The sequence below is a fragment of the Taurulus bubalis genome (assembly GCF_910589615.1).
Source record: "Taurulus bubalis genome assembly, chromosome: 19".
NCBI lineage: Eukaryota > Metazoa > Chordata > Actinopteri > Perciformes > Cottidae > Taurulus > Taurulus bubalis.
Window position 1 is genome coordinate 12451909 of NC_136607.1, and position 110137 is coordinate 12562045.

Sequence of the window (110137 nt, forward strand, 5' to 3'; positions counted from 1 at the left end):
CATGGGGCAGTTTTGTCTGTTCTGTTAGAAATTCATATGGTAGCCACCCACTGACAACCACTTATATATTTTAGCCACAGAAAAAGAACCCCCTAAAGAAGCATCTGTGCTGCTACTTGTGTATATAGAAATGAGATTGAGAAGACCAGCTGTACAAAACCACTTCCTCAATGCTAGCTTTTCTATGCACTCTGTGCATAACGCTTGCCTTTCATCATTGTAGATGCTCTGTCGTGTGGTTTACATGGCCAGCTGTAATTTTGCAAACAATTTACTGGACATGTTCCCCTGTTTTTTCTTTTTTTTTTTGCAGTTTCTGTCTTAACGAAATCTCTTAAATTCACAAAGGACCAAAAACAAACCAACAAGAGGAAAGCAGAGAGGGAGCCACTTGGGCCACCCGAGAGCTGTCTCCTGTCCCGCAGTGCCATGTCGCAGAGCAGAAAGAATGTCAGGGATTTAATGTACCTCGGCTTTATCATAGTGCCTTATCCTTAAATGCAGCTGTCCTTGTAGTCCTGACTGTGCGCTGTAGAGAGCCCACAGCCCCTCTGCATTGTCCCAGCCACACATTTTGGCTTTCTGGTGACTGGTGGCTGGATTTGGGCTGGCTCATCAGTGTTGAGACCAGGGAATACAGGCACAGACACACCTGTTGTTTTCTCTGGATCAGCTCTACTAAGCTTATTACTTATCTGAATCATGGTCTTTAGCCTTGCTCCTGCCCTCACTCTGCCCTCTTGAGGCGTACTCTTGCATTAGCCTTTGTTATCGGGTGAAGTGTGTATGTGTGTGTGTGTGTGTGTGAGTGTGTGAGTGTGAGCATGAATGCATAGGTCTGCACTGTGTTTTTATGTGCATGTGTACACGTGTGTATATACGCCTGTGTGTCTGCGTGCTTGTGTGTATGTGTTGAAACACATCCATCAGTCACCCTACCTCAAACCAGTGGTGCCAGCCCTTTGACGCGTGCAGCACAGTCACCAAACCTTATTGCACACACACCACTGTACTGCACAAATCTCAACGCGATAGAGAAAAACTACATTGCTTTTCTCTCACCTCTGATACATTTCCATTTCAGTTTTTAGCCCATAAATGCTTTCATCCTTTGTTCCCTGTTTAAAGATCATCTTTGTACAGTGGACCAAAAGTAGATATTTTGTGATATTCAAAGAGATATATATATATATAAATATATATATATATGTATAGTATATATAATGATGATACACTACATATATTTGTTGCTTTATGTGTGATTGTTTCTTTTCGTAGCTCTTCTGTAATTAGTTCATAGACTGTGAAATGGGAAAGACATGGGGACTAACTTCTGATTCATTCAACTACATCTATACTTGAACTGTTCTAACATTCTATGTTGTGGAGATTATTGAGATTAATCCTCTAAATAGGAACAATTTGTTACTAAAATGATTTTTCTTGTTTTGTTTTTTCATGCTTGTTGAAATGGTCTGCACGATTTCTCTGCAGAAGTGTTTATTTATTGATATTTATTGTGTTTTGGTTTAGATGCTCACTCATTACACCATATTCTAATGGGTACTGATAATGAATCATGAAATATACCACTGCAAATGGCAGACCTACTGTAAAAGAGGACCATGAGTTGCTGTTTTTTTTTTGCTTCATGTATGTAGGTTTATTAAGGTGGAGAAAGGAAAAAAAAAAAAAAGGGATGGCACTGTATTTTCTGTAATCACTTGTTGTAGGCTCCATCACTAGTCAATGATTCCTTCGGATACGAGAGGTCCACAGGATCTGGCAGTGCAGAAAACCTACGTAGCAGTAAAGGAGGGTGGAAGAGAAACTACTGCATGTCATTTAGGTTTCTGGGTCAGTGGAATCTCACAGATTTTTTGTTAAATCATTTCCATGACACTTAAGGGAAATCGGAAAAGTAAACGCCGGCAACCCCCGAACCTACGGTATGCGTCATAGTGTTAAACCACAAGTCCGCTGGCTTGAAACATCTAGCTTTCCAGATCTTGGAATTGAGTGCACACAAATCTGGCTTTTCTATTATATTGCTTAATAACAGTTTAAAAAGTCTGCAAGAAAAAGTCAATGAACTTTAAGTAGCTCTCCCAACTTGTATTCAACAGCTAAATTGTTGAATACAAGTTGGGAGAACACAGAAAAGTTATAAAAATGTCCAATACAAAAATGAATGCAGACAAAAACTTGAGCCCAAGTTCAGCTCTTATATGTGTTCTCATAACTGACAACTTTTTAAGTCTATTCCCAAAAGCTCAATTGGCTGACTCCAACATGCACATGGATTTTTGTGAATGAAGTCATAAAAAGAGAAGGTGTTCTGCCTGTGTCAATTTTCAGATGTTCTAAATCTGGATATTGTGTAACAATTAGGAATGAAAGTTGTGTAAGAAAACTTTGTGTCATTTTTACCTTTCTCTCACTGAATGATTTTTATTTAATTTTCTCCAAACATGAATCTCAGCTCCCTTGTCATATAAATCAAGTACAACATTGTAGATGTAAACTTGTATTATTTTGTGCCTGAAGTGAAAACGGCGTATACAATGTTTTTCTTTCAATCTTAACTGTGTGCTTTAGGATCATCAAGTGCTTTCTGGTCTTGCACGCCTACCATGTGCTGCTAGAGATAGTTTGTTTCGTTCCTTTTGGTTGTTCCATTTTATTATACATAGACTTATGTGCCAGACAGTGATTTAGCTTTCCGCATCTCAAAATCGGCCCGGTTAACACTGGACTGATGCTAATGCTGCCAACACAATTGTACTTTATTTCTCAGTGACTTTGGAATTGAGAAGTAAGATTGTTTCTGTAACGGCTGTTTTTGAAAGGAGCGCATTTCCAACCAGAAAAGAAAAAAGACATAAGCTATTCCTTAACTTGTCATAGGAGCGAATGCTAAGAGTTTACTCTTCACCTGGACGACACGGCAGCTTCACTGACCCAGAGCAGACTCCAGTGCCTTTCATTTCGCCCCGGCCAAAGCAGATGGCCTGGGTGACTATTGGGTCTCTGGTGGGCTACAGATCGAGGCTGAGCAGACATTTCATTGCACAGGTGCTGCCACTGAAAAGACACCAGGGAAGCATAAAGGCCTGTCTTCAGACTGGACTATTTATTTGCTGGATGTGACTCCATAGATAGACACACACACACACACACACACACACACACACACACACACACACACACACACACACACACACACACACACACTTTTAGTAGTTTACACATGGTAGATTACCTGCAGACGGCTTTTTATTGTACAGAACTGGTTAACGAACAAGGTGAGTTACTGTAAGTAAAATGCTCTTATGAATTGTTTTCTCATGATCGTGATTTCTTTTGTCAAATGATACTTTCTGAATGCTGTGACCCGTTTGAGATTTGTATTTGGATGTTTTCAAGTGCCATTTGACAGTCTAGTGAGTCGTGGCCATCTGTAGCACGCTCTAATGCAAGCACAAGCATTTGGCAGTGGCATTTGGGGAAGGTTTTTATTTTCGTTCACCCTTGACAAATATGTATATATCAAAATCTGAAAAAGGTATATTTATTTGTGTCTTAATTATTTGATTTATTCTTTTGGTGAACATCTTATCAGATATGTTGGCTGAAGTGCTTTCTCTCTTTTTTTTTGGATAATGTATAATATCTGATATAATATATACACACAAATTTCATGTGACTTTCTTTTTGTGTGCAATTAAGTTACTTCTCAAATTGACAAACGAACCAATGTAGGGTGATTTGTATTGTGTATTTTACATACAAAAAAACAAGGACAATTGGGGGACTTTTATATTTATAAAGACATTATCATTTAGTGTGTCGTATTGATGAATATAGAAACTATTAAAGACACATGTAGTTTTGTTTTCTGAATATTTCAGATCTCAGCTCAGGCTAGCTTTAGTGTTGTTTTCTTAAAATTTGTGACTCGTCTTTGCAGTAATAAACGTTTTCTTGTTCAAGTCAAGTGTCCTCATAATTTTGACTCTACACATTAGTTAAATTCCAAATAAGGAAATTTCACAAATCCAGAACAATAGTGTTAGACCATTGAACTTTATTCAACCATTTTCATACATATAAATGCCAATATCATTCAAACTCCATACATATTTAAAATGTAAGACACAATTGTAAAGATTAAGATGAGCATGAACTTGCATTTCCTGAAAATTGTACAGCATTCTTTTGTGGTTCATCACTGTAAAGGTAGCAAAAGAGATATAGATACAAAATACTGCAACAGCTTTCAGTAAACAGAGCTCCAAATACCAAAATATAGAAATCATTCAGTTGATAATTAAAACCAGGCTTGAATAAGCAACATTACAATGAACCCACTGTCTGATAACTTTCCACTTTTCTTACAGTATATTTGGCGGCAATATGGCTTACACTTCCTCTCACAGTTGATTCCTTTACTCCTTTACCTTCACTCAGCTGTGGTCTAGAAAACGTTACGGTAAGTGTCGTCAGAATAATACTCAAGTTAAAATGGGTGGAAGTGAGCAATCTTAAGAGAGACGTTACCCAATAAATGCTTCTTTTGATTATCAAATACTACCGGTAATTGCCGGTCAGGTTTGAAAGGCGGTTGTTTCAACATTTACAATTCCAGAAACCATTCTTGTTCAAAATTGTCATTAGTTTGCCAGAATTGAGCTAAATGCATCTTGTACCCTGCATTGGGTGAGTGTTTGATACTGAAAAAATTGTATTTTAAGCAAACAATTTGAAGTACATTTTTCATGGATCTCACTTCTGTCATTAGTAAGAAAACATTTTCAATAGAATATGGGTACAACAAGTAACCATGCATGAGACTATAAAACAAGACAATATTTTGTTTTACAAATTAATAAAGTGCTTGATGGACACTATGTGGGCATCTAATATAAAAAAGTATAATTATAAATAATATTACAATATGTTAATGATAACCTTTTCATTTGAAATTATTTTATAATTTTTATATGAGTTAGGCATTTGAAAAACGTACATTTTCTCAATCACACAACAGCCTCATGTGGCGGTAGAATAATGGAGGTTTTACGGTGTTGAAAGAGAAGCTGAGGTCAGCTAAAAGGGTCTCTTTACATCAGTAATGCAACTATTCAACAGGGGAATATTAAAGAAAAACAAATCAAAGAAAGACTATCGGCATTGAACGATATTTAAGATTGAATCTTAAAACACAAGTAATAATTAACATAAATGTCCTGATTTGTGAGGTGAAACCTCCACTTACATGAAGCCACACAGGCAGCACAGAGCCAGTGAGGCAGGACTGGATCCGCAGTGTGCTCCAACTGAAATTACATTGAGCATGTTCAGATTGGATTTTTCTCTCCAATACAAGGCATCACATTGTGCTCATCTTTTTTCTTATTTTGTCAGTTAGTTAACGGGGGCTCTATGGGTCTTAAATTCTTGAATGTTGAATTGTTCATATGAAAAAAAGACAGCAGCTGCGTATGAATCATTTCATGATTGACACTACACTCTCTTGTAGTTATGCATTTCTTTTGTATTGCACCAAGGCTAATTTAATAATTGAGAGGCTTTTGCATCTTTTAATTTTGCTGTGGAGACCTTTTTTTCCATTCTCTTGGCAACATGAGTACTCCCACTCCTCCCAGTGTACTTCACACGTTCCTCCAGCTGTTGTTTGGAAGTCACTGTCACTTACAGACCTGGAGTCTCATTCCGTATACGAGCAACTGCTTGTAGCGCTGGATTTAAAAGCAGTGCGTTTGAAGTATAATGCCATCCTTTAAGTCCTTGTTCATACTTCTACAAGCTACTCACCGTCCCTGTCGTCCTCCTTCGGCCCCCCAGGCCTACAGGTGGAGTGGTTTGTTAGAAAGTACAGTCTGATTGTTTTTGTACAGTTCATGTCTCTTTGCTCAGTCAAGGGGATGAGGGTCAGCTATGGGCATGGTGTGCAGAACTTCATCCAGTAGCTGTAGAGCTCGGTGTAAATGGATCTCAATCCAGCAGGGTGTCTCTTTAATGCTTTGCCGTGGGTAGTCGGGCCCCCAGCCTTTCACAAAGCTCATCCGTAGGATACACAGCCTGCGCAGGTCATCGACCCCGATGCCTGCAGCAACAGACAGACCTGCAGAAGAATTACAGTCAGCAACTTGTAGATCGATGTGGTACAATAGGCCAGAGCTTGCAGAGATGTTAGCTAAGTTACTCTTGCAGTTAAAGTTTGAAAAACAAGACTGTAAAATGCATATCTCCCACTCTGATCAGACCATCCATGTTGCATTGCATTCGAGCTAAAGCCCACATAACATATTCATTATGTAAATGTTAGCTATGTGGAACTTTATTTAGTCTAGTTTCAGAACAGTGAAACGCATCTTGCAACACCAACATACATCGATTCCCTTACATCAAAGAGGAAAAACTGTGTTCGGGCCAATTTATAATTTAACAACCAGCTCTGCTTCCATTTTGGACGGTATCCGTCCCTTTAAATGTATCTTCAGCACATGCTTCATCCCGACCCAGTATACACATTTTCCTACAAAATAAAGTTGCACAGGCCACACTAATGCATGGCTAAACATAGTTCAATTCAAATTATTAAAGTCAGTCCAAAATAGTTCAGCTATGCTGAATAAATAATTATCAAGAAAGAAATACAGCCAGTGTACCAGTATTTCTTTTCTATATCATTAACAGACACTGCTGGTTGCTTTTCTTCTGTTCGTGCTGCTTTGAAATTCACTTGTTCACAACGCTGTGCAATCATAATAATACACTTGATGAAGAGTAAGAGCAGCAGTATAAACACTCACTGATGGCCGGGGCGATGCCTCCCACAGAGCCAGGCCCGGAAATGTTACCGGCCACTGCTGCCGCCTGGGCTGCAGATGCTGCCTGAGCCGTCGCTGCCTGCTGCTGCATCTGCCTGTGGCACTGACGCAGGTCAAACACCTGGCAGGGAACAAAGACAAATGACAAAATGACAAAAAAAAACAATTAATGGACACTGATGCAGTTAGACAGTGAAACTATTTCAGAGTTGGATGTATGAATGGTATAAATTACCTTGAATAATACAACTAAAAGGGAATACTAAACATATTGTACTGTGATTATGGCTACTCCAACTCTGAGCGTAAATTAATTAACATAAGAGCATGCCTCTTTTTTTTTTTACCATGGCCCAATCTTATTCGCATTAAAGCCTCAATTACATTATGACTGGATTATTGGTGTACATGTACTGTCAATTTAGCCAGTTCCAAGAGCAATTAGGCATTTGCAAATTGGAATAACACCTACTTGGATTGTCTTTCTTTTCATTGAGTGGCCAATGCACTGCAATCTCACCTTGATGTAAGCGCTGGGGTAGATCTTGTGAACTGCATCTCCAGGGGCACGTCCAGCCTCTCGATCCAGGTAATAGCTCTGCACAAACACTGCGTGGTCACTCAAACAGCGCACCCAGACATCGCCTTCACCTTTGCACTCCAGCTGCATGCCTTTGCCAATGTGGAGCCTGAGGACAGGAAGGACCATTAATGAATGGTAAGCACAGTCAGAAAAGTGAGCTCTACCAAAACTTTGCATTACTGTCAATCACGTATCATACCTACAACTTGCAGTAAATATGAATTGCTTGAAGGTTCAATATGATGATATATCTGCCATTTGTGGGGGTAATACCTGGCTCTCTCTATGTTCTCTGTCCTGTGGACATTGCTCAGCTGGCCCAAGCAAAAGCGATCCCCTCCTGATGGATCAACGTAACCATCCACGGTCACTATCGGACATGTGGACTGCACCTTAAAGGTCTCCCCAACTTGGACATCCATCTCGAAGTACGCAATGGAGCACCAGTATTCTGGAGCTGGAACAAACCAACAAACAACCCAAGTCAAATGGGTTACACGCATGTTAAATATGTGGATTTCATCTGCAGCTCAATGCTCACCAGGGTGATTGGATATGGGGGGCTGGAACGCAATCTCGTTGGTCACAGGCCCTGCAACATGTACATCAGTAGGTGATATGTTATCATGCAGCAAAACGTCATACAGTAACAATGCAAAAAATTAGCAGATTTCCTAAACTGGCTAATCTTTAACACCCATGGCTAGTCTTCAATCACAGTAACACATCTAGCTTGAGCGTGTCATGCATGCATTTATTTATTAATATATATATATATATATATATATATATATATATATATATATATATAATAATATATATATTTATTAATATATATATTTATTAATATATATATTTATATATATACACACACACACACACACACACACACACACAGGGGAAAACAGTTTTGATCTACAACACATGTCAGTTACACATTTATCAAATCAACTTAAACATATAGTACATTCCATTCCAGTGTAAATTATTTTACTATAGAAATCATGTTAGAAGGGTCTGTCGGATAAAAGAAACGATAAGGACAATTGTTTATGCTTGATGTGAGCAGAATTTCCTTCCACTCACAATAATGCCCTGTGTGAGGCATGGGGGGATGATGCTGTAGATGCCCATTTTGATGGTGTGGTACTGCAGGGGCGAAGCTGCTGTTTCTGCTCCAACTGGGGTTAGGATCTGTAAATATAAATAATTAAATAGTTGTTTTGCCCAATTTGTGCCAACTTTGAAGTCTGCAAATAGTTGTTTATTGCATTAAAAGTAGCTTTGCTCTATCAAAACATTAAACTTAACAGGCAATACCTTCAAAAAAGGGTGCATTTAAAATTACCTATATCTATTTTTGCAATAACATAAAATGTATACTTTTACAGCTTTTTAACTTGATGGCATTACTTTAAGAGAGTGCCTCTTGCATTATGTTTTGCATAGAAATGTAGTCCTTGTGTAGTGTCTCACTTAAGGGTCCAGCACCGATGGCAGAGAAAGCAGATGTTGAGGCTGAACCACCGCCCTCCGTTGGGGGCAGCAGGGCGGGGTTCATGAAGCTCTCCTGTTGACTAGGCCTTGATGGGGGGTGCTGGATGGTCTGCAGGTGGCTTTCAGCGCTTGAGTGAGATTGGTGGATGTCATAGTCATACTCATCCTTTACCAGGAGGGGAACTACATGATGATAGCAGACAAAGGTCAAACTAAAGGACATCCAATAAAATCTTCAACGAGCAAACAGGAAAACGTTGGCACCTGCTTACCTGAACCTGAAAGGGTCAGTCCTGATAAGTCTGCAAAACATGAAAAAAAAAAAAATATATATATATATATATATATATATATATATATATATATATATATATATATATATGTCACTCGATCAGTCACTGTAGGTCAATAGAACATGGGTTGTAATTTCTCAACCAGATAACTGTATCACAATATCCTAAGAATGTGCAATATCAGGAGGGAATCTGTTGTTCTAAATTATTTTAAAAAAAAGGTGCTGTGGAATAAAGAGTGTTAAAATGACAAACAAAACTATATACAGTGGAAATAAATTAAAAAAAGATAAATCATGTACAAACTTTTTCCACCTTTAATGTGACCTATAACGTGAACAATTAAATTGAAAAAATAAAACTGATACTTTGTTGAAGCACCTTTTGATTTGATTACCCCAGTCTTTTGGGGTTAGCATGGCACATCCTGACATGGCAATATTTGCCCACTCTTTGCAAAAGCACTCAAAATCTGGCGGATTGCGAGGGCATCTCCTGTACAAAGCCCTCTTCAGATCACCCCACATATGTTCAGTTGGATTCAGGTCTGGGCGATTCCAAAACTTTAATTTTCTTCTGGTGAAGGCATGCTTTTGTTGATTTGAATGAATGCTTTGGGTTGTTTTATGGAAAAAATAGACTGGAATTTGGAACTGTTCATAATTCCCTCCACCTTGACTAAGGCCCTGGTTCCAGCTGAAGAAAAATACCCCCAAAGCATGATGCTGCACCACCATGCATCACTGTGGGTATGGTGTTCTTTGGGTAATGACGAGCAGTGTTTTGTTTTTGCACCAAACATTCCTTTTGGAATTGTGGCCCAAGAAGTTCAACCTTCGTTTCATCCGACCATAACACATGTTCCCACATGCTTTTGGGAGACTTCATGCATGTTTTTGCTAAATGTAGCCGTGTTTTTCTTGTCACCCTACCCCATAGCCCAAACATATGAAGAATACGGGAGATTGTTGTCTCCCGTATTCCGGTGCCTGGCTAGTACAGCCAGTACTAGCCAGGCACTCCTGCAGCTCCTTTAATGTTGCTGTATGCCTCTTGGAAGCCTCCCTGACCAATGTTCTTCTCGTCTATTCATCAATTTTGGAGGGACGTCCAGTTCTTGGTAATGTCACTGTTGTGCCATATTTTCTGTATTTGATGATGATGACTGTGTCCCATGGTATATTTAATCCCTTGGAAATTATTTTGTACCCTTCTCCTGGCTGATACTCTTCAACAATGAGATCCCTCTGATACTTTGGAAGCTCTCCATGGCTTTTGCTGTAGGATGCAACTAGGAAAATGTCAGGAAAATCCAACTGGAAGAGCTGAACTCTATTTGGGTCCCTTTAAATGATGTCAGGTCTGTACTGAATACTATTTAACATGAGTTTGAATGTGATTGGTTGATTCTGAACACAGCCGCATGCCCAGTTATATAAGAGGGTGTGCACACTTATGCAACCAGGTTATTGTACTTTTTTTTTTTTTCCCCTAAAATATTTCAGTTTGTTTTTCAATTATTCAAGAAAAAGTTTAGACATGATTCATCTTGGTCTCATTTTTTTACATCACAAAAACCTGGCATTTGAACAGGGGTGTGTATAATCTTTATATCGACCATGTATTAAAAATTCATCATCACAAGTCCAGGTAATAATTTCAACCGTTTAATTATTATGAAGGGGCGGAATCATAATCGTGTGAAAAAAACACCAACTATTATCAACCTTCACAATCCCTAAATCTGTCTCTAGCGTCAGTCTATTTTTCTCAATAACCTAAAACAATGATATGTAGTCAAGAATAACAAACCTATGATGCTTACTTACCAATGCCTGGAGAGACGACCCTCTCGTAATGGTAGGGGTTGACACAAACATTGTCACATTTCAAGTCAAAGGCATACTGGCAATATTTCACATGTTTTAACTCATTCTTATGTAGATCAGGCCATCGCCACAGTCGGGCATAGACAACATGAGGAAAACCTTTGCGCCCTGCAACCTAAAGCACAGATAGGAATATATAATGTAATAGTTAGTGTTTTTTCTTTTCAAAAAGCATGCTATTAAACCAACTTGGTAATATATATATCAGCTACTATACCTGTAGTCGTCCATCCAAAGTCCTCTGTATGGTTACACACTTGCTAGGATGAGCTCCATTTGTAGTGATGGCTGTGATAAGGGAATCCAGCTCATCTTTCTTCTCCTTCAGCTTCTTGACAAGACTCTCAATAGCTCGTTTAGCAAAGCTTTCACTCTCCCCTCCCTGTCGATGGCACATCAGGCTATGCACAATGCTCAAACAGGCATCATTACTTGTGGGAGTGTTTGTGATTGACATCTTGCTCGTGGGCTTCAACCTTGGGGAGACGAGGCGTTCAAGTTGTGTCCTCTATGCCCTTACCAGTTTATGTGTGAAAGTGCTATTGCAGGAAGTACTGCACTGTGGCATCCTAAAACAGAAAATGCAGTGTCTTATTACTGAGAGTTGATATGCCAATCAAAATGTACATTTCATTAGAGCTACATAAAGTGGCACTCAATGTAAAAACGGTGTATCACCATGACTAGAGTGTAGGAAGAGAAGATCACATTATTCAGGCCTCTTCAAAGCCCATCTAACGTACCTTTAAAATAACAGATGACAGTAAAATTACATTTCGCCACTAGTCACAGTTGACAGGAGAACATAGTTTTTGGGCAACTTCCAAAACCTCGTCAAATATACATATGTTGGGCATCTATCATTTAATACCAGTTTACTGTGAAATGCGATGACAACTACGGAAACCTATTCTTTCAGCAATATTTTAAATTGACAGCTGACGTTCACTCATGCAGACACTCGCAATAAATAAAGGCTGAAATGGAAAACAAAACATAACATTAGCATGCCACCAATTACTGTGCTGTCCTCAATGTAACTATTTAGTGGGGTTATCACAAGAAGATTAAGATAAGTGAACATTACCGGTGTCTCAGTAAATTAGTGTGCAGCCCAACCTGGCATGAATTATAATGCTGAGTTATTACATGCGACTATATAAATACCTATGTTTACTATGTCTTGATGAGTATTAAGCTCGCCAACGTTTCTCAGCTAATGTTGGCGTTAGCCTCGCCAGGCTTGACGTAGATAAATGACTGTTAGCGACAGTGAGCTCACGCAATATAGAAAGAGCACAAACTTACCGTGGACTTGGTGGATAATCTGCGCCGTAGCGTTAGTCCCACTGGTCCAAGGTGATAAATGAAGGTTGATGTGCTTTCTAGCGTTTGCTTGCATGCGTTGATGATATTGAAGCTAGCTTGCTAGCACATTTGCTCACAGCTAACTAGCTACAAAACCTCAACTCCTCGCTAGCTCGCTGGCTAACCTCCGATGAAGTGCGTTACCTCGTAAATTGTATACACAGCATACACATTAATTGCGTGCAAGTGTATATGTAGCCCGTATCACACTAAAACTGTATAAAAAAAATACATCATAATAATAATTCCCCAACACATGTATGGTTAACTGGCCACGAAAATAAACAAAAAAATATCTCCACCCACCACGCTACAACTGCGCATGCGCGCGTAAAATATGACAGGCGTGGTGCCGCTAGTCGTTATCGTACGTGTTAGAAAATCCAAACCCCTTACTAATTGCAAGCCACATGCATACATATCATACATAGCATAGCAAAGTGCCTTGCAAAAGTATTCACGCACCTTGAATAAAATAGATTTTTATTTGGATGTTATGTACTGGACCTACACAAAAACGTTTTGTATTCACCACCTTTGCTGTCAAGCCCCTAAACGGAGCACTGTTTGATCAGTTATTTCAGAATGGCCCCACAACAAACTTGCCAAGAGAGGACTTTAGTGGTGTGATGTATTTTATTGGAATATGAAGTCTCCCCCTTGTGGTTATAACATAGTGTGACATAACATAAATAAAAACAGTCCAAATATCTCTCATGCTCTCTTCTCCATATATCCATGTGAGAGTTAGGGAAAGCGATTGATACCTTAAGAAAATGCAGATTTTGTGTAATTTAATGTATCTTTGTATTAACAATTAAACTATTTCGCATTACTTTCATCAAACAAGTGTATATTTTAATGTATTTACTTTTTGGAGGAGTATTTTTTTTAGGAGGCTTATTGATGCTTTGTTAATGTTCAAACAAAGCAGTGCTATGCTTCTGTCTTCCATAAAATAAAACCAGTATAACAGAAGAGTAAATACAGTATGGAGTGTTCAAGCTGGCAAAACAAACATCATTTTTTTTTACCATTTTGTTAATAAAAAATACCATAAATATATTGAGCTATTAAGACAAGACTATTGCAATTGTTTCCAAGTCAAAAGGAGAGTCAGAAGAAAATACTAATCATGTGGTGGAGGGTCTCTACTTTTAATAAAAAAATTAAATTTAAGATACATCCTCTTCCCCTCGCCCCAATTTGTTTGTCCAGTCCCCAAAATACAGCAAGCCATGATGAACAAAGCATTAAATAAATCATTAACTTCACTGCCACTCAATATCTCTGCCCTGCACACTTGGCCTGTGTAAATATGTGTGCTGACTGAGGATCCCATTAAGTTTGAAAGTTCAACAGTGTTATTCCATCATTGTTATCTGCTTCCAACTGTTAACAGCAGAAGCTAGGTGGTGATGTGACATGTAATTTTTCCATTTGTATGGTTGCTGTGGTCGTGATAAGGGCCTCAGCATGCCCGTGTCAGAAAAAGGAAGTGGGAGGGTTCAGAGGGCAACAAGCAACCTGATGGCAGGGATGTCAATAGAGCGTGTTGGCGTTGGAGACCAGGAATCTGACACCACCTCACCTCACAAATGCTGCCACTTGGAGTGGCGTCTCATCCTGAGTGATGGTCTACAAGACTCCAGGCTCTGACACCTCGTTATCACTGTGGCATGTAAGCAGGCAGAGAGAGGCCCGCCAGGCATGTGACACGAGAGGAATGGGGATTAAGGTTGTTAGGTAGGGAATGCTGCGATTACCTGACAATGACACAGGGTGTACAAGAGATCAAAACCTTTTCAATGTCTATTTTTGATGTTGGGTAATTTATTTTTACAACCATAATAACATCAATATTGGTGCGAGAACCAAAAGCAGGATATGAATGGCTGGGGTGGGAGGAAGGATTTCACAGCAGTTGACAGAGATGTTTGGGAAGAGACATTTTTCAGACAGGAAAGCCTCAAAGAGCTCCAAGACATCGTGCAAATCTTGGTCAAAAGCCAGAGAAATATATTTTTTTTGCAAGTTTGGCAAGCAAATACGAGGAAAGGTGTCACATTCTATAAATCATTTCAACAGCTCGAATTCCAGGGCTCAGAAACAAGTAATACCATTTACAAATATGCAGCATGTATATTCACCGATAAATCATTTTGACAAGATTATGATTCAATTACAATTACATTTAAGAGACATTTCATATTTAAAAAAAAAACATACAGCATCCTATAAGTAGTGCAAATCATTGTAATCTGGTGGCTATCCTAAAATATAGATTTCCCAAAAAAAGAACATTTTCAGAAAGGTCTGTATTTAGATGTTGGTATGATGTGAGTATACTCTGTCAGCACACGCACTGAAATAACTCAAAGCACAAACTTCACTTTTGTCAGATTGAAACTTTGCACTCAGGGAACATCTTTTGTGTTCAGATCTCCCACACATATTTCCAAATGATGTAATTATTGTAACTGATATCAGTGCTGCAGTATTGAACCTTTTGATTCACCCCAAATAATATGAAATGTTCAGACGTCTGTTATCAGAACTTTCTTTTCTCATCTTCTTTTTTTTGTCACTGCGTCGGATGGAACTGATGCCATATTTGCAGAATATGAATATGAATATAAATATGGCCTGTGATTGACAATGAATTGTGGAACTTATCCAAAAGCATTTAAAATAATTATAGTTAATCATGACGGGCAGCTTTATAATCTACACTAATATAACATAAACCAATTTAGCTTTATACAAATAAAAATGTACATCTTGTAGCACAGATTTGTGTCCATCACTAATTTACAACTAGTCTAGACTCGTGTTTTTTACACAACACTGTACTGTGGAAACAAGCACATGATAGATAGATAGATAGATAGATAGATAGATAGATAGATAGATAGATAGATAGATAGATAGATAGATAGATAGATAGATAGATAGATAGATAGATAGATATGTTTCTGAGATGATGATTGAAACATCAGGGCACAGTCTCCATCTCTGTGTAATAGTTCTCAGGGCTATCTACAGCCACACTCTGCCACCACCATTCCCTCATATTTGTGGTTGAAAGTGACCACCTCCTTGTCAAGATAAAGGAGTGAGATAGGCTCCAACTTAGTGGGTACACAGCAGGCACGCGATGCTCTCTCTGGACTCTTAGCACTCAGCAGTGTCTGCACTATGGCATGTTTGGTAGGCGAGACCTCGGAGGTCAACGGCGGTTCGCACACACCGTTGCACTCATACGCCTCATAGCCCAAAGGTTGGATGACCCACGTATCCCAGCCGATGTCTCGAAAATCCACAAAGAGTGGGGTCCTCTTGCATGGCTCGCTCTTAACATTGCGACGGATTCGGGGAGGTGTGTCATAGATAAGGTTGGACTGAAGTTGCATGAGAGACTGTTTGTCCCGCTTGTCCTGGTTGCCGTAGCCAGCGTTGTGATTAACGTGCCCCCGGAAAGCTTGTTGGCTCCGGCCCAAGTTTTCAGGAAGGCTGTTCTCGTGGTCAATCATCTGGTTGAGCTCTTTATCCTGTTTGTGGTCTCTACTCTGATCTTCTGAGAATACAATAATCACTGCATTGTGTTTCCCCTCCGAGCTCCTGTTGATACCAACCTCAACCAACCTCTCACCCTGCTCTGTGACCTCTTGTTTGGCCCCTTCCTCTTCTGACCCCAGACCTGCAATATGAACCTCCAGTCTGTGAGTTGCACACCCTGACTTCCGCCAGAGTGCGACCACGTGAGTCAGATCAAACGACACCCAGCTGTTATCGTTGGCATGGATATGCTTTGTCACCAGTTTCTCCAAATCCTTCATCTCCACCACCTCCTCTTTATCCCTCCTTCTCCCTTGTTTCCCCACCTCTTTAGTCCAAACAACGCCCTCGTGTATTTTGTAGATGGTCACCTTGCAATCAATGCCATCATATGGTCTTTGGGTCTTCTGGAACAGGGTGAAAAGACGAAGCTCAGCCATTGCTATGTGCTCATTGTGGCTCATTGAGATGTTGAATAGCAGGGGGTATATCCTTACACCCCTGGCCGTTATGCGGTCGGTGGAAAAATCTGAAATAAAAAATTAAACGTGAATGCATTTTGTATGTTTCCGTGGTCTAAACAGAAGTTAAACTATTTTAATTATTAAAATGTACACATACGCATGCTATCAAAGACACACAATATATGTTTTTAGTCATAATATTCATAAATTGTCAAAGCTTAGTTCAAAATTACTAGATTTACATTTCTTTAACTTCTATAAATCAAAGTAATCTAAATATTTCAATCATTAAATTATTGCAATGTCAAACATGATGCCAATAATCTTTCGAGGGAGTTCACAGCTTAATTAATAAAGAAAACAACAACACAAAGTAAAAAAAAAGTATTGCAATATATATAATCCCACAATACTCTTTTTAGTGTCAAATAAAAACAAGTGTGTACCTTCGTTCCTGAAACTGCGCACAACGTTGGCTGAGGGCACAGCGGTGGGATCAGGGGCAAATCGGTTGTAGAGCTCCAGCATGAACTCTGGTGGCTCCTCGCGGGCAACGAGAGGCCTGGTCTGGGGCCTCAGCTCTGTCAGGTTCATTGTGGACAGAAACTGGCTCAGAAAGTCCTGTGCATCAAGTAGCGGATTATCACCCACATCCCGACCGACTGATACCCTGTGATGGTTCTCGGGAGACCTGATGGGACTGCTCAAGCTCAAACCAGTCCACATCAGAAGCAGGACGTTGAGAGAGCGGATAACCCCAAGGTTGGAGAAGACCATGGTCATGGTTGAGTGGAGGAAAAGTCAAAATCCAAAGATTGAGTATCAGATGAGAAGACGTGAGGGATCCTTTGGAGAGGATACCTACAAACGGCTCAACCTGCCGAGGACGCTTTGTTAAGGGACAACAGGTTGCTGTTGTGGGCAAAGAGAAAACAGCTTTGCCCTTGTTGATCTTGAGGTTTGGCTCTGAGGGCAGGGCTGTGCTGACATGTTTGGAGATGTCACTAAGGCCCTGCTCGGCCCTCCTCTCTCTCTCCCCGCCAGCAACTTATGACTATCCATAATCATTTCCACTGATGTTCTGTCTCATTGTGATGTACGCTTTCCTTTTACTTAACCACACCATTTGCCTTACAGTGACTCTAGATTTATATGACAGTGGATTTGTGAACTTCTTTATGTGGCACAATGCTGGAATCAAAAGAACATGATACTTTCATTTGAAATGCATTCAGAGATAAGGAAGTTTTTGCAACTACTTCACCAAAAAGCGTGACAAGTTAAACATTGGGAATTATGTTGTACTATTTTTACATCTAATGCAGAAAATCAATTACCAATTACCAATTTTGTTAATGTATGCTTTTTAATCTCCACAAGAGGCCAGTGTAGACTCAATATCTGTCCTCCTGCCTCCTCATCAAAAATGTATTTAAACGTTTTCATTACGTATGCATATGCTTTTAGCTAATTACTGGTTTAATAGTGATCGTCAGACAAATACGCAATCAGTACAATCATTTCAGTGTACACCCACTTCAACAAATAAATGACTGACTTCAAACAAACTGCAACATAACACATTTTGGCCATAGTGCTGCATCAATGTAGATGACACATACATGCAAATCATGACGATGTAGATATGTGAACGCACGGTACACGTGTGTATCTAAAACATGACTAATGCCAACACATTCAAGCCCTCTCAGTGGCAGCGTGCAACACACAAGTTCAGAAGTTCATAATCACCCCTCGTGGCTCCTGCGGATATGAGGTCCTTGACAGCTTGTCTGGGTGTACATAGAAAATGCACCAAAGAAGTTTTCAAAATGTTCTGTCACAGGTCCTGCAAACTGTTTCAGGGGAAAGCAGTGAATAGAAGTGATTCGGGGGGGGGGGTCAAAACACTAGTAATTCAAATAAGATCACATAGAATATTAGTATGTGTGATTTGGTTAAAGAGATACAGTAGTTTGGGGGAGTATTTCCCAGTATTTCCACGTCAGAAATAGAAGAATAAGTACGTTGTGTTTGTAATTGTGCTTTAAAGTTCAAGTCCTTGTTCTCATGATGTATCCTGTGAAGTGTGACTAAACATTTGACCTGACTGTGAAACATGTGTACATAAGACAACACACATTTTTAGCATTTCACTTTGACCATTTATCTATTCATTTCAGAACACGTATAGGTGGGTTTGTTAAACTGGCCAGTGGGTGCTGTTTAATCTAACAGGCACCCACTGATCAAACAGAATCCAGTTTGTAATACAAAAAGAGAATACAAATAAAAATGAGAAATTATGCACATCATTTATTTTAATTTTTCATTCAACATCGCAATGCAAAAAGAACCACTGCAAAGCAGAGTTGTATAGAATGTAGCATCACTTACCTGTATTAGCTAATGCACATCAATAACCTTAATTAATAACATGGGTATTACAATAAATATTACAATATAAATACCTTCATTTAGAATATTAACAGTCCTTTGTTACACATTTACAATCCCATTTTGCCTATCATGAAACAAATGGAAGATTTTCTTCTGACTGCCACGTCTAGTCTAAAGGCAGGTTTGTCAAGAATAAACTGAATACCAAATAAATTGGATGTTTTTGATGACACGGTCGATAGTAGTCCTAATCCTAATTATCTCAAACAACTGACCAAAAATATTATTACAATTATTTTATATATCCGAATCTTCTTTAGCCCAGAACCCATGGGGATGGACAACAACAGATCCAAATGTCACTTTAGGCCCTAACTTGACAAACTAAAAGTAGTATGAATTGTAACAGTTTAACAGTAAAATTCTAATTGTACATGTCATATATTCTTTGGAGTCATGATTCACCACAGTTTGCATAATTAGGCTATTTCAGATGTCATACATAATCCATCATGAGACTCAGGCATACAGTATAGCATCCTAAATGACAAAATCTATTACATATTTTTGCCAAATAACCTCCATAATAAATACATGTAAATGTTTGGCACATTATTCCCTGTAAACAAAGGAAATTCTTTTTAATTGAGCATGTTTGTCTGTCTGTACAAGAATGAGCAAATTGCACAAATCCGTATTTCACAAAGGAAAGTCTCTACTGGATTTAACCGGCTTCCCTGGCTGTGTTGTTGTGTTTACACCCAGGAGTCCAGTGGTGGAGGTTTGTTATCCATGAGGCCCACTGCAGGCCTGCCAGCTCTGATGAAGTGTTTTCTCTCACTTATCGCCTTGGTAAGGAAATATGCAAACAGATTGTGTTAGTTAATTTGCATGAAAGAAAATTGACAGTTCAAATTTAAATCACAGATAAGTAATACTTTTAAACAAAATCCTCTAACACAATGACTACAATTTCATCTCATGCTCCATACGCGTAAAATGTAAACTAATTCAGTACAGTCAAATGGTAGATTACCTGCAGAGTGTCTTTTTCCACAACAGGTACTTTTCCATCTCCAACTCTATCGTTTGGCTCTAAACTGGAGTATACATCTGCAAGGAAGAATCATAATAATATTAGCAGTAGGTAATATGGCAAAAGTGTTGCTAGTCTTTCAATACAATGAGAGAACAATAACAGATGTGAATGTGTTTGTACTTTTAGGGAAACCTTTGGAAATAAGAAGCCTGCTTTTGGATTTTCCAATAATTGTCTATTTCTTTCATTATGGTTTAATGAGAAACCCCAGGGTTGTATCCCCCAAATAAAAAATTATAACTTTTGCCACAAAAAAAGTTAATTATAAGTCAGTTCGCTAGATGTCAGTAGTTAAGAAAATAATTTGTAACTTGCTAACATTAACTATTTTTTGTTATGAAAAGGTTCCTTTAATAATGTATAATTTAAATACACTTTGTGGGTTAGCAAACAGCATATGGCTGTGAAGATATCTTCTTTCAAGAGAGTGGCTATATTAATTCTAGCTAACATTAATAATACCAGTAAGCCAGTGAAGCTGGATGCAATGTGGCGTATCCCTCAGTCTACTCATGTTACGTGCATGGGCAACTTTACAGCTAATGCTACTTGAAACACATTTTATTTAGCCATGTATAGCTTATAAATGTGAAGAACAACCTGGCTACATAGCTTTTAGTCAAAGACTAACTTTTCAGTCAATAAATGTGGCTCACTTTAAGCCTGTGAATGTTAAATGAGGTCTATTTGAGCATTTCACTCAAAGCCCCAATTTCCAAAACACTTCACTGTAAACAATAAAATAAAAAGCATGTAATTTCTTCACCAACATTTTTCATTAGAGGCCAGTTATCGAAAAGTACTCATTGAAAAATGTATTTCGACTGAAACACCAGTAAGATGAACAGGCAAATGCAATGAAATCGCTTATATACCTATTCCCCCAAATAAATATTTCAAAGAGTGTTTAAGTTATGATCATAATTCATAAAGAAGCTTCAAGAGAGAATCACTGTATTGGTAGGAAGCTAGAGGTCGCTCTTGACGTGGGAAAGCCGTTGCCCTTTTGGAACAACATTCAAATGAAATGTGACTGGTGATGCGTGAGCCTGCCCTGCCTCTGGGAGAGTCTGTTCAGGCTAATAATCCAAGTCTCTGAACTGATAACCTTGACAGCACATCATTGGTTTAAGGCTATGTTTCAGAAGAATATGGTCTGGGACTGAAAATGCCCCTTTCTTTGTCCCTGACCTGACAAGAACTACAGTATGTTGAAAAGCAGTTTTGTTGCCTGAGCTAGAGGACACTTTGCTCATTTAAATGATGGTTTAATAACATTTTGCTGAGGGAATGCATGCAATGATTTGCTGACCTTGGTTTTTGTCCATGAGAGGCAGGGTGATGTCATCGCTGCCTTGCTTTCCACTCTTGGATTTTTTAGTCACTCCGGTAGTTGTTGGCTTTGAAACACAAACAATGTATGATAACAGAATGTCACGCTTTCCTTTTGTTTGTATAGGCATGCACCATCCAAGAAATAGCAATAAAATACCTTAAAGTGGCTCTTGTTCCAACCAGCCTTGGTCAGAGCGGTCCTCAGGTCCTTGTAGGTCCATATTGTCTGGAGCACATGGGAAGCTGCCTTGGTCTCTCGAGCTGCTTGGCTGCCGACAAATCATTAGACATTGTGGTCGACAACAGAGGACAGCTCCAAGACAATACTGTCCCATAGAGTCAAATCCATTCCTGATTGCCCTGGGATGTGATGCTTATAATATCATGAGCTATTGCATCGAGGCTGTGTCTGAAGTACAACCCGATATCAAGCAGTGGCCTGCAAACAAATACTAAAATACCAATGCTGTTTCTTCTCTTTTTTTAGTCAGATTTAGAAAAAAGGACGATATCTGAAGCTTTAGCTTTGGATTTCTGTTTAACAGGCTATGCCATTATTATTTGATCTTATTTTTCATTGTTTAGTTTGAAATACAGTTCATGTTCATAAATTTGTATACAAGAACAAGTAGTTGAAAGACATTGATTCAAGTACCTTGACTTGTTGATGGCCACCAGTTTCTGCACTGCATGCCCCTGTATGAGCGCTCGGGCGTTCTCTGGGCTCTCTGTGATGATCTCATGGATGGTGTTCAGAATAGACACCACTGTATCTCCCTCAAGATTCTTCGCTGGGTGCTGCTGCCCACATGGCAGATTACCGACAAGGTCTCTCAAAGCATAGTTCCCTGTGTGACAGAGAGACCACACAGCAAAGTTAGTATGCAGATGCAGAGCCTGTATGCAGATGAGTTAGAAGACAGTACCTATCAGGTCTTTATTCCTCCTGTCCATCGCCAGGTTGCGAAGAGCAATAGCCACAGCTCGCACCACTTTGTCCACATCGGAGCGCAGCAGCTCCACCAGAATAGGCAGCCCTTTCTCTTTTCTCACTGTGGCTCGGATGTAGCTGGACCACTAGAAGAGCAAACACAAAATGCAGCTGAGATTTTGAGTTTGGGGCCTTCACATCCCACTCATCAATCATTGTTTACGGATCTCAGAGCTGTGGGGATGGTGGCAAAAAAAAATGGACCAGCTGCTAAAATCAAATAATAAATAATCGATAATTAGTATCAGAGGCACAAAAAAAAACATGGTCAGGGATCTCTAAAACGTTTTTTTGTTGTGCTGATCCAATCTGTGATCCAATCCGTGACTCTAACCTGTGATTCGATCCAAATCGTGAGTTTTATGATCCATTGCAGCACTAGTGTAGACTAACTGTTAGTAAAGGGTTAAAAAGACCCTAAAACTGATTTATTTACGGTACAGCTCACTTCAAGTCTTTTCTTGCTATGAGCGGAGAGAGCCATAGTGATAATGTCAGAGACAAATCCTGGACCAGCTCCATAGACAATGTACAAGGACACAAGGACACTACGATAGCAGCCATGGTGATCTTACTTGGATATAAACTAGGCCAACAATGTGCCACTTGATAACTACATCAATTTAAAGTTTAATGCTCCCATTTCCAGCTATATAGAGACCATTGTGTGGGATGCTCGCCACAATCACAGCCCCTTTTGCAAAGAGCGTAAAAACTAGAACCGTTCCAACTACTCACAGCCCAGTGTCCTGCAGCGAGGTTCTGCACGGCCCCTGCGGCTGCCTCCAGGGTGTTGTGGTTGTGACTGCAGGTGAGAAGAGAGAGGTAGAGCCTCAGCACCTCTGGCTGGTACAGCAGTTCCAAGCCTTTGAACAGAAAGGCAGAGAAAGACATGGATGACATTCAAGCAGTGCAAGTCCTGAATAGATTATGTTAACACTGTTCCAGAATTTCTTTTATCTAGTTTACTTTAGGTCAATTAGGTCAATAAGTAAGCAGGCCAGGAGAAAAATATGTTGATGAATTTAATGAAACCCTACGCAACAAAATTACAACTCTGTCAGGCCCCTGCAGAGTTGTTTTTTGTACTGAGCCAGTTAAGATTGCCAGACATCTGACAAGTAGTATAAAGCATCAGGGATTACATGCTGGCCTTACTGGCCATACTGATTTGCATTCACTGGTTGGAGTGTGGGAGCCACGAGCATAGCTTTGATCTCAGTTCAAACGGCAGCCGGATCCACATATACTGTATTCAGCACAGTATATTACCGTGAAAATTCAAATATATATGCATGCATGGCTTAAAACAGCAGCTTTCCGGTTAAGACACAAAAGAGTAAAGATAGTTTTAGGTGTAGCAAATAAAGATATATCAGTGACAGGCAGTATCTTGAGTGAATTCCAGTTCCTGCCAGAGAAAATGTGCCACCTCTAGATGTTGCCAGATTTCAGTTGGAGGGTCATTTTGTTTTAGTAATGAAACTCTCCTCAAGTAGTGCAGGTGCTGGAGTGTGGCTTTGCATTTAAATGAATTGTCTTTCAGGCCATGCCAACATCATGCATACAAAGCAGATCACATAACGCAGAAAGCAGGTACTGATGCTTGATTATCGTGCTGCATGATGATGATATATGATGGACGCTCTTCATAATGAATCGACCTTTAATTGATCAGAAATAAGCCTTATGTATAGCCTACTTATTTCATAATGAGATGCATCACAGTCACTATTTGTGTTAAATTTAAAATGTTTTATGTGAAGTTGATATTACATTTCTTCAGTATATACCTTTCATTTGTTCTGTACGTTTTGGTAAATCCAATGTACCGTATTTTCTGTCCATTAATCCATTTTTCCAACCTGTACATCACAGACACATACATGCACACAGATACAACACTGGTTTTCATTATGTCAGTAAATGTGATGTTGTATTGAATCACAGTATCACCACCATGAAAATAGTCAGCAGTAGCGAGCAGACTGACCTTGATTGAACCACTCCTCTGGTGAATACGGTTCGAAGGGAAAAAAAGATCAATGTCAAAGACTACGATTATGCAGCAGCAGAAGACACAGAGCATGTGGTGAGTCACTGGGGGGTACCGACAGTATCCGGTTGGCTCAGAGAGGCATTTGTCAATTTTGTGCAATTTGCTGAAAGGTTAGTAGTGGGGAAAAGCCATAAAACTTTAAATCCCAATTAACTCTAACCCTATTGTTTCTCCATTAAGCTGTGTCCTGCAGCACAAGCTGCTGCAACCTATTAATTACTGTATATCAGCTGTAATTCAAATTATGACTTCTATTGGATTATGCAAAAAACCTTCAGTTGCATGGTGCAAAACAGAATATAAACAAGCTTTTAAATCTTGGAACCTGTCACTCCTTCTGCAGAGCAAAATATACCATCAGCTGCTGCACATGCAGGGTAATAAAATATAATATTCTCATTGGCATGAAAAAGGGCAAGCAATGTGATACTTCAGCTCAAGGTCGAAACAATAGATTCTATGAAAACTAAAACATGCATGGGCAGTGTATGTGCGGAGAGGAAGTATAACAAAGAATAAAACAATAAAATAAGATGTAAAATATTCTGAAAATGACTCAGGGGCTTAAAATAGCAGTTTTTGAAGCACAGGCTACTAAAACAGATGCACTAAAGTCTCTTGATTGTACAAGCACTATCAGACTCAAATCTCAAACACTTCATGTTGATGCCATCAAGTATCATGGGCGACCAACCTTTGGGTCTTTTTCCCCCAAAGCAGTCTGTCTCGTTCTTCTTCTTCTGGTGTCCCACTGTTCTCATCAGATGATTGGCATGGGGTTCCTGAAATCGCTCCGCTCCTGGTATCTCTTTGTGAACATGATAGGACAGGTTTCGCAGGATGCACACGCAATTCTCCACGGACTGAATTGAGGACGACAGAAGATTTCAATCAAAGACGCTCTGCAGAAAGGTGCACAGCATTCGGCAGGCATACAGGTGTTTACGCTGACAAATTCTAGGTCCCTTTTCAGAATTAAATGTATTGGTGAGTTTTCCTATCAAAATGTAAATTTGGAGGAAATGTCACTTTGGAGAACTTTATCCATTATTTGAATGCTTTGGTGACTTGCATTACATGTCTGGATCAAATGCAGTTGTGAACAGGCTATTAACTTAAATGTTATGCTAAATTAGAGAAGTGTGAGAAACAAGTCTCAGTGGATTCATAAGAAGACGACGATACATAATGGAGAGTAACTGACCATTTCACAAAAATAACTCTCTTGGCCGTGCCTTTTAAAAAAGACAAATTATTACAGCATTTTATGTAATTACCAAAATGACTAAAAGCCATTGATATGAATTTGTGTATGTATGTGCCTTAATGTACCAGGGTGCAAATGGTACCATATCAATTTGTAATATTTTGATTAAAAAAACAAAGGCTCAAATTTCAATGACCTTATTATCAGTGTCCTTGTTGACAAGAGCTGACTGAAGGGCATGAAGGAGCGCGTCCACCAGCCCCTCACACTCCCTCAACCTCTGCCGAGCCTCCGCCCCATCTGAGCTGACGTTCCTGCAGAAACAACTTTGTTAGCAAAGCTGCGAGAACTCAATCCACAAGTAGTACACTTTTAGTGTCTGTTGTCCTATGTTCCACGACTGAAGCAAAGGTACCTCAGACATCCAGAGGTGTTCTTGAAGACTGTAGTCCACTCAGCACTCAGCAGTTTGGAGGGGTTGGCGGAGTCTCTCCTCCATCCTGAGTGTGGGATGATGATCTCATCAGTCAGTGTTTGCAGCCCATTGTTGATCACCATCATCTTCAGCGGCTCATGGGAGGAGAGGTTCCACAGGGTTCCTGCAAAGGAAATAATACAAATGCTGTTGAGAATAAAGGAAGGATTGCAATCTATGGATCCAGGAAGAGTGAAGAATTGAGCGGTACCTGTGACTAACTCTTTGACCTCAATGCTGCTAGACTTCCTCATTAGTCTGACTAAAGCTTGGATGCCATCACAGTTCTTGATGGCCACTTTGTTATTGTGGTCTTTTCCGTAGGATATGTTGCGCAAAGCCCCACAGGCCTTGCGGTGGACCTCAGGCTTGGGGTGGTCCAATAATTCCACCAAGATCGGCACCCCATTCAGCTGGCGCACCTCCTGCTTGATGCGGTCACTCTCATAACACAGGTGCTGCAAATAGGCGGCAGCATTGGACTTGACTGGGTCCATCGGGTGGCTGAGCATCGAGATCACCTCATGCAGGTTGGGGTCTCTCCAGCGCGGGTCTCTGCGGAGGCTGTCCAGGCTGACCATGCTGCTGCGTTTGTGGGGGAACTGCAGGGTCTGTGCTCGGCACATGGCCTGGAAGAAAGGATTCAGATTCCCCTCCAGCTGGGCCATAAAGGCGTCATCATATCCACCTCTGAGGACACAGAAAATGGAATGCATGCGTGTTGCGGTCAGGACAAAAAAGAATACACAAACATGAATCTTTCATTTGTTAGCCTCTGAACAGGTATATTCAGTTATTCTGGCCGATCAGACCTCTGCTCAGGTTGAAGGCGGGCCAGTGATTCGATCAGAATTAATGGGGTGACAAATCACCAGTTTACCAATGAGAATGATAAAGGTGCAATTTGTCCCACCTTAACAGGGGCAGCAAAGCTAACAGGACACTCAGGAAGATGTCAATCAAGACCGGAGAGGTCGAAGAAACCAGATTGTGGGAGCATTTGATATTTTAGTGTTAATCAACATTTTGAAAATTACACTACACTTTTGCTGAGAATTGGAAAAGAAGATTGATGCTACAATGTGTACACTACAGCCAGCACTACATTACAATACATACTGGTTAGCTTAGCTTAACCTAAAGACTGGAAACAGAGGGAACAGCTAGCCAGCTCTATCCAAACACCTACCATTGTTTGTTTGTTCCTCAAAAAATTGAGTGTGAAAGGAACAAGTTATATTGTTATGGGGGGTTATGTGCTGCTCTTTTTCTTGGCAGGACAGATACATCCTGGAGTCTCCAGGCGGAGTTTGGTACAATTGGACAGAGTCTGTTGTTTCCCTCAAGTCAAGCTAACCATCTCCTAATTAAACACTTGTATTTATCAGACAAATATGAGAGTGGTATTGATCTTCTCATCTAATTATCAGCAAGAAACAAGCATATTTCAGCAAATGTCAAACTATTCTTTTTACTGTATATTTAACAGTTTGAGGGAAGCAGGTTTAATAGTGTCTCTTAGTCTCACAGATTTAACAGCATAAATGAGTTGCGTGTATCTTTTGTTAACAGTTTTGTCATTTTATATGGGATAAGGAAAAGCTTCTGGCAGGCAATACCCGGTGAAACCTCTTTATTTATTGACTTTGCAGCAGGCTGCCATTCCTGATTGATACCAGCTGCTACTTAACTGCTGTCCATATGTCTTTCTATTGTCCAGGCGGATTCACAGGACCAAGATAGAGGCCACTGCCGGGTGTCTCTGCAGCGACAAAGTTTGATATACAATTTTCACAGAAGGTCCTCTGATCAAATGGCGGAGTGTTGATTTGGGCATTGTTACTACTGATGCTGTACGGTGTCAGTATACAGCATTATACACATACACTCTCTCTCACTTTACTTATCATTTGGTGTTGTTTCATTCATGCAAAACCTCTGAATCTGTCCACTTCTTTGATGAGATTATTAGGCAAACACATGCATTTTAGTTTTTCAAATATTATACATATTTGTATTCACAACTGTATATCATTATTATTATTATTATTATTATTATTATTATTATTGATATTAATAGGTTATTTTGTATAAAATATAATAATGTATTGAATACAAACTGTGTAGATGAGGTAAACTACAGAGGCAAATTGGTTTGGTATCAAGGCATTTGGTCACATTTACTTTACTCATGGTATTGGTTGTCACAATGGGTTCCTGTTATACAAACTGTTGTACATTGTTGATGCAATGAATGTCAAAAGTGAATTAGCTTGTGTTTAGAAGTGTCTGTTTCGTATCCTTTGTTAAAGGGGATGTCATTATCAGTATCCTTTGCCTGCTTTCTGACCAAAACATGTTTAATGGGTTTGTTTAAAGATTTTGACTGACCTTAAATAAACAAACAGAGGTTTTCAGTGTACATTAGTGACAAAGAATATTCTCACATGGCCTTTTCAACGTGGCTAAATACATGAAGGGTCTGTTGTTTGGGCCGACATCTAGGTTCCATGGAAACCACAAACACACTTGAAACCCGTTTCCACAGTCTCCCCTGAGGGATCAATACAGTTGGATCCAATGTACCATCCTCTCACCTGGTTCTTGAGGGCTCCCTGAGGAGCTCCATGGTGGTGATCGGCCTGAACTGGTGGATTCCCCCCAGTGTTGGGTAAACGGCAGATGGGTGGTCAGCCTTCATGTCCAGGGGGTTTTCTCCCCGTTCGCTTTGGCCCTCCTCCTCTGTCTTGGGGCTGCCATGTCCTGCCGGAGCGTAGCTGTCCCTGAGGAAGGGTAAGGTGTAGTGAGCCCCAGGCTGGAAGCTCTTGGCGGGCCAGTAGCCATGCATGGTGGCGCGGGACAGGCTTCCATACGCTGGACATCCGTCATTCCCGATGCCTCTGTAGCTGTCAGGTAGGGTGTACACTCTGCTCTGCCTGTCTGGGTTCACTGGCTGAGACTCCTCGGACTGCTGCACCACCGCAGGTTGAGAGGGTGCCGTGATGGTGCTGCTGGTCGGTGTGGTCGGTGTAACAGACTCAATGGGTTCAATGCTTGCTTCAGGAATCGGTTGCTCAATAGGAGCGTGATCTTGAGCCTCTGGAGTCGTTGTGAGATCAGGTGTGTCTGATGTCTGGAAGTCCTCCTGCTGCGTCTCTGAGGATTCTCGGGTCTCACAGGGGGCTTGTTCACCCTCTTGTTCCAGGGCCTTGGACTCCTACAAGGATTGATGCACCACAACTATTATCAAAAGAACTTCTGTCAGTCTTTAAAATCCCATTTCCCAACCAATTTGTTGTGTTTACAGTCAGAGCAGGAACTAGTTGGTGTTAATTTACTTGGAATAGACCAAACATGTTTCTGTTACCTACAGGTTTAATTATTTGTACTGTACAGCTCCCTCCCCTCCTCCAGCTCATTTCTCATAGCGATGATCAATCATCATCATTTCAGCGCTTTGCTGGCTTTTTGAGGCACCGAATGATGAATTCTTTTTTCCTGCCAAACAATAATTAATTTCTCTGGTTGAAGATGAGTTTAGATTGGACTTTAGAAGCATGGTAAACTGCAGGAAATCTTATTGTCTGATTTATTTGACTGAATTTGGTTTTAACACTGAGGGCAGTGTGAGCAAAATTATTTGAAAATAAAAATAATTGTTCCTTTAGGATGCTTTCTTGTATGTGTCAAGTGATGAATGGCTCTTATAGGCTGACAATTCAAGTATAACTAAATAAATAATTTCCAAAATAATAAGTCTAAATGAATAAAATAAAAAATACTGAATAAAAAAAAAAGAACCTCAGTGTCCGTCTGCTGCGGCGTGTCAGTCTCTGTCGAGCTTTCATTGGTCGAGGTCATCACGGAGGCGATGGAGGTGGGCGTGTCCAGCTCGTCATTGGCAGTTGGGTTGTCTTTCACCTCCTGAGACAAAGATAGTTGAGGAGGCCCCTCCGAACTCTGCTCCTGCAGCACAGACAGAACAGACACCTCGGCTGATCAGCATTATTTGTGTGTATAATGTACACAACAGGGAAAAGATAACAGGATAGACCATGACAGCACATGCTATGTTAAAGTTGTCTTCATGTCATAAGGGAGCTGCATCTGACGAAGAGTTGTGAGCCAAATCAGCCTTGACAGTAAAACTAATTTATTCTCCATTACCATATAATTTGTATAATTTGAAATATGATCTGTTGAATTCAAACTGAGAAATGCCAATATGCACACTCAAATTGGACTATGTCTGAATAATCAGACATTTTTTCTGTGTTCAAGCAATTTGATGAACTATAATCTAATTGAGCGGTCCATAGGACAACAATACTCATCCTGGTGCAGAGCCAGGGATCATGTTTAGACAACAAAAAAGATATCTAGACAGATATAATAAAGGATGAGAGATTACATTTATCCCTTCTTTAATGAAATGGCTCCAGGGGATTCTCCAGTGTCATATCCTTGTGGGGCAGACTAGGATGAATAATGAATCAGTTAGCTTATCTCTATCAGGTAATGATTGCTTATAAGTATGTTATTAGCATACAGAATGATAAATAATTATTTGTTGAATGCATGTGTGTTTGGTTTGTTAAATAAAACATCCAAGCTTCATTCCTGTTTTAATGCACCACCAGCCAATTTTAAAATGATAAAGTTAGTTAAGTTAATTTTAGGGAGTGATTTACTTATGTTGATATGTACAAATACTGACAGACTGGGAGGCTTTTGCAGATCAGACCACTGGGTAACAAAAGAAAAAATCACAACAGTGGGCATAAACAGTGTTTGGTCATAAACCAGGACCTTGTAAAACATGGCCAACATGGCCAAATATCCATTTCAATATCCATTTTTATGCTTAAATCCCTCTAAACAGATGTTGACGTTCCCCATGAAAGTGTGTATAAAAAGTGCCCCCTTGATGAAATAGCCTACAGAAAGATGGGACTGGAAGTTATTGTCTTTGAAGTTATTTGTTGTGAGACTTGATTTACCACCACCGATGCTTGAATCAATAACCCAGCTGCTGCTCTGGTAGAACATGTGAATTGTTCTGTAATTTACTGTTTTTTATTTCAAGAATAACTTAAATTCTCTTTTTCTTTTCAATAAAATGGGTTTCATCAACCAGAGTGGATACATTATTCAGCATCTTGGACTGAGACAGAACTGGAGGCAGTATTTGACTATAAACACATTATATGCTGATTTTCTAACAAACTTCACACTCATTTTGCGTGTCCATAAAAATGTGCTTCGCTGCACAATTGATCTCAATTAATATACGATTATCTGATGAACATCTTTTCCGTCTTGAGGGCCTTCCGATGGCACCAGCTGAATATCTCTGAAATCTAGCCCTAACAATAATGCAAATGGCCCATCAAAACAGTTTATAATTAAAAGACTTTATCAAAGAGACAATCAATTCAACCGCATCATTTACAACCCGTTTCACTATTTGAATTGCTTATCCACACTAAATCAATTTTCATTTTTAGAAAATAGCACTGGACAAAATATCCTGAACATGCACTGAGATAAAAAAAAAAGAAAGAAAAGAAAAAGCTGTTAAATTTCCCAAAACTCTTCTTTCTGGGGCTGCGACATTAAACCGAACAAGTGCTGAGAACTCAACTTCACTGCGTTAAATCAGGCTGCAGTGCACAGCTGACTGGATGTGGAGGGAGAGGGCTTGATTCTTTTTTTTTCAAACACAAGGGCCCTTCATATCCATGTGCAAAATGTGTCAGAGTGACGAGGAGATGAAAGGGTCACACGGGAGAAATTGGCAGCAGGGACATGATCCTGGCTTAAACACCCCTGGGGAAGGTTGATTGGATTTTGTTAGGCAGCATTAAATGAACGCTAGGCCAAAAGACACACGGGGTTCTTCTGTTGTCTCCACATAGCTTGATTAAGGATTTGGAGGACGACAATAGGCCGGACAGGGGCCTGTGTGCAGTCCCCGTCTGATTCAAGCTCCAGGGAAGGCCAGGCCGCTGTGAGTCAAGGCTCATTTAAATAACTCACTGCACCATCACTAAGTGTGCTCTCAGAGCCAAATAGGTCGAGATGAAGATTCTGAATCTGACTTTAGCATAAAAAGAAAATCAAAGAATGGTATGTAGATGTAAGGTGCAGCGATGCAGGAGACAGAATGGCATGATTAGCATCTTGTTCCCATCAACTCTCAGTATTGAGGCCAGCTGCAGCCAGGGTATTATTTTGGGAGACACAGAGTCTGATCTAATGCTGAGTGAGTTCAAATTTTGGTGACCAGCTCAAGGGCACAACAGCCACAAGCATGATTCAAATTTGTCACAAATCCATTTCAGAAAGCAAAAATGATTTAAAAATGGGCACTCTGGGTTGCAATTGAATCAGTAGGGCCAGTCATTCTGTAGTGATCAAACTCAGAATAAATCAGCTTTAACAGGCAGTTTGTCTTTATCAAACTGTGGGATTGAACGAGTAATGCTTCCATTGGATAATAAAACATGACATCAGCCCACTGATGTCAGAAGAGATTAGTCACAACTTTGCCACAACTCATCTGCCCTCCACTATTTGTTGAATCAGTGATGCGCATATTGGTCGCTGTAAGTCTACAGAGTGTGTCACTGTACATTGTGAATCAAAATGACACTGAAATGACCCATGCATTAAACAGATTCATCTTCATTCAGACATGTCCATTAAGCAATGCATCTTGTTTAGTTGTAATTCAACCAGGCTGGTCTATTTAAAGAAAATACTGATTGAAATTGACATTGCCCCCAAAAAAAGGAATGTTATTTATTCTTAAAGTTTCTATTTGGAGCCTCTTTTCCCTCCTCTGATCCTCAAATAGTTAAATGCTGCATGGTCAGATTTAATGTCTCTCTGATACATCATGGCAATACACTTACCAGAGTGTGTGCAGCATTTCCCCCCTGGGGGAACAACCTCCCCTCATGATGCAATCAAACATTATCCCCCTTATAAGCTTGCCTATGCATTTGCACACATGCACGGCCATGCGCGTGCACACACACACACACACACACACACACACACACACACACACACACACACACACACACACTTGATGAAGATGTTAGCATCATGTCCCCATGCCCACAAGGAGACTGCACCGAACAGCAGTGAGAAGCAAGGAGATGAAGCGATTCATTCCTCTTTCAATCATCATGACAGAGGCAGAATGCAAAGCTGTGGAGGGCTACAGTTTTCTGCAGGAAGAAAAAAAAAAAACCTAATAGGCAAAAAAAAAAGAGGGAGGGTACAGAGCAAATAGAGCCATTCCACCACACACTTACCTCTTTCACTTCGGCAGGCATTGCCAAATCTTCTCTGCTTCCCCACAAATGATGAGCAAGATGTGTCCCCACGTGAGACGTCTGTCTCTCTGCTGAATTTGTGCCTTGACTCTCCCTTTGAGCATTTGAGGCAGTTCAAACATGAGCAGACATCCTTCCACCCAGCTCTCTCCAACACACGTCCGCTCTCTCTCCCTCTACCTCTCTCTCTCTCTCTCTCTCTCTCTCTCTCTCTCTCTCTCTCTCTCTCTCTCTCCCTCCCTCTCTCCCGCTATTTCTCTTTCTCTAACAAACACACACTAGACGCACCATGCACACATTTGCTCAACACGTTCACACACACAGACACACACACACACACACACACAGATGCAATACATGCCGGGCTCTCTCTCATTACTGCACTCCTCCTCTGATCTGTGCTGCAGTTAATGTGTGCGCTATTAGCAAGGTGCTGAATCAACTGTGTGATGCTGAGCCTGTGAATAGCATAGGTAAGTGCAGAGCCCTGAAATCATGTGCTCTACCCATATTTTTCAGCAGCCTTGGTGCGCAGGCAAGAGTACACACGATGCACACATCATTCCCTGTGGGCTCACAAGTAGATGCAGCTGGAGCAGTCCGCACTAGTTCAGTCCTATGTCACCCATGTGCAGCATAATAAAGGGCGAGGGATGGTGCATGAACAGAGTATGCAGCACCAGACAGAGACACACTCCATACAGAAGCAGCTTTGTTCTGCAAACTGTACCAAACAAATAAAGCCCCTTTTCACCACCCATCACTGTCTGCCCACGAATCTTCTTCCAGCACCTCCTCACAGCATTGTTGCACGGAACGAGCATAGAAATCAAACTAAAGAAGGATTCATGTAAACAAGGACTTGATGGGCGAGTGCTTCACCTGTTTTTTTGGAAGTCGTCACCATAGAATTTTGAATCAGTCGTTGTGGTTGTTTTTTGGAGCTCCAGGTTCTTATTCGCTGTGGCAGGTATTACATAATTGTGTTTACATTTGTCTGAAATAATAATATGAACTGAGACAAAATCCACTGCTCCACTTGACTAAAAGATCATGATGGACGTCCTTGCTAAAAACACAACAGTCCAGGACTTCTTCCAATTTGCGATCAGACCACTTTCACAGAGACTGAGCGAATAATCCAAGTTTTGAAAAAAAAGGATCTGCTATCATCTCCAGGCCAGTGCTCCCTATCAGCTGTCTTCATGTAGATTTTAGAGCACCCCTCAATGTCATTGATCCTGGTGCATTGAGAAATCCTCATTGGCCTCTGCAGTATTTTTTTCATCTTGGTTTGTTTAAACTTTCCGAATAGACTGCAGTTTTTTTAAGCTAACACCAATGTCTGTTTCATTAAACCCCTTGGCTCAGTCCACCTTTCCTCATGTTTATTTGATGTGATCCCTTGTTGCTGATATTGTTCAATTCAGGATACCTCCTTGATAGTATAATTCAGAATATACACATCAGTACAGTAGCAACACAAACCAGTGAAGAAACACTTACAAATAACCTTGAATTCCTTGAAAAAAAAGGGATTCATTATTGAATCAATAAAAAAGCTCCCTCAAAGTGAAGAGCATATAGTGAAATCAAAGCAACGTCTATGAAACGGCATGTTTTCACGTTAGAAAGATCTACTGACATGCAAACACGGATCCATTTGTTCCAAAAATTACTGCTGCTGCTCACCGCTCTCCCACTGTGTCATCTCCACACTCCAAGTTCCATTAAATGGAAAATACAGGCATTAAGTGTCTTAATGGTTTTGGGTCACTGACAGACACCACAGCATTTTCATCATACTAGGTTTTTTCAACTGCTTGATATTCCCTTTTTTATTCACCAAAGGGGAACATGAACAAAGACAAAGCAGACATAAATAAATATATTTCTATTTAGAACAGCCTTCGACAAGAATTTCCTATAGTTTTTTCAAACTCTTTCATAACATGTAGAAACAGCAATATCACAAGCATGTCCATCACTAATAAAAATCATTATATTTAGCCAGCCGATCTGTGACATCTAACTAAAACAGAAGGGTGTCACTCTGTCTGTATGTTGTGTGTTTCCAGTAGGTGATTTGAGAGGGGGATAATATCCACTTGTTAACCGGTCTTCATCCTCTAGCAGACAGAGTGCAGAGGGGTTGATTAGTTGAATATATTATGCCTGACTCAACACCAGTGCCTTACTGGAAAGTCCAGAGATTTCCAACTAGAACGATTGGCGTGGCTGCCCCAAAGAAGTCGGTCGCTCTTTGAAAAAAGCTGGGTTCAGCGCTTTGTTTCTAGGCCACATACAACCTCTCCTCATTGAGAAAAATTGAAAAAAAGAAAAACCGCTCTGATTGAAAGTATGTTCCCAGCCATGGCTCTAAAATATTAGTAGCCTGTCGTAGTAATATTAGTCCTGTGTATTGAACAATCCATGGCACAGTCCATGGCACCGTCATGCTGAAGTAACAGACCGATGTGTAACTGCTACTTGTTCTCTGTGTCCCACCCTTTCTTTCTGGTTATATAATATTCTCCATTGCTCCCTTCAACGGGGTTAGAAATTAGCCCCTGTGGAGCGTGAATTCAATCAACCTACAGACCACTGTGACGGTTAACAAGCGATTGAATTGAAAAAGTTGACTCAATTGTCAGGTGCCCTCAATATCCTCAAACTGCAGAGCCGGAGAGAACCTGCAGGTCTAGATGCAGCAGTTCCAAAGCAAGCCTCGAGGAAGAGCGCCAGCCTTTGAAGCCAATTTGACATAGTGGTCAACCGTGGAATTGCAACTTCCAGGTCACGTGATGCCATTAGGCCCAAAAGGACTTTTCCCCCATGGACTTACATTGGGAAAGAGTGTCTGTGAATGAGCAGACAATTTGTTGGAGGTATATAAACTTTCCTGTACAACATTGTAATAGCCCTTATTTAAATCATTAGGTCTTAAACATTTTGAAATTCACGAATAGAATCCAGAGTTATTTTCCAATAGGCATAATGAACGCTTATCGGACCCACGGCACGAAGCTCGACCTTTCTGAACCATTCTTCATATGACATAACTGGTTCTGACGGCTTCCTGCTCACTGTAATAATGGATGTATTGGCAGTAATACAGTACAAATGTATGCTGTAAAGCCAGTGCCGTGGTTGCATTAATGCCAAACTTTTTTGCATCCATGAATCTTTTTCCCCCCACGATAACATCAAGTTCATAATGGTAAAGTCAAAGCCATTAGGATTCATCCTCTGGGGAACATGAATGTCTACACATTTTCAGACAACCCATCCAATAATTGTTGAGGTATTTCAATCTGGATTAAAATGGTGAACCAACTGATCGTATGGATAACGTTATCATGATAACATTTAGAATTGTTGATGGTTTACAGACTTCAGAGTGGTTGAAAAGATTTTTGGGATGGTGGAGAAAAAGATTTGTCTGGAACCTTTTAGAGCAGCTGCTATAATCAAACAATAATATAGATCATCAATGATTGGCGTTAAAAAAAAGTGATCAGGGTTCTCTAAAAATTACATTTTACCCATTTTTTTCATTTGAGCTGATCCGATCTGTGATATAATCCGAACCGTGAGTTTTATGATCCATACCACATATATATATATATATATATATATATATATATATATATATATATATATATGTATATATATATATATACATATATATATATATATATATATATATGTATATATATATATATATACATATATATATATGTATATATAAATATATACATATATATATATAGTGTATAATAATGTATAATCAGATGTTATATTCAAACCTCCTCTCCTCTCCCCATAGTTTTGCAGTAGTGCATCAAAACACACAAGAAGTAAAGTAAAAGCTAAAAAGAAACCCACACTGATTGGGGGGTCAGTGTGAGATAGCAGGAAATGAAACCTTAGTGCAATAACTGAAAATGTCATTCATGATGGATGAGACCTTTTTATACTTAAAATGAATTATACTGAATTTATTGACATTTCCAAAGGGTGTACATTTTCAGAAATGACTTAGAGTTTACGGCGCTTAATTCTACAAAATGTCAGCTGTATAGATCTGTGAGCCAAAATGAATGTTTCAGTCATTATGATCCTCTTCCCACTTTCAAGCTGGCAAACTTTACCTGACACCTCCCATGCTCATCTTTTGCAACAGATTACACACACAGACGCGTTAAACAATTCATAAAAAAAAATGTTTTTTCCCTCAAAGACTTCCTTCTGCATTATCTCTACAAGCTGAATAGAGAAACTGCTTCATTGTTACAACAGCAGTAAGTGATGCTGTGGCACAAAGCGTCTGCATTCACCTGATACGCAGTCATCTTCCAGTGTGCCGTGTCTTGCCTGCAGGCTCTGTCATTTTCACTGAATTGCTTTTAACTTCAAGGCATTTGCATTGGCCTCCAGTCACACAATCACATTTATGCACTCGATGACGCCCCATATAAACATTGATTGTGAACGTATTATATTGCTGCTCATTCATTGTACAATTCAAGCCCACATTTTCAAGTGACATTTACCCGTACATCCATTGTACTTTGTGAGTCAAAACATTTGTCATCCTTTTTTTTTTAGCACATCATAATCCTACATATACATCTGCTGAGTGGGAAACAAGTCACATGATTTTCTTGCTCATCAAACGATCTCATATCCATCCAGGGTCTGTGAATGGAGATAGAAAAATGTAACTGTTCCAGGACCAGCCATAGCTATTATTGAATCATGTTGAATCATCATTTTCATCCTTTCTCATGGTTTCAGCGCTCTTAAACCCGAACAGGAACACATCTCACACCATAACAAAGCCTCCAGAACCTGCTGACTTTTTAATTTTGTGTACTGTATGCACATGGAAGATATCAAGCAAACAAGATCTGTACATTGACTGTAAATGTAACAAAACGTGGTAGTTACTTCTTGTAACCTTCTGCACCCATGCTGTTGCTCTCACTTCCTCCATTTCCCAGTTATATTTTCTGTAACTTGTGCAGTGCTGTTCCAAAACAATTGCACAGACAATTCTTAAAGAAATTGTAGGATATTGCCCTGTTTGTTTCCAAACTCAGATACTCAACTGTAGGGAGAGTGACAATGTCAGCATGTAAGATCAACCTGGCCCTAATAATGGAGATCAGTGCTGGAGTGGAGACGGCTCATTATTCTTTGTGTTTGGGTCAGATAAACAGTCTTTTTCATTGTTACCACTTAAAGTCTACACATTACACATTATGTGTGGCTTTAAAGTCTAAAATCTAATCAAACAGCAAGGTCCCTTTGTAGGAAGCAAACGCCTGAAAGAGTTGAACCCTTCCAGGGATTCAAAGTTTAAAGATTTTTCTTCTCTGTCTAATTACAGCAGGGTATAAAGAGCTATTCAGTGCAGTGTATTCATGAACAAAATTCAAAGCATTTGTTCATCTAATTCTGCACAAACAGATAAATTGAAAAAAAGATTTCCTTTGTAAAATTCCCACGTCGAGAAGCTGCACAGACTGACCTGCATACGCTTGCTAAATATGTTGTATTCATATGCATTCAAAATCCTGGGCTGTAGGCCATTTTTGAATGTTATCGCCCTCTCTCTCCCCTATATTTCATAGCACTCTCCAGTGTTTACTAACTAATAAAAAAAATACAGCAAGAAAATCCTTAAAGGCATTCACTGCAGCAACTACTCTGCATACTCTGCTGATGCCACCAAAGAAGCTCTGTGTTGGGATTTAAATGTTAAAACTCACGTCTTTGGTTTGTGGTTTTTATTGAAGGACATGTTCACTTACAGTCTGCCTGGACATCTTTTTAGACCAGAACATTTGTTTAATTGTGTTGGTTTTCCAGTCTGATTTATTGCTCTGCTCCTATTACCTGATCTGATATCATTCACACACACACACACACACACACACACACACACACACACACACACACACACACACACACACACACACACATACACACACACGCACACAAATAATGTTCACCATGTAAACAGCAAACATGAATAAATCCTGTTCTACTGTGTATTGACAAATTTCAAAGAGCAAAACAGGCGCATATATCCACAACCACACACCTCAGCTTTGTGTATAAATGCTGTTTTGCTGCAGCTGTCATCGCCACAATAGCTGGATTGTAACTTGGCACTACCATGTGACAGAGATGAATGTAATTACTGCTGCCCATTATCTAAACATACGGAGATGAACAGAGGGGGCCCAGTAAAGTGCAATACACGGGATTTGTCAACAAACACCCACATAGAAAAGGACATATTGCATTACAGCATGCATGTAGCTGTATTAATTGCAATGAAATACACACAGTCTTTGGTGCTCAGCGGGGCATTTCACATCCTTATTCTGTGGACTCGGCCACACAGAGGCACAGTTAGTGCCGATTTTATCCTAATTAAACCCCAAAGCTGCCCACCTCTGCTCTGTTCAGGCTGGCATGCAGAGCTGAGGCTAATTCAATTTAACGCAGAGACAAAACATCTATCATGAGTTTACAAAAAAATAGGCAATCTGTGCCAGTGGTGTGTTGAATGCTGCATGTGTTCCAGATGGCGCCATCACACAGAGCGCAAAATAACACTGGAAATACCAGAAAAGGTCAGAAGAGAAAGGTCAAGTCTAATTTCCATATTCAAATCGACAGAGAGGACCTATATGTAATACCAATTTGCTTGATCAGATTGAATGAAAGGAGCCAGTCAGATTGAGAGTTTGCCCTCAGACTATAAATGACAAAGCAACACCTGACGTCCTGACTTTCACATCGACTTACTGCTGCACCCCCTTGGTGAGCTATAGTAACAGCAATAGCTAGTCAGGGTTGTCCATATCGAGGAACACCTTCTCCTGAAGCAACACTACAATACATCCCTTCTCAGGGATTTGATAAATAATGTAAATAGTATTAAATAAGCAGCCTCTGAGAGAGAAAGCCAGGGTGCTATTAATCCAACTCCTCCTGTCAAGTGCGACTGCTGCAAGTGCTTAATCACACCAACAGAGAGCCCAGGGAGGGAATGAAATGCATCAGTGGCACTGCAGCTGAAATGACAATCAGCCAGTTCAGCAATGCCTCTGATGAGCAGGCATATCAATGAGCTGAGAGAAAGAGACTGAGAGCGAGAAAGAGAGAGACACACGCTGCTACAGAGGGAGTCAGTGGCACAAATGTAGGTCAATCTCCAGCATCTTTAGAAGTATATCATAAAAGATTTAGGGGACTTGGAGATTGATCCGAATGAAATCAACTCAAAGTCAAGAGGTTATTATGCGTGCGTATTCCTCAGATGAATCCTCATATTAACATTATGTGCCCGTTTCTACTGCTCTGCTTGTCTTAATAATAATCAAGATGCAAGAAGAACCATTTCAATGCAGAATAATCTGTGATCCAGAGGCAAACAAAAGGAATCTGATTGAACTATTGGACAGTAATCATTGATTAAATAACATGTTGCCATCAGTTTTGACTTTGTTTAGACTGAAGGTCTAATGTTTGCAATGCAAAACTACCAGATATTGTGATGTATATATCAGCATTGCTTAAGCATCATACTTCTAGCTTGAGAAATATTTGAGACTCTTCTAAAAAAAATTTGATATGGTGACAAATTGTATAAAAAAAATAGCGTGGTGTAAGACGGAGGGCTTTTCAGGCACCAAAGTCTGCACAGAATACTTTTGATCCAACGACCTGCAATCCCCTCATTGCACAGGAGCCTTATCATTACCGTCATTAGCATTTTACCTCAGGCTCCATAAACTAGGATGGGGAGAGGAGGAAGGGGAGCCGCCAGAAAACAACAAGAAAGAGTGCAGGGAAGAAAAACAACAGAGGAACATTCACATTGTCTAGCGTGACCTACAATAATTTATACAGCATTAGCTTGTGCAAGAACAGGGAAAAGTCAAGCAGTGATCATTATAGATGTGAACACTGAATTGTAGAATGTTGGATTGTGTTGGATTTGAAATAGAAGAGTCATTTCAATATTTCAGCACCAATACCTCCCTGAGACAAACAACTAACTTCAACTTTACGAGAGAATAATAAGAGACTCCAGAGCAAGAAAAACAACAAGTAGCCTATGTGTTAAGAAATAGATTGGCAAACTGTGAGTGAGAGCATGATTCTAATGTTGTTGTTTTTTCTGTAACTGAAAACACTGTTATAGTGTGTACGGGGAGAAAATGATGTATTTTTTAAATTAACTCGCTTAATGTAGACTTAGGTAAGATTTGGAAAAGACTATTTTTGGGAGGAGAACATTTAGGAAAATTTGCATGGCCAAAAAACTGTTTCAGTGTCGGCCTACATGTGAGCATGAACAACTGGGAAGCTGCCACTTTAAAGGATCAAACAGGATCATTTTAATTTCAAGTTGAACCCGTTTTTGAAGATGGATCCCGAGAGAACAGGTGCCACTCACAAGGTCTTTTTTTTTTCATTAAAAAAAATAAAGACAGGTGTTGCAAATTGCTGTAGCTTGGTCAATGATTGCAGTGGTTTGTGGTTGATGTTACTTTCCCTGTAAAAAGAAAATAGTAGATTAGCAATAAGAAATAAAACAACACTTTAAAAAAATCTATTGAGCTCTGGCTCACATACTTGATGACGTCAGTTACTCATACATTGCAGATTGTTCCCGTCCCTCTTAGTGTCTGATAGTGCTTTAAAGGCGCTGATATTGTCCTCATCTCTCTCTCTCTCTTGAATCTTTTGAGTGAGAAGACTGCGTCATGTAATCTGCAATCTTGTAAAACATTTTTGGCATGAACAACTGCTCCGATGAGTCCCGAACAATGTTGTTTACACTTCACTTGTTGCTCGCTGGCACTCTAACTGAGAGGCTTTTTTGTTCATGCTCCACATCTTTTGTTGTTGTCAGGTCTTAACTAAACCTGGACAAGTGAGTCCTTTTTACATCCCAATGAATTTACCATTCTGGTGTGAGATCTGTCAGTTATTTAGCTGTGTTGTAAATTCCTGCCAAAAGTTTAAATTACTCAATCCTTTCAAGCCTTCCTGTTGTCGAATCTTCACTTCCCACCTGCTAGAAGGTTAAGTGCAACAATAACTCACATGAAAAGCTCCAACCTCAAAGTGTCAAGGCTTCTCATTTATTGCCAAAATAAAAATGTGTGATTGTCGATCATGGCTCAAGGTAATTACAAATATTTCCGTCACAAAGACCCTGAATGACTCACATCGTTAGACCAGAAAAGAAAAAGAAAGTATGTTGCTGGATTCCACATTTAAAGATTCCACATTTAAAGATTCCTCATTTAAAGATTTCTTGAAGAAATAAAAAAAAGGTTTCTGTCCTTTTTATATTATTCTGGATTTTTCTTATTAGAGAGGAGAGCTGGTGAACTGCCTGCAGTAATAATAAATGTGTGAAAACCTTTTGGAATATAGGGCAAACTATAGAGCCTCCCCTGGTCTTTTCTATTACTTGCCGTCCTCGACATCAACAACATGCTGTTGTTTGACATTTTTCATCAAAAAGAAACCAACCACCTTCTCAAACTGTTCACTAGAGGGTGCCAGACACAAATTCAATGTAAAAGCAGGCATTGCACCAGTGTTATATTTCATTATAATCCCGATTACTAGTCATAATTTCACTTTTTCCAGCAATATCATCACTGCTATACAAATGTAAGCACTGCAGCAGTTTTAAATGGAAATGACTGAAATTTCTCATAATTTGGGAACAATAAAATGTTGTTGTTTTTTCTTTGGCTGCTTAGAACAGCAGGTGTTTTAAATGTAAAGCCTCAGTCACAATTGTATCAAACTCTATTGTCGCCCTGTACAGATGCCATCATTGGCAGCCATTCACACAAGAAAATAACATAAAAACAGAAATGAAAATTACAAAATGAGTTTATTCATATAAACAACTACAAAATTCTATTAAAATGGGTATTTTGCAGCGGCAGACATATTAAATGATATGGTATTACATTGTTTCACAAAAGCAATATCAAAACACATACAAACAGATAATAAGTTAATATGTATTCTTCACATAGCTCTTTTGCTTTGACTGAGTTTATAGAGCTCGCTCTGTTTGTAAGAGGAGGCACGACTATCCTGAGATTCACCGTTTTTCGGATTTGTCACACTTACATGACATTTCAAGAATATGTCTACGTTTCTAAATAAAGTCCCATATGGCCTCGTATTTACAAAGTATTTTGGAGCTGTGAAGACTGAGACTAACACTGCATAGATGATTCATTCACACCATCAGAGACATTGAGTATTTTTTTATTATTATTATTTCAGGGCTCCCAAGGTGACTGAGTCCTTCCCCTCAGAGGAGTATGTGAGTGAGGATCGTTTTGCGGTGGCATAGGAGGCATATGAGTGGGCGGAGGAGGTGGAGGAGGAGGGTAAGCGGGGCAGAGTGGATGTAGAGGAAGGGAGGGGTTGAGTCTGTCTGTCCGGAGGGCAGTAAGCCGGAGAAGAAGACCGGCCCTTGCTTTGCAGGCTGCTGCTGCTGCTGCTCTGCAGAGGAGAGCTGGACGTTTTCGGGCCTCGAGTCAGAGACGAGGTGGAGGAGCTGGAGAGAGGCGAGGTCCTCATGCCATAACCGAGGATGCCTGTACTCATCAGGAACTCCCTGGAGCCGTAGGCCGGAGGAGTTGGTCCACGGGAGCCCGGAGGTCGGACGTTGTCTGGTGGTAGACTCCTCCTGCTGGGGATGTCATAGATCCCCACATCTGGGCCATAGAGGGCCTGGGACCTGGCTTGGAGACGCAGCATCCTATCCCTCTCCTCCACATCCCGTCTCTCGTGGATTGATGCCATGATGGTTTTTGAAAAGTTATCATAGCGTCCAGTAGACTTCTGAGGTGTCAAACCCTGAGAAGCAAGATCGCGAAGGCTGTCTCGTAGACTTTGAGAGGTCTTGTCTCGCATCGTGAGACCTGGCGGGCTGAGGTCTCGTGGTGTTACGCTTTGGGATGCGAGGTCTCTTGGTATCAGCCCTTGAAAAGTGGGACAAGGGTCTCTTTGAGTGAAACCTTGGAAGGAAGGTGAGGGCTCCCTTGAGGTGCGGCCCTGCAGTGGTGAGGGGTCCCGGTGCTGAGGAGACTGTCTGGTGACGCCCATAAACACGGGACTGTAGCCGCGAGGAGGGGGCCGCTGCACCACAGACCCATCTATGCCCAAAGCCATGAAGTGAGAGTGGTAGCCGACTGGAGGAACTCCTCTTTGAGCCAGGAACTGAGGATCTGCCGGGTTAATGAGGTTATCATGGGAGAGGCTGCTGTGGTTGGCCAGCAGACTGGAAGAGCTGATGATCCCCGGTGGGGGATTGCATCCGAAACCGTCAACATGCATGGCAGGTAGATGGGATTTGCTGCTGTGGCGATTGCCGTGTTTGAGAGTGAGAGATCGGGTGTTGAGTGTCAGAGAGTTGAGCTGCAGCGAGCTGGAGATGCTGTTGGTCTGGACAGGAAGGCTGGCCTTCCGGCTGCCTCTCCCAGGGCTTTCTTTAGGCTCAGAGCGGACGTCAGGACCTTTGTGGTTCCCTTGCTGCTCTGACATCTTCAGCAACTAAACAACGCAACAAAAACCAGACAGAAATGTCCGTCAGACGAGGATCAACACCAAGACTTGGATAATGAGGTTCATGGTCCAACAATATAACAAATTAATATCAGACTGAAAAGCACCTGCTCTGGAGGAATGGGTGACGATCCTCTAGATATGGCATCCAGGACAGGCCGGAGCTGTGGCACAGTGGGAATGGATACAGGAATGATAGATTTGGTATGGTGTCCCATCTCTGGAAAAGAAAACACTTTATGGTTAGGATACGGATTACAGATATTCTATATTTTTCTAATTGTGAACAAATTCCATGAGGAGACCAAAACCAGTCGATCCATTGGTCCCTACTGAAAATGTAAATCTTTAAAAAGGAAGTCACGAATATATATATATAGACATTTTTTTTAAAGGCTCAACAGTAAACGGTGCATTTGTTGGGGACTACTTTCAGCTGCGGATTAACACTCATTTGGTGCAATAGTCAGTATGTAATAACAGCACCAGGACATGTGTATGTGGGATCGACTCAAAATAAACTGCAGTGCCCTTATTGATAATGAAGGAGCATGTCCCCCAGTACAACTGTGTGGCCCATTGATGAGTTTTTAGTAGTTTTGGACAACACTTGTTTTTAGGAACATTCTCAACAACCACAAACATCTCACCATAGCTATCCTTCAATTGACTGTGCTGTCTTATATAATTAGATGTATCCTTGATGTTGCCACATCTTTGTCACTATAACAGTATGTATACTGTATGTATATGTGGCTGGTTATCAAAGTATATACGTGTCATCCTACAGTACCATCCATGACAGACAGCTGGCTTTTCAGCAGGCCGTGATCTGGTTTCGGCGGCAGTGGTGGGGGAGTTTTCATTTGTTTGATGTCGGACAGCTCGACAGCTCCAGCTGAAGTTCGCTGGCAGGAGAAAAAACAGAGAAACATGAGGGATCTGAACCCTTGACAACTGAGGTAACAATCCTTAGAATTTTAATTTGGCATGTCATTTGTTTTTTAACATACTTTATTTTGGAGATCCGGACACTGTATCCCATTGTCCCTGGCTTTCATTTGCTTCCGCCTGTCAGTCTCTGGTCTCAGGAAGGGAGGCTGAACATGGATCGCTGTTTTCTTACGGGGCCTCGCTGTGTAGCTGGGGTCACATGACAAACAGGGCGTCAGCCAGTGAGTTATAAGGCTTCCTAAAAAAAACTGTCGCTTAGGTAGAGGAAATGGCTCTTACTTTGGAGCGATTGGGCTGCAAACCAGATACTCCAGGTTGTTGCAACAACCCCGTGTGAAAGGATTTACTCCTCCTTGAAACTTCCCAGTTACCTGGGGGATCACAAAGAGATAAATGTACACCTGTATATAATTCATGATTGTACAGATGTAAAAAATGTATATAACATTTGTTCAAGAGATATTAATAGATAGTACATCAAAATAACATAATTGTTAAGTCTTAAAGATCTACTATATTGATATTGTTTTCAAACTGACTTGTTCATTGGTGGTGCGTCCTCTGGACACCAGGTAAAAGTGGAATCCAGTGAGACCCAGGACCGGGAGAAGAAACAGCCCTGAGATACTGATCACTACCAAGCTGCGCACACTGTTAAGGAAAACTGCTTCCTATTAGTCTCAACTATAACGGTTTAATATGTTCACACTAAGCAATGTACAGATACACGTATTGTGTGTGTATAAGGATACGTGACAGTGCAGTGCAGCTTCCATAATTCGTCCTTGTGGTGCAGGACATATATGAGTCCGAAGGTGAAGACACCGATCATGTGGACTGCCAGAGACAACAGAAACAGGAAGAAGTAGCGGTAGTTTCGCCTCCCGATGCAGTTGTTCACCCAGGGACAGTGATGGTCAAAATCCTGAGGGGTAATTGTGGGAAAGGGGAAATCAAATTAAAGAGCCAGAAGAAGAAAAAAAGTGCATGACACACTGACTCATCAACTAATTTGCAATCCTTAAAATCAAGCATTTGTTGAAAACTGTGTTTTCTTAATGCATTTAGTTAACTACAGACCGTCTGAACCCTTTTTCAAATTGTATTTCTACTGAGTCTGCAAGGGATCTGAGAAAAGGATTAACCTGATTAATGAGATCTCTCTCCCTCCGTCACACTCTGTCCATCATTCACTGCAGAAATCCCCTTTATTGACTTTCCCCACACACAGTGCGACACTCGTTCACAGCGCTACTCGCTTTTATGCACTGATCTGTCCATCCACGCTCTTTTCATTCATTATCCTCATTTAAATCGTTTACTTTCCTCCCCTGGATGTAGTGTTTCTTACTTAAAACGTTCAATGCCATGTCTCTTCTCTTTAAATCTGTGCATGCACTAACCTCCACGCAGTGGTCACAGACGCTGCAGTGGGAGCAGCGTGGAGGCCGGTAGAAGTGACAGGACGCGCACCACTTCATCCGCACCTGGACGCCCTTCACGTCCACATTCTTATACAGGGGAGCGCGGAACTCGTCATCCTTGTCCTCGTCCTCGTTTGCTGTAAAACAATAAGTGAAACTGGTAAAGTAACACTTCCACAAATTAACAAAGATAAGTCTTCTACTGTTAGCGTAACATCACTTTGATTACTAACCCACTGGAAGCACACCAGCATCCATAAAGGTTGCCATGGTGAAGTTGGCCAGCACAAAAAGGAAGAGGATGGCACAGCATGGCGGCACAGCAGGGCAGATGGTTACGGCCAGCCACGGGCATCTGAATATACAAACACAGGAAGAAAAAACATTTCCTGTACTTGCGTGTTCATTCAAAGCAGAATTCCTGTTGCAAAATCAGAGGTTTTAAATGTAAGTATCCGTCCCTTGTGTTGAGTTAAAAAAAATTAAGGCTACAACTAAGATTTGAGGAGATAATCTTCATCCCATTTATTCTGTTGGGAGCACTGGATCCCAAAAGTAATTGTTTACAGTGAAATATAAGCATGTATTAGTGTGTCCAACAGTGCCCACAACCAGGGATTAAATGATGGGGTCTCTCCAAGCTCTCCAACCGGCAAGTACCTTTCTGATTTGTGTTTCACAATGAAGCAGATCTGGACACTTCAGGGCTGCAGCTAACTATCAATTAATTATTTAGTCTATAAAATGGAAAAGATGCCCAGCGTGTGCTCCTCATTCCCAATGTTATCAAATTGCTAGTTTTATCCAACAAACTGTCCCAAGGCCAAATATATTCGGTTTACAATGAGACATAAAACAGACAAAAGATGCAAATCTTCACATTTGAGAACCTTGAACCAGCAAATACTTGGAATTTGACCTCATGAATGACTCAAACAACTACTCAATTATTAAAAATTCTAACAATTTATTTCCATCCTCATTTCCATATTAAAGAAGCTGACAAAGGACTGGTACTACAGAGTCCGGTGGTGGTTTAGAAATAAAGTCGTGCAAGCTGTCATATTACTGTAAATCTAAAATTACAAACATTTACCTGTTAACATTGTAAACTGAATATCTAATAAGAAATAACCTTTAGTTGAAGCTCTAGGTTCACAAGATTTGCAAAAATATATTTTAATAAAGTTTGCTCTTTATCACTGCACTGACAATAAAAAACAGTCAGATAGTCATAATTAAAGATGTGCAGAAAAAGTCAACATTAATGTGAATGATCAAGAAGACTAAAGAATTAAGATTACTTAAATTAAAGTTAGATGATTCTAAATTATACGTCAAACTATTGTTGTTTTTAATCGCAGTATTCAGGGTGTTCTGTGAGGATTTTAACCAGTAAAACATCTTTCTGATTGGCCTAAAATCTTGGAGAACAATCACTTATCTCTTCCACACTGTGCATGTGTGTGTGTGTGGAGGGGCTGAATTATACTGAACTGAATACTGGGAGTATGATTATATCTCCTCTGTGTGAGATTAGAGGGAGGGACAGTGTAATCAGGTTACAGAGGAAAAGATTCACTGGATTATACTAACAGTGTTTGATTGAACATCACATGTTTAACCTACATAGATACTGTATGGGAATGTTCTATTTCAATGATCAAAGGTTACAGTTTTGGTATAGTCTCAATATACCTGTACCATATGGAACCAGTAGAACCAGAGTTTTGTTCCATTTTTCATGCATTTTTTTCTTGCACATATGACTCCATGGCCAAGTAAACCGTGAACACACATGAGTGATTTTACAAAAAGTATTATCAAAAGGAAAAAGACTGAGAAAATTAATAGTATTCTGCCTCAATTATGCACTTCGTCCCAGTGAGGCTCCAATCCCCAAACCCCCCGGCTGGTTTCAGGCTGTGGGGGAGGGGTCCACCCCCTCTAGAGGAACGCCTGCTGATGCCATGCCAGCTGCAAACCCAGTAATCCCTGGATTATGATCTCTGGATTATAGACCATTTCTGCCCGACCAGTGCATTGTGGATTCCTCACATCAGATGCTAAACATACAGATCGTGCAGTCACCATATATTACACTTTACATTATATACTGGATATGCTTCACTACTGGTTGTCTATACATGCAGATGACTCCCTCTTACAACAGATAATAATAATTAAAAATGGAACTAGGACAAGAATGCATAAGAAAATGATGAGGAGGCAGTGACTATATGATGAAAAGATTAAGGACCCCCCTCTTTCTTGAGGATGTGTGTCAAAATTGTTCTCACTGATCATGGTCATGTTTGACATGTGCTTGAATTATCGTATCTAATCAGAATCATTAATCTGTGTAACTCGAGCTGGTTAGATAAAACACTCCTCTCATCATTCTTCAAAAGATCTGAATAATACATCATCTTAAATCATTACCCTCTATCTATGTCTATGAATAAAGATTGTTATTCCTCTTTTTCCTCTCCAGATAGTCAGATAAATTATACATTTCAATGCATTGACCAAGTTAGTTTCCAGTTTTGGTACATTTCTCGAATCAGTCCCACAAAAGTAAATATTTATGTTAATAAACATGTCAATATCTGCACTTTTTCTGTTGCTTGCATACATTTTAATAGTATGAATTACACATTGCTGCATGTGTGAGATTGCATGAGATTAGACAGGATTAACAATTACAGTTTACCATAATTTGTTGACAGGCCAGATCAATAGAGAAAAGAAAAAGACAAGACTGTTGTACATGTGCATGGCACAAATTAAAAAAAAGGACAAAATTAGAAATGGAAACATTGGAAACGTCACATAGGCAGAACTGTTTTCCATTTTGCATGAAACGACTTATGCAATTAAGTACTGCTGAGATCATTTGGAGGGTTAGACTATTCAACAGAGAACCAGTTTAATACATTTTGATCAGGATGACATAAGTAATTGAACATTTTGAAAACAGCCGACAATTGTACAAAATCATTTACGTGAACGTGCCAAAGCATTTGCAATTTGTTCAAAAGAATGAGAATGTGATGAACATTGACATGAAGGCTGAACAAGTAGTTTTGAGAATTTCAATTCAAGGACTGAAAAAAAAAAAAAACAGCATTATGAAAAATGCAGTCTGCTCCAAATAAATGACAATACTGCGAATGAAACACTGAAGGTGAACTGGCAGCCTGTAAAAAGTTCATCTGATTGATTTGTTGTGCGACCGGATTACAGCGTGGACGCCACTGTGTGGCCGGTGAGCCTCCATCATCGGCCTGAGGCCATCTGGACCGCAGGGAGGGACAGTTCATTACACTGCAGCGCGGCAAAGACAAGCCCCACCTAATGAAAACAGCCCCGGCAGAGCTGTATTAAATCACACAGAACAGTAAGCTGCTCTTGCAATCTGCACGCCGCCCTCATCCTCGTAGTGGGTCAGTGGCACAGCAGACGCCGCGCAGTTGGTCAAGTGACAAGTTCACTGCTGCCGCTAGCCACAGCTCCTTTTATGACATATTATCACGGGGACATTACGTCACCGCCATGCCATCAGTAGACAACGCAACAGTCCAGAGAGCACTCGGGGTGAATCGATTCCCACAGAATGCAATAAATCTCCTCGTAGGTTCAACCTTTCTCACGTGATCCGTGACTTGTGTGTGTCATCCGCATTTCATTATCCCTGTTCTCACTGTGCACCAGCAGATAAAGAGGAAGGGAATTTGGGATTGTGGTTTTAACTTCCCAAAAAGGATTTCGATGGATTTTTCTTTTGTTGCGTGCAAGTAAAGCACTTTAAGCTTGAACGTTTCTCGATTCAGAGCATCTATAAAGCAGCAAACATATGTTGCAGTGGAGTAATGTCGACCTGAGCAGAGAATAAGTCCCTCCGTGGGTAATATAGGAATCTAAATTTGAATAAAATTTTTTAAAAAATAACACTTTTTTTTATTCTTGCAAATGAAAAATTGAATTCTTAAGCAATAGAACACAGCATATCTGAATGCAATACACTCAACGATTTTGACCTGTTAACGCAGTGCTGCTAGCATTACTGAGTCAGTTCACTGATTTGACTCTTCTCTATCTGTGCTACTGTGAGTCTGTGTATACACTCTTATATACGGTCAAAGATATATATACAGTATTAGCATTTAGCAATTTGAAGCCACAGTTGTCGCTGTTCAGCAAAGGTTACATCGTCTAGCTTCAAGTGTTTCAACATAAACTGCAACTCCGGTACAATGTTTCACATGCAAAGCATGAAAGTCTAATTGTCATACTTCATATTTCATTTCTTCAGAAGATGTGCCTTTTCTTGTTTCAACACATTTCAGTATTTTGTGCGGTTTACTCGGTAGATAAGCACGGCTTAGCAAGGAGTCTGGGCAGAGTGAACCATAGATTAATTATAAAGGGACATTTTTCCTGGTCTTCTGATGTCTGCGGTCTTTGTGGGCCGGAGGCGCCCAGCCCGAGTTTAACAATGCACCAAACCTTAAGCACTAACCCGAACAACAGCTCATGGTCAGTGGAACAAAAGCAGGAAACCGGTAACTGATGAATTTTATCAGGCGAAGGAAAACAAAAGAGCCTCCACAATTTTAAAGGTCGGAGTGGAAACTGAAACGGAAGTGTGCACCGTTGCATTACTAAAGCGCACACACACACACACACACACAGATAATTACACAGTTTATGATTCGATTTGGGGGTAAAGGTGTTGTCATCAATATGAAAAGTGACAAAACCAAAGCCCACTAGGCCCGACTGGATGGCATTCCCTTGTGTTCCCGTGATTCACAGAAACCAGAGTGAAGGCCAAGGTGACTTTATCGCAGATGACAAGCGGTGTCCCTTTGACTCAGTGCTACCAAGGCGGGGCTGAACAGAGTGTGGCACCTGTCCATCTTTTGGAGGAAGCGAGTGACGCCAGCTGCAGCTGCTGACTTGGCAGACACCAAGCAAGTCACTGGTCAAAGTGGCAGTCGACAGCGTTTCAACTAGAACATGTTTACATGCTTTAATGTAGACTGTCTGTCTGAATATATCTGTATTCAGCCTCTGTCTGAAACGCTGTGTTTTAGTGCCAAGCCCAGGCTGCTCCGATTGGCTTGCGAGAAATGATGACGCACCTTTGGAAAAGGTAGTTCTCAAGATGTGGTTTGGAAGTAGTCGGATAAGGGGCGGTTTATTCTTAAGTGTCAGCATGTGACATAGAACGGGGAGCCTAATCCAAATGTCTTGTTGAATCACATGTTTCTGATCTAGGCAGCCCACAAAAAAGTGGCAAGGTCGTCTCACTCACAGTTTGTGGGGTTGCTCCGGATACCCACATGTATGCACACAAGCAATGAAAAGTGAGTTTTTCAGCCATGAGCTCTATTCTACTGGGCTGTTAATTCAAGAGTTTTATCTTATATGGTAATTTCAACCCTTGTCCCATAAGAAGCAGCAGATTCATCAGTTGTTTGTTCAATCATTTGCAGTGTCCTGGTTTTGCTGGTTTAGCAATGCGGACGCAATTAAGCAGTCTCTTCTCAATCCATCATGTCAGCAGGTCATTGATTTTGTTTCTTTTTCTTTCACAGAGAGTAGATGGGGTTCATCAGGGTTTCTCTCCCTTTTCTGGCCTGTGAGCCTGCCTTTACATGTCAAAAGTCTCATGATGACTTCAGCACTTAAAGAGCTGTGAATTACGGTTTAAATGTGTGTATACTCGCATGGAGAGAGCTCCAAAGGGATTCAAATCATTTCACATTTCAAAAATGATTTGTATAATAAAACTACAATATAATGATGATACATCAACTACAACCACTTCTGTACAAACAACCTCAAACTAGAGAAACATTTTAGACATACTCCTCACATGGTATGGTATGGGATAATCATAGCCTATGAAAACTAAAGACTACATACAATTTCACTTAAAACATGTTTCTTTTCAGGATCTCCAACAAACTAGGGCTCATAAAACTGCTGAATGAATGTGTAGAAATCACTCCAAAGAAGGTGAAATACATAAATATCTGTTGATGGTAAATTCAAAGAGACTCCATTTTACCAGATGGGGGGGATCACATGGCACTCACAAGAGGACCCTAATCCTGTACGCCCAATCTGGTGTCACATTCCAGTGGAAACGGTGCGCTGCTGGAGAATACGGGAGAAACTAGGACAGATATGGCTACGGAGGTCAAGGGTCAGCTGACTGGCATAGAGCTGATGAGGTGGGAGCCTTCAAACTGTAAGTCAACACTGGATACCAGAAGGGTTTTCATTTTGAAAGCAGGATATTTTATTATCCAACACTGGTCTGCTTATGTTTTTCTTTGTGGTTCTAAATGTAAAGCCTTACAGATATGTAGATCAATCTGACAAACCTATAGTCTTACTTCAAATTGGATTCCAGGGTATTATGGGATATTATATTTCATTTTTTCCTGCATGCCAGCGTTGGCTTGAGTGCAGTCTTGTCAGCCTCCCACTATAGTTCCTCGCAAATAGGTCAAAACAAGGAGGCTAAAATTAACCATTTCAGCACTTTCACCAAATGTGAAACATCAATTTCAGAACAGGTTGTCTGATCTTGATGCACATTGTGTGTTTGATTCCCTCCAGCTGTAATTAAGATACATGTGGGTCCTAATGACACTTTGATATGTTGATTGTGGGTGGCTTATCCCCTAAACTGTGCTTACTCTTAGTCTTTAGTCCCCAGGCACACACAGAGCCAACCAGGCCAGATGTTAGCCACCTCTGGGTCTGCCAGCAGGGAGAAGTCAGTGAAAAAGAAGAAAAAATGCTGCTCTTTTTCTACATTTGTCCTTCAAATGAGGGTTTTAAGCAGTTTTTTAGAAATTGAAAATGAACTAAAAGTAAAAACATAGAAGCAATATTACAATATTCATCTTATTGACAATCAAGAGTGATTGTATCCAATTCCACACGCAAACACATCTGGATGAAAAAAAAAGGCTACCTGATGCATGGCGGATGGATGAGGGATCATTTTCCGTGAAGCAAACCCACAGTGCATGTGACCAACTTTTCATTTTCTCGGGTGGCACTTACGTGAAGACGAAGAACAGCGAGGTGGAGCCGACCAGGAGGACGGCGGCCGTGCACACCGGGATGAAGGCGCTGGGTTTCAGTGAGTCGGCGCCGCTGACGGGCATCCTGTCCTCTCCGCACTCATCAGAGTCTCATAACGAAAGCGACAGCAAACACACACCGGACAAGTATCTGTTCGTTTCAGTCCCTTTATTCGGACCGAGCCCTGCATCAAATTCAGAGCGCTGGGAAAAGAAAACCATAGTCAAAAGGGAGGGAGAAAAGAAGATGATGAAAAAAAAATCCGGAAAGCCAAAGCCCGCAGCGACTCAGCTCAGTCCCGCATCCCGTCCTGTCCGTCTGTCCCGGCAGGCAGCAGCGCACAGATGCCGCCTCCGGTTTATCCTAAAGGTGGAGCTTTTACTCTTGAATCACGTGGAGCAGCACTACTACACTAAACTGAGACCACCCCCACCGCCTCCTCAGCTTATCGCTCTTTCTATAAAATTAAAATGGTCAACCATGTCCATTGTGGTCCATATTAGCAAGGCATTTTTAATAACGTGCAAAATATTGTAATCCGAAAGTAATCTGATTACTTTGTTAGAGTATCAGATTTCACCTATTTAAAAATATATTTTCATCCCAAGTCTTCACATATTGTTTTTTTTTATTTTGGGTACAATGTGCTTTAGCAAGTTGTAACTCGCAGCTTTAATAGTTAATGGGTAACATTATAAGCTATTAGGTTAATTAAACCAAAAGGGCTCCCGGTTGGGGAAACTTACTTGAGCTGGTGTTTATTCTCTTCCAGCATGACTTTTTCTTATTATTATTTCATCAAAAGACCAATGGATCACTTAATTATTCAATTCAATTCAGTTTATTTTGTATAGCCCAAAATTACAAATGTGCCTCGGGAGGGCTTTACAATCTGTACACATACGACATCCCTGTCCCAGGACCTCACATCGGATCAGGATGTGAGGTCCTGTTTTCTACCCTATGGGGCAGAGTGCAGATGATGCTGTGACCGATGTGACATACCTAAACAAACACTCAGAGGACCCCAGAGCATCACAGCATGCGTTTTATTTGCAGATTTCAGTTCAGCCTTTAATACACTTCAACCTGCTTGCCGGGGAGTTAAACGACATGCAAGTATCCTTTTTTTAAATCATCAAATGGTTTTATTTTTTCTTTACAAAGAAGGTTCCCACGGGTAAAAGTCAATGGCTGCCTTTCAAAAGTACACTGTAGTACAGGGGCACCACAGGGCTGCATGAGCTCACCTATCCTGTTCGCATTAAGCACACATGAAAGCAGAAGCAGACAGCCATGACATCAAATTATAAGATGATGTATTGTTTGTACAAATGTATCTCGTCACCAGGGTGTAAAATCAAGCGCTGCAGCGAGGGGGAAATAATGGGCCGCTCACTTTGTGTAGCTTTGAGACGATGAGTTAATTTTTCACACACCAAAAAAAATAGAAGATGACATTTAGATCTCATCTGCATGCAGGAAGTCCACTCTGTTTTGTCATATTTTGCAAAGAGAGACAAACTGAACTGCACTGGAGCGCGGGAAACACAACGCTGCGATGATAAAATGGGTGGTAATCTCCGTTAAGATGTCCTACTGAGTGGAAACCAATGAGTCATATGTCTTTATTACCTGAAGGAACATTTAGTTTGAAATGTAACAGAGGACTCAGAGCTTTAACTGGTGGCTCTTCAGAGTTGCTCAGTCAGATCATAGTAGTCTATTTTAAGTCGGGGCGAGCTCCTTGGGAGGGCCTGTCATGAGAAAGATCCACCTCCAACTCAGTGGGAGTACATGATGAAGGCTCCCTGAGGACAAAAGAAACCTGTGAGACTTTAAACTCTAGAGTGTGATTGGGTCTGGTTCTTCACCCGCTTCTATAAATGCCCAAAGACCAAAGCATCCCACATTACAAGCTTCGGAAACCGCAAGACCAGCCGACTGTATAGTGAAGAGCAACTGAAGTTGTCACCTGATCTTGTGAAACGATGGATGCAGAAGAGCTGGTTGAATCCATCATAAGAGGACTCATGTTTCTGGCGGGGATCCTGGGAAACAACTGGCTGGCTATACGCTCCCTGCCCAAGCGGAAATCTGGCATCCGCACCAACGAGGTCCTTTTCATCAACCTGGCCGTCTCCAACCTCATCACCAACTGCCTGGTGGACCTGCCCGACACCATAGCAGATTTCGCCGGACGTTGGTTTCTGGGGGAGACCTTTTGTGCCGTGTTTCGTTTTTGCGCCGACCTCTCCGAAACCAGCAGCATCTACTCAACCTTCTTCATCAGTGTTTTCTGGCACCAGAAGCTCGTCGGCTCCCTGAAGCGTGGAGGCGCTCCGGTGCAGCTGGACAGCCTGTGCTTGGTGGGCTGCTTGCTGGCCGGGAGCTGGACGGTGGCAGCGGTCTTCAGCATCCCACATTTCTTCTTTATAGCAGTGGAGGGCGGGAACGAGAGCAAAGAAGACTGCGTAGACGTCTACCCTAGTGCTGTAGCGAGGCAAACCTATGAAATTATTTATTTAACCCTGGCGAATGCTCTCCCTGTTGCTGGGATTGTATTTGCCAGTGTCCAGATTGTCATCACTCTGCTCCGAAACAGGCAACGCATACAGGGTCATAGCTCGGACGCTACTAAGGAGATGAAGGACGAAAACAAGAGTACTGAAAGCAGAAACGACAGATCAGTCAGCACTGTATCTGGTCCAGGCCCCTCAAATGATCCAGAAGATCCTGCATCCTCAAGCCACATCTACACGGGTGTGCCGGCTTCTTCGTGTCCAAAGGAAGACAGCGGGGTTGGAGCTCCACCAAATCTTCCCAAGCCCAGCCAGGTGCGAGCCAAGCCGAGCTCCAGCACTCAGGTGAGGGCAGCCAAGAGCGTGGTAGCTGTGGCCGCCGTGTTCCTGGTCTGCTGGCTCACTCATCTGCTCCTGCGCATCTCCAACAACATCCACACCTCATCGATGGTGGTGGAGGTGGCCAGCTACATCGCCGCCTCCTACACCTGCATCATCCCCTACATATTCTTGTATGGAGTGAAAAAGCTTTCCTGCTCATGCAAAAGGTAGAAATGTGTTCATCACATCCAGATCTGAAGGAAAAACAACGTGTCCCTTTTGAGCTATTCACTCTTATATTTTGTCTTTAGAATTACTTTAGAGCTGAAATGATTAGTCGACTAATAGATGAGTTGATTGTCGTTGAATTAAATAGACAATTTTGATAGGGAAATAATCGTTTCTTAAATAGAAGTACCAAATATTCCCAAGTTAATTGTTTTTAGATGTGAGGATGTGACGTTAAACTGTAACTTTGGGGGGTTTGGACTGTTTGTTACAACTCTTAAAACATCATTTTAATGGGCTTCATTCATCAGGAATACATCATATATCCTCATATAATTGGATTCTTATTTGTGCTTTTTACCCAATTTCAGTGGTTTGTCACTTGTCGAGTGAACAATATGTAAAATGATATTTCTAAATCGAACAAAAAAGGTAAAAAAGTTGTCATCGTAGGTAAAAAAATATTGCTGCTCACAGATTACAAAAGCAAACATAACATTTCTTCTCGCTATATTTCGTGCACAAACATTTCCTAAAGACTAAAAACATTTAAAGTGAGTTACATTAGAAGAGGTGGGACCGTCCACACCTATTATCTGGTAAACATTATGTATGGTATAAATGTACTGACTCACTGTCATTAAGAGAGAAATCAACCCAGCATCTAGTCTTTTTTCATAATGCTATGAATTGAGCATAATTGTGCACTAGAGTGCAGAGCAAATTGGAGAAAGAAATTAAGCAATTACTGCCGCAACGTCAGTTCGTGATGACAGTAAGAAACCCGATGTGCCGTTTTCAATTAAAGATAATTATGTAAACACAAACAGTGAAGACATTAAGTCCATTATTGCACTCCCTCTGCAGTGTAGCTTTATAAACTCAAGGCAATTTAGTTCTCCTTTCTCCTGACAAGTACTAGTCAAATTTACCACAAAACTGGAACCAAGAATGTAAGTGTGTTGGTTTGCAGCCAACAAGTTTCTGTATAATGTTTTCAAAACATCCTCATACACAAAAATCAAGAACAAGTTTTATTTCTTCATAAAAATGTCTTATGATTTATTTTCCCGCTCAAAGTTTGCAGTACAGCACTGAACTGCACAGTGTTAAAAATGTGTTCAGCATTCAAAACAAATCACAAAAATCACTGTTAAATGTATCAGCTAAGACAACAAAATGCTCACTCTAAATAATAAACATGAAAGAAAAAATGTTTCGGTGTTTGTGTCTGCATGACCTTTGGCAGAAGAGACAACATTATGGCCAAGTTATGTACATAATTACAACATCCAAACCTGAACTGTTCGCTTGGAGGGAAACAGAACAATCTAAATGATTCCCCTGTGATCAAAATGCTTTACTTGGATATATTTAGCAAGTGGATTCAAAAAGGAAAATATCCCAAATCAATCGTCAATGAGAGCATCTTCAATGTATGAAAACCCACTTTTAAAATTCAGAGTGATTTCATGTTTTTGTCAACACAAGTAACTCAAATATCTTGTCAATTTTAGATATCCATCTTTTAGACACAGCTATATGCACACAAAGCAAATAACCAACAGTGCCTTGCTTTCCAAATTTGTATTGCAGCATAATGTTTAGATTCATAACAAAATGTATTAAATAAGTTATAAAACCTGCCTCTTCTGTCTTCCTCTTTCCTCTCTGTCCCTTAACAACAAGCACTCGCTAAGCTGCAACACATCCGACCGAAGAGAAAAAGAGGAAAACTCTACTATGGAATACAATCATCATTTTGTGTAATCACACTTTTTAAATCAGCCATTTAATTAAGGCCAACATGGCACGATCCAGATGTCACCTGTTGCTTTTCCTGTGAATAACGTCATTAGAAGAGTCAGTGGACTTTCTCCAGCTTTGCCTGCAGCGACTTGAAGTTCCCGATGGTTTGTTGAAGGGCCATGTTTGGGCTCAGAGACTGCAGCTCCACGAGGTACCCACAGATGTTGTCAAGACACACGTTAGTGAACCGGCGTCTGAAATGGGAGAGAAAACTAACTGTTAATCCAAGTTTACTTTGGGTTTAATGTAGATTTTGACAGGTTCAATAACACAACAGGCACCTTGCTGAAGCTAATATGAGGAAGTCCGTAGTCTGAGTTGGTAAAAACAAGCGGTTCCATATTTCCCCAGACAATGTTTACCTGTACTGAAAATACACTAACTTTGGAAGGAATCCACCATCCATCTGTTACATTGACATTGCATTTGGAAGGGATTTCCTCACAGCCAGTATTGAGGAGGAATTACTCTCACCAACGAACATTTCAATGGACCTACGGCCATAAGAGTATTGTTTTAAGAAAGACTTAAAGTAAATGTGGACCTATCCTTTACATAACAACCCCTGGAGAGTAGTTCTAATAATAAGCATCCATCTGAGATAGTGGGCATTTGGAGTTTACAGTAAGGTTTTACATCTGCTGCGTTTGACTGACTGATGCAGCTGCTGGTAGCACATTGACAGACATGTGTTGCCTAGAAACTGCAAAAATGCCTCTCCCTGTGGAAAAAATGCTCCAGTCTGATCAAGATGAGAGCTGTTTTCTGATGTTAATTTTGCTGCTCATCGGAGATACCATTATCCAAAATGTTCTGTGTTAATCAAACAAACCATTTATTATTCATGTATCTTCCTGTGTAGAAGGTGCAAGACCTAAAACAGCGGACAGTAAAATGAGCCTGTAGGGAGAGCTCTGGTCTTGCTCATGGACACAGAGGATGCAGCATTTGCTGTCACAAGTGTTTTAACCAGGGACCTCATGCTAATGTCCCTATAAACACAAGACAAACACCACGGCGCCCACTACAGGCCGGCTGTTGAATAGTTCCTCGGACAGTAATTACTTGTCATAGCTTGGTACTCTGGTGGGCTCATCCACGAATCCTGAGAGAAGCACGTGGATACACTCCACCAAGTGCAGAGGTTTCTTCAGCCGCTGCCAACAGGGATCCTACAGGAAAGAAAGAAGGAATGAGGCATGGTGGGTTAAGCAAGAGACAATTTAATCCTTAAACCACAAAAAAAAAACTGCAACTGCTGCTTACAATCATGTACATCGATTTTAGGAGAAGGGTAAAAAAGTGATTCATTGAAATGTGATAATCTGAAGCACATACCCGAGTTTTGAAGAGTTGGTCATAAACCTCCAGAAGACGTGGCAACTGTACTCCGATCTCCTGCATGGTGACGGTGACGAAGCCAACGTCCCAGTTCAGCCGACACACTTCCTGCTCCAGAAACTTTACTAGGAACTCTACAATCACAGGACACATTGCACATTAGCAGGGCATACTCAGCACTTTTTATATCACTGGGGGGGAAATGTTTTGAGTCTGACATAATTGATTCTGTGAATGCAAGTGCCAAGGATGCATATAAAATGAATCATTGTCTCCACAGAGAAGACAAGTTTGAACTGGCTGGTTGTAATGAGAGGTAATTAAGCAATCACCTAGAGCACCAGCATGACCCTGCAGGCCTGTACCACTGAGACATGATGACATAAATGATGCAACAGGGAAGTCTAATCATATTACTGTTAACAAATTAGTAAACAGCAAGGTGGAGAGTTCTAACGAGGAAAACAGAACATGATAACAGGAACGTATAAAAGCTTACCCAAAGGGAAATATCTTGGTGTCCCTGCGTAAATCTTTCCCAGTGATACCAGTTTCAAACTGAGAGACCTCATTCTGTCGGCTGGACTCATAGCAACACTGTCTCCCAGCTCTAGACAAGAGAAAACAATCATCACTGAAACCAACATCATATGGCATAGGAAAAGCATTTTTAAAAAGGTTTGGTGTTGACACTTTTACTTGCCTTTTTCCATGATCTCTTGCCACAGTGAGTGCACCAGGATTGGGTCAGAGTGTCCAGCACAGTGAATGATGGCCAGCTTGCACTCGGACAATTTGTAATGGTCAGCAAACTCCCCGTAGAGCTACACCAGACAAAACATGTTCAGCATTTAACATTTTCACGTTAATGGAAATTCTTTATAAACCCCAACTTCTCATTGTTCTGCTGCTGCGTTTTACCTTGGTCATGTCCATAAGCTCTGAATCCAACAGGGAGATAACATTTTTCACTGAGGGATGATGGGAGTACTGTCTGATCAGGGTGTCCTGGATCTGTACTTGGATACGCACCAGCTGGGAAAAGGAATCAAACACAGAAACCGAGTGGTTACAACGGCGAATCACTCGAAGATTATTTAACCGTGATCACAACACATACGTACCTCCATCTTTTCTTCCAGCTCGTGAAGGAACTCTCCATCAGAGGCCTGAGCTGAGATGCACGAGGAACTCTTAGCAGACAGGATGGCTCTTGCGATGTACTCCAAACGCTGCATCAGTGAGATCTCGCTGCTGCAGAAGAAGAGAACATGAAGGTACTTCTTTTTACTAATGTCTTCACCTTTTAAGGAATTTAAATAATAATTGTAAAGAGTTCATGAGTGCATATATGGTATATGAGGGCATCAGGGTCTCGGAAGAGTCAGTGTTGCAAGTTGTTCGTAAATGTATTTTCTGTAGATATGTTAAATGATAATCAACCGGGATGAAACTTAATATCCAGCTGTTGTGTGTCCCAACCTGTGCATGTCAGCGAGACGGGCCAGTACATGAGCTGCCTTGCCAAAGTTACGGTTCTTCTCGTAGTAGCGCCACAACAGATCCATATTGTGCACCTTGCTCTGGTCCTGCTTGATCATATGCATCAAGTGTTCCTCCAGGTACAGAGAATTCACCTGGACAACAGAGGACAAATACAAAAAGGACAGCAGTCAGACATATGGCATGTAATTACACAAACACCTGTTAAGTGTCTCAGTTCATCAGGACAACCACAACGTGTGGGTGCGTGGGGCTATACAATTTGGATGATGTACTCATCATCAGACAAAGTAAATGTGCTTAGATGAAATGCTGGCTTCTCCAACAACAATGTTACAGCCGGTATGTTCTCCGATATAATTTCCAATCCAGTGCATTAAGTTTGTTTTAGTTTTGGTCTGTGTGATCCTGCCCACGCAGATATGTAACAAATTGGCAAGCAAACACAGCGTGCTGCATTCATGAAGCAAGGAAACTGGATCAACATAAATAATGTAGAATTTGACCAGACCTAAGAAGCCATGGCATCTTTCTTAAAAGCTATAAGACTAGAGACATGGTAGAACACAGGTAAATATTGGAAATACATTTGAAAAATGGAGACCGCTCAGAAGGATGTTAAAATGGGTGCAGAGTTGACCGATTGTCTCCTTAACAGGTAGGCAGTGAGGTTCAGCTATGGTTAGTTAGCCGTAACATGTTTATTACGGCTACTAGTAGATAATTCCCACATTAAACTATTATAGAGTACTCAGGGTTTAAGACACAGCTGGTGAAGTGATCCTGACTCGAGCTGGATAACGGCATCATGCTAACTGATATTTTATACAATAGCAATTAGTGTAACATAATGTTCCTTTAAGATGCAAGTTTCATGGAAAAAAACATGGAAAAATACTCTACCTCCAGTAACTTATCAGGCAGGTCGGCCTGAATCAGCCAGTTGTACAGAGCGATGTGAAACAGCTCATCCTGAGACCTCTGAGCCAGACCGAGAATCTGCTCAAACTGCAAGGGAACAACATAGTTTCATTAATAATGCAGATCCTTTGCACCGCTCTTGCAAGAAATAAGCATCAACTGTCAAGTCATTTCTCACATGAGCTGTAGCTTCTTCGTTGCTGAGCATGTTAGGGTCAGAAGTCATGACGGGAGGCCCAGGCTGCTTAGGGACGCTGGGGGACTGAGGGGCGGCTTTACTCTGGTTCACCAGCTCCTGCATGGTGTCTGTAATGCACTTATAACACAAAAGTCTGGACCAGACAGGGGAGGGGTGACAAATGTTGTGACAATTGTCTAAAATGGCAATCAATGATGTGGATTTGTGTGCCAATTCTGCCTCACTTTACCTTTCATGGAAGGCCTGCTGTCCCACTCCGTCCTCCTCAGGCTCTCCATTCTTGTAGAAGTGGGGCCCCAGTCTCTGTGGATCCTTCTTGTCTGCTGCCGTGAGGCACAACTCAAGGACTCCCTCGTAGAAACGCACTGAGACAATTTAATAGCATTAGTGTCAGAAAATATAATAATTAGCATTATTATATAACATAAAAAGGTTCCCTACCTTGTCTGTACTGAGAGCAGACCAGCGGCAGATCTGTGTGTTGGCTGATCTGCTGATAGAGCCGTAGAGACTCCCTCAGTGTTCGCTCTTTGTCGGCTTTATTCTGAATCTGCTTAGAGCTCTGCAGCAGCTCATTAGCCTGAGTGGGAGACAAAAGCAACAAATTCAGTCTCAAGACACTTGGATCAATGCGGGTAAATCAATACCTTTTAATGACTTTGATGCCGCCAAAATTATCCTGAAGATTGCAAGAAATTTTAAAGCACATCAATAAAAAAAACTTTAATTGTAGACCCCTGAAGCTGTACTGAAGAATGACACATTTATCTATATCTAGTACCTTTTTAAGATCTTAAGATAATTCACAGAAGAGTATTTAAAAAAAAGAAAAAGAAAAACTCTCAATGACTCCAAACACAATATGTTTGTACCTTGGAGCAAACGCTGTCGTCGCTGCTGTACAGTAGGGGACAGATGTCACGCAGGTGATTGCTGATGGCTTCCACGGAGGCATTATCTTTGATGTAGACATTAATGAGGGCTGTGACGAGCGCTCCAGACAGCTCCTTGCCCCGGATCAGTACATCCTTAAAACTCGCTCCCTTCATCTGCTCTTGAAACTCCTACAAAACACAGAAAAGTGAGCAATGAGCAAGATAATGGAAAGATCACATGGTTCACTGGGTTTATGGCTGAAAACAAAAAGGTATTACATTCAGGAAGGCATGTGGATAAGTACTGCAGCGATGCGTTGTCTACAGCAGAAGTGTTTATGCACACATGTACCTTTGGCAGCTCGGACATAATGACGCTGAACTGATGATCACAGAGGAGCTTCAAGAGGGCCAGCGTCTGATAAGAGCGATGCACGAGCTGCTGGGTGCCCTGCAGGGATACTTTCTCATAGACCTGAGCCTTGGCTATTTACAGAGATGGAAACAAAGGGACAAGACATACAGCAATTTAAAAAGGAATAAAGATATCAGTGATGAAAGTGAACATAAACATAAATCACGTTTTCCTCTTTTGTTGGTACAAAGTTCCACATTTACTTTTTTTCAAGTTGATTAATAATACCATTAATATTTGGGGTATTAATTCTCATGACATTATTCAGAGAAATGCAGAAACCTGCCATCATAACTCACTGTGATATTTTCTCTGGAGCTCCTGCTGGATCTGCTGAGTGCTGGTTCCGTCGGGACGCATAAATCCCAGCAGCCTTTGCTGCAGGTTGGCAGGAGAGCTGAAGCTAAGAGGGAGCAGAGCAGATGTTATTCAGGGGGGATGGGAAATGAGACTTGGCTACAGAAGTTTTTGCAGGTTCCAGTTTCTTGTGGGAAATAATTTCAGTGACAAAGTAAAAGTAAGATAAATATATATTCATTTTGTAATTCATTTTGAGCTTGATTATTATTCAAATCTTTCTATTGAAATTCTTGTTCATTTGGTCTGATAAGCCCACAAATTAGAGATAAAACCACCTGTTTTCACAAAAACAAACTTCTAAAGCAGGCAAAATGTCTTAAATCTATTAAGGCATCAAATGAGCTCTTACCTTGCAGCACCAAGAGCAGATGGATCGAACTGAGAGTTTTTATCAAGAAAATCCCGCAAACCACAGAGCTCCATGAGTACGGACTCCAGTTCAAACGAACCAACGCTGCTTTCCAACTGTGGAGATAACAGATTGTGTAAACAAACCACGTCCAGCATCATTCTAAAAACTTACATAACCACTATGAAACTGTTAAATAAATTCCTGCGTTATTAATTATGATACTTACAATACTGACAGTCTGATTTCCTTTGCTTATAGTTTTCTCAACAGCAAGACTGCCATCCCAAATATTTCTGTTAATGTGTGTTCGGCAGAGAACAGGGGAGAAAGACACGGTCAGCATCGTCACACATCAGCATCCACACCTCTAAATAAAGAGACACATATCTAATTGAGGCTATCGCCCAGAAAACATATCCAAAATAAGACAATGTGGAAGTTGATGACACAATTGACTTACCCAAGAATGCGAGCAAAGTAAACACAGATGCCGTTGTGTTTCCCTGAGAAAATAACCTCTGGGCCAGTTGACATGGGCGTGATGGGGGCAGACCCAGAGTGCATTTGTGCGAAAGGTGTGGCAAAAGCTGGCGGCACGATGCCTGGGGAAGAGTAACAAGAATTACACAAGTTTACTAGGGCTGTCAAATTCTGCCAAAATTACATAAGAATTAGAAGGTTCTAAGTATGTATTTTTGCGCCTTATGTCCATGATATGAAATGTGATATTTTAAATGTTATAACAATACATTTTTTGTTTGTATATCATGTTCAACCAAATATTGGTTTAATACTTATGGACATGGCAATGTGTATATGAGGCTTTGCACAATATCACAAGAGTTTGAGCCGATACGTTCGCTCTTTATCTATACATTTTCCTCAGGTCAGTATTTAATTCTAATTTACCTGGAGCAGGAGAGCTCATCACAGGTCCAACAGTACCGACAGAAGACATGGCAGCTGGGAATCTCATCTGTGCTTCTCCTCCATATCTGATTGTGCCAACAACAAAAGGAACTGCTTTTAGTTTGTGTACAGTATGAGCAAGTGTAAATCTGAGCGCGTATAAACAATGTAATCTGACCTGAAGAATGCTCTGGTGGCCCACTGCGACACCTCTCTGTCACAAGCCGCGCTGGAACAAGCCAGGATGAGTGCTGTGGCACAAGCCTGCTCCTCCTGTACGGAACAGATTAACAACTCAAATATACACTATACGTACGTGTGTGTGTGTGTGTGTGAGAGAGAAATATGCCTGCACACTGGTTTATGGCTGCATGACGTAATCCTGCGTGAAGGCGTTTGTGTGTCATGCAGGTTGCCGTCTCTCAGTGGGTAGCCGAAAATCATGCATGTGTAGGTTTTTGGCTAAAGGCCATTTTAAGAGGATTTTAAACATCACACATTTTATATTTTAGCTCCGTACCCTGTGCAGCTTGAAGAAACGCTCAACCTCTTCATTTTCTCCTCCAGCACAGCTCACCAGGAGGTGACGGAGCTGGTCCACCGGCCGCAGTTTTTGGAAGATATGACTCCCCTACAGGACAGCGAGAGTGTCTACTCTTAGTATACATATTAAGACTTTGTTTTGACACAATATGACAACATTGAGCATGTGTGCAACATGAGTCATGGCAGCAGTTTTAACCTTCGCAGAGAGAAGGACAAACTTCTGCTGAGGGATATTGTGCTGTTGGACCACCACAGGTGAATCAGTGATGGGGATCTGATCCTTGTTCAGAGGAGTAAATATCTTTGATGGTCTCTCCTCAGTGATGGCACAAAGAGCCCAAGCGTGTCCATCTACATTAGACATCATCTGCAAAAAGGAAAGAAGAAAGAGAGGCATATTGTAGTTTCTTTTAAACCAATGGATCCTGGTTTTTAGGTGGTAAAACAAGCGGTTATCAGACAAAAAGCCAGAGGTATGTTATTTCTGACCAGAAAGCACATTTATACATAATCAGCAATACAGAGCAGCAGCAAATGGGAGACATTAAAACTGACACCTACAATTTTACTCCATTTATTGTACATTTCTTATGTGCTAACCTGAGTCTCCATCAAGGGTTTCTTGAAGGGGAAGGAATCATGATTGATGCACCACAGAATGTCATTGTCCTCTGTCTCAGAAGCAGCCATTAACAGAATACCTGAACATTTAAACAAAGAAAAGACAAAACGCTATTACAGGCAGATCTGGATTATTACATTTCCTAAAGGAGAAAACAATGTTGAGTTTGACTCCCATTGAATCTTTCTGAGAAACTGATGAATAGCAGACAAAAAAGGTTTACCTTTGCTGTGTAGTGCCTTGTGGACCTTTGCAGGTTTCTGCAGGGTAGAGGATGCCGAAAACCCTGGTGGTAGACGGACATGGACCAAAGCTAGCAGGCTAGGTCGAACTGCCACATGCCTCTGGTGTGGATGGGCAAAGAGTGTTGTGCTGAAGTAGAGACGCACACCTACACAAACAAATATAAACAGGCACACATAAAGTATAAATATTTCATATTACCGTACACGTATCCTACTGTTTTTACTCATCTTCACTAGTGTTCAGTAATCTTTACCTGCATTAGTGACAGCGAGCAGGTGACAATCTGAGGATTCAGATCTGTCAATCACAGAGATCTGGATAACAGGTTTGAAGACAGAACGATCAATAGTCCTGCAGAGGAAGGAGAGTTTCAGAGAGACAGAAAATAAAGTATTATTTCTCTATAAAGATAATTAATGACAGATGTGAAGGAAACACAACAAAAGGTCAACAGACTCTGACATACCTGGCTATGTTTCCAGCAGCCGCAACAATGGTGTTCTGTGACATGGTTGCCACACGACTCATACCTTGACCATCAGCCCCCAGGTCATACACCTAAATAAACAGATAAATTGTTAGTCATTTCAGCACACTGACAACCACCACACATTTGTTAATTTATCAGAAACAGCCACACAAACAAGAAACATTGACTTGACATTCACCAAACGTCATACCTGCAGGACACCTTTCTCAGAGCGTGTGAATAGTGTGTTGCGGGAGTTGTCAATAGCAATCTGCGCAATGGGGTCTGTGGAGCACAAGGACGACAAACATTAAAGTTAAGTTTAATTAAACTAAAGACATCTTTCTACATAACTGTGTCTCTCCTCACCATCTTCAGAGAAGGAGAACTGGAGCACAGAGGGGACGAGGAAGGACAGAGAGCTTTTGGAGTGGTTTATTTTTCTGCAGCGCTGGCTCAGCCATCCTGCCTCGGCCTGGTAAGCTATCTCATAGAGGCAGCCGTCCTTCCCTGCCATGAAGATGCGCCCCAGGTCTGTGGAGGTGATGGATTGGATGTAGGTGTTGTCTGTGGGGATTGAGTAGAGTGGGTCTGGTAGTAGCTGCATCCCACCAGACATGCTGTCGTTCAACCCTACGACAAAAGAAAAGAGGCAACAAAGATTACAGATGAACCACTCCATGTTCATGAGGATATTAATTACTTTGTTACAAACAAAACGTAGCAGGAATATGACAGCCGAGTTCTCTTCATATCGCATCTTGATGTCTGTACAAGTAACATACCAATCAAATACAGAATGTATCTTTGTACTTATTCTTAACTGTGTGTAAGTTTTAAATGAGACAGTTACAATAAGATTGTGTTATGGTACAGCAGCTGTCCTTATCGTGCACATTTGCCTCGCGACAAAGTGGCAACAAATTTAGCTGCAAGCCTCCATGTTATGCATGTTCTTAGCAGCTTTTAAGCAGTTGGAAATCTTGTATTGTACTGTAGCGTGACATGATTTTCTTATTCCAGGATTCCCCAGAGGAGTTCGGATTAGAGGTTAATCGCTTAAGGCTAAAATTTCAATTAATTTGAAACACAGAAAAGCATCGTTAGAATATTCCTCACTGGCATCTACATAATTACACGCTACAGGCAACTGCAATGCAGTGTCCCTGTGATTAAAGTTGTAGGAAAGACTTACCCGCCTGGTTCTTGGGGAAGCTCAGCCCAAGGATCACTACATCCACAGAGGTGGCCAATACTAAGAGGTAGTGAATGTGTGGCTGTAAAATCCCTACGAAGAAAAAAAAAAACACAAACATTACTCAAAAAAAATTAAAAAAAGTATATCAATGCCATGTTTAAATGTTTAAACATACCTTGTTTTGGTTTTACAAGGCCCACTGCCAGAATGGTTTCAATAAGGCCATCAAAATAGGCCACATCGCCGCTGCAAGAAATAGGAGAAAAAAAAAGGAAATAATTGTCTTCACTCCGGATATATCATCAGCGGAAGATCGCAATTAATAGGGAATACTAATAATATATAGGAGTTCACATTATGGGCACTTCAGTTGTTTTCATGTAATGCACATTGTTCCCATATAAAGTAACAGTACTCACCCATCTTCATAATTCCACATAAAGATGTCATTGTCAATAGTAAGCCATGCTCGACAGATCTCTGGAAAAACTCCCATCATGCAGTTACATTGCATATCTGTCAAATGGTTAAGTTGAAACTGAAATTTGACTCAAAACAAAGCAATCAACCGTAAACATTTTTACTACATGTGAGATGGAAACCTCTGGGTCTGATAGGGTTGTCACGATGCCAAAATTATGACTTTGATACGATACCTGCAAAAGATTTCACGATACCGATACTTACGATACGATACCAGAATTTGATACAATACCACAAATACGATACAGGTATATTTATCTATAAGAGTAATACATAAAACATCTGTATGGTTCCCTATTTTACCAGCTTGTTCCTGCCCAGCTTTTGAAACACTTAACAAATGGCATTAGTTAGTTATTAGTATTAGCCTACAGCAAGATATTAATGAAAACTACACGATGCCATCATAGCATTGATTCTACACGGCTATGTGGGCTTATTGTTTGGGGAGTCTTTCTGAAAGGTGCTTTGCCATGTTTGACGTGTGTCCTCCCTCGGTCTGTGTGGCTTTGAAACGGGTTTTGCAGACGGGTCTGTGTGTGTCAGTAGACTTTCCTTCAGTCTGCAATGTAGCCAAAGTACTTCCAGATTTCACTTCTGGCATCTTTTGTTCCAAAAAGCTGAGGACGGTCGGCAAGAGCTCCTGCATTGAGCCCACGTCTCCCCTGATTACTCAATTTGAGTGAGTGTTGCCTGTTGCGCATGTGAGCGATGGGCAGTCCTGCTCCTTAAGCTCCGCCTCCTTGATCCCGTCTCCTTACAGTCAATGCATGCAGGCAGCATGACAGGGAGCGGAGCAGTGAGTGCGCTCTGATCCGCGCTATTTTAATGAAGTATCGATACTAAAAATATGCAAAATTGTATCGTTTTTAACATACGGGTACTGCGGTACCTTTTTAGTATTGATATACCGTGCAACATTAGGGTCTGATGAAAGTGAAAGTTCCTGAATAACTAAAAGGATACGGCTGAACTGCTCCACCAGCTCAGGTGGCAGAGGAACTCGGCGGACGTCACTGAGCTCTGGGAGATTTGGCACACTGAGTAAACCTGGTCCCTGGAGCGGGTAGTCCATGTCCGACACTCCAGAGAGGGACGGCATATCTATCAACACAATAAACAACAACAAAGTTAAAGTCTGATTCTACACGTCCCACAGACCAAATGCTGTATCCCGATTATATTTATTTACCAATTTATTAAACCAGAGAGACCCACTCTGGCACCTTGCGTTTTTTCTATGAGTTGAAATACAATAAAAATACTTTTCTTTTTGCTCACATTTTTAACTAGTCAAGAGCACATAAGACTTCTTTCTCTCAAATTTGTGTCACAAATTTGTTGAAATCTGTGTTAGTGAGCACTTCACCCTTTCCAAGAGAATCCATCCACAGGACAGGTGCAGCTTATCAACATGCCGACAGCATGATTATTATTCAGGTGTGCCTTGGACGGGTCAAAATAAAAGTCCACTCTGAAATGGGTTTTTAACAAGATGCTCCACATTGCAGAACTTTGTTGAAATTAGTCTGGTGTGTGCATAGAAAAACTCAGGGAAAATGAAAGCAAAAACTAAAGTGCTGTGTTCATATTGTTGTGCAGTGTGTGTTTCTCCTGTATAACATGAGCTACAAGGCTGGTTGACCATCTTCGTTCTCCATCTCTACTTGTGCCAATAATACGACCCATTATGACCCAGGTTTATCAGCCTATTCTGGATGAATTATGAAGAAAGGGATATTTTGGCAGCAGTATTTGCACCAAGGGGTTAATAGGTGCTGCCTGACAGCCATACATCACATCTCCTCATGAAAAAGGTGTAAACAGCATATTTCCCTTATTTCTGTAATTGAATCTGGTAAATATGAGTCCATATGTGGAAACTTCATTAAAATATTTAGATATAGCTTGCAAATTGTTGTTTACTGTAATCCATAAATCACAACATTACAGCAGAGAATGACAACTTTTCTTTTGATGAATTACAATTAAAATCACATCACGTTACTTGTGAAGTGACTATGAATGTCTCATGGGATCACTCCTCAAACCTTCCTCGTGTTGTTCTTCTACATCTGGGCGTAAACAACCTTTGACAGCATCAACAGCGACCAACTTCCCACCGCCTACTCTATCCCATCTTTGTGTACATTTCGGCATCCCTGGTGTAAAAAGAACCACTTGAGTTGAATAGCTACTTATAGGTCTATCTCTCTCCCTCGCTTCTTGCACATCCCTTCACGTGACTTACTGTGCGCGGGGACGCTGAGCAGCTCCGAGAGGTCCGGAAAGCAGCGGTCTTCTTGCAGGTGTCTGTCAATAAGCCGGGAGGAGTTCTCCAGCGCTTCGGCGAGTGCCGCTGCCGGGCTGCTTGGTCCAGCGCCGGACGGCATGGCTGAGCTACCGCCGTTAACTTACCTACAGGTCACACCGTTTGAACAGAGTTAGACGAGAGCTTTAGTTTAAATAAGGCCATATATTACATGTGAACAACAGGAGATGTACTGCAAAATGCAGAGCAAGTTAAATGTGCCGGTTAGTTAGCCAACTGCTAGCTTCAACCCCTTATTATTTAGCATGCGAGCTAAATGCTAGGTGTGCTAGCTAAGTGTGAACTAAAGTGTTTTAAAGTGAACTTGTTGCTTTACCCGACTGGAAAGGTTCCGCGTGGTAGTGAGTTATACGACACTGAGGTTTGGTTCTCCAGTTGAGCGGCAGAATTTAAACAATTACATCAAACACACGTTCAACCAGCAGCCCGCCAACCTCATGCACAGCGGCCGATGGGAAAGGTTTCTTTCCGGTGAATCATTCTTCTTCTTCGTCTCCTTAATTTCCGCAGAACTGGGCCAAGTGAAAGGTTGTGCTGCCATCCACCGGTCAATGTATTTTTATCTGATATAATATATTCACCACACTAAATATGTAACAATGTACTTTTAAAAGGAAATTAGAAACAAACAATAACATAAGTTAAATTAAACAACGATGATTAAACTCAACCCACTACCTTAGAATGCAGTAAAGAGGGATTATACATCAAATGTACTTTTATTTCTTACAATATCCAATAGAATGTTTGTTTTTCTCAATTCAAAACACAATTCCCTGAAATATTACTGTGCATGTTTTCAGATCCCTTTATCTTTCAGTTACTTTGAAAAAAAATCTGTATTTCTGTACATAACGAAAGCATGTGACATACGATCGACTACTAGTTATGACAAAAAGATACACATGGTCAGAGTAGTAGTAAAGTCATATTCTTGTTCAAATTAATCCTGCTCGGCTTGATTTCACACAGGAATGTTTAGTACAGGACACACGTTACTTGCAACTAGTGTGTATTTTAATTAAAGTGAAAGTAGAAATTGTGCACAGTACATCAACCAGTCGTAAGGGGCAAGATTCATACGCTTCCATAAAGTTATGTAACAGCTGCTGCACATCCCCACAGTGATAATCACAATGGCAAGATGATCTTTTGTGTTTATCTTTCACAGCAAACTGTCAAGTGAGTAGAGGCTGATGAAATCGCTTAAGAAACTGTTTTTATTTCTTCACGGACACAATAACCTGTCCAATCAGAACTGGAAAAGACCTTCTTCACTCACCCTGATCTGTTACACAGGGGATGAAATCACAGTACAGGGCAAAAAAAAGAGATGAACCTGATTACTATAAAATGATCCAATAAATATTCTGATGTGGGAAAAAAAAAGTGCAAACAAGTAACAAAGACATAAGAAAAATTTATTGCAGTATTTGTTCCACAAGAAGAGCGAGGGGAAGGGAAAGAGGGGGGGTTCACTTTTTTCTTGCTCTGTGTTCTATAACATCAAAATCTATATTAAAAACAATACAACTTCCCCTGCATATAGGTACAGATACTGCACTGCTCTTAACATAAATAAATTATATCAAAGATACTCCATTACACAGCGTGGGTAAACAACAAAATGTTCGAAATAAGAAAAAGAAAAGAAATGTAAAAGTTGTTGGTGCTCAGATCAAGTGAATAAATCCATCTGATGCTAGTTTAAACTCCAAAAACACTTTATTAAGAACATCATCAATACACTAACTTCCAACATTCAGTTTATTTTTTTTTACAGAATTATGTTCAGATATAAACATGTGTTTAGTTAAACTATTATACAGTGGGAGTAAAAATCAAACAACAAAGTTGCTGCACAACAGCGAAGGAACTCCCACACAATGTTTTCCAAAACATTTCCTTCTTGTGTTTTTCGTGTGTTAAACTTAAACATGTCTGTATTCAAACTGATCGTTGTTCACAATACTTCCCCCTCCATCTGGTCCGTAAATCTAAAGACGTTTCATTTTCTCTCTGAAACATATTGGATCCACATAGATGTGGGTTGGGAGGGGTTTCTGTCCGAGATATTTCAGTTGATCAACTCTTAGTCCCCGTCCTTGGTAGCGTATATTGCCCGTAACGTCTGTGCCACTTTGTTCGATAGCTTGTGTCCACTTGCCAAAGGTATTTTCTTGTAAATGATGTCTGACTCCTTGATGGTGTCAACCCAGGGAACCTTTTTGCGACCCTCCCGTTTCTTTACCTCCGCCCAGGGCCCAGAGTAAGATCCAGTCATCCAGTGTATACTGTAGCCAGTTTTGATCCTCTGGATGACCCTGGCAATCTGTGGTCTGTCTTTGTATTTGGGACACCAGATGGCAATGATGTCCATGGCCTTCACTCTCTCATTCAAGTTACCTGTATCCTCTGCGGGCTCCCCGCCTTTCCTTGGTTTCCGCTGCTGATAGAAAAAGCAGAGTGTGAAGCATTACACAGAAATCGTACAGACATGTTCCATGTTGGCATAACGGGTTAACAGCTGCAGCAGATTTGATCTGCGCTGTGCAACATTAAGGAGAAACCTCAAATCCATAAAACAAACCAATTATAATGTTTGATATGAGAGGCATATATAACCATATATATAATATAATATAAATATATATATATATATATATATATATATATATTACTTTATATGCAGAAATAGTCTGATTACACAAGGGTTAATATAGGAATCCTATGGCTAATCACAAGGTTTTAAATTCCTACCACAGGGGCTTCTTCCTCCTCACTCTCCTCCTCCTCTGTCTCCACTGGAGCACTCTCAACTTTACTGTGGTTCTGGTTTGAAGATTTTGGGACCGTCAGCAGTGAAGTAATGGCTTTGTTTCTGGCATTGGCACTTGCTTCACCCTCCTCGTCCTCTTCGTCACGATCCAAGTGCTCCATCAGTACCTTGAACTAAGTGACGAAAGCAGACATCTTCATATTCCTGAGACTGAAATAATACATTCATAAACTAGGTCTTTACATGCAATATATTGATACTATATCAATATTATGACATGAGACTAGCTCTCATCTTACATTTTGGATATAGTAGTAGGGTATTATGGCATAAGTGTTGACTATATTACTAGTGTTCATTTATCAAAAAATACGTTTCATATTTTGTAAAAGCACAATCCTACAATATTGAGCTAATGGGTAAAAAATATCATGATGTGTCATTTTCTCCATATCCACCAGCTCTAACATAACTCAAAAAACTAAGCTGATTGCTTACATCCAAATATTGTTTTACAATATTCCTCTTGATCTCGTCGCTAAGATCTGTGTTGGCAAGGTCCCGCTTCAGGTAATCCAGTGTCTGACGAGGGTTGAAGTGCACCTTAGATTTCCGGTTCACTGTCTTGTCGTATATTTTGGCAGACTCCGTTGGGGAATATTTCTGGATTTTGCTGTAACGCAAACAAAATGTTTGATAGAGTTTGTGTCACGTAAACAATGGCATTACAAAGAGTTGATGAAATATTTGTTGACTGTTGTTGACAATTCTGATGCGGCCTACCTGTCTGAGAGGCCATAGAGGTTCTTTAGATGTTGTTTGAGCACCAGCAGCAGCAGAATGCCCTGTGAAGCACTGGCAAAGTCCAGCAGAGAGTTGTGGTTCTCAGGCAGACGGTCCATCACTGCTTCCTCATCCTCCATTTCAGCTTCAGAATCAGACTGCACGGGTTTCTTTTGACTCTGAACCACCTCCTCATCCTCGTCGCTGCTGCTGGATGTGCTACTGCTCTGCTCATCGTCCTCTTCGTCGTCATCATCGTTGTTGTCATCTTCATCATTATCATCAGAGCTGTGTTTTCTTCTCTGAGGCTTCTTCTTCTTCTTTTTCTTCTTCTTCTTTTTTGTCTTCTTTGTGGTCGTCTTCTTTTCCTTCTGGATGGGTCCTTTCTGTAAAGACTGCAAAGAGAACAGAACCGGTCAAACTCAGACCAAACATGCAGCGCTCATCTCATAATACACAAAACAACTGAAAGCAAGATATACAAAATTATACACAGCTCCTCACCTCCTTGAAAGACTGGAGCAGGTTGCTGCCAGAGACAGACAGAGTAATATCTACATGGTGCATGATAAAAAGAGGCTCCTCCTGGGTCTGGTAGGGGAAGCAGGCCAAGTTGTCTGCGATGAACAACAGCCTGTTTACCTCTGTTTTCTGCAGGTGACAAAGTGGAAAACATCACGACTTAAATGAATTGTCCATGACCAGTAGTGAAGCGTGAATAATGGGTGGTGGGAGACGATCAAGCCTATAGACTGATACAAAGAGAAGCAGAAAGGTGAACTTACGGAGCTGTCATCAAACAAGTTGAGCAGGGAAATGATGAAAGCCCGCCTATGTTGTCGGTTCCCTCGCACAAGAGTGTAGAGATGAGCGCAGAGAGAAGCGTCTGCGTCATCGGGACGAAAACCTCGAATCAATCCGCCTTTGGATCCATTTATTGCCTGTTGCACCTGATAAGACATCTTCAACCCTGCTACGGCCTTCATCTGTGGATTTGCAAAGGGATACAACTCATCATGTATGTAGATTGAATTAAATCTTTCCAATAAACATATGTTCTTTTTGTGAAACCTGTATTTTATTTTCATCATACAACATGTCAAGGATCAAACTGTGAACTACAGTACATTATAAGAGTATATATATTTATTTATTTATTTATTTATAACAAATAAAAATGAAAACTACTGCCTCCAGATACTGATGAAGCAAATCATCTTTTATACACTTTTTCCCTTAAAAAAACAGTAAGCCACTCACATGGATGAAGCCTAAATATTTCTTGTCGATGTCCACCAATTGTTGGTCGGCTTTGTTCTTCATGGTTGGCTCAGGGTCTGTTCCCATGGCAATCAAGTAGGGCACACACTAAAAGAAATAGTTCAACATCTGTGAACAGCTGATGGTGATACACTGAAGACAGCAGAGATTGTTGTCATTATGAGATACAAGAAATATTTTGTTTTTTCCACACAGATCTTGCTTAAAAGAGTATCGGTCTTGGTGAGTATGCTGGAGTGAGACTGTGAACATACCTGAACAGGGTGGATGAGGCCCTGGCTGAGAGTCAGTATGATGACACTCAGGGCAAAGTGCCGAACAGTGGACTGTGAGTGGAAGAAGGCCTCCAGCACCTGCTTCAGGTAAATCTGCATTATAGAGCTGCTCATGCCTGATGAGATGTCCCCCATTTCTTTCAGATCCTCCTGCTTGGATTGGCTCTTCCCTGAATAAAGACAACCCCAGCTTGATCAGTCTTCAGATGTTCGTGATTGACATGCTGAACATACAGTGATAATCTTATGCACCTGAGCAACACAACAATTGAGATGGGTTTCTTAAACTCACATCCGCGATCGGCCATCTGCATTCGAGAGTCCTCCTCCTGCAGGTATGTCTGCAGGTTTTTTAGCACCTGGATCTTCAGAGTGACCAAACTGCTTTCATCTGACAGGGTGTTGTTATACAGAACCTTCACATCCTGCACAAACATGAGCTCTGGGTGCATGATGAACTGGAAGCCTTGAGACAATGGAAATTAAGTGAATCCAATTAATTCAGAGGAAACCAAATTTAAAGACATTAGCAAATAAAAACCAGAAAATGCAGTATAAATACTAATGTTAGTCTGAGATGATGTGCAATATACCTAGACCCGTGATGGCCTTGATCTGGACCTCTTCATCTTCATGAGTGGTGAAGTACAAGAGAAGCTCCAGCACTTTATCCTTGATGACAATCTAAAGAGACACAAGAGGAGTCGGTCATTAAACCAGGTTCCATCATAGTCCTGCACACATAGACCAATCTGAGTGCTGGTGTTTACCTTGCTAGTACCCTTGAACTCCTCCTGGTCAAAATCAAAGTGTCGACAGAGAGCCCCCACAGTGAACAGTGAGCGCAGGAGAGTAGGTTTGTTAGCAGCCAGAGTGGAGCTGTTGGGGTCCTCTTGGTGCTGTGTCTTCAGTTTTGCCAGAGCTCCTATAGAAAGAGACAAGTGGGCAGTGAAAGCTTTGTTCTTCTCGTTCATACAGTGAACAAAAAAATAATCTTGACTACAGAACGATGTTTGGTGTGTGTTCAATGCTTTATTTGTTGCCGTGCAAAATGGGACAATGAGCATAATGAGGTAACATAAGGATATCGTAACCTTTAATGTGGCGGTGAATGAAGAGGTTAACAATTACCAGCCCTATGTACAGTACATGTTTTGAATGTTGGTGGAATTCAGATTATTTTCCAGCTTTTCCATTTTTAAAAGGTATATACAATATATATAATAACATTTTAAGTTCATGTTATAACGAATGTATGTACATCAGTTAAGACTTACCATAGTAGCGGTTGAAACAAGCCCAGACAAACTTGTAGTTGTGTGTGACCTTGTTGACGACAGCGCCAAGACAGCTGACACAGTGCTGTACAACCTGAGAAGCAGACAACAAAGTAACATACGATTCAAATCAAATCTGTTCGCTTAAAGCAGTAGTTTCACGTACATATTTTGTTGAGAGCCATCTGTGAGAGCTGTAAGCCATAAATGACACTGACCGTCATGCCGTATTTGATGATGAGCTTCATCAGGTCTTCTTCTAAGGTAGTGAGGAAAGTCTCACTTGGGTGCTCTATCAGAGGCACCCCCAGCTCCAAGATCTTTGCCACATTACATATGACCATGAAGTCATTCTGAGTCTGAAAATGTCAATATGGAGACAGTTGTACAATTCAAAGCTCAGCTGGAAAACAACTTTTGGAATGACTAATTGTATTATTAATTGTTTCCCTTCTCTCCTGGTTGTGTGTGTTTTGCCGTCATCTGATTGTAACTGTAACACACATGCTAGATCCTACTTATTTGTTCCAACAAAATACAAAATTTTATATACGTTAACACAATTAAAAAATAATAGACGAATAGTGAACAAAATCATATGGTACTTACGTTGCACTTGGTGGTCAAGTAGGGCTGCATAGTCATGGCATGTTTGACAATTAACTGCGCTCTGATCTTGCTGAACAGGTAAAGAGTGGTGAAGCATGCTACCAGACAACCTGAGTTGACCCCTTTGTCCTCACAGTCTGAAACAGAAACAGAAAGACACAGAAAACATTGAGATTTGTTCACAGCGTAGTAATGTTTTCCACAATAAGACTGCAATACCAATTTTGTATCAAACATGCTATTCCATATATTTGTATTACCTGCAATAGACTCCTCGTATTTCAGTATGTGTTCCACGAGATTGTCCACCAACTGAACACAGGCCTTCCTGGCAGGTTTGTACGAAGCTAGCTCTTCTGACTTCAGTAGCTAAAATGGATGTCATACAGAAGTTAGATAAGATGACCTGATGAAATATGCACAAGCTAGACATCATAAAGACACATAAGCTGATGTCAAACAAGTTAAAAAACTCACATTTTGGAGAAGCTGCTCAAACCAATCATAGCCTGAATCTTTACACGCTGATACCTGGGACGAATCCAAACATGACATGAGTCAGAGTATGACAATGGCAAACATCTAAATGCTTCTGATTTATTTGAATGATAGTGCCAAATCCTTTGTCACAAGCCGAGGTAGTACGCACCACATCTGTGATGTTCAGGATCTTCCGGGTTATGGCATTTGTGTCATGACCGGGTGTGGGAGTGAACCAGATTTTTTGGAATGTCTCATTCACCAGTTTCTGCATGGGAAAAGATATTCATATAAATAACCTGCTTTTAAAAAATATATATATATATATATATATATATATATATATATATATATATATATATATATATATATATATATATATATATATATATATATATAAATGGCCACTAAGCTTAAGCAGCATACACATACAAATAAACACAAACCTTGATCCCCTCTTCGTCGTTGACCCTTCGGATCATCTTGACACACATCTCGGTGATCTTATGGAAGTCCGGCATCTCCAGGCAAATGTCCCTCAAGATCTTAATGACCCTCTTCCTTACACTTATACCGGTGTCCTGTGAAAGACAAAATGAGTACAAAGATTGTTCAATATAGACAAGAAGAAATACATTACTCAATTGCACTTTCAACGGCCAAATGTTTGCAGTTGCTTATCTGTTCTTTTCTTGGGAAAAGAGGATTGAACCTCACCTGGACTTAGGCACTTGAAATTGAGTTTTTGCTCAGTTTGCTTAAGTCAAGAGAAGTTCCCATTGAGTCTGTCTTATGGTAGACGTTGCCTATTCCACAAACTTCTAAGCGATGTGACCAAATCAATATAAACTACACAACCTGAGATACATTTGTGTATGACACAGAGTGAGGTGTTGAAAAAACTGTTAAGAGGGAAGTTTAACAAATTACCAATATCCTTTCAATGAGCATGTCGTAGTACTGCTCAATGAGCTGCGGTCGACTTAGCACGAAGCGGCCAAGGAGCTCCACGGCTGCCTCTCGCACACTGGTGGAGTTGTCCATGAGGCGACAGTGAACCCCGCGCTGCATATCCAACTGCAAAGTCAAGCACAGAGAAGCATTACTGAATGTTATGGCTGTCATAATTGCCTGGCAATACCCCAACACCACCCTAACACAACAGGATCAACCCAGAAGCGCTGTGCTGCGACCCATACAGGAGGACTTACTCGTCCAAGAATACTTGGATCCACAGCTACTACTTCAGACAGACACTTCATGGCTTTAGTTCTCACTGCTATGGCACTCTCACCCAGCACTCTTAGAATCTATATGAAGGAGACAGTAAGAGAAATAGTTAGTCACAGCCAACACAATAAAAGCCGTCACTGAGGTTTATGAGAAATTATCATCCTACCTGTGATAAGTAAATATCAAAGCTCTGGGAAAACGGCCTCATGGAGGCCAGATATCTGACAATCAGGCACGAGTCCTCATAGTCTACTGTGTCAGAGTTTACACTGAAAGAAAAATCAAGAAGATAGTTGAATATCAGGCTTAGTGGAAAGTCAAACAGTGTAACAAAAGTGCAGTAGTATTTACCTCAAAGAATTCAAATCTGAGGATGAACTCTTCATGAGCTTGCGGAGGAATTTCTTTCGTGTCTCAGCCTTCTGAATAATCTCCTCCGTTGAGTCAACATCCAAGGAATCATGTCGACCTTTGAAGTCCTCATCGTCATTTTGAGACTTCACCGCTTTCTCTGCCTCAGTTATAGTGTCTCTGAACCACTGAGCAATATAAAACTTCCTGGCAAACTATATGAAACAAATGCATAAACATGTAATGAAAATTATTATTATGATTACTATGAGTATCATCATTATTATTATTATTATTATAATAATTTGTATTATTATTATTATTATTATTATAAGCAGTATTAGTGTTATTACTGAATGTAAATACTTAGCATCCAATCCTTCAGGTATCGTAAATGTTGATTTCTATAAATACACAGATGAGTATATGAAAATAAAATGCTCACCACTAGAGACGGATCTGTCTCAATGTTCTCCTTTAGGTACTCCAGCAAGACCTTCTGGAGTTTCGGGATCTCATCACTGCCTTGAGACTGTAAGGAGATCAATAAGTCAGGAGAATCTCAACGCAGTGCGACCGCTGGTAGTTTATATCTGTTAAATTAATCCCGTAAGTATCAAGTCTACCTCCTTGAGGATGCGATCGATAGCCTTTTGGTCCATGTTGCTATTGACAGCATCTTTACGCAGGCTAGAAGCGACAGTGCCGAGGTAGTCCAGCGATGCCACCCTGAGCGCCATTTCTGTCTGCTTGTTACTGAACTGGTGCACCTGGAGCACAAGAGGTGGAGGAAAAAACGTCAATACAAACTGCACAGTCCACTGGACAGATGTTTGGTGATGACACATTTGAAGTGAGTGATGCTACTCACCAACAGCCGGCCCAGTAAACTGAGCAGCAGTTCAGCTGCAGGCCACTCAGGCTTGTTCACTGTAGACAGCAGGTCATGAACAAAGTTCTCAAACAGAGGCCTGTAGTCATCCTCTCCCTGCTTACTGCCACACCTGAAACACAAAGAATACAATCTATTATTATAATATGCGTTTGAAAATGAAGACCATATATTAAATAAGTAGTACAACCTGTTCCACAGTAGAGGATGGTGTACTCAGTGCTAAAGTGCCCCTTAACAGACTACAGACCAATTACTTACTTCTTGAGAAACACAGATAGGAAGTTCTGAGCTGTCCTCATGGCAGTTTCATAGGAATTTGTGATGAAGACATCTTTATCAACCTAGAAAAAAAGTACCCAATATGTAAAACTATTTCTGAATAAACATTTATTTTAGGATAAATATGATTTAAATAGCAGTAAAATGATCTGTAATTACCTTCTTAGGTTCAACTTCTGCATCCCTCTCTGAAGGAAGGCGAACCACACACTGGATGAGCTGAAGAACCAGTGCTGTGACCATCTGGATATACAGGGGATCTTTTTCCGAATCATTGTTTAGCCTGGGGAGTATGAGGCATAAGTATCATTAAGTTTACGGAACAACGCAAACAACTGCAAAGATCAATATCTTCATTTATAATATTTAATTGAGCAAGATGTAAATACCTAAAGTTCCTGAGGCTGCGTTTACTCGTCGGCAATCTAGCTAAAGAGGTGAAGATCTCTTCAAGAATGAGCTGCCTGTGCTTCTCGTAACGAGAGAACACCTAATGAAGAGTAAAATGCAAAGCACTTAATCAACACATAACAGAGACAACAGGAGCATGTCATAAAAAAAGCAATCAGAAGAATAGCAAAATTGACAGCTAAAATTAAATGAATTTAAATTGCATGTTTGCATGCAAACTTACTGCTGTCACAAGTGTGATGGCACATAACTGCAGTTCACTGACATTCTCCACAAAAAAAGGTGTGATACCCAGGGTGGACACCTGAAAGTCGAGCACAAAATCAGTCAGGTATGTTAGGACTCAGGAGGCAAAAGGTTCAACGGGGTCATGAATTTGAATGACGGCAAGAGTCTCACCTGGAGAATAGTGGTGTCAGTTAGCAGCTGGATCTCCAGAAGCTCTGACATATTGCTGACAATATCACACACTTTGTCGTAGAGCATGACTACCACCTTCTGTTTATGGGTGGAAATCTTTGCTCGCTTGGACTTTGAAGTATGCATGCCACCTGAGATGAGGAAGATAAAGGGAAAATAAGAAATAAATAAAAGATAAGTAAACCAATGCAACCCTTGCAATATACAAATACCAATTGTTAACAGCATGGAATGGCTTTATCAGCTTTCTAATATGCGAATGCACAAAAAAATCTTCTTGAGATCAAGATTTCTGCAATATTTTGTAGAAAAACTTGGAAGAATGGAAGAAAACTGTGCTGACCTTTTCTGTAGACTGGATCATACTGAGGGTACAGAGAATTTTGCAGATGGAACTTGGTGTACTGCAACACCCTCTCGATCACATCTTCTATATAAACGGCCTTGGGCATGTGTGGAGACGTCATTATGTGGAGTGCAGTCAAACAGGCATCAGCAGACTTAGCAACTCGCTCCATGATAAGGTCACGCCACAACCGCTCCTCATCCATGGAATCATTTTCCTTCAGATTATAAAATCGGGTCAGTTTCAGTTTATTCACAACACAGTTAAAATATAGTGTATAAGTACAACCAAAAGACATAATAGATACATTTGAAATGAGGCTATCACTTGCAAATAGGGGCCTTGACAGTAAGCAGATAGTCTCAAATATGTTTACTAAAATGTGATTAGAAAAAATGCATGTTTTATCGAGTAATAATGTGTTTGTTTTTTTAAACTTGCTGAACGGTTCTAACAGGAAATCCAGTATGAAAAATCGCATCACTCATATCCAGCTGGCAACTTACATGATTCATGAGTGTGGAAAGTTTGACGCTGTCCTGAATGTTCTTCTCCAGGATATTCAAAAGTTTCACCAGTTTCTTAGTCGAACACTATGGATTGAAATAATGATTGATTAAATTAACAGCAATGCGGCTGTGAATTAAAGATTAACTGTGAACCTCACTGTAACCCTGTGACATCCTCCTCTTACCTTGTTAAAGACGCACATAGCTTTCATCTTAGCAGAATCATTGCCTAGCTCGCTCAACTGGTGCTTTCCAAGCAAAAGCTCCTCAGGTATCTCATCCTCATCTGTTGGAGGTCACAAAGTTACAATGTTGACGTCGTTCCAACAAATTGGCATGAACTTGGCAAACTGTGCATCAGCTGATGTTTACCTGTGGCAGTGAGGTCCACGTCATCGAGGCTCTCAATAATGCTGTCCATGTTAGCCGTGAATCTCTTAAATGTGGAGGAGTCCATCTTTTCTGTGATACAAATGTAAAGGTATTGATTATTAAAAATGTTTTAAAATGCATTATTATTATAAAATAATTCAAAGTGGTGAAACAATACCCTCTGGTGTCAGCTTGGATTCATACGCTTTCTTGTTTTTTTGTTTCTCCTTTTTCTTCAATTTTCTGGCAACTGAACAAAATGTAATTTGACATTAGTCATATTCTCAACAGCGGCAACTCACTCTCAAGCACCGCATATTTAATAGAGAAAGACTTAGGTGTGGTACTCCAACTATCCAGGAAATAGGTCAGACGAAACAGATTTCAAATGGCAATTATCTAAATGAAAGCTGTCAGAAAAAGGACTCACAATTTGCAAGATCTGACACAGTTAGCTTTGTTTGTTTGTTTATTGGCGAAGCTTATATAACTTAGGGAAAATCCTTTGGCCTCCTTAGAGACATATCACAATATAAAAAGATCTCTCTCTTTCACATCTACATCATTTATTTAAATTTTTTATTTTGCCTAAGCCTACTGCCTAAGCCTATGCAAAAAAGACTCACCATCACGCAAGCTTGGGGGTGGAGAGTCTTCGTCTGAACCATTTGGACTCTTGTGACAGCTGCTGGTACCCCGGCGAGCAGAACCTCCGCTTCGGTGCTGTCCAGAACTCTTCTTCTCTTCGTGCTTCCATGACTTGTCGTGGTCTTTTTTTGACTTTTTCTTTGGCGCTGAAATAATTAGAGAGAAAGAATGAATCAGAAAATATCAAGTTCTTCAAGCACCAAATATTGCTATGATAAATAAATACAATGTATTAATTACAATATCAAATATTTGGATGTACATATTGTGTAATCTTAAGGATTACTGCACGTTAAAACAACATTCTGTCAAAAGTAGGCAGCGTAGTGCATTTGACAGAATACTCTGATGTGTATGTACAAACATGTTAATTTTTTAGATTAAATACTGACACTCATTGTCAGAGTGATAGTCGTCCTCCTCCTCGTCCTCCTCCTCGTCCTCATCTTCATCCAACTCAGCGTACTTGGATTTCTTACTGATCACACTGTGCTTTCGCTTGTTCTCTGTAGGCACAAGAGGTGAGTTTGTTTTCAGCAAAGAATAATCTATACTTCAAAAGAAGATACAATCAGTAACTCATGATTCCTGAAAACAGTGGTTTACAGTAAATAAACAATCCCGAAACTTAGCACAGCCACATTACAAATATCCATCCCTGATAGTTTTGCGTGCATATTTAATAACCAAAGTAAATCTTACCTCTCCCTGATTTGTCAATGGATCTGGGTTTGGAGCCGTGTGCGTTCCTGCTTTCCTTAATGATCCGTTTTACCTCATCAATGTTGAGTTTGTTGAGCACAACAACAGGCTTAGCTCCTTGGTTTAAGTTCTTTATCAATGACAATCTCTCCAGCCTGACCAGGGGTTCACTCCAGCCCTCAATCAGTTTGCTTGGAAGTTGCAGATCTTTCGCATCCCGTTTTAATTTAGGAATCACAAAGTTCTTCAGACTTCCTGACTTGCCACCCAGCAGGTATGAGGGGAACTCACTACGTTTTGCCTCTGAAGACTGCGGTTTGCTTCCAGGTTGGCAGCTAATACTGCTATCCCCACTTTTCCTGTCTTTCTTATTTTGTGCGTTTTGAAGGCTGGAACTCTCGGTCTTCTGTCGACCATTAAGGTCAGTGGATTTTCCACTATCGTCTTGCTTCACTCTGGGGCTGTCGGGTTTAGTAGGCCGGTCAGGAGAGTGCTTGTTGCAGTTTTCCCTTGATGTCTTGTGCTTCCTATCTCGGTCTCTATCTCTGTCCTTATCCCTAGCTCTGTTTTTATCTCGGTCTTTATCGCCATCTTTATCTTTATCTCTGTCCTTATCCCTATCTCTAACTTTTTCTCTGATCTTATCCCTATCTTTATCTCCAACTTTGTCTCTTTCTCTATCATTATCTCTATCTTTGTCCTTAACCCTATCTTTCTCTTTGTCCTTATCCCTATCATCTCTATCTGCAACTTTGTCTTTATCTCTGTCCTTATCTCTATCTTTGTCCTTCACCCTATCTCTATCTTTTGCTTTGTCCTTATCCTTATCATCTCTTTCTTTATCTTTCACTTTGTCCTTATCCCTATCATCTCTATCTTTCTCTTTCACTTTGTCCTTATCCTTATCATCTCTATCTTTATCTTTCCCTTTGTCCTTATCCTTATCATCTCTATCTTTATCTTTAGCTTTGTCCTTATCCTTATCATCTCTATCTTTATCTTTCGCTTTGTCCTTATCCTTTTCATCTCCAACTTTGTCTCTGTCCCTGGCTTTGCCTTCTCCATGCTTGGAGTTGCGCTCCCCCTTGATCATGGTTTTTGGAGTATCAGGGTTGCTGACATGGGATCTGTGAATGTTGTGGTTTTTTTCCTCTTTGTGGCGCAAGTCTGAATGCTTGTCATGTTTCTGCCGCGGTGTGTCTGGCCGCCTGTCGTCCGAGTGTCTCTTGCCACTGACAGTTTTGCTGTCATGCTTGTGTTTGGATTCGCGTTGACTTTCTGGCTTCTGTTTGGGCGCTTCTGGTTGGCCGTCTGGGCAAGACTTCTTGGGGTTGTCAGCATGCTGTCTGATGATCCCAGGTCTGCTTTCAGCAACTTTATCTACCTTTTCATCAGGCTTTGTCTTTAGGTTCCGTAGGTGGTCCTCGCAGAACGTCTGTGCTTCCAAGACCACGACAGGCTGTCCTTTCATTCTGCCAGCTTGCTGCAGATCAATACTGACCATCAAAGCAGGCCGGCTGGCACCGTTACTTGCAGCATTCGTCTTCTTAGGTTTCAACTTGCTATCAGTGTTGCCGCCTTGTAAAGTAGGCCCGTCACTTGACTCAGGTCCAGATTCCTGAGGATACGTGTCTTGCTTCCGTTTCTTCAGTGGCTTATCTGCGATAAAGACAAATTTAGCTTCGGTCTTCTTGAAATACAAACAAATCTAGGTCATGTCAAATTAAAAAAGGCACAGGGCAAAGGCAAACACACAATACCTTTATCCTGGACTTCTTTAGACCATCTTTCTTTCTCACTGGCCGACTCGCGTTCTATTCTCTCGATCTCTGCCAGCGTGTCTATTTCAGCATCATCAAACACAACCCCACTGACGGCTCCAGACTCCTTGCTGTTTGGCTGAACAGGAACCTGCCTACAGTTTGCCTGCTCCTTAGCACCGAACTTGTGTGACAGGTCCTGGGCAGTCCTTGACAACTGATTATTATTATTATTATTTGTCAAATCAGTTTCATGTTCTGAATCAACACGTGGCCTCAAAGGAAGCTCTTCAGATTGATCCGTTTCTGAAAGCTTAACTCGGGACAGTTTAATAGTCAGCCTGGTGGACTCTTTTGGTGGAGAATTGACAATGCCATATGAGGCATTTTTGTCTGTCAGGTCATTTTCTTCTTTACTCCTTTCTTTCTGCTTTTTTTTGCGGTCAGCAGAGGTAAGGAGCAAGTCAGGTGCTGCAACTGGTGGCATATCAGGTGGAGGGGACTGCATGATAAGGGGAGGCCTGGACCCTGCTTAAACAAAAATACATTTCTTTAGTCTTTGCAAAGAATGAACTGAACAATGGTGCATTCATTTGGATTCCACAAAATTAAGAAGAATGGGCTTGTTGCTAAGGTAGCATACTTTTTGCAGTCTCTTCACTCCCAGCAGGAGAACACACAGACTCTGGTGATTTAACTGGAAACGTGGCAGCCCTCATGGAGGGGTCATTCTCCTGTTGGAACACGAGGCATTTATCATCCCTTTAAACAGTCAGCATCTGCTGAGGTCCAGTTCAGGATATCTTGATTTGCTGCATTACCTCATTTCCCAGTCTGTGAGCCATGTTGATGTAGTCTTCACCTGAGCCTAGTCTCGCATTATGATTAGATGAAGTACTTGATAGCGGACCAGAAACCTTGTCGTCATGGATATTTCGAACTAAAACAGAGAGCGAAATAAAATACCCAGTTAAATTATTTGTGGTGTACAATGCCTCACGTCTACGTGAGAGATAGATATCTTATTTTCCAGCTGAACAGACAACTGTAAATGTACCGTGTTACAGGAAGAAAGTGTCACCTTATCAACTGACTCATCGTCAAATAAGTGTGTATGAAGGGTCAAGGATTAGTTAACAAAATTTGTCCAGCTGAATTTATCTGAAAGACCATGCACGTGGGGACATTTTAAAATGATTAATTGTTTACCTCAAAAGATTAGTGGGAGGAATGTTAAGGTCGGCATAGCTTAAGCTTAATGTTCTGTGAGTGATCAATGTGTGGTTACCGCCTCAGAGCTACACCTTGAATATGTACTATATGGCATGTCGTCTCATTACAAGGAATGTTTTACCAACCAACAAATCAAGATTGTTAATCTAAAATGGAATGCAAGCAACAATCTCTACACAGCACTCAACACAAAAGGACTTTTAGGTTATTCACCTTACTCAATACTTAGCTATTTACTGATCCTTGCAGAGGCGTTTTCTTGACTTGAATATGGACTCACCTTGCTGTGTCTGTTGGTGTTGAGAGTAACTGGGTGGATTGTACTGCATGTAGTCTGCAGGACTCTGAGGGGTATAGGGACTGGGTATAGGGCTGTTCTGCTGGGGCAAGAACCGAGCACCAGATCCAGACTGTGGGGATGCAAAGCATCTGTGAAGGAGGTAAAAGTAGTTTTAGTCGATATACAATACTTCTGTGTCTTTATCCTCAGGCTGTAAATTTGCACGGCCTTACCCAGAGGGACTTTGGGGGACAGTGGTTTGCTGGTAGTTTGATCCTGGACTCCCATGCACCTGATTCTGAGACATCTTATACTGTTGCATCATAGGCTGCTGCATTACACCTAAGAGGTAGGGATAGAACAATCTGTAATGAAGGTCATACAAACAAGCTGAACATACACAACTTACACTTTACTAAGTCTCTTCCTCAAACGCAGACTGGACATCATAGCGCAGGATCTGACAATTCTATGGCTGTGCTCCATAGACTCTCATGCAATCGTTTTAGACTCTTCATTTGGTTAAACGGTTCATGGTTAAACGGTGTGTAACAGTTAAACTCGTTACACTGAGAGGTTGGAAGGAGATATATGTTTCTAAAATGATATATATGTTGTATGTTAGCACACCTTTAACTTGCGTTAGCACCTCTATGCTACACTAGCGTCTATAGTGAAAGTATGCACATGCTGCTTTTGCTTTTTAATAATTGTAGTATTGAAGAAAGACCAGGTGCAGCTGTTCATGAAACTATAAAGCGTCCCCGAACAAAGGTTAAAATAGTGTATGGCAATTAGAGATAGCATTTAGTTATATCATTAAATATTTTTCCCTTGCTAATTTTTGTGCTTTATTTTTCTATATTTTTCAAGACTATAAACTATAGTTATAGACTATAATATATATATATATATATATATATATATATATATATATATATATATATATATATATATATATATACGTATATATACACACACACATACATAATAAAACTATACAGATTTTTTTTACAAATACAGGTGGAACTAATTACAGTAATGATGGCTGAGTGCAAGTAATTACTGCAATACACTATAAGTAGAATATTAATGGTACCTGTTTTACAAGTTGAATGGTCTGCTGTGAGGAAGCTAAGTATTCAACTTGAGTTTCCCTCTATGTTTTTTCCGCAATGGCTCTTCCCCCAGTTTGGGAACCAACGGTGTAGTTAAACTAGGCACAAGTAGGGCATCTGACCCAGGAAATGCTCACGGGAATAAATAGTAAGTGAAAACCAAGACTACAGCCAGGGAAAGAACATGTACTCATCCCTATTACCCCAAACCTTGTATTGGGTTTGCATACTTTTGTCCCTGAAGATTTTGGGGTCCCTGGACAGCAAGGTTTGTAGAAGGATTGGCATGTCACCCTCGGGTTCGTCATTCCCCAAGTTGTCCTTCAACTCTCTGGAAAGCAAACAAAAGTACAGTCCACAGTTACGTTGCAGTTTTGACTATTGAATTCTGATTCCTTCCGGTCCCAATTACCATTTTCAGTGTAGTTTCGACTAGCCTTTAATGATTCTGACAACTTAGAAAATGAGCTGACCTTTCTGGTAGAGCAGTGACTGTAATATGATAATTGCAATTGAAACATCAATGCCTGACTTCACTGTGTGGCGGCTGAAACTACCAGCCGCACCATCAACTGGGCATATTGAAGGTGATGTTTTTAGGTTCTTCAGTTTAATTAACATCAGGATACACTTTTTTTTGGCCCACATACTTTTTCTAGATTAAGTGCACGCAATCAGGTAAAAATGTGGTTAAGATTAAGGTGAACATAAAGTGTCCCATAGTCAACTATCCTCCTGGCGAAACACTGAGCTGCTGCATCACACCTGTCTCGTTGATGGGCCTGGATAATTGGACTGTGCAATTCTACTACAGCCAGATGTGTGTTCTCAAGAGCCCCAACTATTGACTGGACAGCATATAATATATAATCCTGCAGTTAGGTGATGACGGGGCAGTGTCTCTTGGTGATCAAAAGAGATCACCCACTATGTTGCTTTAAAACATAGTGGGTGCTGCTCAAGAGCAGTTCTGCTTAATTAATCCAATTTGTTCATTTTGCTTGATTTTGTGACCCATTTTACATTTTTGTTCATACTTTGGGTGAATAAAATCTCTATTCTTTCCACCTTTACCTGCTATCCAGCTTAATGCGTACCATGGTCCTTCACACAGTGTTAGAATAAACAGTGAAACAGCACATTTGCCATGCATTTCCACTAACACAGTTGACAACAAAGTCGGCTTAACAAGGATTTCTTCTCCAATTTAAAACACATTTTCGAGTTCACATATCTTTGCAAATCTACTGTAGTAACTTCTGCCAAGCGTTCCTCTCATGAATTGTAATTCTTGAAAGATGTTGTGAAAGATCAGTGAGTGGTACTTACATGTGCTCAGTGGAGACTTGGTTAAGGCTATGTGCCAGTTGAGTCACCAGATTTTCGTCCCGACACACCAGCAGGCTGCTGACCTCTTCAGAGATCCTTCCATTGTAGAGCAGGCTCTTAGCAGTGGTGGCGGGGAGAGGAGAAGGCAAGGGCAGCTGGTTCAACACTAAAAAGATGATGCACATACAAGTTAGGCTAGGTGGAAAGGGAAAGGAAGAAGGATAGGAAAACTGATTGGGGAAAAGATTAGTACATGTATTTAGAATACAAATATTTGTGTATGTAATCATTTAAAATGTAAAAACATGCAACTGGCCCACTTTATATTTGGTAGTAATGCCAAATGTTAATGAAACAAACTGAATTTTTAAGACATTGTATATTTTGAGCATGCCAACTGAAGCTTGATAGGTTTACTTAAGACATTTAATAGATGTATTTTTGGTGTTTATAACATTTCTTGTTAGAATTAACATGTTTTAAAGCCTCAGAATACATACAAAACTCAAGATAAGTTAACAAGATACATTTGAACAATTGTATTCCTCAAATACAATAGTATTTGATATTTAATATGATTTATTGCAATAAATCATATCTTTACACATAAGCTGGTAGTGAGAAGCATCACAATTACCAGTATTTAGCATCCAGTATAACGTCACAGTATACTAGAAGCACTACACACAGTAAACTATTTCAGTAGTCGAGTATTCATTGAACTTGCCACTTCTTGGTTTTAATTTGAGTGTTTAGGCTGCATGAACAGCATTAGAGAGAGATGGTGTTGCACTTACAGTCTGTCAGGCTAGCAATTCCAGCAAGAGTAGTGATGGGAACATGAGGCATATCACCATTCATGCTGAAGATGAGGTCAAAAGGTCGTGTCAATGCACAGGCTGCTCAATATCAGCAATTTCTTCCTATTCCTCACATCTCCAAAATGCTGCAGAGACAAAAACAGTGGCAACAGACACTTTTAGAGAATGTTCACCGTCAACAAAGTATGGATGTCATTACGTACAGCATTGTTCATGTTCGGATTATGAGTACTAAGAAAAGGTTTCCGATGTAACGACATTGTGCTTCTTCTGGGATGGGGATATAAAAACAGTGTCAGCTCATGAGCGGGCATTATTACACTGCCAACATAACTGCACCTGCGACATAGACAGCTTACACCGGTGTTAAGTCAAAGTCTGTTCCCTCATCAAACAGTGTTCCATCTTGTTAAAAAGATAGCGCCACCTTTGGTGGCTAGGGTTAGGGATCAGGGTTGGTTTAGGTTGATGTAGGGGTAAACACATATCGACGAGGAAACTGTATTCTCACAACACCGGCCTTATAGCAGTTATTGATTTATATCAGCTTCTGGTACCCAAACCATCTTGTTCCCTGGTCCCTTATCCTTTGACATGATACATACTCAGCTTCAATGTGTGCATGTTTAGCTAGGATATTTCAACCTGCAATTACTGCAGAAACGTGAGGTTTCAATCAACAATATTAGCTCTCATACAAATGAAGTATGTCGTGCATGCAAATAGGCTCGAGTAGTGACGAACCCAGCTAGCTTTCTTTTCTTTTGAGAGAAATAAGGATAAAAGTTACACCTTTTCTGTCTGTCTCTCTCTCTATGTATGTATCTCTAACCTTAAAGCCAGCAGAGTTGTGTTAATCCTCATTGTTGTAGCTGAAACCCACAAGCAAAATGCAATTCAGAAAACCATGTAGTTAAAGCTCAAATTATTTCTTTTGTTACAATGTCAGCTAAGGTTTCCGGGGCTGTCCAATACCAGGGGCATTAGCGTTAGCTTAACTTAACACCAGATGTGACTTTATTATTATTCGTGTATTACTACCTGGCCGTTTCAGAGACCTGCTAAGACGACTAGCAGCACAGCGACGCCTGTGAAAGTGACTAAAATCAACTCAGGGATCGCCGGCTAGCAACAACTGGCGAGGTAGTTAGCTAACGTATGCTAACTGGCAAGGTAACGTTACTGTAAGTTGCCGAACGTTAAGCTAGCATCACCGGGAGTGCATCAGCCCGAGTTAGCCTACTTTATGTGGCTCTTTTTCATTGTACGGGTCGTGTGTGGGTTTAGTTCTTCGCCACACACTTCCTCTGGCCTTCATCCACGCATCACTAGCTCACAAAGTGGACCTCGGACTTGCCTTAGGAAGCGTAACCCCGACCCGACGCCAGGGAGGCAGGGGTACAAAGCAAAGACCCCATCACAAATCACAAATATCGCCTTGGCCGATCCTGTTAACGGTTCCCAACGGGTCCGGCAAACCGGAAACACCCAGGAAGCTGAACAATTTGTCTGAATAGACGTTGTTATTGTTGAATCTGGCTTATTTACCTTTGGATGTGATGAGAAAGAGAAGTGGTTCTGGTGAAGGAGGAGGGGGGAGGAGCAGGAGTAGGATGGCAGCTGGAGAAGAGTCTCTGGCTCCCTCTCCGTCCCACTGTTCAAACAGCTCCTCCGAGTACTGGCTTACACAACGGCGGTGATCCCCGTCGGGAGGACTGGGGGGCTTTCTTCTGTCTCACGGCGAACATGCCTGCTGGGATGGGGAGAGCATCCCCTCCGACCGGCCTTATCAGGCGACTATTTAGCAGACGCTGGAGGTTATGTTTAATCTTTGCCGGTTAATCTTTGCTGGTAAAAACAATCGAGGAACAGAGAAAAAGGGGGATCCACATTGTCTATCCCCCTACCCCTCTATCTGTCTCTCTCTTTCTCTCTCTCTTTCAAAATGACGACCGGAAGAACCGGTAAAGGGAATGGGAATAACTCCCTCAACCGGTGAGGAGCCGTGGGCTAATTAACGTGTATGTCCATTGATAACTGCCAGCGAGGACCTCATGGGCTCGTTCAGTGTTATAACAATGGTATTGTTATTTTTTTCAAAGATAACATTTATGAGAAATATTGAAAGGCAGTAAAGATATAATCCTTGTCTTCAACTTTAGAATAATTGGTATGTGATGTTTACATTTGGGGCTTTAATAAGGGGATAATTTCCTTCATTATTGTCTTCTTCTTTTTTTATTTGTCTGTCTATGCAACTAAGAAATTACATATGTTCTTGTCATCCCAACAAACACATGAACAATCAACGCATTGGCTTCCCATTAATAAACATACCCACCATTACCCAAAGCTGCAAAAGTATCCTTCAAATTAGCAGTGTTACTCATCATTGGTCATTTATTGGTGTGACCACATACGTATTTCTGTATCTGCTGCTCTGAAATATAATTTAAAGCAATTCAATAGCCTTAAACTCTTAAACAGTGCATGACCTAAGTGTCCTCTTAAAATAGTATGACGTTGTGTGTAAATATGTAGATGAGTTAAGTTAAAACAAGCAAATATTGATTTATGATAATCGTCAAAGTGCCCACTTAAAATACTGTGATTCCAATCTAGAAGATACAAATCTGTAAGTCTAATTTTAAGATGTAACAAACAGAACAGGCAGAAATGATAAAGTATTTGGTTTCTGTGGCAAGAGGTTAGGGCAGAGATGATTTCACAAAAAAATAGTTGACATCTAGTGTTAAGTCTAGGTTTTGCAATGTACATACAGTGTCATTTATTAGTAATACCCTCAAGTCAAAACCTCACTGAACCAAGTCAACCATTACAATCGGTGCTTGAGTATTTTTTTCTGTCTTTCTTCAATTCACTGCGGGCCATTTAATAACTGGGATGTGGAGATGTATAAACCTGTAGGCCGATAGAAAATACTAAACATTAAAAAGCACTAATTTATAGTATCTAACAGGCCAACATGTAGGTTACTGAGATGAAGCACACAGTGTAATACTGACTCTATTTCACAAACAGGTTTTGGTCTCCCTCTTGTGGAGAAAAATGGAAATATTTCTCTGCACTGGAAACGGTTTATTGTCATATATTTCTGCACATACAAGGAATTTAACTTGGTGATTGGTGCATATTTTACTTTATTTTGCAGATTAAAGCAACGTTTTTCTTCATCCAAAGCGACTTACAATAAGTTATTGTGTTGCACAGCTTGAATGTTGAAAACAAACTAAAGTCACAAGAAACATTTTGTGTCATTGAGAATGAGCTGCTCTAAAAAAAAGTACTCTGACATTTATTCTTTATGAAGACTACTATCCAAGTTCAACGTTGTGATTTATTTTAAAAAGACAAAACACATGAAGCTCAACATGAGTCAGAGGATTGACATTATTATTAAGGAGCAAAGGCACGAGACACTGGATCCACCTGAAACTAAAAAGGATGTATTTAGGACTTGCTCAATACAGCAAGTTTACTGAAATCACTGTCTTCCATTTGTCCTTTGAAATGGGGTAGCAAGCTTCATTCTTTGCGCCAGTCACAGTTGAATATTTTTATTCCATACAACTTGAAATTTAGGAGATTGTATGAGGAGAAACAAGACTACCTTTAGCCATACAGTATATCACCTTAAAGGTAATGTATTTGTCTCAAAGTGAAATATCTTAAAGATAAGAAGTTTAGTCTTTCCCACTGTACATAGCTACATCTGATTATTTTAGCAAGATAACATTATCTATCATGTGTGTCACGCTTGTTTTGAAAGTCTGTTGCTTTTTTTCTTGTTTGCAGACAAACAATTTTCTTTTGTCAATTATTGATGTAGGTTCCTAATTAACTGTGCAGTAGGCCCACTTGATAAGGAGCTGACCGGACAGTACTTTTATTGTATTTGATCAAGCCACCTGTAGCATACTATAATGAATTAAGCATTTAGGATGACCTTTTATTATTTACCGGGGTTGATTTACTTTGGCTCTTATTTGTGAATAACAATACCACACACATCCAGTATATTCGCATGAAGAGCCAGCAGCTGACGCCTGTAGTTTCACGAGTGAATATAATAATGTTCATTTAAGACCGCAAGGTTTCACGGTAATTACTCTGCTTCAATGGATTAAGCCATGAGCCTCTAACCCGTGACGGTCATGAGGGTGCTGTGCCCTTCTCTGCTCTCCAACATACTGAGGCAAGATATTTGAGAGGTGAAGTGACACAGAGCTACAAGGACCGACCAGAGGAGCTACTCTCTGCAATCTAATTATCCAAATTGGTAAGCTGATGGTCTGTTTGTTTGTTTTTCTAGCAGAAATATAGGCCTGGCCTACTGTATAATATGTTGTATTGTGCAAATAATTACATATAATATACATATATATATATATTACAAATAAATATTGTTAGTATTTTCGAGTATAAGTATGAATGGTTGAGGCTAAAAATAATGAAATAATAAATATATACATAGATATTATATATTTTCATAATAGTATTTACATGATACGCAATTAACAAAAGGGGTCATATTCTCAAGGCAAAAAATTAATCTTTATGGTCTGGACTATTTCCATGTATATGCATCCTGGTGTGGTAATAATGGAATATTTACAAGAAAATGCTTAATGTTCAATACAGCAGGCTGCTGACACCTGTCTAGTTTACATTATCATAGGCCATTCTTCATTTGATGAAAGAAAAATATGCTCTCATAAAACTGTCCACTATGTTAGTACTGTACAATGAACTTGGTCAGTTGCTAAAGTAAATTTCTGTTGACTTTCAGTTTGATGCCGTGTAATCGAACAGACGGGATGCCTCGTGGAGATTTCAACATTTATTTTGCTAGCAGCAGAGGAGGATATGTCAGAGCTGAGGAGTAAGTGGATCAATTTTATTTGGAAATCAGGGCTCAATGATTTGATTGATTCACATAGGTTCACATAGGCTGAGCTACCTTAAATTAATTTATTGTACATAGCTGTATTGTGTTGAATTCTATAAAACTGATGTGCAAAAAAATACAATTCTAATGTAAAAATGTGAATTCTGACCCACAGGGCAGTGGGCATAATTCTGCTGGTGGTGATCCTGGCAGCTCTTTTCATCCTGGGCTGCTGGTACTTCAAGAAGAGGAGTGGCTACAAAATAATCAGGGTGAGGCCATCATACCTTTTAAAATGAAGTATTAGCCTTCACATTGTATACTTAAAGTGAGGATTTTGTTATAGTAAAATCAGGTATTGACTAATTTTGCAAAATTCAATACAAGCTATAAAGTGATTGCCTCTTCATTTGATATGGATGCATTGATGTCAATTAATTCATAGGATGGAGCATACAAAAATGGTGCCTTTATCAGATTTACTCTTAAATTGTGTTCCAATGATATCCCCAATATATCACCCTTTCATTTAATGCCGTTTTCCCACAATTCCTCACACGTCTGTGTCCCCCCAGCAGAGCCCTAGATCGGGCTCACCGAGTCACACAGAAGGCCAGTACTCAGATGCGGGACCTTCTGCAGATAACAAGATGGCTCTAGCTGACTTTGGCAGCTTCCGACCTACGGTGAGGAACAACAAGTTACCCCATGAAGACTTTTACTGGCCTTCCATTGTATCGCCCTGTGCCAAAGTCAATTATATGTAACTATTTGGAGCTCTGAATAACATTATGCATTCGTATCATTGCGGTATCTCTCTCTGTGCTGTGTCATCCTATGCATCAACCTTTTATTTCTTTTTCGTTTTCTTTGGGTGGGGGGAATTATCTATTTACTTTATTTATTTAATTAGTTCTATTTCATCTACTTGTGTATTTTTTATTTGATTTTCTGTAATGTTTAATGTAGTGTGCTCTGCATGTTCTCTTGCAGTGTGAACATATTTGGAAAAAAATCAAATATTAAAAAAAAAGAAAAAGATTGAGAACAATAATCCACAGCCAGACACATAAATACTTTTAGCACTCTATTTAACTTGTATATCATAAACAATTAACAAGAAGATAGTTTTAAACTCTGTGTAGCCTGCAACAGAGGGTTGTTAAGTACAACAGCGTAGCACACATGAAGCAAAGGGAGATTATTGTGTCACCAGACTAGGGGAGGGTATTCAAAATGTTTCATTCCCAAGGGAGGTATGTGTATCCATGTGTGCTGGAACAGAGGCGGGAGGAGGATCAGATCAGCACCGTCACATGTGAGAGGAAAGTGCAAAGCACCATGTCCTTGAACAATGCCTTTCCTTTTATACTGCAGTAGCTAGCAGAGCCCGAAAAGGACATTTTAAATCACGCTGGATACGCCGTTGAGTCCATCAATACAAAGACCCAAATTGTTTAAACCCAGTGTCCAAAGTTTCCAGATATGATGCTCAATTGCATGGGTGTAACTATTTATGTAATGATGTAATATATTTGAATATTCAGTACTTTATCAAACATAATGGAGATTCAGTGAAAATATAAGACCCTGTCAGAGTGTGGAAATCAATTGTCCAAATGTTCTGCTGTTTTTTCATTTGGATGTATTTGTTGCTCTCTACTCCAGGTTCCTAATGCTCCTCCTGCTTATGAAAAGCTTTCCTCCGGCTCACTGCCTCCTCCCTATTCCCCCTAAAAAGGACTTCTGGAGAAGATGGACAGATGTCTGAAGAAAAAGAAAGCAAAATACTGGAGAACAAACTGGGAACAAGGAACCATCAGATTATCATCAGACAACAGATGAAGTTAATCATCTGTTGTCTGATGATAATCTGATGGTTCCTTATACTTCGTAGTTAAATATACCAATAGATGAAACTGTCCTATCCCTCACTTTGTAAAATTATTTACATGAACAAGACACAATGTATATAGTATAAGTTGTTTCTGTTCACAATAATAATAAAAAAAGTCTGTGTATAAGGAAGCAGCTCAAACACGGGTTGGGACAGTCGCATTGTTTATTCCCATGCAGTAACGTCCACATTTTGTTCAATGAGAATGTACCTTGTAAATATTTTTGAAAATCTATATGGCAAAAATAAATAAATGTGACTTCAAAACATGTTATGAGCTCAAACATGTAATACAAATTAATCTATTAGTTTACTTAGATTTCTAAAAAGTAAAATGTAGTTTTAAAACATGTTACTAGTTGAAAAAAGGACAACATGACAGCATCTGAATACAGACAGTTCTATTGTTCAAAACTGACAACGCAGAGCAAGTTCTACCAATGAATAACTTCCTTTTATCTGGCATCGAACTCTACTCCTTTGTTGTCACAGGTCATTACTGGCCAAGAAGTAAAAAGTAAAGTAAAGTCAAGAGTCTATAACATTCATCTGAGGGCAACCTTACCAGTTGTCACTTGAGAAAACCATCACAGTATACATTTCCAGTATGTCTGATTGAGCATACAGTTTACCTATAAGAAGATATAAGCAAAGGGTATAACCTACGTTATTCTAAATGTAAGTTACTAGTCAAACTACAGCTGGAAAGCAGTTTTTAACTAACCCAAGGATTACTACAAGCAATGATATGAGCCCTGGCAACACTAAGTCCTCACATAGCCGGCACAGTCTTAGTTACTTTCTGTCTGCCTCTGAAGGCTGGAAAGAGGAATCATGTTTGTGTAATGCTCCAGTGGGACTGTTGGGGAAAACCACTATTGCATCCAGCGGTTTGGGACAGGCAACTGGATTGACCTGGCACTGAACTGTGTTCAAAATGGCACCGTCAGAACTAATGAGTAGCCTGGATGCCACATTGGTATGCATACCTAAAGATGAGGTCTGCAGACAGTGCTTTCCAAGAGCTTGATTCTTCATAACGGCAGGTGGGTGGGTCGTGTTGTTTGCCTTCAGCGATGCGATTGGTTGAGCTGGAGTGATAGTTTCACTGCTGCTGGATGAACTGGCCGTGACCACAGGTGCTGTTTCAAATGGGTTGAATGTGCTTCCGATTGGTGGAACTGTAGCAACAGGCAGCGTCTGCATCCTAGACACTGTACTTACAATTGGTGGGACAGCCACTGTTGGTAAAACCTGTGTCCGTGCACCAGCAAGCACTGGTTGCATGACTGCGGGCACCGTTTTTCTGACTGCTGTGTTGTCTTGAAGTGTTCCCATATGTACTGAAGCCCGTGATGTAGCAGTGGACGGGGAGGCCATTCCAACTGCTGTGCCTAGGCCCGGGGTTGTCATTGAAACCATCTGCTGGGCAGGAAGAGAATAATGCAAAGCTGGTGTGCCTGCTAACACAGGCGCTGTAGTTGAGGAGAGGGGTGGCATGACAGGGCTGGGCAGGGCAACAGCTAATGGGCTGGATAAAACAGGCAAGCATGATGGCGGTGCTGACAATCTGGACAAGGGGGGTGCTACTGCAGGTAAAATGGTGGATGAACATTCAGCTGGCGTGGGTGTACCAGCAGCTAACCTGATTGTAGTGAGGGCTGAGCCGAGAGCAGGGGCACAGGTTCCTGCTGGGGATGCAAAGTTACCAGCCTGTGCAGCTGGCAGCCTCGGCAGAGCAGACACTACATTTGTTTTACTGGGCAGCCACGTTGAACCCAGGCCAGGCGTTCCGGTTAGTCGGACTGGGGTGACATTTGGAGTGGTTGCTAGCAATGATCGACCAACTGCAGGTGTGCATGCTACAAAAGGAGAACTTATTACTGGCACACCAGGCATCCTGGCTGAGGTTTGGGGTAAAACTGGTGCTCGAGGGGCTACAGTGACATAACTTGCCCCTTGGGGAGGTACTAATGCACCGGCGCTGGTAGCACTGGCAGGAGGCACTTGTTGTGGTGCAGGGCTAGAGATGATAAGGACATGACTGCCTGGACCCAAACCCTGGGGAGGGACTACAAAACGTGCATTGTTAAGGACGATCTGTGTGCCAGCAGCAAGAGGCGTAGAGGTGTTGATGACTATCCTCTGCTGGATTGTGCCAGTAGCAGAGGTAGTGCCTGGGATATTGGTGGTTGTTGCAGAAGAGATGGGTGTTTGGGTTTTACTGTGAGCTAGTTGAGAGGGTGCTAAAAAGGAAGTGCTTTCCTCACCAGTACCACTTTGGATATTTGAAGGATGACGGACAAGAGTGGGTGTGGAGGTCTGGGCTGGGCTACTCTGCACAGTAGTAGTTACCTGAGCAGGAGAGTTGGTGTACAGTATACTTGAAGATGTACAAAGGTCCTTCTTGATCATGTTTCCTGCAGGCAGAATGGCAGCAGTGGATATGGAAGAGCCTGGTTGGGAGAGCATGGCGAAGGAAGGGATACCCTTGAGCTGACAGCTGGTGATCAGAGAAGAGTTAGAGGCAAGCTGGGCAGAACAGCTTGTGTTGGTATTTGAACTTCCAGTGGTGGTGGCTGTTGGACGTCCTGTATCTGAGGCAGACACTGGCGTGTTCTTGGAAGGAGAACGTGACAGGGCACCTATTGTCTGTCCAATGGTTGTCGTCTTCCCTGACAACTGGATTTGAACACCTGGAGACACACGAGATATTTTATTCAATAGTTCAACGTTGATACGAGGGTGGAATTTAGGGTTTTAGTATTACAGCTGCAACGCAACATTTAAACGACTAAATACTGTTGAATCTAATAAACATAGCTTCACATTCATTCAACTACATTATGAATGATACATGTACAAAACAGATAATGTCCCATTGCAGCAAAATTTAGAGACAAACACAATATACGGCAGACATGATGATACCGTAAAAACATTACATCAAACAAACCCACCTGACGGCAGAGTGATGTTCTTGACCTTGGACAATGCTTCTGGGCTGGCAACAGGTTGGCCTGTGCTTAATCCCATCTTTAGAGTCTGACTGGATAATGAAGTGGTCAGCAGCTGTCCACTCACCATTGATGCTATTGCCTGTTTTGGAGTGCTTCCCACAGAGGTGGTGGATGATGTTGCTGTTGGCTGGCTGATGAACATGACTCTTGAACTAGGTAGTGATTTTGTGTAAGAGGGGCTACCTTTTGATAAGGCTACATTTGAAGTGGAGGAAGAAGAGGGAGTAACAAGGATGAATTTAGTAACTTGGGATCTCTCCTCTGTACTTCCCCGCTTCATAGCAGTCTTGCTCATGAACTCTGCTTGTTTGACAACTTGGGGAACACCCAAATTACTCAGTGATGGGACAACAACAGTGTTTGTTACTAAGGAAGCTTGAAAATGAGAACCAGCAGCAGGAGTCTGCGCTAGCTGGCCAATCTTTGTTGCAACTGTAGAGGTGTTGGAGCCGTGACTTATAGCCACATTAGTGCCTGCAGTCTGACTTCCTGGACCTGTAACAGGAACGCTACCAGTGACTGCAGCCAGCATGGGGGTTGTGAGTTTGGAAGGGGACTTTAATAGTGAAGGAACCTGCTTCTGAGGCTGGGCCACTGAAATACCTGTCACTGCTGGGAAGGCGCAAGGGGAAGTCTGAGATGGAGAAGAAGGAGAGAGAGTCTGTGATGTCTTGGAGACGAGGAAGGCTTTTAACTGAGGTGAGATGGTGATAACTGAACTGTTGGGCAAAGAACCAAGGGCATTCTGATTTGAGGACGTCTGGACTTTAACGATGGCCGTGTTTCCTCCTCTCGTTGTTACCAGGATGGACTGTGAGTCACGGATACACACAGTCTTCAGCTCCTGTTTAGGGTCTGATTTAATAGGCTCAGTAGAAACTGCACTAGAAAGAGTTGTGATGGGTGAGGGGTTTGGCGTGACACCTTGTGGTGTGCTAGCTTGGGGACTGCAGGCCTGTACCCCCTTGAGCCATGCTGCGTTTAGGGCCCCCTGTTGCAGACGAGGGGAAACGGAAGGCGAGGGTGTCCTCACTGTCCTGGCATCTTTTAGGGGGGCCACTTGCTGAACAGGGATTCGGTTTTCGGAAATAGTGAACCCAGGCACATTGGTGGGCATACAGAAGGGGCTGGTCACTTTAGAAACTGGGGCCGGGATGACCTTAGACTGTTGATGTAAAGGAGGCACCTTTTCTTCAGTTTTGTGAATGAGAAGATTAGAAGGCAGAATCACTAATTGCTGCATAATCTTCTCCCCAGTGTTGTGGTCCACGGAAGGATGAACAGAAATCTTGACCGAGCTGCTGCTGTCTTTCCGTACAAGGTGACCCAGCCCCTCAGGTACTTTGTACACCACTTGGTAAGGAGTTTGTGTTACAGTCTGGGTAGGTTTTGTCTGTGGTGATTTAGGAAGAGCTGCGGACCCTGCAGCCATTCCTGGCTGTCTTAGTACTTCTGTTTGCTGTCGTCCTTGTGCCTGCATTTGTTGCGAGTTCTGCTGGGTACTTGATGGAAAGCTTTGTGCTTTTGAAAGTTTTGTAGTAGTCACTGTAGAGGTAGGCAGGGAGACCAAAGACCCTTTGCGCAGTCTATCTATGACGTTGATCCCTGTAAAATCAGCAGGCCGTTTCATTAAGGTCACTTTGTTTCCCACACTCTTAGCTAGTAGGGTGGGGATGGGCGTGTAGCCCTTAGGTAGTCCAGTGGTGGGATGGAGGATGGGGGATCTGGATGACAGTGAAGCCGGGGTTGTCACCCTTGCTGCCCATGCAGAGTCTGAATCCTTGGATTGATTTGATGGTCTCACTTCAGATCTAGATTGTGGCCCAGGGGTCGACACAATGTCACTGCTGCCAGTCTGACTTGTTTGGAGCAGACTGACATGTTTCCCTGTGCTGACCAGAGGTTGTTTTATGTGGTTGGGAGTTTTGTAGTTCTCAGCCACAAACTCCCTGGTGTTTCCTGAGAACACAAAAGAGTCTGTTAGGGATATAATGATCAATTAACCATCTATACAGTGTAATGTAGTGACATTCATTTTAATTCCTCAAGGGCCGAGGCTGTGTAACTGTAACCTTTAGAACCAGCAAAGCACATTTTTATCACTACAAAACCGCAACCAAAATGAAAATACTGGATTTAAATTGAATGACTTTACCTCCACTCCACAGACTTCTGGGAACCAAATGTTCCAGGTCCTCCTCTTCTGATCGCCCATAATGATCCGAGAATGAACACACCTCCTTCCCCAAACCCCTTTCTTCATCATCGTCATCATCAGAGGAGGATGACGATGATGAAATACTCTCCTCACGCACAAAGTTATTGTATTCTGGGTGTTTTTTGAAATCATCACAGTCCTTCTTCAAACGAAGCCTGATGTAGAAGCAAGAGAAGAAAAGATAGAGGGTTTGTCTCCAGTTCAGCAATGATTTTATGACACAAAGAGCTATTTAGTAAAAAAATGCAGTCAGTCAAATGCGTTGTGCTAGTCAGCTGAGCTCAAATGGCATAAGACATAGTTATTATTAAATATTACTTGACAAAAACAAGTCAATGTCCTGATAATAACATGGAAAATAAATATAATTTTCACAAATTATGATGGTTTGATTCAGTCATTGTTTAAATGTCAAATAAGCTGTACCTGTTCCTTTGGTAGGCCTTAACAAGTTTGGGTTCCCAGGGTGAAAGCTCATTCAGTAATCTGATTAGAGTGTTGTGGAGGTCTTTCACTGCTTCTCTCCTATAATACCACCGACCCTGTCAATTTAAACATGCAAAGGAAACCGTAGTCAAGTCACCAACATTAAAATGTCTGACAACATGTTATTCTCCACCAAAAAGAAGGCTCTGGGGCATGTGAGTAAATCCTCTTGACAGAACTATGATTTCCACCTACCAATCTCTTTTTGATGCTCTCTAGCTCATCAAGCTCATCTTCTGTCTTACTGATCAGCCCTCGCAAGTCCTCAAGACTTCTGCATACCAACTACAGAGGAGAAATAACAGAGTAAGTCATTCTTAATAAAGAGAGAGATAAAAAAGAGGGAGAGGAGAAGGGTGAGGCTTAAAAAGGGAAACATTTGTTTTAACCAGCTTTGTATCGTTGTAATGTGGGTTGCATGTGCAAATGAACGTGGTTTGACATTTTTCACGTCATCTGGTGGACCTTCACCGGCAAAGGAGTGGCGGGTGAACGGGTAGCCCGAGTGGCAGCAACACCGGAAAAGCCGAACATTGCATAAGACACCCGCATTGCAACAGTATAAAGCAGGTTGAAAATCAGCAAAGACTATAGAATTGTTTTTTTTAGTCCCAATCAATTAACACAGCACTGCTAAATAAATAAGTGTGTATAAGAGTGTAACAACCTTAAATGAGGGCTCAAATGAGGGTTCATCTTTAATTTTCTTTGAAGATTCAAGCTTTTTTCCTGTCAACAAGATAACAGATATCATTTTTGAACCAACATGTTGTTATTAAAAAAAAATATATATATTAAAGCAATGTATGAAAATATACCAAATAGCATTCTAGCTTTGATTGCACACTTATAAATGAGATTGATGCAATACCAAAGGAAACCATTGGTCAACATTGAACCTTTACTCACCTGTTTTATGTTTTTTCTTTTTGTCTTTTCTTTTGATCGTTCTGGCAACTCTGCGCACTGCAGACTTGGTAGTCTCAGGCGAGGACGGCTTCATCCCGTCAACAGGCTGCAGCTGATTGCCCTTTCCTTTCACCCTCGTCAGTAGTTCCCCATCTCGCTTTTTCTTACGCTTTTTCTTTTTTGTCCAGATTTTGTCATTCACCCTTTCTTCGCTTGAATTTTGAGAACTCTCAGAGGACAACTGTGTTGCTTGCCCTGATGTGTCACAGACGCAGTCATGCTCCTCAGATTTAACATTATTAGTTTTGTTTTTACAACAATCCAAACAGGGAGACCTTTGGTATTGTTCACTGGGACTTCCTCCCTCCAGTTTGACTGGTTTGTTTGGGGAAGCCAGATTCACTAAGCGGGCAGGTGATCTGCCTGTGTAGCTGTGCTCCCCTACACTCAGACAGGGCTCCTGTGTCTCTGCTTTAATGGTCCGCCTTGAGCTCAATGAAACGCCCTGCTCCTTTTTCAATGTAAGTCTCTTGGATTGATGCTCCAGATCTACAGTCTCTTCTTTCAAAGTCATTTCAACATCACTTCCTCCAATAGGACTAGTGTGTGAAAAGGAGTTGGTGTGTATTATTAAGTCCAATTTTGAGTCTTCACAGGAGTCTCCATCAGAGGACCCTGATTCAGACTCCTGCTCCTTCTTCAGTGACCATTTTGTATCTTCCTCTACTTCCATGTTTTCCCCTTTGAAACACGAAATTGTCTCTGCTCCCCCCATTCCAAAATCATTAGACTCTCCTGTGTCCATTGAGCCTCCATAACACCCTCTGTCATTTGTAACCCCCTCTTCCTTCATTCCATCCGACTCTTCACCCTCAGTCCCTGGCTCGATATCAACTCTTTTGACCCAGACAGAAGGGAAAGGGAAAACAGGGGGCGTGCCAGGGCTTTGGCAGTAGATTCTCAGGTCTGCTCCACAGAAATGTGGGAAATGTATATAACAATTCTCCTTGCCATCATAGCCCAAAATAGACTCCCTACATTCATGGATGGGCTGGGCCAGGAGAGCATCCTGCACATATTTCTGTGTCTCATACACATTGTCACACAGCCCCTTCAGAAGCCATACTCGCTGGTAGAGGGGCAGCAAGTGAAAGGGTTTCTCCTCCAAAGGATTCACCTCCCCGAGAGTGCGGAAAAACTGGTGGCAGAGTCCCAATTGCTCCGCCCGACCTGGCTGATCGCGTGAGGCACCAACAGCTCGATACCAGCCCATGACCCGCTGCCTGAGTTCTGACTCCCAGCGGCGGTAAGGCAGAACAGGGCGGCGTTGAAGATTGGACCTCCGCTGGGGTGGGCACAGTAGGGAAGACATGATTTTGGACAGGAAGAGGCTGCAGCGGGGCATCAGCAAACAACGCTCAAGATCAAAAAATACAATCTCAGGGAGGTTAAGTGCAGTCTGAGCAAGACAGAGGAAGTGCCCTATAGCAGGGAGTTCCCAAAGTGTGTCCATGGTGTGGGGGGAAGCCTGTGTCAGCAAAGTCTGCTCCCACTCTTCCACCTCTTTGGCTGACATTTCCTCTGCTTCTTTCTTCTCAAGCTCACGTTGCCTGAAAAGTCAGAAAACATATATTCTTGGTGGGTTTACCACAGCAATTTCTGATCTCTCTCAAATATTCACTCACCTCTTCTCCTCCTTGGCCCTCTGTTGTTCTTCCAGCCGTAGGGCCTGGACCATGATAGACTCATGCCCACCGACAGTGATGGTAGCCAGGCTACGAGGTGCCAGCCTTCTCCTTGTTGAGGTGCCCCCTGAACCCCGTTCCTCTTCTGCACCAAAACGCCCTTTAGAGGTCACTGTCAAAGTTGTCTTTTCTCGTAGCGTCCTAGTTTGACAGACGCAGAGAAAATATGATGTTTGATTAAAGTTGATTAACTGTAGCCATCATGACTGTTGGAAGTAAACACCACTGTTTCAACCACACAGACAAACATCTGTTCAAAATGCATACATAATTAGCTTGTGGACATTTTAAAAAGGAGGTTACTAAAGCAATACATATATCATACATGCACTTTACATTCATGCCATGTAGAAATACTAGATGGTATTATGGGTTCGAAAATTTGTCAGCTAATCAATTTGTTCAACAGTGTAAATACATTAAATTCATTAGCTACCTGGATAGCAATGTAAGCTTCTGCTCCAGCATAATTTCCAGCTTTTGAGCCTGCTTGGAGACCCAGTGGTCCACTCCATGGTAGCGATAACAGTTCTCCAACAACAGCCTAAAGTCTGCAACAAACTCTGTTATGTTCTCATACTCTTGGTTGATAAACTTCTCCTTCATCCCCCGCAAGCACATTGGCTGCCTGAGTTGTGCCTGACTGCAGCGGACCCCTTCAATACCATGCTGGGACTCCTGGTGGCCGATTGGATGGAGGAACGGGCCGGTGATCCCTTTGTGCTTGTCCGAGAGAAAGCCTGTGAATATCCTGTACGCTTGTTGGACCTCATAGTTCATATCCTCCTCAAAACTATTGCTGTTTGTAGAAATGCACACCTCGGGCAGAGAGAGGTCACTGTTTGAAAACTCAGAGACACCATCATTTCCAAGTGCAAGCCTGTCACCCTCAGCAGCAACATCTCCACTGTCGCCAGGACAGTATAATGCTACCATAGTCTCAACTTCACAAGTGCCATTACCGAGCCCATCCTCAGCTATGATCAGGTCAGTGTCTTCAGTGCTGCTGTTCACCCATTTGGATTGTGAAGACATTATGTTGGAGCTGGGCTGCAGGGGCGCAAAGTCTTGGTCAGTCACAGTCAGATCTTGGTTGCTGAACAAAGGTTGGTTACAAGCTGGTGAGATTTGTTCTGTCACATCCAACTGATCCATGGTGCAGTAGCCTGAAGTGGGTAACAGGTGTCACAGCTATGGTGAACGTTGATATTGTAAACAACACAAGGACAAAGTTTTCATGCAAGGGAAAACTAAACCAAGACGAATAAACACTGAGCATTTCTATTGCGAGGTCCAAAAGACATGACAGCAGGGAGATGATGCGTTCATACCTAACATCCCGAAGATTGCTAGGCTAAGTTTGCTGACATTACAATTCCTGTCATGGCAGGTGCTCACAGTAATGTATCCACACGATAATCTGAACACTGGGATGTTTATAACAATGTTATTATGTCCAAATGACTCGCAGGTAAACTCTCTTTTTCTACCTGCCTCATCTTTGCAAACTTTTAATTGTTCCTGGATCAATGGCTAGCTAGCTTTAAAGCTACAAGCGAGCTAGCCAACGGTAGTTAAAACAACAATAAGTCAACAAACTTTGTTCTGCTTGCTTCACAGAGAGAGCTGCCGTTCACTGCCTTATCGCGTCCCGTCCGTGTCACGTGAGAATGAAGACCAACACTGACTAGAGGGAGAGAAAAAACATACCTCGACGTTTTCAGTGCAGCTCCAGACAGCTTTCAGCAAGCTTAGCAGCCACGGCAGCTCGCTAGCTAGGTTAGCTTGCTATTGTCTCCAATCTGAGGCCTGCAATTGCTGCGTTCGCTGTCCATAATGGAAAAATGGAAGCAATTAAATGTCTCGCAGATAAAAGGTTATTCAGACAGCTCATGTCGTCGGCGCACGAAGTGATGTCGGTGACAGCTGTAGGGGCATTAGCCAGAGTAACACTAGCTGATTGTCCGACAATGCACAACAGTTCATTATCACTAGCCATCCAGCTAACCGGCTGGGTTTGCAAGTTGACAGTCACTTTGTGACAAGTAAAAAAAAAACTGGTACATTTTAGAGGCTAGTGTGTGCCATGTGTCGGATGTCTTCTGAACCCCTGTAGGCTTTTACAAAAAGCTCGTAACCGACTTCTGCAGCCTGGCTGGCTTGAAGACTAATGTTACTGGACCGACCGCTTCACTTCCACCCTGCGTGCGCAGCTTGACGTAGCGAGCTGGTCGCGTGTCACACTACATTGTTGTTTGGGGTTTTGGTCCATTGTTGATACATACTCACTTTTATACATGCGCACTATATTCTTGACCTTATTGTGATTGTGTCACCCATTGTTACTGAAAGAGGAGCATCTCGAGACAGCTCTCATTCGAACACTTTGGGGAAAAAATACTCATTATCGACACAAAAAAAAAATGTGCACAAAGCAGCATAATATTGTATACTCGTATTTATACAGATAGTATTTTTGTATTAGTTGCAAAATAACTACGGACGTCTCTGCATACGGTGTAAACTTTAGCAGCACACAGGACTAACTTTTAACCGCTAGATGTCGCT

The 110137-nt window shown here is 41.0% G+C and overlaps 9 protein-coding genes across 10 annotated transcripts; 2 read left to right on the top strand and 7 right to left on the bottom strand.

Moving 5' to 3' along the window:
• Window positions 1-4076: 4076 nt before the first annotated feature.
• Window positions 4077-11855, bottom strand: smad4a (SMAD family member 4a). Its single transcript, XM_079235358.1, has 11 exons — window positions 11798-11855; window positions 11337-11688; window positions 11060-11234; window positions 9210-9239; window positions 8917-9120; window positions 8527-8634; window positions 7982-8032; window positions 7714-7897; window positions 7378-7546; window positions 6840-6978; window positions 4077-6148 (listed from the first exon to the last, which is right to left on the bottom strand). The coding sequence occupies exons 2-11, from the start codon at window positions 11574-11576 to the stop codon at window positions 5937-5939; spliced, it is 1512 nt and encodes a 503-aa protein (XP_079091484.1). The 5' UTR covers window positions 11577-11688; window positions 11798-11855; the 3' UTR covers window positions 4077-5936.
• Window positions 11856-15522: 3667 nt separating this feature from the next.
• LOC306751776 (bone morphogenetic protein 10-like) lies at window positions 15523-17292 on the bottom strand (the record flags this gene model as incomplete). The annotated part of the gene is made up of 2 exons (XM_079235412.1): window positions 15523-16574; window positions 16956-17292. The coding sequence occupies 2 exons, from the start codon at window positions 17290-17292 to the stop codon at window positions 15523-15525; spliced, it is 1389 nt and encodes a 462-aa protein (XP_079091538.1).
• A 2346-nt stretch (window positions 17293-19638) lies between these two features.
• Window positions 19639-33421, bottom strand: arvcfa (ARVCF delta catenin family member a; the record flags this gene model as incomplete). The annotated part of the gene is made up of 16 exons (XM_079235688.1): window positions 19639-19757; window positions 19946-20022; window positions 21321-21408; window positions 21501-21612; window positions 21999-22191; window positions 22270-22420; window positions 23073-23200; window positions 24128-24199; window positions 24328-24345; window positions 25088-25256; window positions 25797-25914; window positions 26016-26199; window positions 26287-26765; window positions 28673-29292; window positions 29877-30035; window positions 33401-33421. 16 exons carry the CDS (start codon window positions 33419-33421, stop codon window positions 19665-19667), a joined length of 2682 nt encoding a protein of 893 aa, XP_079091814.1. The 3' UTR covers window positions 19639-19664.
• A 9985-nt stretch (window positions 33422-43406) lies between these two features.
• zdhhc8a (zDHHC palmitoyltransferase 8a) lies at window positions 43407-54626 on the bottom strand (the record flags this gene model as incomplete). Its single annotated transcript, XM_079234705.1, has 10 exons — window positions 43407-45043; window positions 45163-45275; window positions 45849-45963; window positions 46069-46198; window positions 46289-46380; window positions 46549-46651; window positions 46762-46934; window positions 47413-47570; window positions 47667-47788; window positions 54523-54626. 10 exons carry the CDS (start codon window positions 54624-54626, stop codon window positions 43760-43762), a joined length of 2394 nt encoding a protein of 797 aa, XP_079090831.1. The 3' UTR covers window positions 43407-43759.
• A 1908-nt stretch (window positions 54627-56534) lies between these two features.
• Window positions 56535-57617, top strand: ora5 (olfactory receptor class A related 5; the record flags this gene model as incomplete). Its single annotated transcript, XM_079234976.1, has 1 exon — window positions 56535-57617. One exon carries the CDS (start codon window positions 56535-56537, stop codon window positions 57615-57617), a length of 1083 nt encoding a protein of 360 aa, XP_079091102.1.
• Window positions 57618-58661: 1044 nt separating this feature from the next.
• nup155 (nucleoporin 155) lies at window positions 58662-72255 on the bottom strand (the record flags this gene model as incomplete). Of its 2 annotated transcripts, none has more annotated exons than XM_079235145.1 (33): window positions 58662-59617; window positions 60489-60595; window positions 60762-60898; window positions 61264-61374; window positions 61468-61588; window positions 61686-61799; window positions 61889-62018; window positions 62247-62401; window positions 63171-63275; window positions 63367-63520; window positions 63617-63752; window positions 63829-63967; window positions 64260-64451; window positions 64615-64748; window positions 64977-65074; window positions 65387-65502; window positions 65616-65682; window positions 65850-65991; window positions 66299-66384; window positions 66477-66571; window positions 66819-66929; window positions 67041-67211; window positions 67445-67545; window positions 67690-67857; window positions 67966-68063; window positions 68179-68270; window positions 68393-68466; window positions 68551-68814; window positions 69377-69469; window positions 69555-69625; window positions 69799-69895; window positions 70829-70966; window positions 72114-72255. In XM_079235145.1, 33 exons carry the CDS (start codon window positions 72253-72255, stop codon window positions 59479-59481), a joined length of 4098 nt encoding a protein of 1365 aa, XP_079091271.1. In that variant the 3' UTR covers window positions 58662-59478. The 2 variants fall into 2 exon arrangements, with proteins under 2 accessions (XP_079091271.1, XP_079091270.1); XM_079235144.1 differs by having other exon boundaries at window positions 64977-65080.
• A 1380-nt stretch (window positions 72256-73635) lies between these two features.
• LOC306751954 (nipped-B-like protein B) lies at window positions 73636-93243 on the bottom strand. The gene is made up of 47 exons (XM_079235635.1): window positions 93218-93243; window positions 92362-92510; window positions 91565-91730; window positions 90466-90566; window positions 89351-89459; window positions 89118-89266; window positions 88426-88544; window positions 88248-88338; window positions 87605-88135; window positions 85845-87503; window positions 85535-85648; window positions 85121-85288; window positions 84673-84744; window positions 84495-84584; window positions 84308-84408; window positions 84120-84206; window positions 83602-83830; window positions 83247-83398; window positions 83071-83151; window positions 82826-82926; window positions 82596-82719; window positions 82416-82498; window positions 82134-82266; window positions 81889-82032; window positions 81708-81794; window positions 81263-81477; window positions 81078-81180; window positions 80890-80988; window positions 80609-80755; window positions 80125-80259; window positions 79848-79946; window positions 79676-79729; window positions 79459-79567; window positions 79199-79335; window positions 78808-78948; window positions 78590-78683; window positions 78083-78237; window positions 77906-77996; window positions 77605-77778; window positions 77292-77482; window positions 77017-77124; window positions 76542-76742; window positions 76261-76407; window positions 75757-76151; window positions 75472-75646; window positions 74955-75146; window positions 73636-74640 (listed from the first exon to the last, which is right to left on the bottom strand). The coding sequence occupies exons 2-47, from the start codon at window positions 92423-92425 to the stop codon at window positions 74287-74289; spliced, it is 8271 nt and encodes a 2756-aa protein (XP_079091761.1). The 5' UTR covers window positions 92426-92510; window positions 93218-93243; the 3' UTR covers window positions 73636-74286.
• Window positions 93244-96649: 3406 nt separating this feature from the next.
• mlana (melan-A) lies at window positions 96650-99089 on the top strand. Its single transcript, XM_079235591.1, has 5 exons — window positions 96650-96685; window positions 97196-97288; window positions 97470-97566; window positions 97873-97980; window positions 98963-99089. The coding sequence occupies exons 2-5, from the start codon at window positions 97200-97202 to the stop codon at window positions 99029-99031; spliced, it is 363 nt and encodes a 120-aa protein (XP_079091717.1). The 5' UTR covers window positions 96650-96685; window positions 97196-97199; the 3' UTR covers window positions 99032-99089.
• A 57-nt stretch (window positions 99090-99146) lies between these two features.
• On the bottom strand, window positions 99147-108724 carry brd10 (bromodomain containing 10; the record flags this gene model as incomplete). Its single annotated transcript, XM_079234755.1, has 9 exons — window positions 99147-101887; window positions 102152-104170; window positions 104367-104584; window positions 104856-104971; window positions 105111-105200; window positions 105583-105644; window positions 105825-107434; window positions 107510-107710; window positions 108006-108724. The coding sequence occupies 9 exons, from the start codon at window positions 108722-108724 to the stop codon at window positions 99987-99989; spliced, it is 6936 nt and encodes a 2311-aa protein (XP_079090881.1). The 3' UTR covers window positions 99147-99986.
• Window positions 108725-110137: the final 1413 nt, after the last annotated feature.

Bases quoted from the DNA above. Each gene is read 5' to 3' on its own strand.
- smad4a (XM_079235358.1), bottom strand. From the start codon at position 11,576: ATGTCAATCACAAACACTCCCACAAGTAATGATGCCTGTTTGAGCATT. The intron at 9,121-9,209 runs GTAAGCAGGTGC...ATCATCATGTAG, and splicing joins ACTGACCCTTTCAGGTTCAG to TTCCCCTCCTGGTAAAGGAT. The intron at 8,033-8,526 runs GTGAGTGGAAGG...TACATGTTGCAG, and splicing joins GCCTCACACAGGGCATTATT to GGCCTGTGACCAACGAGATT.
- mlana (XM_079235591.1), top strand. From the start codon at position 97,200: ATGCCGTGTAATCGAACAGACGGGATGCCTCGTGGAGATTTCAACATT. The intron at 97,289-97,469 runs GTAAGTGGATCA...TCTGACCCACAG, and splicing joins GGATATGTCAGAGCTGAGGA to GGCAGTGGGCATAATTCTGC. The intron at 97,567-97,872 runs GTGAGGCCATCA...TCCCCCCAGCAG, and splicing joins GTGGCTACAAAATAATCAGG to AGCCCTAGATCGGGCTCACC.
- LOC306751954 (XM_079235635.1), bottom strand. From the start codon at position 92,425: ATGAATGGTGATATGCCTCATGTTCCCATCACTACTCTTGCTGGAATT. The intron at 84,207-84,307 runs GTAAGAGGAGGA...TTCAATCCATAG, and splicing joins CTATGTGCGTCTTTAACAAG to TGTTCGACTAAGAAACTGGT. The intron at 82,267-82,415 runs GTAAGTAATTGG...TTTGTGTTTCAG, and splicing joins CTATCTGTGTTTCTCAAGAA to GTGTGGCAGTAAGCAGGGAG.